At 43.0% G+C, this 105,450-nt stretch overlaps 2 protein-coding genes and 1 non-coding gene across 7 annotated transcripts; 2 read left to right on the forward strand and 1 right to left on the reverse strand.

The window, feature by feature from the left end:
- Positions 1-3,157: 3,157 nt before the first annotated feature.
- UBQLN1 (ubiquilin 1) lies at positions 3,158-79,519 on the forward strand. Of its 2 annotated transcripts, XM_066257002.1 has the most exons (11): positions 3,158-3,641; positions 42,184-42,335; positions 46,645-46,760; positions 53,579-53,841; positions 54,733-54,891; positions 55,060-55,294; positions 69,943-70,085; positions 73,382-73,465; positions 74,631-74,746; positions 75,015-75,183; positions 77,519-79,519. In XM_066257002.1, the coding sequence occupies exons 1-11, from the start codon at positions 3,462-3,464 to the stop codon at positions 77,669-77,671; spliced, it is 1,770 nt and encodes a 589-aa protein (XP_066113099.1). In that variant the 5' UTR covers positions 3,158-3,461; the 3' UTR covers positions 77,672-79,519. The 2 variants fall into 2 exon arrangements, with proteins under 2 accessions (XP_066113099.1, XP_066113100.1); XM_066257003.1 differs by lacking the exon at positions 73,382-73,465 and having other exon boundaries at positions 3,159-3,641.
- TRNAT-GGU (transfer RNA threonine (anticodon GGU)) lies at positions 76,194-76,269 on the forward strand. The gene has a single exon. It is a non-coding gene; the product is annotated as a tRNA-Thr (tRNA).
- A 13,059-nt stretch (positions 79,520-92,578) lies between the features above and the next one.
- Positions 92,579-101,595, reverse strand: IDNK (IDNK gluconokinase). 4 transcript variants are annotated; one of them, XM_066257006.1, is made up of 5 exons: positions 101,492-101,595; positions 99,119-99,149; positions 98,690-98,776; positions 94,913-94,956; positions 92,579-93,303 (listed from the first exon to the last, which is right to left on the reverse strand). In XM_066257006.1, the coding sequence occupies exons 1-5, from the start codon at positions 101,539-101,541 to the stop codon at positions 92,958-92,960; spliced, it is 558 nt and encodes a 185-aa protein (XP_066113103.1). In that variant the 5' UTR covers positions 101,542-101,595; the 3' UTR covers positions 92,579-92,957. The 4 variants fall into 4 exon arrangements, with proteins under 4 accessions (XP_066113103.1, XP_066113101.1, XP_066113105.1 ...); XM_066257004.1 differs by having other exon boundaries at positions 92,579-93,330; XM_066257008.1 differs by having other exon boundaries at positions 98,690-98,772; positions 101,492-101,582.
- Positions 101,596-105,450: the final 3,855 nt, after the last annotated feature.

Below are 105,450 nucleotides of genomic sequence, written 5' to 3' on the forward strand. Positions count from 1 at the left end.
ATATGTGCCTTGACCGCGGGCCTTCAGCAGACCGAGTAACCCCTTGCTTGCTGGAGCCAGGGACCTTGGGTTCAAGCTGGGTGGCATTTTTTTTTTTTGCTCAAACCAGATGAGCCAGCGCTCAAGCTGGCGACCTCGGGGTCTCGAACCTGGGTCCTCTGCATATCAGTCTGACGCTCTATCCACTGCACCACCACCTGGTCAGGCCCTTCTTTTCTCTTTAAAATCAATGAAATAAACTTAAAAAATTTACTGATTTTAAATTTGGGGGAGAGGGAGACAAAAATCACTGAGATATTTGTTCAAGTTATTACACTAAAAATGTTCAAGCCATATTACACTAAAATGATTTAATATTTTTTATTGATTGATTTGAGAGAGAAGAGAGAGAGAGAAAAAGAGAGAGGGAAATATCGATATTTTGCTCCAATTATTTGTGCATTCCTTTTCTTTCTTGTATGTGCCCTAACCTGAGAATGAACCCTCATCCTTGGCACATTGCACAGTGCTCCAACCCGTTACCCCGCTAAGGTGAAATAACGTGAACAATTACCTTTTTTTTTTTTTTTTTTTTTTTTTTTTTTTTTTTTTTCATTTTTCTGAAGCTGGAAACAGGGAGAGACAGTCAGACAGACTCCCGCATGCGCCCGACCGGGATCCACCCGGTACGCCCACCAGGGGCGACGCTCTGCCCACCAGGGGGCGATGCTCTGCCCATCCTGGGTGTCGCCATATTGCGACCAGAGCCACTCTAGCGCCTGGGGCAGAGGCCAAGGAGCCATCCCCAGCGCCCGGGCCATCTTTGCTCCAATGGAGCCTCGGCTGCAGGAGGGGAAGAGAGAGACAGAGAGGAAAGTGCGGCGGAGGGGTGGAGAAGCAAATGGGCGCTTCTCCTGTGTGCCCTGGCCGGGAATCGAACCCGGGTCCTCCGCACGCTAGGCCGACGCTCTACCGCTGAGCCAACCGGCCAGGGCGAACAATTATCTTTAATGCCACCTAAAGTCTGAAATAGAGCAGTACCTTATTTAAGACTAAAATGAACATCTCAGCTACATTAAAGTCACATCTTGGTGGGCATTCTGTCTCAAACACTTTGGGGGATAGTGTTCACAGAAAATTCTGGGGTGCTCACTTAGGGATGTCAGTGTGCACAGTCAACACAAGTAGCCTCATCATCTGAGCAAATGGGGCTGACCCAAGGGCACTGCGAATCGTGCAGGTTGGTCACACACATCTACTATGTTTTTTTTGGTTAAGGAGACCAACTTTTTTACAATGAAAAGGAGGACAAAAATAAATACGATATTGAAGAAAACAATATTGTAAATAAAAAAACATTTTATTCATTGCAACAATAATACACTATAATATGATAAATGCATAATAGACATTTGTAATATTTTATACTGTAGTTATGCTTACATGCCTATTAGTTTTTTTTTCTTTTACTTTTTTTTTATTTTTTCCGAAGCTGGAAACGGGGAGGCAGTCAGACAGACTCCCGCATGCGCTCGACGGGGATCCACCCGGCACGCCCACCAGGGGGCGATGCTCTGCCCATCCGGGGCATCTCTCTGTCGCGACCAGAGCCACTCCAGCGCCTGGGGCAGAGGCTAAGGAGCCATCCCCAGCGCCCGGGCCAATTTTGCTCCAATGGAGCTTCGGCTGCAGGAGGGGAAGAGAGAGACAGAGAGGAAGGAGAGGGGGAGGGGTGGAGAAGCAGATGGGCGCCTCTCCTGTGTGCCCTGGCAGGGAATCGAACCCAGGACTTCCGCACGCCAGGCCAATGCTCTACCACTGAGCCAACCGGCCAGGGCCTGCCTATTAATTTTTAATAATTGTAAGAAAAAAGTACTCATTTAGATACAAATACGTCACATCACACCCGATGGATCAACTCTGCATCAACTGAATACAGGCATTTACAGGTTAGTCTTCCAGTAACAAAAAGGAGGACATGTAGGACACTTTTTGAGGGAGGATGGAATTTACAAGAAGGACTGTCTTCTCTAAAGGAGGATGATTGGTCACCTTAGTTATGAGGATCTTGCCTGCACCAACTTACCTTCCAATTCCCGTGCTCTGGGCAGTAAGATCAAGCACTTTATTTTATTATTTATTTATTTATTGTATTTTTCGAAGTTGGAAACGGGGAAGCAGACAGACTCCCGCATGCGCCGGACCTGGATCCATCCGGCATGCCCACCAGGGGGGTGGTGCTCTGCCCATCCAGGGCGTTGCTCTGTTGCAACCAGAGCCATTCTAGTGCCTGAGGCAGAGGCCACAGAGCCATCCTTAGCGCCGGGGCCAACTTTGCTCCAATGGAGCCTTGGCTGCAGGAGGGGAAGAGAGAGACAGAGAGGAAGGAGAGGGGGAGGGGTGGAGAAGCAGATGGGCGCTTCTCCTGTGTGCCCTGGCCGGGAATCAAACTTGGGACTCCTGCACGCCAGGCCAACATTCTAGCACTGCGCCAACTGCCCAGGGCCAGATCAAGCACTTTAAATCTTACAAGTAAGCAAATCATTTTAAAATTTTTAAAATTGACTTTTAGAGAGAGGAAGAGACAGAAGGAAAGCCGTTCTACTTATTTATGCATTCCTTGGATTATTCTTGTATTTGCCCTGACTGGGGATCGAACACGCAATCTTAGAACATTGGGACAAAGCCGTAACGATATGAGATACCCAACCAGGGCAAGTAAGCAAAAATCAAGCATAACTTGAATAACAAAACAGCTCTCCATGATTCATTAGTTATTAGTTCCAGTGGCTATGCAGAAGACGCCGAGGCCCAACAAGCGCAGCGGCACCATGTGTGACGTAAGGGGCTGGGGAAACTACCTGTATCGCGAGAGCACTAGCGTAGCCGCGGCCGCAGTGCCCAGTGGTCGAGTCCTTTCTAGTAATTTCGCTAGCCGTGACATCATCCCCGTGCGCCATAAAAGAACCTTGCAGAACCCCTGAGTTTATTTTTTGGTTAAAGGAGTGGAAAGAAAGTGAACTGATGCCTTCCGCCCCACCCTGCTTTTAATCTTTCACTCTAGTTGGGCCTACACACTGACCCATGGCACGGGACCAGGGAAGCAAAGCAGCCGGGGCTCGAAGTGTGGTCTGTCGGGCATGACTCGGCGACGCCACCAGTCACGTTACCCGGCGTGCTTCGCGCGACGCCGCCGGAGGACTGTGGGGGAGGGGGTGGCAGGAGGAAGCGGCGGCAGCGCTTGCGGATGTCGCTGAGAGCGAGCGGCGTCCGAATATACGGCGGCTGCTGAGCGCCCGTCCCGGGCCTTCGCCGGAGCCCACACCCAGCTCTGCGGCCCCTCACCTGTCAGGGCGGCCCTGCGCCTGCTGCCAGTAAGGCGGCGCGTCCTGCATTCTCCGTTGTCCGGGCCAGCCGGCTCTTGGCGTCTGCTGGCTCCCCCTCGCTCGCCTGCTCCCTCCTGAGTCACCGCCGCCGCCGCCATGGCCGAGAATGGTGAAAGCGGTGGCCCTCCGAGCTCTCAGGATAGCGCCGCGGCGGCCGAAGGTGCCGGCGGCTCCGCGGCTGCTGCCTCCGCGGAGCCTAAGATCATGAAAGTCACTGTGAAGACCCCGAAGGAGAAAGAGGAGTTCGCCGTGCCCGAGAACAGCTCCGTTCAGCAGGTTAGGGCTGCCCTGGGCTCTGGCCGGGGCCGGGTCGGGGCCAGGGCGGGGGCGGCGGCGGCGGCAGGACCTTTGCTCGCGGCTGAAGGAAGTGGCTTTGCAAGGGCCTGGGAGAGGGTCGTCTCCGGAGTTGTTCCCGGTCATTCTCTCGGGGTTCATCCCAAATTAGATGACACTCAAGTTCGTAGGTTTGCTCTTTGGACACCGCAGAGGTTCGTGGCCGCGCTGCGCGGCCTGTTTGTGGGACGCGCCGACACCACTTCTTCCGCGCCGTGGTTTTGCTCGGCCTCCGCCGACCCCCAGCCTGCGCCCCGCGGCTCCCCGCCCCCAGCTGCCTCCCTGCTGCTCCGCACAAAGGAAAGGGCCCACCGTCTGGCTCTGGGCGGGGAGGCGGCTGGGCTGGGGCGAGGGTGGCTTTGGCCCAGTCTGCGGTTTTGTCTCGTGAAGAGAAAAGGGGGGTGCTCATTGTTTTACCTGCCTGAGGGTGAAGGTGGCTTTTGTGGTGAGGCGCACGTGTACAGCTCTGCGTTTTGATTGCTGAAATCTTGCCCAGTCTTTTTTTTTTTTTTTTTTTTTTGTGAAAATTAACACGTAAAATTTGCTTTCAGTCACATTTTAAGTAATAGTGTTAGGTTAAAGGAGGAAAGTGGATGACTTTTATTGATGACTTGCTGTTTTCTTTTTGATCTATTTATATTCTCTTAGAGGCCAGTCATTGGGGTAGGTTTTTGTCTGATTTCAGAGGGACGATAGCTGCGTTATTCTGATACTAGCAGTTACCACTCCAATAAAAGAACGAAACTGGAGTTAATGGAGAATACTACCAAATAATTTACAACTTAAAATCTCTTCAGGAATATAAAGTTTACAGTTAATTAGGAATCCCGAAGAATTCAACAAATTGTTTTAGCATATCATAGAACATTTTCGATAATTATTGCATTGATCTCTGGCGGCATCAAACATTGTGAACAGTTTATGAGGACACCATTCCTGAAATGTGCCTATGTTTCCCAAGGGACAGTAAATGAGTTGAAGTAGTGGTGTATCTAGTTCTAAAAGGTGGTGAGTTTTGTTAAGGTGTAGGTAGAATATGTAACATCAAGTGAGAGAAACTTTTACCACTTACCAAATCACCATATACATTTTTCTATTTATTGGCTTTATTGAGATAGGAAGGGAGAGAGAGGCAGGAATATAAATCTGTTCCTGTATGTGCCCTGACCAGGAATCCAGCTGTCAACTTCTGCACTTCCGGATGACGCTGGAACCAACCCAGCTGTTGGGCCAGGACCATATTTTTTGGTCTCTATTTTGGTATGAAAATGTCCTTAACATTTTTTTTATTTTTATTTTTTATTTATTTTAGAGAGAGGGGACAGAGAGAGAGAGAGAGAGAGAGAGAAGGGGGGAGGAGCAGAAAGCATCAACTCCCATATGTGCCTTGACCAGGCAAGCCAGGGGTTTCAAAGTGGCAACCAGCATTCTAGGGCGACGCTTTACCCACTGCGCCACCACAGGTCAGGCTTATGTCCTTAACATTTTAATATTTTCCAACATATAGGAAACTTGAAAGATTTGGAAAATGAACGCCCATTTGTCTTATCACCTACAACTAGCGTTTTGCTATATTTTCTGTAACACACAAATCATTTATCAGTCCATTTTATTTTTTGGATGCATTTCAAAATAAATTGCAAGTATCACTACATGTTTCCCTAAAAAAGCACTTCAGCAATGTGCATATTATTAACCTGAGCTCAATTAAAAAAGAATTTTTTAAGGTAAGTTTGACATGCAATGAAATGTACGATTGCTATTCTATGCGATTTTACAAAACTAAAGCTTTATCAATATATTGAACTTGATAATTGATTAGAAAGTTACCTCTTACCCTTTCCTAGGCAGTCACTCGCCCCTCCATCAATTACCATGGCTAGTTTTGCCTTTTCTAGAACTTCACATAAGTGGCTTTGGGTAGCATTTTTTTTGCTTAGCATAATGTTTTCAAGACTCATTTTTGTTGTGTAGTCTCTTTTTTTAAAAAAAAAATTATTTTTATTTATTTATTCATTTTAGAGATGAGAGAGAGAGAGAGAGAAGAGGGGGAGGAGCAGGAAGCATCAACTCCCATATGTGCCTTGACCAGGCAAGCCCAGGGTTGTGAACCAGCGACCTCAGCGTTCCAGGTCGATGCTTGATCCATTGCGCCACCACCAGTCAGGCCGTGTAGTCTCTTTCTTATTGTGTTGTTTTTCACTGTATGAACGTATCATCATTTACCTATTCTCATGTTGTGGTTAGTCACTTGGGCTGTTTTTAGTTAGTTGCTATGGACATTCTTGTACAAATCTTTTTTTTGACAAAATACTTTTTATTTCTCATGTTAAAATACTTAGAGGTGTAATGATTGGATCATATGGTAGCTGTGTGTTTAGTTTTATAAGAAACCATGTTTGGTCCTGGCTGATTGGCTCAGTGGTAGAGCGTCGGCCTGGCGTGCAGGAGTCCCGGGTTCAATTCCTGGCCAGGGCACACAGGAGGCGCCCATCTGCTTCTCCACCCTTCCCCATCTCCTTTCTCTCTCTCTCTTCCCCTCCTGCAGCCAAGGCTCTACTTGAGCAAAGTTTGCCCGGGCACTGGGGGTGGCTCTGTGGCCTCTGCCTCAGGCACTAGAATGGCTCTGGTTGCAACAGAGCAATGCCCCAGATGGGCAGAGCATCACCCCCTGGTGGATGTGCTGGGTGGATCCTGGTCAGGTGCATGTGGGAGTCTGTCTGACTGCCTCCCCATTTCCAACTTCAGAAAAATACAAAAAAAAAAAAAGCAACCATGTTTGTATTATTTTACAATACCACCCAAAAGTACATGAGAATTTCTGTTGCTCCATATTCCTGCTAACATTTGTTAGTGTCAGTCTTTTTTGTTAGCTATTCTAGTGGGTGTGTAGCCATAGTAACTTTTGAAGTCATCTTTCTAGGATTCTTACCTCAGGTCTCCACCTTCTGGCTGTTCTGAGCATTTTACTGTAAGAGATTAGAAAGACTGGATATTCTATAAATAGAAAATTTGATTTAGGCCAGTTTGTGATAAATCTGTGAGGATTTATTTTTACACTTTCTGTGATGGTACAATTAGAATTTTAAAATTCTGTAAAGTTTTTTTAAAAATTTTATTTATTTTTTACAGAGACAGAGAGTGAGTCAGAGAGAGGGATAGACAGGGACAGACAGACAGGAACAGAGAGAGATGAGAAGCATCAATCATCAGTTTTTCGTTGCGCGATGCAACACCTTAGTTGTTCGTTGATTACTTTCTTTTTATTTTTTATTTTTTCTGAAGCTGGAAACGGGGAGAGACAGTCTGACAGACTGCCGCATGCGCCCGACCGGGATCAACCCGGCACGCCCAACGCTCTGCTCACCAGGGGGCGATGCTCTGCCCCTCCGGGCGTCTGGGCGACCAGAGCCACTCCAGCGCCTGGGGCAGAGGCCAAGGAGCCATCCCCAGCGCCCGGGCCATCTTTGCTCCAATGGAACCTTGGCTGCGGGAGGGGAAGAGAGAGACAGAGAGGAAGGGGGGGGTGGAGAAGCAAATGGGCGCTTCTCCTATGTGCCCTGGCTGGGAATCGAACCCTGGTCCCCCGCACGCCAGGCCAATGCTCTACCGCTGAGCCAACCGGCCAGGGTCCGTTGATTGCTTGCTTTCTCATGTGCCTTGACTGCGGGCCTTCAGCAGACCGAGTAACCCCTTGCTGGAACCAGGGACCTTGGGTTCAAGCTGGTGAGCTTTTTGCTCAAACCACATGAGCTGACGCTCAAGCTGGCAATCTCGGGGTCTCGAACCTGGGTCCTCTGCATCCCAGTCGAACGCTCTATCCACTGTGCCACCGCCTGGTCAGGCTCTGTGAAAGTTTTAATTTTACTACTCTGTAATCAAAATAAAGTTGTAAGAGTTAAAATTAAGGCCTTTCTGAAGCAACGTTTTATGAAGGTAGTTGAATTTTTATTTTGATAAATGCCTTCTGTTGGAGCAGAAAACATGATAAAAATTGAAGCTCACCACTGTACCAAGAATCTGAAGACAAGTTGAATGATCTGTGGGCTCTGTTAAGGGAAGCACATATAGGAAAAATGTGCAAGAATAAGGAAAGCAATTTCAGATGATTTGTAAAATTCTACTTGGAGGCACAAGAAATTTGTCATTTTGTAATTAAAAGTTTTTTATTGGTTTGATAGCTTTAAATTATTTGCCGCAGATTAAAATTATTAAACTATATTTAATGACATTAAGATTCTCATAAAATGTTCAGTAAGAAATTCGGAGCTATTTGGTTTTGAGAAATCTTAGGTAATGTTGGAGGTGAAGAGGGTAAGTGAGAGTTGTACAAAAGGATAATATTGAAGACTTAGGCTTTCTTTCCAGCAAATCCCATTTTCTACAATTTAAAAATTTTTCAGAAAATGTTTGTATGTAATATAAACTCTCTTAATATGTGAATGTGTTCTAATTGATTAGGTAAAATTACATTAAACCTCTTGGATCAGTTGTAAAATAAGTCATAAAATGGTAATTAATTTCAATTTTTCCCCCTTGGGTTTCCTATTTATTTATTTATTTATTTATTCATTCATTCATTCATTTTTTTGGAGAGGAGAGAGAGACAGAGAGGGAGAGACAGGGGAGAGTAGCTGGAAGCATCAACTCCCATATGTGCCTTGACCAGGCAAGCCCAGGGTTTCGAACCGGCGACCTCAGCATTTCCAGGTCGACGCTTTATCCACTGCGCCACTACAGGTCAGGCTGGGTTTCCTTTTGAGTGTATGTAACCAACAGGCAGAAACATGATACCTGAGTACAGTGGGTATTTTATAAATGTTACTTGTTAAAGGTTGATATTAAAGCTAACACTTGTATAAAATTAAAGTGAACATTTTCAAGGAGCACTCAGAATCAATGGATTAATGTTTTAATTTCTCTTTGTGGGTAGTTAGAATATAAACTTTACTACGTATGTTCCAAGGTGATTCTTTGTTTATATATATATATATATATATATATATATATATATATATATATATATTTTTTTTTTTTTTTTTTTTTTTTTTTTTTTTACAGAGGCAGAGATAGACAGGGACAGACAGACAGGAAAGGAGAGAGATGAGAAGCATCAATCATCAGTTTCTTGTTGCGCGTTGCGACTTCTTAGTTGTTCATTGATTGCTTTCTCACATGTGCCTTGACCGCGGGCCTTCAGCAGACTGAGCAACCCCCTGCTGGAGCCAGCGACCTTGGGTCCAAGCTGGTGAGCTCTCTGCTCAAGCCAGATGAGCCCGCACTCAAGCTGGCGACCTCGGGGTCTCGAACCTGGGTCCTTCCGCATCCCAGTCCAATGCTCTATCCACTGCGCCACCACCTGGTCAGGCTCTTTGTTTATATTTTTTTATTTTGAGTATGTTTATTAAAGCTGAGGGCAGTGAAACAAAGGAAGTTAGGCTAGAAGAAGAAGCAACAGGAGATAGCCTAGGGCGGTAATCTACTTTGGCTCTCCAGAAATGTATAGGAAAAGGTCAGCTATGCTGAGGCTGTTTTTGCTCACTGAAAAGTCAGAGAAAAGGGTGTTGGAGACAGGTTCAAGGGGTAGAGGCCAGGAGGAGCTGCCGCTCTGCTGCCTGTTGCTCCCTTGGTTGCAGGTCTCCTGGAGACCTATTGGAGTTTAGGAGAGAAGAGTAAAGATGCAAACCTGAGAGGGAAGAAAGGAGTGGCCATGTTCCAGAGAGTGCTTGCTGCCAAAAGTGGTTTCGTCAATAGGGGTTTTCATAAGTAAATGGACCAAAAAAAAAAAAAAAAAAAAATAGATGTGTCATGGCACAAAGTCATGGTGTATGGGGTTGTGATTTTTTATTTATTATATATTACTGGAAACAGTTTAAGGATTTTCAAGTGTCAGCAAACAAGATGAAACCCAGAAGAATGGTGTGTGTGTATGTATATGTACTGTTTGATTAAAATTAGTGTAGAGGGCCTGATCAGGCGGTGGCGCAGTGGATAGAGTGTCAGACTGGGATGCAGAGGACCCAGGTTCGAGACCCTGAGGTTGCTGGCTTGAGCGCGGGCTCATCTGGTTTGAGCAAAAAGCCCACCACCTTGAACCCAGGGTCGCTGGCTCCAGCAAGGGGTTACTCAGTCTGCTGAAGGCCTGTGGTAGGGCACATATGAGAAGGCAATCAATGAACAACTAAGGTGTCACAATGAAAAATTAATGATTGATGCTTCTCATCTCTCTCTGTTCCTGTCTGTCTGTCCCTGTCTATCCCTCTCTCTGACTCACTCTCTGTCTCTGTAAAAAAAAAAAAATTAATTAATTAAAAAAATAAAATTAGTGTAGAGAATGGAAGGGCACACCCATATAATTTCTGAGTAGCTTGTTCTTCGATTTGTATCCCTCTAGACCAGGGGTAGTTAACCTTTTTACACCTACCGCCCACTTTTGTATCTCTTTTATTTTTTTTTATTTTTTTATTTTTTTTTAATCTTTTTTTTCCTTTTTTTCTTTATTCATTTTTAAAGAGGAGAGAGAGAGGGAGAGAGAGAGAGAGAAGGCGGGAGGAGCTGGAAGCATCAACTCCCATATGTGCCTTGACCAGGCAAGCCCAGGGTTTTGAACCAGCGACCTCAGCATTTCCAGGTCGATGCGTTATCCACTGCGCCACCACAGGTCAGGCTGTATCTCTTTTAGTAGTAAAATTTTCTAACCGCCCACTGGTTCCACAGTAATGGTGATTTATAAAGTAGGGAAGTAAATTTACTTTATAAAATTTATAAAGCAGAGTTACAGCAAGTTAAAGCATATAGTAATAATTACTTACCAAGTACTTTATGTCGGATTTTCATTAAGTTTAGCAGAATAAATCTTTTTTTTTTTTTTTTACGGAGACAGAGAGAGTCAGAGAGGGATAGACAGGGACAGACAGACAAGAACGGAGAGAGATGAGAAGCATCAATCATTAGTTTTTCGTTTCACATTGCAACACCTTAGTTGTTCATTGATTCCTTTCTTGTATGTGCCTTAACCGCAGGCCTTTAGCAGACTGAGTAACCTCTTGCTCCAGCTAGCAACCTTGGGTCCAAGCTGGTGAGCTTTTGCTCAAACCAAATGAGCCTGTGCTCAAGCTGGTGACCTCGGGGTCTCGAACCTGGGTCCTTGGCATCGCAGTCCGACACTCTATTTACTGCGCCACCACCTGGTCAGGCCAGAATACATCTTTATAAAACAACTTATAGTTAAATCTATCTTTTTATTTATACCTTGGTTGCTCCGCTTCCGCCCACCATGAAAGCTGGAACGCCCACTAGTGGGTGGTAGGGACCAGATTGACTACCACTGCTCTAGATTATAGTGTAAAAATTTGAAATACAGTTAACTGAAATAACTCAGGGAATGTGTGTTCTAGTCATAGAAAACATCATCATTTGAAACTTTTAGAAAAAATATTAACATACAATAATATAAATATTGTATTTAATAGAATTGAGCCTTTCCTGTTAGGAGAAATTGCAGTGCATTAGGGTTATATATATATATATATATATATATATATATTTTTTTTTTTTTTTAAGTATTTATCCATTTTAGAAAGGAGAGGAGAGTGAGAGACAGAAAGAGAGAAGTGGAGGAGGAGCAGGAAGCATCAACTCTCATATGTGCCTTGACCAGGCAAGCCCAGGGTTTCAAACCGGCGACCTCAGTGTCCCAGCTCAATGCTTTATCCGCTGCGCCATCACAGGTCAGGCGCATTAGGGTTATTTTCCTAGACATCATTTAACATTATAGTGTGTGGATCTGGGACTGCACCATCCACTTTAGTACCACCATCCCCATCTGACTTTTAAGTATTTAAAATATAGTTGAAATTATTTAAAACATGCTACCAAGTGTAAAATACACACCAGAGTTTGAAAAATTGTGACTTGCTTCTATAGCATTATTTTTAAGGTTTATTCATGTCATGGTATGTATCAGTACTTCCTTTTTATTGCTGGGTAATATCCTATTATATGGTCTGCCCTGTGGTGGTGGTGCAGTGGATAGAGTGTTGACCTGAAACTCTGAGGTTGCTGGTTCAAAACCTTGGGCTAGCCCACTTAACAATACATACGAGCCTGACCTGTGGTGGCGCAGTGGATAAAGCGTCAACCTGGAAACGCTGAGGTTGCTGGTTCAAAACCCTGGGCTTGCCTGGTCAAGGCACATATGGGAGTTGATGCTTCCTGCTCCTCCGCCCCCTCTATAATGAATAAATAAAATCTTTAATAAAAAAATAAACAATACATACGAGAAGCAGTCAGTGAATAAAGTGAAGCAACCATGAGTTGATGCTTCTCGCTCCCCCTACCGTTTCCTCTCTCTAAAATTAAGAAATAAATTTAAATATTCCATTGTATGGGTAAACATCACATTTTATTTCTCAGTTGATGGACATTTGGGTGGTTTCTAGTTTTTGCCTCTGAATATTTATACAAGTTTTTGTATGGACATATGTTTTCATATTTCATGGGTGTATACCTATGAGTGAAATTACTGGGTCATGTGGTAGCTCTATACTTAACTTTTTGAGGAACTGTCAAACCATTTTCCAAAGCAGGTCTACCATTTTGTTATCCCACCAGCAGTGCATGAGGGAGGATTCTAGTTACTCCCCATTGTCCACAACACTTGTTATTTTCTGTCTTTGATTATAGCTTTTCTAGTTTCTGTGAAGTGGTCTCTCATTTTGATTATGGGCTTTCTGTTTCTCAGGCAACAGTTCTCAATGTGCTTTGGGGTGCCTAAGACCCCTTTAGGAGGACCATGAGATCAAAACTGTTTTCATCAGAATTTTGAGCTGTTATTTGTGTTTTTAAATTTAATTTTAAAAAATAAACACACTTTCCCATACACTATAAGATGTTGGATATTGTTATCAGGTGTGAATCCAGTTTTCCATTATAAGACTAAAGTGATTTGAAAAAATTTAAAACAATGCTATTCTTTACATCAGGAAAATGGTCATTTTTCCATAAAATATTATTTATATGTTTGTTATTTTTAAAAAGAATATTTTAAAAGGTTTTAATTTCTAACGTAGCTTAAATCAATAGCTATAACCTACATAAAGAAAAACTCTTTAGGGTTTGATTTGTCAGAATGGTGTCCTGAGACCAATAATTGCTGAAGTGATTTAGTTTTTTCATTAATTTGAGAGAGAGAGAGGAGAAAGGTGGGGGAAAGAAAGAAAAAAGAGGGAGGGAAGCATCAATTTGTTCTACTTAGTTCCATTTAGTTACATACTCATTGCCCCTTTTTTTTTTTTTTTTAGTATTTTTCCGAAGCTGGAAATGGGGAGGTAGTCAGACAGACTCCTGCATGCGACCAACCAGGATCCACCTGGCATACCCACCAGGGGATGATGCTCTGCCCATCTGGGGCGCTGCTCTGCTGCACCAGAGCCATTCTAGCGCCTGAGGCAGAGGCCATAGAGCTATCCTCAGCGCTCAGGCCAACTTTGCTCCAGTGGAGCCTTGGCTGCGGGAGGGGAAGAGAGAGACAGAGGGGAAAGCGTGGAGAAGCAGATGGGCGCTTCTCCTGTGTGCCCTGGCCTGGAATCGAACCTGGGAGTCCTGCACGCCAGGCCGATGTTCTACCACTGAGCCAACCGTCCAGGGCCTGCTTTTTTTTTTTTTAATTTTAATGGGGTGACATTGATAAATCAGGGTACATATGTTCAGAGAAAACATCTCCAGGTTATTTTGACATTTGATTATGTTGCTTACCCATCACCCCGTTGCTTCTTGTATGTGCCCTGACCAGGTATTGAACCCACGACCTCGGCATGCTGGGACAACACTATCCACTGAACAACCCGGCCAGAGCCGCTGCAGTAGGGTATTTAATAAATTAAGTAGGTGCTCACAAGATTAAGGATTGACCCTGGCTGGTTTGCTCAGTGGTAGAGCATGGACCTGGCATGTGGATGTCCCATGTTCGATTTCTGGTCATGGCACACAGGAGAAGTGACCATCTGCTTCTCCGCTGCTCCCCTTACTCCTTCTTTCTCTCTCTCTCTCTCTTTAATCCTCTCTCCCCCACTTCCCTCTTCTCCTGCAGCTATGGCTCGATTGATTCGAGCACATTAGCCCAGGGTGCTGAGAGGATGGCTCTGTGTAGCCTCTGCCTCAGGCACTAAAAGTAGCTTGGTTGCTAGCTGCCCCAGATGGGCAGAGCATCTGGAGCTTGCTGGGTGGATCCTGGTCGGGGTGCATGTGGGAGTCTAATTCTGTTTCTCCCTTATTTACATACACACACACACATTGAGGATTGACTCCACTAAGTGGCTATTGCCTCTTGCCTAGAAACTATAGTGGCCTACTGGTCAGTCTTCACACTCTTCTGTCCCCCCCCCCATTTATTTTTAGAGCAGTGTCTGAAAAAAAATTAATCAGATCATGTTGCCCTCTAAATAAAACTGATGACTTCCCATTGATTTTAGACTACTTAAAGCCTCCATGAGGCCCTGTGTGGTATGGTTCCTGATTACCCTCCATTCTGATGCCTTCTTATTTCTGTGGTACTTGGCTCTTGCCATACTGACTTTCTTTATACTCAGGATTTTTTGTTGTTTTTTACAGAGATAGAGAGAGAGAGTCAGAGAGGGACAGACGGACAGGAACAGAGAGATGAGAAGCATCAATCATTAGTTTTTCCTTGCACATTGCGACACCTTAGTTGTTCATTGATTGCTTTCTCATATATGCCTTGACCATGGGCCTTCAGCAGACCGAGTAACCCCTTGCTCGAGCCAGCGACTGTGGGTGGGTCCAAGCTGGTAAGCTTTTGCTTAAACCAGATGAGCCTGCGCTCAAGCTGGCGTCCTCGGGGGTCTCGAACCAGGGTCCTCGGCATCCCAGTCCGACGCTCTATCCACTGTGCCACTGCCTATCAGGCCATACTGACTTTATTTTATTTTATTTTTTCCCTGAAGCTGGAAACGGGGAGAGACAGTCAGACAGACTCCCGCATGCGCCGGACCGGGATCCACCCGGCACGCCCATCAGGGGGCAATGCTCCGCCCCTCTGGGGCGTCGCTCTGTCACGACCAGAGCCACTCTAGCACCTGAGGAAGAGGCCATAGAGCCATCCCCAGCACCCGGGCCATCTTTGCTCCAATGGAGCCTCAGCTGCGGGAGGGGAAGAGAGAGACAGAGAGGAAGGAGAGGAGGAGGGGTGGAGAAGCAAATGGGCGCTTCTCCTGTGTGCCCTGGCCGGGAATCGAACCTGGGACTTCTGCACGCCAGGCCGACGCTCTACCACTGAGCCAACCGGCAAGGGCCTTTCTTTATTTTTTTTAAAATTTTATTTAGCCCTGGTCAGTTGGGTTAGTGGTAGAACATCGGCCCAGGCTTTGGATGTCCCAGGTTCGATTCCTGGTCAGGGCACACAGGAGAAGTGCCCATCTGCTTCTCCACCCTCCCCCCCCTCTTTTCTCTCTTCCCCTCCCGCAGCCAAGGCTCCATTGGAGCAAAGTTGGCCAGGTGCTGAGGATGGCTCCAGCTGCAATGGAGCAAAACTCCAGATGGAGCCCTGGCTGGTTGGCTCAGTGGTAGAGCGTTGGCCTGGCGTGCAGGAGTCCCGGGTTCGATTTCCGGCCAGGGCACAGAGGAGAAGCGCCCATCTCCTTCTCCACCCCTCCCCCTTTCCTTCCTCTCTGTCTCTCTCTTCCCCTCCAGCAGCCAAGGCTCCGTTGGAGCAGAGTTGGCCCGGGCGCTGGGGGTGGCTTTATGGCCTCTGCCTCAGGCGCTAGAATGGCTCTGGTCACAACAGAGCATCGCCCCATAGTGGGCATGCCGTGTGGATCCTGGTTGGGAGCATGTGGGATTCTGTCTCTCGGCCTCCCTGCTTCTCAATTCAGAAAAATACCAAAAAAAAAATTTTATTTATTCTTTTTAGAGAGAAGAGAGAGAGAGAGAGAGAAAGGGTAGGTGAAGGAGCAGGAAGCTTCAACTCGCATTATGTGCCTTGACCTGGTCAGATAAGCCTGGGGTTTTGAACCAGCAACCTCAGCGTTCCAAGCCAACACTTTATCCACTTTGCCATCAGAGGTCAGGCTCCATACTGACTTTTTAGTTCCTTGACCTATTATATATTTTTTTTTCTGCCCTAGGATTTGTGCTATTTTTTTTTTTTTTTTCAGAGACAGAGAAAGAGTTAGAGGGATAGACAGGGACAGACAGACAGGAACGGAGTGTTGAGAAGCATCAATCATTAGTTTTTCATTGCGTGTTGCAACACCTTAGTTGTTCATTGGTTGCTTTCTCATATGTGCCTTGACTGTGGGGCTACAGCAGACTGAATAACCCCTTATTCGAGCCAGTGACCTTGGGTCCAAGCTGGTGAGCTTTTTGCTCAAACCAGATGAGCCCGCACTCAAGCTGGTGACCTCGGGGTCTCGAACCTGGGTCCTCCGCATCCCAGTCCGACGCTCTGTCCACTGCGCTACCGCCTGGTCAGGCGTGCTATTTGTTCTGTTGCTTACGTTGCCTCCCACTCTTTGCCCATTCCATTTACACCTAAAATTCTCAGTGCAGAAGTCACTTTCTCAAAGAATTATTCTTATTGTCCATACTACATTGGGATTCCCTTGTTTTTGGTCATAAATTATCACAATTTAAATTCTGTATATATATGACTATTTGGTAATGTTTATTTTTCTGCTAGAGAGGGTCAGTGATTGTTCGCCATTGTTACCAGAGCCTAGCAGATGGAATGGACTCAGTAAACATTTATTAACAAATTAATTTATTTTTATTTTATTTTATTTTTTTAAAGATTTTATTTATTCAATTTTCTGAGAGGAGAGGAGAGAGAGAGAGAGAGAGAGAGAGAAAAGGGAAGAGCAGGAAGCATCAACTCCCATATGTGCCTTGACCAGGCAAGCCCAGGGTATCGAACAGGCGACCTCAGTGTTCCAGGGCGACACTTTATCCCATTGCGCCACCACAGGTCAGGCTTAACAAATTAATTTAAATCATTATGAACAATACAGTGGTACCTTGAGATACGAGTTTAATTTGGTCTGTAACTGAGCTCGTAAGTCAGTCAACTTGTATATTAAACAAATTTTCCCATTTAAAATAACTGAAATAGATTTAATCTGTTCCAGCCCTGTGAAACATCCCCAAACCATCCTAAATTATGAAAAAAAAGATGTTTTTAATTAAGAAACACACATGTATACTTTACCAGTGTATAACAAAATATATGAAATAAAAGAAAAACGTGTTATTTAGTATTGTATTCTTACCTTGAAGACAGACGAGTGCAGCTAACGGAGGTGAATGGCGGAGGAGGAGGGAGGGAGGAAGGGATGCAGGCACTGTAGACAGGTAAACTAAAACTGCACTTTGTTAACACTGAATGTAAACTAAAACTGTGTTTTCTTTTTTTTTTTGTTTGTTTGTTTGTTTTTGCAGAGACAGAGAGAGAGCCAGAGAGAGGGACAGATGGGGACAGACAGACAGGAATGCAGAAAGATGAGAAGCATCAATTATTAGTTTTTTGTTGTGACACCTTAGTTGTTTATTGATTGCTTTTTCATATGTGCCTTGACCGCGGGCCTTCAGCAGACCAAGTAACCCCTTGCTTAAGCCAGCGACTTTGGGTCCAAGCTGGTGAACTCTGCTCAAACCAGATGAGTCCGCGCTCAAGCTGGCAATCTCGGAATCTCGAACCTGGGTCCTCTGCGTCCCAGTCCAACGCTCTATCCACTGCGCCACCACCTGGTCAGGCAAAAACTGTGTTTTCTTTACTTGAAACAAAACTAAAACTGCACTTTCTTAAAATGAAACAACAAAAATTTAATTGTAAAAAAATGCACTTTAGGCCCTGGCCGGTTGGCTCAGTGGTGGTGCATTGGCCTGGCGTGTGGGAGTCCCGGGTTCGATTTCCGTCCAGGGCACACAGGAGAAGCGCCCATCTGCTTCTCTACCCCTCCCCCTCTCCTTCCTCTCTGTCTCTCTATTCCCCTCCCGCAGCCAAGGCTCCACTGAAGCAAAGTTTGCCCGGGCGCTTAGGATGGCTCTATGGCCTCTGCCTCAGGCTCTAGAATGGTTCTGGATGCAACAGAGCAACGCCCCAGATGGGCAAAGCATCGCCCCCTGGTGGACATGCCGGGTGGATCCTGGTCGAGCACATGCGGGAGTCTGTCTGACTGCCTCCCTGTTTCCAACTTCAGAAAAATACAAACAAACAAACAAACAAAATGTACTTTCTTAACTTTAAACTTAACCTAAGCTTAACATTTTGTATTTTCCATTTAATCATCACCTGTTTTTGCCTTTTTGGCTGCACTTTTGGCACTTTCACTTGCAGGTCCATTGAATGAAAATCTACCTAAAGAGGTTTGCTTTTGCCTGCCTTTTAAAATGTTACAGAAATGTGACAAACAAGTGTCATTAAGAAGTGCTGAAGCACGACCAGTTGGAACTTTTTCTGGGTGTTTTTTTTTTTTAATTTAATTTAATTTAATTTTTTTACAGAGAGAATGTCAGAGAGAGGGATAGATAGGGACAGACAGACAGGAACGGAGAGAGATGAGAAGCATCCATCATCAGTTTTTTGCTGCGACACCTTAGTTGTTCATTGATTGCTTTCTCATATGTGCCTTGACCGTGGGGTTACAACAGACCGAGTAACCCATTGCTCAAGCCAGCGAACCTGGGCTCAAGCTGGTGAGCTTTTTTTTTTTTGCTCAAACTAGGTGAGCCCGCGCCCAAGCTGGTGACCTCGGGGTCTTGAACCTGGGTCCTCTGCATCCCAGTTCGACACTCTATCCACTGCACCACCGCCTAGTCAGGCCTGGGTGTTTCTTTTCAATGAAACTTGAAAGCTTCTCCCACATTGCCAGCCTGTCTTTAATTTCACTTATAGAAGTCACTTTCTTCTACTCTACCTCCTCCTCACTACTAATCTTTTGCAGAAGCTCCATGTTGCATCATCTGTAGCTCCTTCAACTCCTCAGTTGAAGAGTTCCTCCTTATGTTCCTCAACGAGCTTGTTTATGTCACCCTCATCTACCTCCAGATTCATCAATTTTTTGAGGGACACAATGTCCTCCAACGCTTCTACCTTGGTCTCAGTCTCTGGTTTGAATCCTTCAAAGTCTCTTTCTGCAACAACATCAGGCCATAACTTTTTCCATGCCGAGTTCAAAGTTCTTCTTGTAACCTCTTGCCATGCCAAGTCAATAATGTGTAAACTTACCAAAATGTTGTAGTGATCATTCCAAACCTCACTAAGGGTCAGATTTGTATTCTCAGACACCTAAAAGCATAGGTGGAACAAGTGTTTTGTGTAAAGCTTTTTTTTTTTTTTTTTTTTTTTTTACAGGGACAGAGAGAGTGTCAGAGAGAGTGATAGATAGGGACAGACAGGAACAGAGAGATGAGAAGCATCAATCATTTGTTTCTCATTGCGCATTGCGACACCTTAGTTGTTCATTGATTGCTTTCTCATATGTGCCTTGACCGTGGGGCTACAGCAGACGGAGTAACCCGTTGCTCAAGCCAGTGACCCTGGGCTCAAGCTGGTGAGGTTTTTTTTTTAGCTCAAACCAGGTGAACCCGCGCCCAAGCTGGTGACCTCGGGGTCTCAAACCTGGGTCCTCTGCATCCCAGTCCGATGCTCTATCCACTGCACCACCTCTTCTGCTTCTTTTAAGGTTGATGGTTCTGTCTTCTTCAAGTCGCGGTAAATAATATGTGCCTTTTCGCATATTACAGTCTCTGTCAATGTATCTCCTGCCAGCTCTTTCTTTCACCCGCACTAGCAGAAGCTTCTTTATTTCTTCATGGATATTTGTCCTTAATTGGGACAGAATTGTAGTTCCTTTAGCTGGATTTGTGCTTTTGATGGCATCCTTTTTTTTTTTTTTTTTTTTTTCTTTTCATTTTCTTTTCTGAAGCTGGAAACAGGGAGAGACAGTCAGACAGACTCCCGCATGCGCCCGACCGGGATCCACCCGGCACGCCCACCAGGGGTGATGCTCTGCCCACCAGGGGGCGATGCTCTGCCCATCCTGGGCATCGCCATATTGCGACCAGAGCCACACTAGCGCCTGGGGCAGAGGCCACAGAGCCATCCCCAGCGCCCGGGCCATCTTTGCTCCAATGGAGCCTTGGCTGCGGGAGGGGAAGAGAGAGGCAGAGAGGAAGGCGCAGCGGAGGGTTGGAGAAGCAAATGGGCGCTTCTCCTATGTGCCCTGCCCGGGAATCGAACCCGGGTCCTCTGCACGCTAGGCCGACGCTCTACCGCTGAGCCAACCGGCCAGGGCGCATCCTTTTGTTTAAGGCTGGTACGAATTTTTTTTTTTTTTGTATTTTTCTGAGTTTGGAAACGAGGAGGCAGTCAGACTCCTGCATGTGCTCGACCAGGATCCACCCAGCACGCCCACCACGGGGCGATGCTCTGCCCATCTGGGGTGTCACTCTGTCGCAATCAGAGCCATTTTAGCACCTGAGGCAGAGGCCACAGAGCCATCCTCAGCGTCTGGGCAAACTTTGCTCCAATGGAGCCTTGGCTGCGGGAGGGAAAGAGAGAGACAGAGAGGAAGGAGAGGGGAGGTGTGGAGAAGCAAATGGACGCTTCTCCTGTGTGCCCTGGCTGGGAATTGAACCTGGGACTCCCGCACGCCAGGCTGATGCTCTACCACTGAGCAAACCGGTCAGGGCCCAAATTGTAGATGTATTGTGGTCATATAGCCTTGCCAGTTCAATCACTCGTATACCACGCTCATGTTTTTCTTTTTTTTTTTTTAAATTTTATTTTAACAGGGACAGAGAGAGAGAGTCAGAGAGAGGGATAGATAGGGACAGACAGACAGGAACGGAGAGAGTTGAGACGCATCAATGATTAGTTTTTCACTGCACATTGCAACACCTTAGTTGTTCATTGATTGCTTTCTCACATGTGCCTTGACCGCGTGCCCTCAGCAGGCCAAGTAACCCCTTGCTCGAGCCAGTGACCTTGGGTCCAAGCTGGTGAGCTATTTATTTATTTATTTATTTATTTATTTATTTATGGCTTAGGCCAGATGAGCCCGCGCTCAAACTGGCGACCTCCGGGTCTCGAACCTGGATCCTCCGCATCCCAGGCTTATGCTCTATCCATTGCCCCATGCCGGGTCAGGCTATTATTTTTTGCCTTACTTCTATCGACGACATTTTCTTCTTCTCACCCTTCTCCTAATTTACACTCATTTTTTTCGACCCCATTATAGCACACAAAAAAGTTAGTAAAATATGCAAGAACGAGTACCGTACACGAAATTTGACTTGATTCTGTGGGTAACACGTGAGAAAGAACGAGATGCTGGTGTTGTGCTGCCGATACTGTCCTTGTGCGCCAACGCACGAATTAGCAGCAGTTCCCCAAATCACTACTCGTATCTCAGAATTTTTCTTCGATATGGAACAAAAATATGGACCGAGTCGCAGCTCGTATCTTAAAAAATTGTATGTTGGTCTGTTCATATCTCAAGGTACCACTGTAAATAGGTATTAGTAATAACTGCCAGTTTCTGAAATTTAGCTAAGTGCAATATATACATAATCTCATGGCTTCCTGTCCTCTGTCCAGTTTAGTTGTGTGTGTGAACGAGAGAGACAGAGAGAGACAGAGAGGAAGGGTGAGAGATGAGAAGCATCAATTCTTTGTTGCAGCGCCTTGGTGGATCATTGATTGATTTCTCATTTGTGCCATGACCAGGGGGCTATGGCAGAGTGAGTGACCACTTGCTCAAGCCAGCGACCATGGGGTCATGTCTATGATCCCACACTCTAGCTGGTGAGCCCGCACTCAACTGGTTGAGCTTGCGCTCAAGCTTGCAACCTCGGGGTTTCAAACCTGGTTCCTCGGCATCCCAGGCTTATGCTCTATCCACTGTGCCATTGCCTGGTCAGGTGAGAAGCTGATTCTTTACATGTATATAGTCAGTATGTAGTGCTGGTAAATGTTCACTTTCTTCAGGAAAAACACCAGTTTGTAATGCTTGCTGATTTCTATGGTGTAGAGCAGGGGTCCCCAAACTTTTTACACAGGGGGCCAGCTCACTGTCCCTCAGACCATTGGAGGGCCGGACTATAAAAAAAACTATGAACAAATCCCTATGCACACTGCACATATCTTATTTTAAAGTAAAAAAAAAAAACAAAACGGGAACAAATACAATATTTAAAATAAAGAACAAGTAAATTTAAATCAACACACTGACCAGTATTTAAATGGGAACTATGCTCCTCTCACTGACCACCAATGAAAGAGGTGCCCCTTCCAGAAGTGCTGCAGGGGCCGGATAAATGGCCTCAGGGGGCCGCAGTTTGGGGACCCCTGGTGTAGAGTCTTACCATGGCAGATTTTATTTTATTTTATTTTTAAATTTTTTATTTTATTTTTATTTATTCATTTTAGAGAGGAGACAGAGAGGGAGTGAGAGAGACAGAGGAAGAGAGGAGAGAGAGACAGGGCAGAGGAGCTGGAAGCATCAACTCCCACATGTGCCTTGACCAGGCAAGCCCAGGGCCTTGAACCGGCGACCTCAACATTTCCAGGTCAATGCCCCATCCACTGTGCCACCACAAGTCAGGCTCATGGCAGATTTTAAGCTACCAGTATTAAACTGGCTCACAAAATTTCTGAAAATTGAGCAATATGAGCCAGTAGGAGCAATTGCTACAGTGGATAACTTATGGCAGGGGTCAGCAAACCATCTTGGCATAAATCTGCCAGGCCCATTCATTTATTATCTATGGCTACTTTCAGAACAGACCATATGTCCCCAAAGCTGAAAATATTTACTGTCTAGCCCTTTACGAAAGTTTGCTGGCCTCTGCTTTAAGGCAGTAGGGCTTACTTTTCTAGATCTTTTCACACTGTTCCTGAAAACCCTTCTTATTGGCCTGACCAGGCGGTGGTGCAGTGGATAGAGTGTCATACTGGGATGCGGAAGGACCCAGGTTCGAGACCCCGAGGTCTTCAGCTTGAGTGTGGGCTCATCTGGTTTGAGCAAGGCTCACCAGCTTGAGCCCAAGGTCGCTGGCTCTAGCAAGGGGTTTCTCGGTCTGCTCAAGGCCCGTGGTCAAGGCACGTATGAGAAAGCAATCAATGAACAACTAAGGAACCGCAACGAAGAATTGATGTTTCTCATCTCTCTCCCTTCCTGTCTGTCTGTCCCTATCTATCCCCCTCTCTGTCTCTGCCAAAAAATAAAAGTAAAAAACAAAAAAAACCCCTTCTTATTGGAAAATTTTTACCATGACTTAATAGTGCTTGCATAATTATAATGCAAAGTACATATGTAATTTCAATATGCTCATAGACACTTAAGTGAAAAATTTTTGTGGTAAAATACTCATACCATGAAATTTACCATCTTTACCATTTTTAAGTGTACAGTTTAGTGACATTAAATACTTTCAAATTTTTGTGCAACTATCCGCCATTCATCTCCAGAGCTCTTTTCATCTTTCAAAACTGAAACCCTGGACCTATTTAAGCATACCCCCAACCCTGCCAACCACTGGCAGCAACCATTCCTACTTTCTGCCTCTGAATTTGACTACTCTAGGTATCTCATAAAAGTGGAATCAAAAGTATTTATCCTTTGTGATAGGTTTATTTCACTTAGCATGTTAAGATTCATCTATGTTGTAAATGTGTCAGTTTTTTTTAAGGTTGAATAATATTCCATCGTGTGTGTGTGTGTGTGTGTGTGTGTATTCCCTGTTTTGTTTATATATTGGTGGTCATTTGGGTTGCTTCTACCATTTGGCTATGGTCATTTTAATATTGTTTTATTTAATTCAGTAATCATTTCAGTATTAATTGGTATAAAAAGTTGAGGTATTTAACTTTTTTTCATACTAAGTCTTCAAAATCTAAGGTGTATTTAACAAAACCCATCTCAATTTGGACTAACCATATTTTAAGTGCTCAATAGCCACATGTGCGGGCCCTAAACTAATGAATTAGCACAGTTAATGGACTCTTCATGTTTTGCTTCCTGCTTACCTTTCCCTCTTCGTTCCCTGCATTTCAGCCATTTGTGTGTCTTTCCCCGCAAGTATCACTTGCTAGCTCTTTACCTTTCTTGGCCCTTGCAAAGGCTGCTGATAGTAACATAATAGCTAGTGTTTTCTCCAGGCTTATCAGGACATAATGCATTTTTTTAATGTTTCACAACTTCATGATGAAAGTACTCTTATCCTCTTTTTTTGGGGTATTTTTCCGAAGCTGGAAACGGGGAGGCAGTCAGACAGACTCCTGCATGCGCCTGACTGGGATCCACCCGCCATGCCCACCAGGGGGCCATGCTCTGCCCATCTTGGGGCGTTGCTCTGCTGCAATCAGAGCCATTCTAGCGCCTGAGGCAGAGGCCGCAGAGCCATCCTCAGCGCCCGGGCAAACTTTGCTCCCGTGGAGCCTTGGCTGCTGGAGGGGAAGAGAGAGATAAGAGAGGAAGGAGAGGGGGAGGGGTAGAGAAGCAGATGGGCGCTTCTCCTGTGTGCCCTGGCCTGGAATCGAACCCGAGACTACTGCACGCCAGGCCGACCCTCTACCACTGAGCCAACCGGCCAGGGCCCTCTTCTTTTTTTTTTTTTTTTTTTTTCATTTTTTTTCTGAAGCTGGAAACAGGGAGAGACAGTCAGACAGACTCCCGCATGCGCCCGACCGGGATCCACCCGGCCCGCCCACCAGGGGCGGTGCTCTGCCCCCCAGGGGGCGATGCTCTGCCCATCCTGGGCGTCGCCATATTGCGACCAGAGCCACTCTAGCGCCTGAGGCAGAGGCCACAGAGCCATGCCCAGCGCCCGGGCCATCTCTGCTCCAATGGAGCCTTGGCTGCGGGAGGGGAAGAGAGAGACAGAGAGGAAAGCGCGGCGGAGGGGTGGAGAAGCAAATGGGCGCTTCTCCTGTGTGCCCTGGCCGGGAATCGAACCTGGGTCCTCCGCACGCTAGGCCGACGCTCTACCGCTGAGCCAACCGGCCAGGGCCAGGGCCCTCTTCTTAAAAATGAAGAAACGGATTCAGATTAATATGATCAAATTTATACACTTAGTGGAGCCTAGATTGAAATCCAGTGTCTAACTTTGGAGCCCACGTTTAACCAACTTCTCCAAAGCTGCCTTGACTTTTCTCTGGATGGTTTTTATTTATTAGTTCATTAGAAGGTGATTGTACTCATCATTCTAAATTAAATAACATTATTATCTCATACCATTTTGTGTTACGTGGACCTTGTCCTTACCGCCATAAAGTATAAGAATTTACAAGGACAGGGGCTGTAAATTAGGAATCTGTTAATTCCATGGTGCCAAGCATTATACTTGGTAAATACTGACTAATGCAAGTGTTTATTGAATTAATTAACAAATAGTGTTTTAAAGATGATTTACAATATTTTATACTTACTTGGTACTATTTTTACATTGTGATTTACTAAGAAAAATGTGTGTAGTCTTAGTGTAATTAAATGTGCAGTGACATTCTTACAGTTGTTTTTCTGTGCAAGCAACTTTCACAATAAAATCCCATTAAATTAGGGTTGGGAAATTTTTTTTAATACTAAAGTTGATATCTTCTATAAATCTGATGTTTGATGCAAAAATTATTGGGTTAGTATATAAAACATTTTATTCTTTATAGGTTTGAATAACATATCTGTGTGCCTCTATTTTGCAAAAACATTTTCATTGCTCTAAGATCTGAACTCTGGGTTTTCCAGTTAGTTTGATGTCCTCTAAATATGACAACATAGACTGCTTTGTTTACTGGCTAAACAGCTGCTATACAGATTTCTAGGCTTGGGTATAATGGTTTTTGCTAAATATTTTTTAGCCTTTAAAGCTTTCTCCAGTGGCTGCTAATAGTTTTTAAACATACAGAATGTAAAGAAAACATTAAACACATTATGCATGCTATTACTGTAACATTAAACAATTCAAATTATGTAGACAAGTATGAAATAAAGAGTGTCCAAAGAAATCCTATTAATATATTTTTGTGATTCTCTCAAGAAAAGTGTTTATCTATATGCCTTGTTTATTTCCTGCTTATTCCTATTAAGCAGATGAGATTATTATGCACAGCTTTCTTTTTTTTTTTTTTTTTTGTATTTTTCTGAAGTTGGAAACGGGGAGGCAGTCAGACAGACTTCCACATGCGCCCAACCGGGATCCACCTGGCATGCCCACTAGGGGGCAATGCTCTGCCCATTTGGAGCATCACTATGTTGCAACCAGAGCCATTCTAGTACCTGAGGCAGAGGCAATAGAGCCATCCCCAGTGCCTCGGCCAACTTTGCTCCAATGGAGCCTTGGCTGCAGGAGGGGAAGAGAGAGACAGAAAGGAAGGAGAGGGGGAGGGGTGGAGAAGCAGATGGGTGCTTCTCCTGTGTGCCCTGGCCTGGAATTGAACCCGGGACTACTGCACGCTAGGCCGATGCTCTACCACTGAGCCAACCGGCCAGGGCTATGCACAGCTTTCTTAAGTAAGAGGAGGGGAGACAGTGAGTCAGACTCTTGCATGAGCCCCAAACGGGATCCACCTGGTAACTGCTATCTAGGGCCGATGCTCGAATCAACTGTGTACCTGAGCTTTAGATCACCAATCTATCTTCAGTGCCCGGATCCAATGAAGAGAGACCACGGGGAGGAGGAGAGAAGCATATGGTCGCTTCTCATATGTGCCGACTTGGAATTGAACCAGGGACATCCATACGCTGGGCTGATGCTCTATCCACTGAGCCAGCCGGCCAGGCCTCATGTGCACCTTTCTTTCCTTTACTCTTTTTCCTTGTTTCTTTGTGATCTTTCCACATTGGCATATAACTAACTTGTTCCACTATTTATTATTTATTTGTGTGTATATATTAATATTTTGAGAAAGTGGGAAGATGTTTTTTGGCCTAATAGTTAAATATATTAAAATGTGGTCTGCATTTTGGAGACAGTGTGAACCTTGGAATTTGAGAGATCTGACTTGGGGCGAAGTGCTCTTACTCCAGTGAGCCTCACTGGCAACATTTTATTTATTTATTTATTTATTTTATTTATTTTTACAGAGACAGAGAGTCAGAGAGAGGGATAGATAGGGACAGACAGGAACCGAGAGAGATGAGAAGCATCAATCATTAGTTTTTCATTGCAACACTTTAGTTGTTCATTGATTGCTTTCTCATATGTGTCTTGACTGTGGGGCTACAGCAGACTGAGTAACCCCTTGTTTGAGCCAGCGACCTTGGGTCCAAGCTGGTGAGTTTTTATTTATTTATTTATTTTTTATTTTTTATTTTTTTTGTATTTTTTCTGAAGCTAGAAACGGGGAGAGACAGTCAGACAGACTCCCGCATGCGCCCGACCGGGATCCATCCGCCACGCCCACCAGGGGGCGACGCTCTGCCCACCAGGGGCGTCGCTCTGTTGTGACCAGAGCCACTCCAGCGCCTGGGGCAGAGGCCAAGGAGCCATCCCCAGTGCCCGGGCCATCTTTGCTCTAATGGAGCCTCGCTGCGGGAGGGGAAGAGAGAGACAGAGAGGAAGGAGGGAGGGAGGGGTGGAGAAGCACATGAGCGCTTCTCCTGTGTGCTCTGGCCGGGAATCGAACCCGGGACTTCCATATGCCAGGCCGACGCTCTACCACTGAGCCAACCGGCCAGGGCGGCAAGCTGGTGAGCTTTTGCGCAAACCACATGAGCCCACGCTCAAGCTGGCGACCTGGCGACCTTGGAGTCTCAAACCTGGGTCCTCCACATCCTACATCCCAGTCTGATGCTCTATCCACTGCACCACCGCCTGGTTAGGCAGGTCAGAGTCTTTTTTTTTTTTTTTAAAGACTTTATTTATTCATTATAGAGAGGGGAGAGAGAAAGAGGGAAGGGGGGAGGAGCAGGAAGCATCAACTCCCATATGTGCCTTGACAAGGCAAGCCCAGGGTTTCGAACCGGCAACCTCAGCATTTCCAGGTTGACACTTTTATCCACTGCGCCACCACAGGTCAGGCAAGCAGGTCAGACTCTTGATCCATCTTTATTCTTTCAAACTTTGTTTTCCTTTATAGCTTAGGTTTATCTTTTTAATTAGGATGAAGTTGGTTTTTTAAATTCAGTCTGGCAATTTGTGGTGATTTTAACATATAATATAGTCTGTTATGTAATGACTGGTACTTTTGGCTTTCATTTGTTGTTATACTATTTGATTAATATTTTTCCTGTCTATTCTGTGCTGTTTTTTCTCTTTCTGTTGGACTATTTTGTATTGTTTCAGTTGCCACCTTTAATTAGGTTGGTATGTTGTTTTTATTCTTTTAGTAGTTACCAATTACCATATGCATCTTAATTTATAAAATGTCAAAATAAGTACTTGTATTTCTTTCCAGTTAATTCAAGAACCTTAGAACAATTGAACATTTAACCCTCTTTGGACTTGACAGATTGACTGACGTGTCTTCCTTCCATTACAAGACATAATTTATGCTTTATAGACTCAATTTTTTTTTTTTTAAATTTTTTTTTTCTTTTTCATTTTTCTGAAGCTGGAAACAGGGAGAGACAGTCAGACAGACTCCCGCATGTGCCCGACTGGGATCCACCCGGCACGCCCACCAGGGGCGACGCTCTGCCCACCAGGGGGCGATGCTCTGCCCATCCTGGGCGTCGCCATGTTGCGACCAGAGCCACTCTAGCGCCTGGGGCAGAGGCCACAGAGCCATCCCCAGCGCCCGGGCCATCTTTGCTTCAATGGAGCCTTGGCTGCGGGAGGGGAAGAGAGAGACAGAGAGGAAAGCGCGGCGGAGGGGTGGAGAAGCAAATGGGCGCTTCTCCTGTGTGCCCTGGCCGGGAATCTAACCCGGGTCCTCCGCACGCTAGGCCGACGCTCTACCGCTGAGCCAACCGGCCAGGGCTATAGACTCAATTTTTACTTTAATTTATCCATCCTTTCTAATATATATATATATATATATATATATATTTTTTTTTTTTTTTTTACAGGGACAGAGAGAGTGAGTCAGAGAGAGGGATAGATAGGGACAGACAGGAACGGAGAGAGATGAGAAGCATCAATTATCAGTTTTTCGTTGCGACACCTTAGTTGTTCATTGATTGCTTTCTCATATGTGCCTTGACCATGGGCCTTCAGCAGACCGAGTAACCTCTTGCTTGAGCCAGCGACCTTGAGTCCAAGCTGGTGAGCTTTTGCTCAAACCAGATGAGCCCACGCTCAAGCTGACGACCTCGGGGTCTCGAACCTGGGTCCTTCCGCATCCCAGTCCAATGCTCTATTCACTGTGCCACCGCCTGGTCAGGCTCTAATATTCTTTAGCCTTGCATCTAGAATCATTTTCTTCTACTGATGAACACAGTAACATTTCCTGTAGTGTATATATGCTGAGTAATAAATTCTCTTTGTTTATGTGTGTTCTAAACTGTATTTCAATTACATTTTGAAGGACTTTTCATGATCTAAAATTCTAGGTTGTCAGCCCCCTTTAAATTTTTTTTTTTTTATTTTATTTTATATTTTTTTATTTTATTTATTTATTTTTTTGTATTTTTCTGAAGCTGGAAACGGGGAGAGACAGTCAGACAGACTCCCGCATGCGCCCAACCAGGATTCACCTGGCACGCCCACCAGGGGCTACGCTCTGCCCACCAGGGGGCATCGCTCTGCCTCGACCAGATACACTCTAGCGCATGGGGCAGAGGCCAAGGAGCCATCCAAAGCGCCCGGGCCATCTTTGCTCCAATGGAGCCTTGGCTGCGGGAGGGGAAGAGAGAGACAGAGAGGAAGGAGGGGGGGTGGAGAAGCAAATGGGCACTTCTCCTATGTGCCCTGGCCGGGAATCGAACCCGGGTCCCCCGCACGCCAGGCCGACGCTCTACCGCTGAGCCAACTGGCCAGGGCCTAAATTTTTTTGTTAATTTTTAAATTAACAAGTAATTTCAAATATACAGAAAGGAGAGATAATAGTAAGTTAAAACATCATCCAGCTTTAACAATTAATCTATAGCCAGCCTTGTCTGGGGTGTACTTTCTGTAATGTAATGTCCCTTACCTTTTATTCTTCTTATTTTCTTTTTTACAGAGACAGAGAGTCAGAGAGAGGGATGGACAAGGACAGACAGACAGGAATGGAGAGAGATGAGAAGCATCAATCATTAGTTTTTTGTTGCGACACCTTAGTTGTTCATTGATTGCTTTCTTGTGTGTGCTTTGATCGCGGGCCTTCAGCAGATCGAGTGACCCCTTGCTCGAGCCAGCGACCTTGGGTCCAAGCTGGTAAGCTTCTGCTCAAACCAGATGAGCCGGTGCTCAAGCTGGCAACCTCGGGGTTTCGAACCTGGGTGCTCTGCATCCCAGTCCAACCCTCTATTCAGTGTGCCACCGCCTGGACAGGCTCTTATTATTTTGATGCGTCTCTCCTACATCATTATTTTATCCCTTAATATTTCATCATGCGTTTTTAAAAGATAAGGACTTTTTTTTTTTTTTTTTTTTTTTTTTTTTGGTGACAGGCAGAGAGAGAGAGAGAGAGGGAGACATGAAGGGAGATAGATGAGGAGTATCAATTCTTCGTTGTGGCACCTTAGTTCATTGATTGCTTTCTCGTATGAGCCTTGACTGTGGAACTGCAGCAGAGTGAGTGACCCCTTGCTCGAGCCAGCTACCATGGGATCATGTCTATGATCCCACGCTCAAGCCAGTGACTCTGCTCAAGCTGGATGAGCCTGCACTCTAGCCAGCAATCTTAGCGTTTTGAACCTGGGTCCTCTGCATCCCAGGCCGATGCTCTACCCCCTGTGCCACTTCCTGGTCAGGCAAAGAGATAAGGACTCTTTAAAGAAACATAATCAAACCATGGCCGGTAGTTCAGTTGGTTAGAGTTGTTGTCCTAATATGCCAAGGTTGCAGGTATGGTACCTGATCAGGGTACATAACAAGAATCAACCAGCCTTGACCCAAGGTCGCTGGCTTGAGCAAGGGGTTACTCGGTCTGCTGAAGGCCCACAGTCAAGGCACATATGAGAAAGCAGTCAATGAATAATTAAGGTATCACAATGAAAAACTGATGATTGATTCTTCTCATCTCTCTCTGTCCCTATCCCTCCCCCCCCTCTGTAAAAAAAAAAAAAGGGAACCAGTGAGTGCATAAATAAATGGAAAAACAAATCGATCTTTTTTCCCTCCCTCTCTAAAAATCAATTAATTTAAAAAAAGTATACATTATCTTACTTTACCAGTCAATTTCTTTTTCTTTTTTTTGGGGGGGGGGGAGAGATACAGACAGGAAAGGAGAGATGAGGAGCATCAATTCGTAGTCATAGCAACTTAGTTGCTCATTGATTGCTTTCTCATATGTGCCTTGACTGGGGGCTCCAGCTGAGCCAGTGACCCTTTGCTCAAGCCTTTGGCCATGGGGTCATGTCTGTGATCACTTGCTCAAGTCCGCGACCCTGTGCTCAAGCTGGTGAGCCTGCACTCAAGCCATGACCTCGGAGTTTTGAACCTGTGTCCTCAGCATTCCAGGCCTACACTCTACTGTATCACCACCTAGTCAGGATCAATTTAATTTTGTCAGTTCAGAATTTCTCCAGTCTCAAAATGATTTTTTAGCATAGTGATAGCATCTATTTATTATGCTATATTTTTACTTTAAAAAAGCAGACTATTAAAGATTTGATTTATTGATTTTACAGAGAGAGAGGAAAGAGAGATGGGGTTGGGGTACGAGAAGTATCAACTCATAGTTGTTTGAGTTTTAGTTGTTCATTGACCACTTATTGTATGTGCCTTGACTGGGCAAGCCCAGGGTCTTGAACCAGTAACCTCAAGCGTTCCAGATTCATGTTCCATCCACTGCACCACTGCAGGCCAGGCTAGACTTTATTTTTTAAGAGCAGTTTTAGATTCACAGCAAATTGAGAAGAAAGTACTGAGTTTCTTTTTCCCTAGCTCTTCCCACTGACATCCCACCCCAGAGTGGTAAGTTTGTTACAGTTAATGGGCCTATGTTGATACTTTGTTATCACTCAAAATCCAGAGTTTAAATTAAAGTTTATGCTTGGTATTTTTGCATTTTATGGATTTGACAAATGTATAATGACCTGTGCTCTGCCTTGCCATCCCTTTTTCTCCCCTAACTCCTGGCAACCACTGATTATTTTACCATCTGCATAGTTTTGCCTTTCAAATTGGCTTCTTTGATTTAGTAATACAGTGTATGCATTTATGATTCCTCCATGGCTTTTCATGGTGTGATAGCTTATTTCTTTTTAGCACAAAGTAATATTCCACTGTTTGGATATACCACAGTTTATCCATTCATCTACTGAAGAACATCTTGATTGCTTCTAAGTTTTGGCAGTTAATGAGTAAAGCTGCTGTAATCATTCGTGTGAAGGTTTTGTGCGGACACACATTTTCAGTTTTTTTTTTTTTGGTTTTTTTTTTCATCTTTCTGAAGCTGGAAACAGGGAGAGACAGTCAGACAGACTCCCGCATGCGCCCGACCGGGATCCACCCGGCACGCCCACCATGGGGCGACGCTCTGCCCACCAGGGGGCGATGCTCTGCCCATCCTGGGCGTCGCCATGTTGCGACCAGAGCCACTCTAGCGCCTGAGGCAGAGGCCACAGAGCCATCCCCAGCGCCCGGGCCATCTTTGCTCCAATGGAGCCTCGGCTGCGGGAGGGGAAGAGAGAGACAGAGAGGAAAGCGCGGCGGAGGAGTGGAGAAGCAAATGGGCGCTTCTCCTGTGTGCCCTGGCCGGGAATCGAACCCGGGTCCTCTGCACGCTAGGCCGACGCTCTACCGCTGAGCCAACCGGCCAGGGCCATTTTCAGTTCTTTTAGGTAAATAACAAGGAGCACTACTGCTGACTCAAATGATAAGTGTATGTTTAGTTTTGTAAGAACCTGCCAGTGTATTCCAAATTGCCTGTACCATTTTATATTTCTATCAACAGTGAATGCGAGTTCCAGAATTTTTGTGATTTGGATGGGTCATTCTAATTGTATGTGGTTTGGAATGGCCATTCTAGTAATTGTATAATGCCTCGTTTTTTTTGTGTGTGTGTTTTTTTTTTTTTGCGGAATAGCAAAGGCTTTATTTAGTATAGCGCATCCCGCCTGACGAGGTTTCCTGGCCCCGAAGAAAGATGGAGGCCAGGGAAGTCGCTGCCTCGTTTTTTGGTTTTTTTTGTTGTTTTGTTTTTTTCCCCCAGGGACAGAGAGAGGGATAAACAGGGACAGACAGACAGGAACGGAGAGAGATGAGAAGCATCAATCATCAGTTTTTCGTTGCAAGACCTTAGTTGTTCATTGATTGCTTTTTCATATGTGCCTTGACCACAGGTCTTCAGCAGACCGAGTAACCCCTTGCTCAAGCCAGTGACCTTGGGTTCAAGCTGGTGAGCTTTTGCTCAAGCCAGATGAGCCCGCGCTCAAGCTGGTGACCTTGGGGTCTTGAACCTGGGTCCTCTGCATCCCAGTCCGACAGTCTATCCACTGCGCCACCGCCTGGTCAGGCTATAATGCCTTGTTTTACTTTGCAGTTCCCTAATGGTATATGATGTGGTGCATCTTTTTTTATAAGCTGTACTTTGGTGAGGTGTTAGTCTCTTGTCCTTGTTTTTGTCAGGTTGTTCAGTCTCTTATTGTTAAGTTTAAGTGTATTTTGGCTATTTTAGATACAGTTCTTTGTCAGATGTGTCCTTTGCAAGTATTTTCTCCCTGTTTGTCTTCTCATTCTCATATAAAGATTTATTTTTAAAGTAGGATGCATATAAGGTTCATACATTGAAAGGGACTAATAACTACCTTGTTTCTTCTTTTCCAGTAATCATGGTCTCCCCACACCCCACTCCCCTTCCCATTGCATTGGCTGGGACTTAGGTAGGATGTTGAATATAGGGCAGTGAGAGTGGACATCCTTGCTTTGTTTCTAATCTTAGAGGGAAAATATTCAGTTGTTTACCATCAAGTGTGGTGTTAACTAGATATTTTGAAGAGGAACTTTATCAAGTTTAAATAGTTCCTTTTATTACTGACTTATGAGTTTTGTTATGAATGAAGGTTGTCAAATGCTGTTTTTTACTATGGATGAGAATATGGTTTTTGTTATTTTAACTGTTAATATAGTGAATTACATTGATTGTCAATGTTGACTTAGCTTCATATTTCCAGGATAAACCCCGCTTTGTCATTAGAGTTATTCTTGTTTCCACATTGCTGGATTTGACTTGTCCAGTATTTTTTTGTGGAGAATTTCTGCATCTGTCTTCATGAGGGTTGTTGGTTTGTAGTTTTCTTGAATTTTCTTTCCTGGTTTTGGTATTGGTATTACTGGCCTCTTGAAATGAATTGAGAGGTGTCCCCTTTTCAGAGATTAAATGAGGCCTTTTTTTTTTCCTTATTAAATGAGTTCTGATAGCTTGAATTTTTCAGAAATTAGTCCACTTCACCAAAGTTGTCAAATATTTATGTGTAGAACTATCCTTTTAATACAGGGTGAGGCAAAAATTAGGTTTACAGTTGTGAATACAAGAACAGTATTCCATTATCTATTGTATTATTTTTCATATGAATGACTGAAAATCTACTTTTGCTGTATCCTTTATTTGTGAGGTCTGTAGTCATTCCCTTCTGTTGTTTCTAATACTTTTAATTGATGTCTTCTGGTTTTTTTATTGGTCAACCTAGGTTGTTTATCAATTTTACTGATATTTTAAAAGATATTTCTCTGGTTTTGTTTATTTCTGCTTCTGTTTTTATTAATTTATTGTTTGGGTTTTATTAGTTTTTGTGTGTGTGTGTGTGTGAAGACTGAAGGAGAGAGAGATGAGCAGCATTAATTCGTAGTTGCAGCACTTTAATTGTTCATTGATTGCTTTTCATAGTGCCTTGACAGGGGCAGGGGGTCTTAGCCATTCACTGGGGATCATGTCCATGATCCCATGCTCGAGCTAGCAACCGTGCTCAAGCCGGTGAGCCTACGCTCAAGGTAGGTAAATCTGCACTCAGGCCAGTGACCTTGGGGTTTCGAACCTAGGACCTCAGTGTCCCAGGTTGATGCACGACCACCGAGGCTCAGTTTTCCTTTTCTAGTTTTTAAAGGTTGAAGTACAGATTACTGATTTGTGGTCTTTTTAAATATATTAAGCCTCTAATGCTGTAAATATCCCTAGGCATTGAATATTGTAGCTTCATTTTTGTTTAGTCGAAAATATTTTTAAATTTCTCCTCAAGACTTCCTCTTAGATCCATGAATTATTTAGAAGTATTTTTTTAATTGGGGATTTTCCAGATTTTTTTTGTTACTGATTTCTATTGTAATATCATTATTGCCAGAGAGTATACTTAGATGATTTCAGGTATTTTAAGTTTATGAGATTTTATGACCTAGGTTATGGTCAATCTTAGCGTTTTATGTGTACTTGAAAGTTTTATTTTCGTCTACAGCAGTGGTAGTCAACCTGGTCCCTACTGCCCACTAGTGGGTGTTCCAGCTTTCATGGTGGGCGGTAGCGGAGCAACCAAAGTATAAATAAAAAGATAGGTTTAACTATAGTAAGTTGTTTTATAAAGATTTATTCTGCCAAAGTTAACGAAAATCCGACATAAAGTACTTGGTAAGTAATTATTATTATATGCTTTAACTTGCTGTAACTCTGCTTTATATACATTTTATAAAGTAAAATTACTTCCCTACTTTATAAATCACCATTACTGTGGAACCGGTGGGCGATTAGAAAATTTTACTACTAACAGAGATACAAAAGTGGGCGGTAGGTGTAAAATGGTTGACTACCTTTGGTCTACAGGATTCCCTCTGCTTTTTCCTCCTTAGTAATTTATTTGTTGAGACACTTTTATTGCTTTTGCATTTTGTCAATGTTAGTGTTGTATATTCTTCTGATGTTCCTTTATTGCCTATGTTAAAAAAATTGTTAGACCTAAAGTAGGCAGTGGTTCTCTAAGCTTAGTGTGTGTCAGAATCACATGGAATGCTTGTTAAACCATAGCTTGCTGGGTCCCATCCCTAGTGGTTTTGATTTGTTTGATCTTGGGTATGGCCTGAGAATTTTCATTTTGTTGTTGACAAGTTATCCTGGTAATGGTGAATATTACTCATCTGGGGACCACATTTTGAGAAGTACAGCTATAGGACAAAGTTTCTCAACCTTGTCATTATTAATATTTTGAGTTGGATAATTCTTTGTTGTTGGGGCTGTCCCGTGCATTGTAGGATGTTGAGCAGATGTCAGTGTTAACTTTTTTTGTGACAACCAGAAATGTTTTCAGACACTTTTCAGAAATGGTCCCCAGGGTGACTAGAGAGCCCCCTCAACCCCATTGGGAACTACCGCTCTAGGTAAGATGTCACTTACCTAGATATCTTTGTTGCTTATGTACCTTGACCTGGGGCTCTAGGTGAGCCAGTGACCCTTTGCTCAAGCCAGCGACTTTGGGCTTCAAGCCAGTGACGTTTGGGCTCAAGCCAGCAACCATGGCTTCATGTTGATGATCCCATGCTCAAGTCGACAACCCACGTTCAAACTGATGAGCCTGTGCTCAAGACGGAGACCTTGGGGTTTAAACCTCATTGTCCCAGGTCAGCGCTCTATCCACTGTGCCACTACTGGTCAGGCTAAATTGATTTTAGAGAGGAAGGGAGAGAGAGAAACATTGATTTGTTGTTATGCTTTTATTTATGCATTCATTGGTTAACATTTGTGTTCTGACTGGGGATTGAACCCGCAACCCTTGTGTATTGGGACAATGCTCTAACCAACTGAACTATCTGGAAAGGGAGGGGCTGTTTTTAGTCTTTTCTTCTGCTCTCAGTGTACTTGTGTTCTTTAGTCCAGAGACCCTCTGTTCCCTTTACAGAGATGAAAAAAATATCTTCTCGTCTTTTTGTTGGGTTTGTGGAGGTGGATAGTTGCTTGCTTAGTATGCAGTGAGGATATGTTTGCTTCTTAGACTTTCAAATAATCCTTATTTTATCATTTAGGCACTTATTCCCTAACCCCCTACTTTCAGCCCCTGGTGGTACTGAGTCTTACGGGAATTATGCAGATTCTGGGGATTGAATTAGTTTAACTTTCTTCATTGCCAATTCAAGGTTCATTTCACTTGGATTGACTAAATTCATTGACCATGGTCTGTTTCATACCTAGTTTCAAAATTCTGTTCCAACTGAGGCCAGAAATTCTTTGTTATATTGTCAGAGTTTTTGCCTCAAAAAATTTTTTTTTGCGAATCATATGTCTGTAAGAATCTTTTATCTAGAATATATAAAAATTTTATAACTCAATTTAAAAGACAATCCTATTAAAAAATGGGCAAAAGAGCCTGACCAGGTGGTAGCACAGTGGATAGAGTGTCGGACTGGGATGCCGAGGATCCAGGTTCGAGACCCCGAGGTTGCCAGCTTGAGCGTGGGCTCATCTGGTTTGAGCAAAAGCTCACCAGCTTGGACCCAAGGTCGCTGGCTCCAGCAAGGGTTACTCGGTCTGCTGAAGGCCCACAGTCAAGACACATAAGAGAAATCAATCAATGAACAACTAAGGTGTTGCAATGAAAAACTGATTGATGCTTCTCATCTCTCTCTGTCCCTGTCTATTCCTCTCTCTGACTCTCTCTGTCTCTGTAAAAAAAATAAATAAAATTGTTTTAAAAAAAATGGGCAAAAGATCTGAATAAATAGTTTCCAAAGAAAATAGAGAAATAAACACATAAAGAGATTCAACATCATTAACTATCAGGAGACTACAGATCAAAACCACTTCACACCCATTTGGATGTCTATAATTAAAAAGTCAGGTAATAACAAGTATTGATGAAGATGTGTAGAGATTGGAACTCTGATACACTGATGGTGGGAATGTGTAATGGTACATAGCAACTGAGAATAACACTCGAGTGGTTCTTGAAATGGTTAAAAACCAAGAGTTACTGCCCTGGCCGGTTGGCTCAGTGGTAGAGCGTTGGCTTGGCGTGCAGAAGTCCTGGGTTCGATTCCTGGCCAGGGCACACAGGAGAAGCACCCATCTGCTTCTCCACCCCTGCCCCTCTCCTTCCTCTCGGTCTCTCTCTTCCCCTCCCACAGCCGAGGCTCCATTGGAGCAAAGATGGCCTGGGCGCTGGGGATGGCTCCTTGGCCACTGCCCCAGGCACTAGAGTGGCTCTGGTCGCAACAGAGCGACGCCCCCTGGTGGGCAGAGCGTCGTCCCCTGGTGGGTGTGCCAGGTGGATCCCCATTGGGCGCATGCGGGAGTCTGTCTGACTGTCTCTCCCCATTTCCAGCTTCAGAAAAATACAAAAAAACAACAACAATAACAAAAAACAAGAGTTACCATATGACTTAGTAATTCACATCTATATGTATACCCAAAAGAAATGGAAAACATTTGTCCACACAAAAACTTGTACTTGAATTGTTTATAGCAGCATTATTCATAATAGCCTAATGGTGTAAACAACCCAAATGTCCATCAGCTGATGAATGCATAAACAAAATGTTGTATAACCATACAATACAATATCATTTAGCTTATAAAAAGGAATGAAGTATTGATACATATTACAGTATTGTACATCCTAAATGGGCCAATTGTATGGTATGGTATGTTATATCTCCCATAAAGCTAAAAAATCTTTTATCATTGTTTTACTGGGGATTTAGAAAGAAGTGAATAGATGTGTGTTTTCAATCTAGCATTTTACCTTCAACTCCTAAAATATGCTAAAATAGCTACATAATTGTATTTTAGACAATTAAATCACTTATTTTGGAATGGCATGGGATATCAAGGATTCTGGAAAGGATTTCTTAGTATAATTTAAAAATGCAAATCTAGATTACTCTCATTTTACTTAGGAATTAGAATATAGTTAATCTCCGAGTATGTTGGTCCTTGAAATCTACCTAAGTTTTACTCCTACCATTAGTTTATGACTCATGTCATTATGAGAGAACGGGGGCATATTGAACTTTTCTTTGTTTCTGTATCTGAGAAAGGATTTAAAACATCTGCCTTACAGAATTAACTGAGAATTAAGATAGCTGGCATAGTAGTAGCTACTATTTATTGACTACCACCTGTGCTGAATGCTTGCATTTTTCACACATTCTCATTCAATTTTTACAAAGCTGTGTATTCTGCTCATTACATTATTTCTAATAGCTACTAAAGGGAGAAATGAGATGTCTACTAATAGATGAATGGTTAAATTATGGATTGACCTATCCCTATATAGAATATTATTCAAATAGTGTTCTACAAGGATTTTTTTAGTTACTTGGAAATTGCTTATCTTAGATAAAAGGGCCGTATATCATAATTTCAGACAAAGGAAGAAAAGTCCATTTGGAAAAGTTTTAAAATATTTATTGTAATATAATTTTACATTATCTTTATGATTTTTTTTTAAGTGAGAGTAGGGGAAATAGTAAGACAGATGCTAGCATGTGCCCCGACCAGGATTCCACAACAACCCCTGTCTAGGGCAATGCTTGAATCAGTTGAGCTACTTTTAGACTGTGACCAACCAAGCTATTCTCAACACCCAAGGCCAATGCTCTTACAAATTGAGCTTCTGGCTATGGTAGGGGAAGAGGGACAGAAGGGGGAGAGAAGCAGATGGTCGCTTCTCTTGTGTGCCCTGACCAGAATTGAACCTGGGACGTCCATACGCCAGGGTGACGGCCTATCCACTGAGTCAACCAGCAACTCTCATGCACCTCTCATTTTCAACAATGATTGACACATGTCCTATCTTGTTTTGTTTATATTTCTCTCCTTTCCACCCCTATAAGAGTTTTTAAAATCTCAGATATTTTAATGTGTCTTTCCATTTACTGTGACAACCAAAAAGATCTCCTTATGTTTTCAAAAACCCTGTTAATGATAGTGCCATAATCTGTGGAGACACACTTCTGTAGGGCATTGGGTAGAATGATTTAAGATGTGATTCTTTTCTGAATTTGTACTGGTTCCTTGAAATGGTCTGTTAATGTAGATTCTTTGGCCCACTCTGGGATTTCCTGGTTTGAACAGTGGAGTAAAGCAAGCCAAAACATACAGGTGATTTTTGTTAAAGGTTTGCGAGAAACACTTATCCAGGGGTCTGGAACCTATGGCTCGCAAGACAGATGTGGCTCTTTTGACGACTGCATCTGGTTCGCAGACAAATCTTTAATAAAAAAAATAATGTTAAAAATATAAAACATTCTCATGTATTACAATCCATTCATTTCCTACCACTCATGTTCATGGTTGCTGGTGGCTGGAGCCAATCACAGCTGTCCTCTGGGACAACACCAAATTTTTTTTTTAAATTTTATTTATTTATTTTTTAGAGACAGTGAGTCCGAGAGAGGGATAGACAGGGACAGACAGACAGGAACGGAGAGAGATGTGAAGCATCAATCATTAGTTTTTCATTGCGCATTGCAACACCTTAGTTGTTCATTGGTTGCTTTCTCATATGTGCCTGACCGTGGGCCTTCAGCAGACCGAGTAACCCCCTGCTGGAGCCAGTGACTTTGGGTCCAAGCTGGTAGGCTTTTGCTCAAACCAGATGAGCCTGTGCTCAAGCTGGTGACCTCGGGGTCTCGAACCTGGGTTTTCCGCATCCCAGTCCGATGCTCTATCCACTGCGCCACTGTCTGGTCAGGCACCAAATTTTTATTGGATAATGCGTAACATACATGGGTCGTTGTATGGCTGTCATGGAATTACATTTTAAAATATGTGGTGTTCATGACTCTCTTAGCCAAAAAGGTTCCTGACCCCTGCACTTATCTTGCATAGAATAAGCTTTCTTTTCTTTTCTTTTTTTAAGAGTATGATGTTCTTTTCTCTTGTCTGGTTTTGCATGTTATTCTCTGAAGCTTTTCAGGTTTTCTTGGCTACTTCCTAATCTTTTTTCAGTTCTCACTGGAAAAGTTTCTCTAACTGCCCTTTTTGTTTCCTTTGTACTCTGGGTTTACTTGATTGATTCTTTCATTGGTCTTTTCCTTCAGGGAAAGGTTTTGTTTTATATTTTTGCATCTGCATAATACTGCTTGCTATTAAATGTTGAGTGAAAGAGGCAAGGAAGAAAGTATAATCTTTTTTTTTTTTTTTTAATTTTTTATTTTTATTTTTTTGTACTTTTCTGAAGCTGGAAACGGGAAGAGACAGTCAGACAGACTCCCGCATGCGCCCGACCGGGATCCACCCGGCACGCCCACCATGGGGCAACGCTCTGCCCACCAGGAGGCGATGCTCTGCCCCTCCAGGGCGTCGCTCTGTCGCGACCAGAGCCACTCTAGCACCTGGGGCATAGGCCAAGGAGCCATCCCCAGCGCCCGGGCCACCTTTGCTCCAATGGAACCTTGGCTGCGGGAGGGGAAGAGAGAGACAGAGAGGAAGGAGGGGGTTGGGGGTGGAGAAGCAAATGGGCGCTTCTCCTATGTGCCCTGGCCGGGAATCGAACCCGGGTCCCCCGCACGCCAGGCCGACGCTCTACCGCTGAGCCAACCGGCCAGGGCCGAAAGTATAATCTTAATATATTCAATTGTATGCTTTATATTAGCTCCTATATATGGTGTGTGTGTGTGTGTGTGTGTGTATATATATATATATATATATACACATACACTGCTCACAAAAATTAGAGGATACTGTATTTTGTAGCTTCATATTCATTTTGAAATATCCCCTAATTTTTGTGAGAAGTATATCTATACACTAAACATATATTCAACTGGAAAAGAGTATGACTGGAGATAGTAATCTTTGGAATAACTTACTGTAAACTTGGTAAGAACTATGTGTTTTGAACTCCATTTAGCACCACTGAAAAGCAAAGAATAAGAATATTGCAAAGAGCCTGACCAGGCAGTGGCATAGTGGTTAGAGCATTGGCCTGGGATACTGAGCACTCAGATTTGAAACCACAAGGTCGCTGGCTTGAGTGCGGGCTCACCAGCTTGAGGGCGGGGTTGCTGGCTTGAGCATGGAATCAGATATGAACCCAAGGTTGCAGGCTTGAACAAGGGGTCACTAGCTCATCTGCAGCCCCCCAGTCAAGGCACATATGAGAAAGCAATCGATGAACAACTAAAGTACTGCAACAAAGAGTTAATGCTTCTCATCTCTCTCCTTCTCTGTCTGTCCTTTTCTAAGAAAGAAAAAAGAATATTGCAAAGAAATGAATTGTTATGCGTTAGCAGAAGATTGAATATAGGATATGTATACCTATAATAAAACCTTGGCATTAGGATGAGTGAAGTGGTAGTACTTATTTTCCCATAAGAGTAAGATACACAGAAAAGAAGCATTTTTGTAGTATACTCTTTAGATTGTTGCAACATCTATAGATGGGGCCTCTTGAAGTAGTTTTAGAAACTGGATGAGATGATGCTATGCAAACACTTGTAATACATATTTTTATCTTCTTAGTTCAAGGAAGAAATCTCTAAACGGTTCAAGTCACATACTGACCAACTTGTGTTGATATTTGCTGGAAAAATTTTAAAAGATCAAGATACACTGAGTCAGCATGGAATTCACGATGGACTTACTGTTCACCTTGTCATCAAAACGCAAAACAGGTATGTTTTTAGAAGGCATATAGTTTTAAACCATGAGTAAATGCTTTAAAAAGAAAAGTCTTAGTTTTAAAAAGCTTTCTTTTCAGTAATATTTGAGTGGGTTAAAATTCATATGTTTTTATAAACTGAATAATGCTAATGCTTACATATTTGGTATTTTAAAAGATTCGAGTATGTTGAATCTTTATATCTAAATTATTTTAATTACAGAACAAGTAGATTAATACACTTTTAGGTATGCTTCTTGTTTAGAGAGGTGTTTGGGCAAAAATCAGGGGTGACTTATTTTCTTGGCAAACCACAAATCTTTGACCATATTTTATTAAATCTAAGGTACCATCAGTTTTTATGATTTAAGATTTTATTTTATGTAGTACTAAGAAAAAATACTGCCAATTAAGTTGATATGTTTTCTTTTTACTTAAAATTTTTATTTTATACTTAATGAAAGAGTTTCTTTAGACTTAACTTGGATATGGTATTTATCATACCATAGCGCCCATTTATATACATACAAAGAAAATATACATGAAATAAATTGGTTAAAGCCTTCCTAGCACTACTTCACATTGAGTCAGAATCACTTTTTTAAAAAAAATATTTTCTTTATTGATTTTTTTTAAAGTAGGTGTAGGGAAGATAGATAGATTTCTACATGTGACATGACTGGGATCCACCTGGCCACCCCTGTCTGGGGCCAGTGCTTGAGTACTGAGCTATTTTTAGTGCCTGAGGCTGCCCCTCTTGGACCAACTGAGCTATCTTCAGCGCCCAGGACTAATGCTGGAACCAGTTGAGCCACTGGCTGCGGGAGAGGAAGAGGGAGAGAAGGGGGAGAGAAGCAGATGGTTGCTTCTCCCATGTCCCCTGACTGGGAATCAAACCCAGGATGTCTATATGCCAGGCCAGTGGTCGGCAAACTCATTAGTCAACAGAGCCAAATGTCAACAGTACAACGGTTGAAATTTCTTTTGAGAGCCAAATTTTTTAAACTTAAACTATACAGGTACGTACATTCCTTATCGTAGTAGCAGCCGCATGTGTGGTTTTTTTTTTTTTTTTTTACAGAGACAGAGTCAGAGAGAGGGATAGACAGAGACAGACAGGAACGGAGAGATGAGAAGCATCAATCACTAGTTTTTCATTGTGCATTGCAACACCTTAGTTGTTCATTGATTGCTTTCTCATATGTGCCTTGACTGTGTGCCTTCAGCAGACCAAGTAACCCCTTGCTTGAGCCAGCGACCTTGGGCTCAAGCTGATGAGCCTTTGCTCAAACCAGATGAGCCCGCACTCAAGCTGGCGACCTCGGTGTCTCGAACCTGGGTCTTCTGCATCCCAGTCTGACATTCTATCCACTGCGCCACAACCTGGTCAGGCCGCATGTAGTTTTTTGTGGAAGAGCCACACTCAAGGGACCAAAGAGCCATGGTTTGCCGACAACTGTGCCAGACTGACGCTCTATCCTCTGAGCCACCGGCCGGGGCCTATTTATTGATTTTTAAAGAGACGGGAGAGAGAGAGGGAATGAGATTATAGTTGCTTCACTTTAGTTCACTGGGCAAGCCCTGGGTTTCAAACGGGCTACCACAGCGTTCCAGGTTGATGGCCTGATCCACTGTACCACCACAGTCAGGCTTGCGTCACCTTTTGACTGAGTTGTCAGGGTCCATATTTTTTCATATGGCATAAAGCTCTGTGCTCTCAATAGTTGTTACAGCATTTTTTATGAAACCAGTTTTTAAGAATTACTGGTTTTTAGAAATTGGAAGAAAGGAGAGAAAAACTTTGATTTGTTCCCCTTATTGGGTTGATTTTTATTTATTTTTTGCGAGAGAGATGAAGGGCAAATGGACAGACAGGAAGGGAGAGAGATGAGAAGCATCAACTCATAGTTGTAGCATTTTAGTTGTTCGTTGATTGCTTCTCATATGTATCTTGACTAGGGAGCTCCAGCTGAGCCAGTGACCCCTTGCTCAAACCAGCGACCTTGGGCTTCAAGCCAGCAACCATAGAATCATGTCTATGGTCCCATGCTCAAGTTGGTGACCCTGCTGTCAAGCTGGTGAGCCACGCTCACGCCAGCAACTTTGCGGTTTCAAACCTGAGACTTAAGGGTCCCATTTTGACACTCTGTCCACTGCAACAGTGTTGGTCCGGCCATTGGTTGATTTTTGTATGTGCCCTTACTGCAGATTGAACCCACAACCTTGGTGTATTGGGATGATGTTCTAACGAGTTGATCTGGGTGGTGCAGCATTTCTTAAAAGAGCACTACTGTATTTTCTCCAGGAGTTTATTTCAAGTCATTAATACCGTTTCTGCAAATTTTTATTCTGATTTCTCCAACAACAGATATTTATTTCATTGATATGAAATTCATTCCTTTTATTCTTGTTTCTTCACTTTTCTATCTACACAATAACATATTTTAATACTCATAACAATGATGTAACCTTTCTGAAAGACACTTTATGTGGTAAATACAACATGTACGGTGCAACTCAGTCACTCATTTGAACTTATATAGAACATGTATGCAGGCATGACAGTTGTCTGTCAGCAGTCTTAAGATCCTGATTTCAGAGATGTTAAAGTTCAAAAATATGGGCCCTGGCCGGTTGGCTCAGTGGTAGAGCATTGGCCTGGCGTGCGGAAGTCCTGGGTTCAATTCCTGGCCAGGGCACACAGGAGAGGCACCCATCTACTTCTGCACCCCTCCCCCTCTCCTTCCCCTCTCTCTCTCTCTTCCCCTGCTGCAGCCGAGGCTCCATTGGAGCAAGGGTTGGCCCGGGCGCTGGGGATGGCTCCTTGGCCTCTGCCCCAGGCGCTAGAGTGGCTCTGGTCGCAACAGAGCGACACCCCGGATGGGCAGAGCATCGCCCCCTGGTGGGCATGCCGGGTGGATCCCGGTCGGGCACATGCAGGAGTCTGTCTGCCTCCCCGTTTCCAGCTTCAGAAAAATACAAAAAAAAAAAATTCAAAAATATGGACCTTAGAATAAATCAAAGAAGCAGTGAGTACAATTCAAAACTCTAAGATTTTTTTTTTTTAATGTTTTATTTTATTGACTTTAGAGAGAGAACAGGAGAGAGACAGGAACATCTGTTTCTGTATGTGCCTTGACCAGGGATTGAACCAACAACCTCTGTACTTTGAGACGATGCTCTATCTAACTGAGCTATCCGGCCAATGAAAGATTCAGAACTCTTAAGTGGTATCAGATAGAAGGGGTTTCCAACAAAATTTCTTTTTCTTTTTTTAAACTTACACAATAAGTTTTTGCTTGTGTTGATTTTTCAACCTTCTTTTGGTGAAGTCTCTTATTTAAATTTTTTTCCCCCATTGATTTGAGAGAGACAAGAATCAGCTTGTTGTACTTAGTTTACTCATTGATTGCTTCTCTCATGTGCCCTGTCCCAGGGTCGAACCCATGCAGATTCTGGCGTGCCTGGTCAGTGCTTTATACACTGAGCCACCTGGTCAGGGCATTCTCTCTCTCTTTCTCTCTCTCTCTCTCTTTTTTTTTTTTTTTACTTTTAACAAGTTCAAGAGTCTAAGCAAAACTGTCCCCCCACTCCAAGAACTTAGAAGGAGATAGATAAAACGTTTTGCTTATATAGGTGAACTCTATTAGGTATTAGGATGATTCTCTTCTGTGAGGTGACCAGTTTCTCTCTTACATAATATAATCGAAAGTAATGAAATATTTATGTGTCTTATACTTGAGAAGGAGGGGCAATTAAGGTATAGTTTGGGTTTTGAAAGGTTTTACTATGTTTCTTTATATTTGTATTCCTAATATTTAGTTACTTCAGAATATTTAAATTTATGAGAATTAGCCTGACCAGGCGGTGGCACAGTGGATAAAGCGTGGGACTGGGATGCTGAGGACCCAGGTTTGAGACCCCGAGGTCGCCAGCTTGAGCGCATGCTCATCTGGATTGAGCAAAAAAAACAAACAAAAAACAACAACAACAAGAAAAACTCACCAGCTTTGACCCAAGGTTGCTGGCTCAAGCAAGGGGTTACTCGGTCTGCTGAAGGCCCGCGGTCAAAGCACATATGAGATAGCAATCAATGAACAACTAAGGTGTCGCAATGAAAAACTAATGACTGATGCTTCTCATCTCTCTGTTCCTGTCTTTCTGTCCCTATCTATCCCTCTCTCTGTTCCTGTAAAAAAAAAAAAAAAAAAAAAAGAATTAGTTGGTCTGAAAACTTATACTTTATTCTTGGTATCAGAATTTCAGAGGTTCTTTTAAAATTAGTTCCACTGTTCACAGCATGATTTAATTGTTTTCCTTAGGTCTCAGGATCATTCAGCCCAGCAAACAAATACCAGTGGAAGCAATGTTACGACCACTTCAGCTTCTAATAGTAACTCCACATCTGGTTCTGCCACTAGCAACCCTTTTGGTTTAGGTAAGTCTTTTTTTTTTAATAGGGATTGAAAAAAAAAAAAAACTACCTTTTTTCCAGGGTAGTTTTTATAAAATGAAAGAATTAAACATTAAGTCACTTTAACAACAACAAAAACTTCTGTAGCTTCTGTATTTGTTGTAGGTATTAAGGAAGTATTTGGGAATACAGATATATTTGGTCAGCTTACATTTATATTTAGTTTAATGATCAATAAGTGATTCATTTCTTTTTAATAATGAAAGGGGTAGTATATGTATACCTGATCTGACCACCATATAAATGAAGCTAAGGAAGATTAGCTAATTGTAAATCATAAGCTAAGACCCTGAATATAATTTTCTCACTTGTAAAACTGATCAGAATGCACTAGTGATCTTCGAACTGTTCTGAACATGCAGAAAAAAGAGCATGGGGGCAGGCTCAGAGGTTAAGGATCTCATGCATCATCCCAGACCACTTTTTTTTTTTTTTTTTTGGTGACAGACAGAGGGACAGACAGGGACAGACAGACCGGAAGGGAGAGAGATGAGAAGCATCAGTTTTTTATTGTGGCACCTTATTTGTTCATTGATTGCTTTCTCATATGTGCCCTGACTGGGGGGCTACAGCAGACCGAGTGACCCCTTGCTTAAAAGTCAGCAACCCTCGGTTTAAGCTGGTGAGCTGTGCTTAAGCCAGATGAGCCCTCGCTCCAGCTGGTGAGTTTGGGGTTTCAAACTTGGGTCCTCTGTATTCCAGTCCAGTGCTCCATCTATTGTGCCACCACTTGATCAGGCTCATCTCAAACAACTTATATCAGTTTTATATACTGAGGTCCTATGGAAGGTTTTGTTTGTGGCTAGGGGATATGCTGAAACTAACAAAAGTTGAAGTAGATAGATATATGGTCCAATGCTTCTTTCAGTTTTTAAGTTGTTTGACAAATATAGTACTTTGAAATAATATTCTTTTTTTTTTTTTTTTTTGATAGAGGGACCGAGAGGGACAGACAGACAGGAAGGGAGAGAGATGAGAAGCATCAATTCTTTATTGCAGCTTCTTAGTTGTTTAGTGATTGCTTTCTCATATGTGCCTTGACTGGGGGCTACAGTAGAGTGAGTGACCCCTTGCTCAAGCCAGCAACCCTTCACTCAAGCTGGATGAGCCCACGCTCAAGCCGGCAACCTCAGGGTTTTGAACCTGGGTCCTCTGCATCCCGGTTCGATGCTCTGTTCACTGCATCATCACCTGGTCAGGCCCTTGAAATAATATTAAAATATATGTGTGTATGTAGAGGAAGTAGGTTGGGGACTGGGTGAAAAATATAAAGGGATTGAGAAATACAGATTGGTAGTTACAGCATAGTCACAAGAATATAAAGTATAGCATAGGGAATGTAGTGTGGTGAGAGATGGGTAGTGGAAATATCGGGGATCACTTTGTGAATTATGATTGTCTAACCATTATGCTGTGCACCTAATACTAATACAAAAGTATATTGAATGTAAACTGTAATTGTTAAAATTTTAATGTACAATTTTTTTATATCAAGGATCATACCTTTTATCTCTTCCAGACAAACTTTTTTTAGTGATTTAATACTTTGCCAAATATGTTGAAAAGGTTTAGGGCAGTGGTTCTCAAAGTGTGCGCTAGGGCACACTGGTGTGCCCTAGAAGATTTCCAGATATGCCCTATGGTATTCCAGAGAAATATGTGCCTGTTGGGGATCAGAAAACCAACAGGGTATTTGGAGTTTAGATTTTTGGAGGACAGAGGTGTGGGGAATTGACTGAAAGTAAGCAGTCTGCCCCACCTCACTTGCCTGATTAGGTTGCAAAAGGCTGTTAAGCTGTGGTGCTGGATTTTTTACACTACCCCCCATGTTTCCTGGAAAGACTGGAGGCAAGTTTCTTCTATCCTTTGTTTGGTATCAAGTTAAGATGATATGTATGGTGGGGGTTTTCTGCACTCAACACAATTAAGAGTAAAAAGAGAGGAATTCTTCAATGTACTGATGAGGAAATGAGAGTTTGCCTTTCAGATATATGCCCAAACATTGAAGAAATCGCTAGGACACATCAGGCTTATGTTTCTCATAAACACAAGAATGAAAAAACTTAACACATTCACTCCGGGTCCTGCTGAATTTACTAAATCTTACTAAGAATGTCTCTCTCTCTATAAAAAATTAACTTTTTTGTTGTTTTTTTTTAACCCCTCTTTTTTATGAATTCTAAAAAGCATAACTCAAAAAATGTAACAAAAATGTTTTTTATGTCAGAATAAATTTAATTTTGTAGTTTTTATTTTGTTTAATTACCATAAAGCACGCTTGGGCTTTTTTTGTTTTTTTTTTGCATTTTTCTAAAGCTGAAAACATGGAGGCAGTCAGACTCCCGCATGCGCCGACCGGGATCCACCCGGCATGCCCACCAGGGGGCGATGCTCTGCCCATCTTGGGGCGTTGCTCTGCCGCAATCAGAGCCATTCTAGTGCCTGAGGCAGAGGCCACAGAGCCATCCTCAGCGCCCAGGCCAACTTTGCTCCAATGGAGCCTTGGCTGCGGGAGGGGAAGAGAGAGACAGAGAGGAAGGAGAGGGGGAGGGATGGAGAAGCAGATGGGCGCCTCTCCTGTGTGCCCTGGCCGGGAATCAAACCCGGGACTCCTGCACGCCAGGCTGACACTCTACCACTTAGCCAACCGGCCAGGGCTTATATTTTTTTCTTTAATATTTGACTTAATTATTATATTTCTCAGAAATTTGTATATAATACACCTACAATTATTTGTAGTATTTTAAATGTGCCCCGATTTCAAAAAGTTTGAGAACCACTGGTTTAGGGCATGACATGAATTCACATTTGCTTTGTAAAAAAATGTGTGCTGCTCTTTTTTTTTTTCCTTTTTTGTTTTTGTGGCAGAGACAGAGAGTCAGAGAGGGACAGACAGATAGGAAGGGAGAGAGATGAGAAACATCAATTTTTTGTTGCGGCTCCTTAGTTGTTCATTGATTGATTGCTCATATGTGCCTTGACCCGGGGGGCTACAGCAGATTGAGTGACCCCTTGCTCGATCCAGGGACCTTGGACTCAAGCTGGTGAGCTTTGCTCAAACCAGATGAGCCCGTGCTCAAGCTGGCGACTTCGGGGTCTCAAACCTGGGTTCTCCACATCCCAGTCTGACTCTCTATCCACTGTGCCACTGCCTGGTCAGCTGTGTGCTGCTTTTTCTAAAGCTATCTTAGGCTGCAGGTGTCTCTTGGTTTAGGCAGCTGAGTTTTAAATGGCAGAATTATAAACACAAACAACCTAGAAAGATTAGGATGAAATTATTTAGTGTTCAGACCCATGAAAGCAATTGTTGAGGTATAAATCTCTCCCCAAATCTTTCATGTTATAGGGAAATTACAGCCTAGAGAGGCTTTTAGTTAATTTGTCTGATGCGATACATCTCCCTAATCCCTTCATTTCTAGTTTCATTCTCGCCCCCTCTTATCAGTTACTTCATTTACTCAATATATTAAGCTCTTCTTTTTGCTGCCTGTTCTTATATTAAGACTGCCCCATGTGTAAAAGCCACAGAATCTTACTGCCACCCATTCTTTTGCTCTTCTCAGCTATCTTTGAAAAAGGCATTTTGTACTTTGTTTCCCTTTCACTAAGTTTGCTGTGCCCTATTTTTTGCCCCCATCACTTGACTGAAAAATTCCCCTTTAAAGGTCACTGTTGACTTCTCAGCTTGCCAAATTTAGTGGATACTTTAGATTTTAAATCAGTTTCTTTTAATGCTTATCAGTCTCCTTGAAATTTTCTTCCTTTGACTTATGATACTCTTTCCCCCTAGTTAGTTTTCTGACCATTTCTTCTTTTAATTTTTTTTCTTGAAAATAATTTTTTAAAAAATTACAGTTTATATTCAGCATTATTTTGTATTAGCTTCAGCTGTACAGCATAGTGGTTAGCCAGTCTTACGTTAGAGTGTTCCCTGGATACCACCATTTTCTTTTTGTCTCAGTGTATGTCTCATCTTCCTATTTCCTGTGGTTTTGCTCCTTAGAATTCTGCCTTGTGTTTCTTTTCTGATTTTACTTTATTTTCCCTAAGTGACACAATTCTAATTGTATATATATCCTGTCAAATCGGTACTTCAGCCCACATCATTTTCAAACTCTGTGTCTTACATTCAACTGTTACCTGATGTTCTCTTAAGTACTTTAGCTTGTATGTGACCCCTCAGAAAGCAAAGGAAAACAATACAAATGCAACACTCATCATGTTGCCCCTCAAACCACTACCTTTTCCTCTACCAAATCTCGAGCCATAAACTTCTCTTTCTGACCCCATGCTATGATTGCTACCTCCTTGATGCAGGTCTTCAACATTTTTAAATCTAATATTTGCTGTGGGTCTTTTCCACAGTGTTATTAGGATAACATCTTTTTATTTATTTTTTTAAATTTTTATTTATTTTTTACAGAGACAGAGAGTGAGTCAGAGAGAGGGATAGACAGGGACAGACAGGAATGGAGAGAGATGAGAAGCATCAATCATTAGTTTTTCATTGCGCGCTGCAACACCTTAGTTGTTCATTGATTGCCTTCTCAAACGTGCCTTGACTGCGGGCCTTCAGCAGACTGAGTAACCCCTTGCTGGAGCCAGTGATCTTGGGTTCAAGCTGGTGGGATTTTGCCCAAACCGGATGAGCCCACGCTCAAGCTGGCGAGCTTGGGGTCTCGAACCTGGGTCTTCTGCATCCCAGTCTGACGCTCTATCCACTGCGCCACTGCCTGGTCAGGCAGGATAAGAACATCTTAAGTGGCTGTTCTGCTTTACTTTATCTACCTCTTCATTTTCATTTCTTTATTTTATACATATTTTATTTGTGGATTTTAGAGAGTGTAGAGAGAGAGACAGAAAGGTGGGCAGGGGGAGCAGTGAGAAGCATCAATTCATCACCTCGTAGTTGCTTCTCATGTGCTTTGAACGGGCAAGGCTGGGGTTTCGAACCAGCACCGTCAGCATTCCAGATGACACTTTATCCACTGTGCCACCACAGGTCAGGCCATTTTAATTTCTTGCTACATCTCAATAGTTAAATTAGTCAGGATAGGCTACCCTGTGGTAATAAGATAATCCCAAACTCAGTAGCTTTTTACCAAAGCAAAGCTTAATTTCTTGCTCAGAGCTTTCTTTCATGCTTTTCACTGGTCAATGAAGCCCTCATCTCTAGTCTTCAGGGACTCAAGCTAACGGAATTCTGCCATCATATAGCTGCACTACTTGGAACATGGCAGAAACACATAGTGTCTCCAGGTGGACCTTAGATGTTCCGGCCAAAGTGACACCCATCATTTCTTGCAGTCCTTTGGCCATAATTAGTCACATGAGTTGGTCAAACCGCAAAAGAAATATAAGGCTAAATGTAGAGTGTTTAGTGAGCACTGCAATCTGCTATTCCATTTACACTGAATTTTTTGCTAATACATCAGTATTAATATTTATCTCTATACCTTTTGTGTATAATGTTTTTTGTGCCTAGTATTAAATCTTCTGCCAGTGTTTTTCACTTCTCCTTGCCAACTTATTCATTCTCCGTACTCATTGTCATCTTGTGGGAAAGCAACCATCCCACTTAGGCAGATATTACCATAATATCCTGTGTCTGTCTCTATTGAAATACTTACTCTGCATTTGTTATTCTTGTCTGTCTTTCTCAGTAGATTGAGTCCTGAAGGTAGTTCTTGTGTCTTTCGTGTCATCTTATTCCCTGGGATATATAGAAAGAGCTCAGTAAGTAAGGAATGAATGCATTTGGTTGGTAATGTAATTTTACAAAGTTAACATGTTATGATAAGTACTTACTGTCCTCTTCAATCTATTAGTTTTCTCTATGATTTCATTTCTTTGTATGTCCTTGTTTTTTCTCTCCTTGATTGGCAGCAGCTCTGCTCTATCCACAATTTATAGGTGAATTGCTAAACTTAAACTAGTCTTCACAAAGATTGTTAGAATATAATCCAGTGCATATTTTTCATTTCTTTCTTTAGCTAGTATATTCTAGGGTGTTTTTCTGACACCAACAAATTTTTCAAGTGCACACAAGTATCCAGTAGTTTAATTCTGATCCTACCTACCTGAAGGTAGTTCAGATTCTGCTGGTTAAAGGGCTTTGTCTCCAAGATGGCTCCTACCTTTGATAATAGTCCAAGTTCCAGACCACCTCTACTTTTTTGTAACCAGTGTGCTATAAACTAAAGATTCCCACAACCCATCCTCAGATTTGATTTGCTAGAATGGCTCACAGAACTCAGGAAGACCCTTCACTTATGTTTACCAATTTATTTTAAATGATACAACTCAGAATTATACAAATGGAAAAGAAGCAGAGGGCAGATTATGTATAGGGTCCATGCCCTCTTTGGGCATCTCACTCAAATAGTATCTAGATGTCTTCACCCAACCCAGAGGCTCTCTAAATCTCATTGCTCAAGAGTTTTTATAGAGCTCAAACTCTAGTCCTTTCTCCCGTTGAAATTGGTGGCAATAGGAATTTTTCAGCTTCATTTTAATAAGGAACCAATATTGTATATGTGGTCTGTTGTTTACCAAAATGTCAGTTATGTAGCATATGACTATATTTTTGTATTTGAAATACATATTTGATGGTTTTATTACTTTAAATGTGTTTATGAAAGTAGTAGGAAGCCTTTTTTTGATTTAATATTTTTTTTGTAATAGACTTGATTCAGTTAATATTTTTGCCTCTTCATGTTTTAGCAGTCTTGTTACTGATAAAATATCTGACTTATTTATGTGTTCTTTTTCCTTTATCTTAGGTGGCCTTGGAGGACTTGCAGGTCTGAGTAGCTTGGGTTTGAATACTACCAACTTCTCTGAACTACAAAGCCAGATGCAGCGGCAACTTATGTCCAATCCTGAAATGATGGTCCAAATCATGGAGAATCCCTTTGTCCAGAGCATGCTTTCAAATCCTGACCTGATGAGGCAGTTAATTATGGCCAATCCACAAATGCAGCAGTTGATACAGAGAAATCCAGAAATTAGTCATATGCTGAATAATCCAGATATTATGAGACAAGTATGTGGAATATTCTTTCAGTCCATTTAGCTAGAATATATTTATATGTATTTGATTGTCCAGTTTCCTATGCCTAAATAGTTGGTCCTTTTATATGGCCAAAGTAAAAAAGGAGATCCTAATCTTTGCTCAGAAAAACTCAATAAAGCACTAATTTGGACTATTTGAACTTTGAATTTTTCACTGTATTTTAAAGATCTTTGTAAACACTTATTCTGCAAATTTAAGAAATAAAGAGTGCATTTTGTGATGGTGTGGATGGACCTGGAGATTATTATGCTAAATGAAATAAACCAGGCAGAGAAAGACTGATCTCACTTATATGTGAAATCTAATGAACACAGTGAACTGAGGAATGGGATAGAGGCAGAGAGGCAGGGTCACAGGGAGCAGAGGGACAGCTGTCAGAGGGAAGGGGGATGAGGGGATGGGATCAGAGAAGGTGAAGGGATTAGTGAAAATATGTATACATAACATATAGATACAGATAATAGGACAGCAAATCCCAAAGGGAAGGGGGGAAGGAGCAAAAGGGGGGATATTGGGGGACAAGGGGGTGGAGGTTAGGAAATTATGTTTAGTGCGACACTTGAATCCATGTTAACACAATAAATTAAAATTAATAAAAAATTAAAAGAAAGAGTCTAGGCCAGGAGATGGGCATTCACTTGTAATAAAGTTCTTCTTTCTTTAATTATTTGAATAGTAGCTTGCTTTTTGAGGTAAAATCCAGTAGAAATTATTCAAAATAAATTTCTGACTTAAATATGAAGACTGATAATTCATAGATTTAGAAAACTTTATAAAATTAGCTGTACCAGTTAATAACTAAAGTAATTCATGTGTGCTTTAATTTTTTTTTTCCATTCCTCCCGTGAATCTTCTTCTTAGACATTGGAACTTGCCAGGAATCCAGCAATGATGCAGGAAATGATGAGAAACCAGGACCGAGCCTTGAGTAACCTGGAAAGCATTCCAGGGGGATACAATGCTTTACGGCGTATGTACACAGATATTCAGGAACCAATGCTGAGTGCTGCACAAGAGCAGGTGATAACACTGGCCCCGGGCTCAGGCCAAGAGATATCCCCTGTGTTAACACACGTGTTTGATTGAGCGCCACCTTTATATGGGGAATGCAGTTTTCATTAAAACGTTTCGTATCTGTTATTTGAAACAAAAGCTTATTCTTTATGTCTTTTTTGTCTTTTATTACAGTTTGGTGGCAATCCATTTGCTTCCTTAGTGAGCAATACATCCTCAGGTGAAGGTAATCAGCCTTCCCGTACAGAAAATAGAGATCCATTACCTAATCCATGGGCTCCACAGACTTCCCAGAATTCATCAGCTTCCAGTGGCACCACCAACACTGTAGGGGGAACAGGTGGTAGTACTGCCAGTGGCACTGCTGGGCAGACTTCTACTGCACAAAGTGGGGGGCCTGGAGTAGGAGGTATGTTCATAACAACTGATACTTCTTTGTTGTCCTCACTTTATTTCAGTAATAACTTTTTTGAATGCTGTTATTATTTGTGCCTTTTGTGTGTATGTTAAAAGTAGCTTTTGTGAACTACCTTTACATGTTATAAGTTTGTTTTTAAAGAAAGCTCTGAAAATGTAATGATTAGTTATATGCATTATATAGTAAGGAGGGTTACTGGGGATTTCCAGAGGCAGTTTTGTGTTTTAGCATTCTCATAAGATGGTTTTGAGAGAAGTAGGTAGTTGGTTGTCTCATTTCAGTATTAGGAAAAGTGAAGTGCACAGGGAATACAGTTACCTATGTACTCATAACTAGAGCACGTTTCCTGGCTTTAGTCTGGTTTTGTATTCTGTATCTGTAGACTCTCAAACTCTAGTTCTGAGATCAGCACTAAACTAGCATCAGAGCATCTGCCAGGTTTTTAAAAAATCATATCCCATATCCTAACCTCATTCCTCATGGATGAGAGTCTTCCAAACTGGGGTTGAAATCTGTATTTGTATACAGCTGCTGAAGAATATAATGTGTGAACAGGTTAGGAATTTACTTTTGTTTATTTAAGAAATTTTTATTGATTTGAGAGAGAGAAGCATCCATTTGTTGTTCCACTTATTCATGCATTCATTGGTTGATTCCTTTTTTTTTCCTGAAGTTGGAAACGGGGAGGCAGTCAGACAGACTCCCACATGTGCCTGACCGGGATCCACCCGGCATACCCACCAGGGGGGTGATGCTCTGCCCATCTGGGGTGTTGCTCTGTTGCAACCAGGGCCATTCTAGCGCCTGAGGCAGAGGCTATGGAGCCATCCTCAGCGCCCGGGCCAACTTTGCTCCAATGGAGCCTTGGCTGTGGGAGGGGAAGAGGGAGAGGGGGAGGGGTGGAGAAGCAGATGGGCGCCTCTCCTGTGTGCCCTGGCTGGGAATCGAACCCGGGACTCCTGCACGCCAGGCCGGCACTCTACCATGGAGCCAACTGGCCAGGGCAGTTGATTCTTGTTATATGCCCTGTTGGGGGATCAGAGCTGCAACATGGCCATTATCAGAATGACGCCCTAACCAACTGAGCTACTCAGCAAGGGCTTGATTAGTTTTTTTGTAGGGTAGACTCAATAAATGGATGTCCTTTTCTCAACTATTCAGATATTTACATGGGAAGATTAGGTCTAACATCAGTAGCCAGAGTGATGGTTTTAGTCCTAATACTTGGCATGTAAATGTGAAGAAATGAAAACATGGGACCACTTCCCTAAGGTGAGAGGGACTAGATATATTTTAAATGTGGAAATTTTTATTTTATTTATTTATTTTTTTGTGGGAGAGACAGAGAGAGAGGGACAGATAGGGACAGACAGACAGGAAGGGATAGGGATGAGAAACATCAACTTTTTGTTGCAGTTCCTTAGTTGTTCGTTGATTGATTTCTCATATGTGCCTTGACCGGGGCTACAGCAGACCAAGTGACCCCTTGCTCGAGCCACCGACCTTGGGCTCAAGCTGGTGAGCCTTGCTCAAACCAGATGAGCCCGCGCTCAAGCTGGCGAGGTCGGGGTCTCGAACCTGGGTCTTCCGCATCCCAGTCCGATGCTCTATCCACTGTGCTACCGCCTGGTCTGGCGGGACTGGATATATTTTTAAAAAATTGGTTTTTTTTCATTGATTTTAGTGAAGAGACAGGAAGGGGAGAAACAGGAACATCAAAAGGAGAGAAAGACAGGAACATCAGCCTGTTTCTGTATGTGCCCTGACTGAGGATTGAACTGGCAACCTCTGTGCTTTGGGATGGTTCTCTAAACAACTGAGTTGTCTGACTAGAGTAGGACTAGATATACAGTGTGTCCGTAAAGTCATGGTGCACTTTTGACCAGTCACAGGAAAGCAACAAAAGACGATAGAAATGTGAAATCTGCACCAAATAAAAGGAAAACCCTCCCAGTTTCTGTAGGATGATGTGGCAGCATGTGTGCATGTGCAGATGATGATGTAACACCGTGTATACAGCGGAGCAGCCCATGGCCATGGCAGTCGAGATGTGGACGGTACAGAGGAAAGTTCAGTGTGTTCTGTGGCTCTCTAAATTTGAATCCGTGACCAAAGTGTAAAATGAATATTGGCACGTTTATAACGAAGCGCCACCACATAGGAATAACATTACTCAGTGGGATAAGCAGTTGAAGGAAACCGGCAGTTTGGTGGAGAAACCCCGTTCTGGTAGGCCGTCAGTCAGTGACAAGTCTGTAGAGGCTATACAGGATAATTACCTAAGGAGCCCTAAAAATTCTGTGCATGAGCCCACATCAAACTACACTGAATAGGGATGAAACTGGGAGAGTTTTCCTTTTATTTGGTGCAGATTTCACATTTCTATCGTTGCTTTCCTGTGACCGGTCAAAAGTGCACCATGGGCCCTGGCTGGTTGGCTCAGCGGTAGAGCGTCGGCCCGGCGTGCAGGAGTCCCGGGTTCGATTCCCGGCCAGGGCACACAGGAGAGCGCCCATTTGCTTCTCCACCCCTCCCCCTCTCCTTCCTCTCTGTCTCTCTCTTCCCCTCCCGCAGCAAGGCTCCATTGGAGCAAAGATGGCCCGGGCGCTGGGGATGGCTCTGTGGCCTCTGCCTCAGGCGCTAGAATGGCTCTGGACGTAACAGAGCAACGCCCCAGATGGGCAAAGCATCGCCCCCTGGTGGGCATGCTGGATGGATCCCGGTCGGGTGCATACGGGAGTCTGTCTGACTGCCTCCCCGTTTCCAGCTTCAAAAAAATGAAAAAAAAAAAAAGTGCACCATGACTTTACGGACACACTGTACTTTAAAAAATGCCTGTGTCTTGGTAGAGGAAGTACAAAGAGATAGTAGATGAAGAATTTTTATTTTTTAAGTGAGAGGAGGGGAGATAGATTCCTACATATGCCCCAGCCTGGATCCACCTGGCAGACCATGTCCATTGCTCAAATCATCTGAGCTATCCTCAGTGCTGGAGGATGATGCTTCAGCCAGTTGAGCCACTGGCAGCAAGAGGAGAATAGAAAGAGAAGGATGAAAAGGAGGGGAAGAGAAGCAATTGGTTGCTTTTCTTTTTTTTTTTTTTGTATTTTTCTGAGCTTGGAAACGGGGAGGCAGTCAGACAGACTCCTGCATGCGCCCGACCGGGATCCACCCGGCATGCCCACCAGGAGGCGATGCTCTGCCCCTCTGGGGTGTCGCTCTGTTGCAACCAGAGCCATTCTAGCACCTGAGGCGGAGGCCATGGAGCCATCCTCAGCGCCCAGGCCAACTTTGCTCCAATGGAGCCTTGGCTGCGGGAGGGGAAGAGAGAGACAGAGAGGAAGGAGAGGGGGAGGGATGGAGAAGCAGATGGGCGCTTCTCCTTTGTGCCCTGGCCGGGAATCGAACCCGGGACTCCTGCACGCCAGGCCGACGCTGTACCACTGAGCCAACTGGCCAGGACAGTTGGTTGCTTTTCATGTGTGCCCTGACTGGGAATCAAACCGGGAAGTCAGCAGGCTGGGCCAATGCCCTATCCACTAAGCCAGCCAGCCAGGGCCAGATGAAGAATTTTTAAAGATTCATTACTAATAGAAGAAATTACAATAGAGAGAGTATTTGGTAGTCACAGTGGGTGGTACACTTTCGTAGAATACATGAGATTTTGGGGTATAATACAGGTTTTAGAAAAATTGAAGTACCGTATTTCTCCATGTATAAGATACCCTTTGAAAAATTTAGGGTCTGAAAACTGGGTGCGTCTTATACAGTGGTTGTAGATTTTTTTACTTGCATTTCCTGCTCTTTTGTGCTTGTTGAAGGCATTGATTCATCTTCAAGACACAGATGAAGACAAACTAATGGATGGGAGTTTGTATTTTTCCGAAGTTAAAAGCAGGGAGGCAATTTACAGACTCCCACATTCACCCAACTGGGATCCACCTGGCATGCCCACCAGGAGGCGATGCTCTGCCCATCTGGGGCGTTTCTCCATTGCGGCTAGGGCCATTCTAGCGCCTGAGGTGGAGGCCATGGAGGCATCCTCAGTTCCCGGGCCAACTTTGCTCCAGTGGAGCCTTCCTTGGCTGTGGGAGGGGAAGAGAGAGGTAGAGAGGAAGGAGAGGGGGATGGCCTGACTGGGATTGAACCCGGGACTTCCACACGCCAGACTGACGCTCTACCACTGAGCCAACTGGCCAGGGTTTGGACGGGAGTTTTGACAGTGATGAGGAGTTGTATGAATTTTATGATGAGTAAAACTTGAGTTTAATAACTTCATGTAATACGTTTTTTTCCCCCCCAAATTAAAGTACATCTTATACATGGGGAAATACAGTAATAACCATTTTTATTTGTTTATTTTTTTACAGAGACAGAGAGTGAGTCAGGGAGAGGGATAGACAGGGACGGACAGACAGGAACAGAGAGAGATGAGAAGCATCAATCATTAGTTTTTCATTGCACATTGAGACACCTTAGTTGTTCATTGATTGCTTTCTCATATGTGCCTTGACTGTGGGCCTTCAGCAGACCGAGTAACCCCTTGCTAGAGCCAGCAACCTTGGGTTCAAACTGGTGGGCTTTTTGCTCTAATCAGATGAGCCCGTGCTCAAGCTGGCGACCTTGGGGTTCGAACCTGGGTCCTCTGCATCCCAGTCTGATGCTCTATCCACTGCGTCACCGCCTGGTCAGGCATAATAACCATTTAAAAAAATTGACATAACATTAGTTTCAGGTGTGCAATGTAATGACTCTATGTATTATAAAATGATTGTCACAATACATCTAGTTAATACCTGAAGTAATACTGGTTTATTTATTTATTTTTTACAGAGACAGAGAGAGAGTCAGTGAGGGACAGACAGACAGGAACAGAGAGATGAGAAACAGCAATCATCAGTTTTTCGTTGCGCATTGCGACACCTTAGTTGTTCATTTATTGCTTTCTCATATGTGCCTTGACCATGGGGCTACAGCAGATCAAGTAACCTTTGCTCGAGCCAGCAACCTTAGGTCCAAGCTGATGAGCTCTGCTCAAAGCAGATGAGTCCATGCTCAAGCTGGCAATCCCGGGGTCTCGAACCTGGGACCTCCGCATCCCAGTCCAACGCTCTATGCACTGTGCCACCACCTGGTCGGGCCACAAGTGTTTTATTTATTTACTTATTTTGGTATTTTTCCGAAGCTAGAAACGAGGAGGCAGACAGACTTCTGCATGCGCCGGACTGGGATCCACCCGGTATGCCCACCAGGGGGCGTTGCTCTTTTGCAACCAGAGCCATTCTAGTGCCTGAGGCAGAGGCCATGGAGCCATCCTCAGTGCCCGGGCCAACTTTGCTCCAGTGGAGCCCTGGCTATGGGGAGGGGAAGAGAGAGACAGAGAGGAAGGAGAGGGGAAAGGGTGGAGAAGCAGATGGGCGCTTCTCCTGTGTGCCCTGACTGGGAATTGAACCCAGGACTCCTGCACGCTAGGCCAACGCTCTACCACTGAGCCAACCAGCCATGGCAGAAGTGTTTTAAATGATGGAATTAAAAATATAATTGAGCATAATATTTTTTGATACATATTTACAAATTATATGAATGGAATTCTTTTTTAGAGATGATATTTTGCTTACTTGTCATTCACGCAGTTCCGTTATCAAAATCAGTTGCAAATGTTCATCTACTAATACTGGTATATAATGTGATATTACTTCATTCTTCTGGTGTCTTAGAAGATTAGTTTCAGGATGCTCTGAATACCAAAATTTGTAGATGCTCATGTCCTTTCTATGAAATGGTATATTATTTGCATATTTACATATAGGGCATCTCTGCTCATCACTTCATTTGTGTTTATTCAGCATAGCACTTGGTGTGTGACAATTCAAGTTTTGAGATTAGGACTCTGGGATTTTTTTTCTAAATATTTTCAATTTGTGGTTGCTTGAATCTGCAGATAAAATACTCTCAGATATGGAGGGCTGACTGTATTCATTCTAAAAGCAAATGATTTTAATAACATTTATCAGTTGGAAAGCATTCGTAAGTTTCTGTTAGATTTTATTCTTTTAGCATGTCACTGCAGATTAATCCTTTCCAGTTGAAGGTTAGGTGGTAGTGCCTTAATTACAAGTAAATGAATTTTGAAATAGTGGAAGTCTTCACACTTGTGCTGAGGTCCAAAATAGGCTACTGGAAGGGTAATAAGACCTCAAAAATATATCTACTGCAAGTTTGTGGGGATAGAGACCTTGTTTTAACTTTTGACAGTACAAGAATGTATAAAGCATCTTGACATTGCTTAGGGTTCGGACAATTTTAGTTGTTGAAATGACTACCACAGTATGAGTTTTGCATGTAAGTTCTGTTTTGCTTTGTAATTTTGGGTTGAATTAATTGAGAAACATTATCAAATCTTTAGTAAAAGGTGAATTCCAAAGTCATGTGGTCTTTCATACTAGTGACTGGATGGTTCAGAAATATTTTAATCTTAGCCCTGAGCTAAAAAAACAATTGCACTAAAACTTTGCTAAGTCACCAGTCTGCTGTGTAAGTCAGGATATTTCTGACATAAAGTCATGACATTGACTATTGCTTAGTAGTTTACAAAAGTGAATGATGTCTATTGACTATTGCTTAGTAGTTTACAAAAGTGAATGATGTCTACCATTGATACTCGTATTGGCTGAATTACATGATAGTTCAAAGTATTTTTGAGGCCCTGGCTAGGTAGCTCAGTTGGTTAGAGCATAATCCTGATATCCCAAGGTTATGGGTTTGATCCCCAGTCAGGGTACCTACAAGAGTCAACCAATTATGGCATGAATAAGTGGATCAACAAATTGATGTTCTTTCTCTGCCTCCCTTTCTCTCTAAAAATCAGTAAAAAATTTTCATAGTACCTGCCAATGAATAAGACATGCATAAGCTGGTTTTTACAAAATAGGTATGGATGTAAAAGTACAGCCTTAGGGGCCTGACCTATGGTGGCGCAGTGGACAAGGCATTGACCTGGAACACTGAGGTTGCCGGTTTGAAACCCTGGGCTTGCCTGGTCAATGCACATATGGGAGTTGATGCTTCCTGCTCCTCCCCTTTTCTCTTCCTTCTCTCTCCTCTCTCCTCTCTAAACTGAATACATAAAATCTTAAAAAAAAAAAATACAGCCTTAGGGAAACAGTAATATTTTAATAATTGTGTATTATGTTAAAATATGTAAAGCCTAATCTCCAGTGTACACCTGAAACTAATATAATGTATGTTAACTGCAATTGAAAAATAAGTAATTTAACTTAAAAAAAAGACGTGAATAACCTTATATTTAAATGCATTATATTTTTATAAGCTTTGTATGTTTATCCAACTAATTCTTTCACTCCACATTTTTTTTTTTTTTGGTGAGAGGAGTGGAGGCAGAGAGACACCCACATGCGCTCCGACGGGGATCTACCTGGCAAGCTCACTAGGGGGTGATGGTCTGCCCATTTAGGGCATTGCTTTGTTGCTCAACAACCAAGCGGAGGCCATGGAACCATTCTCAGCATGCGGGGCCAACAAAGTCCAATTGAGCCATGGCTGCAGGATAGAGAGAGAGAGAGAGGGAGAGGGAGAGGCAAGAGAGGGAGGGATGGAGAAGCAGATGAGCGTTTGTCCTCTGTGCCGTGACCAGGAATCGAACCTGGGACATCTACATGCTGGGCGGATGCTCTACCACTGAGCCAACTGGCCAGGGCCATTTACATGTTCTCCCCGCCACCCCCCCCCCCCAAGTGAGAAGTGGGGAGATGGAGAGCCAGACTCCCGCATGCGCCTGACCGGGATCCACCAGGCAAGCACACCAGAGGGCGATGCTCTCCTCATTTGGGGCTTCACTCCATTGCAACTGGAGCTAGTCTAGCACCTGAGGTGGAAGCCATGGAGCTGTCCCCAGCACCCACGCCAACTTTGCTACAGTGGAGCCTTGGCTGCAGGAGGGAAAGAGAGAAAGGAGAGGGGGAGGGATTGGAGAAGCAGATGGACGCTTCTCCTGTGTGACCAAGCTGGGAATTGAATCTGGGACTTCCACATGTCATGCTAATGCTCTACCACTGAGCTAACCGGCCTGGGCCCTTTACATGTTCTTTTATTATTATCAGCAGTAGCACATTTTAGCAGATTCTATTTCAGGTTATACTAAACTAGTATTTTCTCAACTTTATGTTTGAAATATTTTACCTATAGTTATTTCATGCAGACTGTTTATAGAGGATAACTTTTCAGTCCCTTCAAACTTGGCATTGACTCTTCAAATAAACAGGTATTGAGCAGTATCAGTAACAACTGTCATCATGAACTAAGGGAATACCACTCAAATTAATTCGCATTGTTTTTTAAATTGAATATTTTTTTTAAAATTTTTTTTCCATTTTTTTATTCTTTTTTTTTTTTTTTTTTAGAAAGGAGAGAGAGAGAGACAGAGAGAGAGGAGAGAGAGACAGAGAGAGAGGGGGGGAGGAGCAGAAAGCATCAACTCCCATATGTGCCTTGACCAGGCAAGCCCAGGGTTTTGAACTGGCAACCTCAGTATTTCCAGGTCGATATTTTATCCACTGCGCCACCACAGGTCAGGCTTTAAATTGAATATTGATGTTGAGCCGAATGACCTTAACTCTTGAGATGCTATTCTCCCTGACAAGCTGATTTTAAACAAGTATATTTTCTTTGGACACATTTATTTGGCTACTGCAATAAAGGTTTAGTGAACTATGCTAATTAATCATGGTAGTACACTGCTTTCTTTGCTTGGCTAACATTGACTATTGGAAAGTTAACTTAGGGCGTAGCCTTATTTTTATATTTTATTTTTGTGAAGAACTTTGGCAGTGATGGGATATTGCATTTTAATTCTTACATTTTTCAATTGTAGCTTTCCTGTGAGTTGGTAATACATGATGAGTGCTTAGTGTAGCAATGTCAGTATACAAGCATGGGCAAAAGTTGGTTTACATAATACAGTAATTAATAAATAATATTCAATAATAACAAGAATAAACTTTTATGTACTCATGGCTGTAAACCTACTTTTGCCCACCCCTGTATTGTATTCTTTTAGTGTCACTGCATAATAAGTACAGTGTTTTGACATCACATTTGATAAAATAACCCATACTCCACTAGGCCTTAAAGGCATGACATTTGTAGTCCAGTTCTCCCCTTTCCTTTTTTTTTCTTTTTTTTTACAGAGACAGAGAGTCAAACAGAGGGATAGATAGGGACAGATAGACAGGAACGCAGAGAGATGAGATGAGAAGCATCAATCATCAGTTTTTTGTTGTGACACCTTAGTTGTTCATTGATTGCCTTATCATATGTATGTGCCTTGACCGTGGGCCTTCAGCAGACCAAGTAACTCCTTGCTCGAGTCAGCGACCTTGGGCTCAAGCTGATGAGCTTTTTGCTCAAACCAGATGAGCCCATGCTTAAGCTGGTAACCTCAGGGTCTCGAACCTGGGTCTTTTGCATCCCAGTCCAACGCTCTATCCACTGCGCCTGTACCACCGCCTGGTCAGGCTCTCCTTTTCTTTTTGTTCTGACATGACTGCTATGCACTGAAATTATAAAAAGAAAATAACAGCATGCTGCAGTGATTCCCATGGCATCAAGTATAACTGCGCCACTGATTGGGGGGGGAGGTACAATGAGCAATACTATGATGGTGTCAAACAGCCTCGGTCTTAAACCTCTGAATTCTGCTTTTGTAGTGCAAAAGTAGTCAAAGATAGTTAAAAAGTAAGCATGACTATATTTCAATAAAATGTTATTTACGGACACTTGAAGTTTGAATTTCATAAGTTTTTTTGCATTTCACAAAATATTTCTTTCTCCCTCCCCCCAGGGTTATCAATATATTTTAAATTTTTTATTTTTCAGTTACTGTTTACATTCAGTATAATTTTGTATTAGTTTCAGATGTACAGCATAATAGTTAGACAATCATAACACTTTGCAAAGTGTTCTTCATGCTGGTATTTCAGGTACCATACATCGTTATTATTCAATACAATATTATTGACTATGTTCCCTATGCTGGATGTTTTATCCCTGTGACTATTTTGTAACTGCCAATTTGTACTTCTTAATTTCTTTACCTTTTCCACCCAACCCCTCAAATCCCCTCTCCTCTGGCAACCATCAGTCTGTTTTATGTATCAATGAGTCTGTTTCTGTCTTACTTAATCATTTTATTTTTTACATTTAAAAAGCTGATTTTAGAGAGAGCAAGGGAGAGAGAAACATTGATTTGTTGTTTCATTTATTTATGATTGGTTGATTCCTGTATGTGCCCCAACCAGGCATTGAACCCGCAACCTTGATGTATTAGGATGACAGTAATCAACTGAGCTACCTGTCCAGGTCTTTGTTTTGTTTTTTGAGATTCCACATGTAAGTGAAATCATATGGTGTTTGTCTTTCTCTGTTTTTTTTTTAAAAACTTTTACTTTATTTTTATTTTATTTTTTCTTTTTACAGAGACAGAGAGAGAGTCAGAGAGAGGGATAGATAGGGACAGACAGGAATGGAGAGAGATGAGAAGCATCAATCATCAGTTTTTTGTTGTGACACCTTAGTTGTTCATTGATTGCTTTCTCATATGTGCCCTGACCACGAGCCTTCAGCAGATCGAGTAACCCCTTGCTCAAGCCAGCGACCTTGGGGCCAAGCCAGTGAGCTTTTTTTTTTGCTCAAGCCAGATGAGCCTGCGCTCAAGCCGGCGACCTCGGGGTCTCGAACCTGGGTTCTCACATCCCAGTCCGACGCTCCATCCACTGCACCACCGCCTGGTCAGGCTGTCTTTTTCTGTCTTACTTGTTTCATTAGCTTAATATACTCAAGGTCCCTTCATGTTGTCCCAAATGGAAGGATTTCATTTTTACTATTTTTTTAATTCATTTTAGAGAGGGGGAGGAGAGAGAGAGAGAGAAAGAAAAAGAAAGAGAGAGAAGGGGGTAGCAGGAAGCATCAACTCCTGTATGTGCCTTGATGAAGCAAGCCCAGGGTTTTGAACCAGCGACCTTAGCGTTCCAGGTCAATGCTTTATCCACTGTGCTACCACAGATCAGGCCAGGATTTCATTCGTTTTTGTGGAAGGTAATATTCCATTGTGTAAATATACTACCACTTTATCCATTCATTTATTGATGGGCCCTTAGATTTCTCCCATATCTTGGCTTTTGTAAATAGTGCTGCATTGAACATAGGGGTGCATCTATTCTTTCAAATTGGTGTTTTGGGTTTTTTCGGAGATATTCTAAGGTGGTATTGATGGTTCATAAGGCAGTTACATTTTTAATTTTATTTTTTCTTTTTACAGAGACAGAGAGTCAGAGAGAAGGATAGATAGGGACAGACAGATAGGAATGGAGAGAGATGAGAAGCATCAGTCATCAGTTTTTCGTTGTGACATCTTCATTGTTCATTGGTTGCTTTCTCATATGTGCCTTGACTGGACCTTCAGCAGACCAAGTAACCCCTTGCTTGAGCCAGAGACCTTGGGTCCAAGCTGGTGAGCTTTGCTCAAACCAGATGAGCCTGTGCTCAAGCAGGCGACCTCGGGGGTCTCGAACCTGGGTCTTCCGCATCCTAGTCTGATGCTCTATCCACTGCGCCACTGCCCGGTCAGGCACATTTTTAATTTTTTGAGGATCTTCCCTACTGTTTTCCACAATGGCTTCACCAATCTGCATTCCTACCAACAGTGCATAGAGGTTCCCTGTTCTCCATATCCTTTCCAACACTTGCAGTTTATTTTATTGATGATAGTCATCCTGACAGGTGTGGGATGATTTAACATTGTGGTTTTGATTTGCATTTCTTAGAATTTTCTTTTTTCTTTTTTTTTTGTATTATTCTGAAGCTGGAAATGGGGAGAGACAGTCAGACAGACTCCCGCATGCGCCCGACCGGGATCCACCCGGCACGCCCACCAGGGGCTATGCTCTGCCCACCAGGGGGTGATGCTCTGCCCCTCCGGGGCGTCGCTTTGCCGCGACCAGAGCCACTCTAGCGCCTGGGGCAGAGGCCAAGGAGCCATCCCCAGCGCCTGGGCCATCTTTGCTCCAATGGAGCTTTGGCTGCGGGAGGGGAAGAGAGAGACAGAGAGGAAGGGGGGGGGGTGGAGAAGCAAATGGGCGCTTCTCCTATGTCCCCTGGCCCAGAATCGAACCCGGGTCGCCCACATGCCAGGCTGACGCTCTACCACTGAGCCAACCGGCCAGGGCCTGCATTTCTCAGATTAGTGATGTTGAGCTTTTTTCATATGTCTGTTGGCCATCTGTATGTCCTCTTTGGAGAAGTGTTTATTCAGATCCTTTGCACATTTTGAAAATTAGATTTGTTGTGTTTGGTGTTGAGTTATATAAGTTCTTTATAAATTTTGGATATTAACTTATCAGATATATTAATGGTGATTATGTTCCATTCAGTGGATTGTCTTTTCATTTTGTCGATGTTTTCCTTTGCTGTGCAAAAGCCTTTTAGTTTGATATAGTCTCTTGTTTCCCTTACTTGAGTCGGTATATCAGAAAAAATATTGTTACAAGAAATATCTGAGGTTTTACCGTCTATGTTTTCTTGTAGGAGTTTGGGGTTTGGGTCTTACATTTAAGTCTTTAATATGTTTTGGTTTATCCTTGTGTATAGTGTAAGAAGGTGGTCTAGTTTTACTTATTTTTTGCATGTTTCTAATTTTTTTAAACACCATTTATTGATTAGAAATGTCTTTATCCCATTGTATGTTCTTACCTCCTTTGTCAAATATTAATTGACCATGTAGATGTGGACTTATTTTTGGGCTCTATTCTGTTCCATTGTTCTGTATGTCTGTTTTCATGGTAGTACCATGTCATTTTGATTGCTATAACTTTGTAGTGTGGTTTGGTGTCAGGTATTGAGATACCTCCAAATTTGTTATTTCTCAAGATTGCTGTGGCTATTTGAGAACTTTTGTGGTTTCATATAAATTTTTTGGATTATTTTCTGTGAAATACACCATTGATATTTTGATAGGAACTATGTTGAAAAATAATTTATTTTCTTTAGTCATTTAAAAAAATGTAAAAATTATATATAGCTTATAGACTCTATAGGAACTGGTTGTGGGCCCTATTTGCCCTGCAGGCTATGTTTTTCAACCTGTTTTTTAATATTCTTGGATTCTAGGACATGAGAAAGCTAAATTGAAACAACATGAAAAAAATTAGAAAAACAAACATTATTTAAAAACCCAGCCCTGGCTGTAGCTCAGTTGGTTAGAACAGTGGTTTTCAACTACTGATCTGCCAGGAATTTTGTGTATGTCCTTAAAAGAGTTAACCACCCTGATATTGTATGAAGATTATAGACCCTGGACTGGTGGTTGAAAAACACTGAGGGTAGAGCATCTTCCTAATACACCAATGTTGCAGGTTTGATCCTTGGATCAACTTTTATTTCTCTTTTAGAAATAAAATTTAGTTTTGAAAGTGATTAAGAACAGTGTTGTTAGTGAATGTATAAGGAATCAATCAGTGAATGTATAAATAAGTGGAACAAAAGATCAGTCTTTGTGTCTCTTTCTTCCTTTCTCTTTCTCTATAAAAACTAAAACAAAACAACCCAGCAGAAGTATAGGAGCACTGAGATCTTGTTTCCCCATGTTTGTGGTCAGTTTGGCTCAAATAAACTCTTGCTAGGAAGATAACTGGGAAGACTCCAATGTTTTACGCCCAATAAGACGACATTGGATGGAATAAGAACATAAAGAAAATGAAAAAGCTAATGAGTTAATAAGTATACATGAGTTTAAGAATATATTTGAATTTGACTATATCTAGTCAGCAAGTGAAAATCTGGATATATATTGAACAAATTACTTAATTTTAAGAGAAGATGGAATTTACATAAATTTAGCTGTAGTGCTCAGTAAAAAGAAAACAAAAACAAGAAAAACTAGAGCTTATTGATAACAAGCAGTTTGCATATTAACTAATTTAATTGGTACAACCACCCTATGAAGCAGATACTATTTATCTCACTTTATAGATAGGAAAACTGAAGTATGAAGAGCCAAATAATTTGCCCAAAATTCCATAGATTAGATCTGAATCCAGGTAGTCTGGCTCCAGACACTACACTTGGTTACTGTGTTCTCTGATCTCTGAAGTGTTAAATGTGTTTGCTATTTTGATCAGTGAGTGCCAATGAAAATGGAGTGGTATTGTTTTGTTGGTGAAAAGGCTTCCTTCTTCATAATGTGAACATACTGAATGCTCAGTATGATTCTAATTAAGAGATCCTGGAGGAAAAGTTGGCTCAGACTTTATGGGATTTTTTAAATAGTAATTTTGACAATATCCAAGTTTTGCTTAAATTACTATAGAACTTAACCTTCCTATTAGATGTAATTCTACTGTGAATGCAGCCAGAGCCCTCCTTTACTGGTATATGTTGGGCATGTAGTTTTGGAGATCTTGGTTTTAAAATTCTTTATTAGTTCAATTGATAAGTAATATGTATACTTATCAGCAGTTGCTAAAATTATTCAGCAGTGTAAAATTATTCATACTGTTTTGAAAACTTTTTCACTTTTGTTTACATTATCTTTTTCTTGATACAATTATGTTTTAAAAAACTTTCAGCTAGTATGTTCAACACACCAGGAATGCAGAGCTTGTTGCAACAAATAACTGAAAACCCACAACTTATGCAAAACATGTTGTCCGCCCCCTACATGCGAAGCATGATGCAGTCACTAAGCCAGAACCCTGACCTTGCTGCGCAGGTGAGTTTGTAATTATATTGAAAAGGACTGTGCACTGTGAGCTGAAATAGCCTAATCAAATAATTGTGATTTTTGGCATAATTTGTGTTGTGTGCTATGTGCTACTTTCACAATAGAAAAGTAGGTAAACTGCAGCTCCACTTTTTTGGACAGTTTCTTTGCAGCTTCATCGCTGCCTTTCACTGGCTAGAAGTACCAGTTTACTATATGTACATATAATATGTTCATTTAGGAGATGAATACAAAAGTTTTTGATTGCTTTCTCTTTTAGAAATAAAATTTAGTTTTGGAAGTGATTAAGAACAGTGTTAATACACTTGAAAGATTTTTATTAGATCACACAGATTCTGAGAAATAGCGATGTTCAAATATCTGTAATAAAATAGCCTGAAATTGTTTATTAAAGGCAGAGTGAGACTTATAGAACTGGTGTTCTCATTTATTCCATGTATGGACCCCCCCCCACCCAAGTTTTGTACACTGGTCCTTTATTCATTCATTTTCTAACTAAAGAGACCATAATGAAAAAAATTAGTGAATCTCTGCCTTAGTTAAATATTTATGATCACTTTGGGAGCTTTCCATCCTGAGAGATTTTGATAAAATGCATTGGATCTTGTTTTGTTTTGTTTTTTAACCCCCTAAGTCCCCTAAGTAATTCTGATGTATCTCTAGGTTAAGAACATTGGTTTTGGGCCCTGGCCGGTTGGCTCAGCGGTAGAGCGTCGGCCTGGCGTGCGGGGGACCTGGGTTCGATTCCCAGCCAGGGCACATAGGAGAAGCACCCATTTGCTTCACCCACCCCCTCCTTCCTCTCTGTCTCTCTCTTCCCCTCCCACAGCCAAGGCTCCATTGGAGCAAGGATGGCCCGGGCGCTGGGGATGGCTCCTTGGCCTCTGCCCCAGGCGCTAGAGTGGCTCTGGTCGTGACAGAGCGACGCCCTGGAGGGGCAGAGCATTGCCCCCTGGTGGGCAGAGCATCACCCCTGGTGGGCGTGCCGGGTGGATCCCGGTCGGGCGCATGCGGGAGTCTGACTGTCTCTCCCTGTTTCCAGCTTCAGAAAAATACAAAAAATAAAAATAAAAAAAAAGTAAAAGAACATTGGTTTTGGCTCTGGCCAGTTGGCTCAGCAGTAGAGCATTGGCCCAGCATGTGGAAGTTCTGGGTTTGATTCCTGGTCAGGGCGCACTGGAAAAGCAACTGTCTGTCCTCCCTCCCCCCTTGCAACATGATTTGAATGATTCAGCAGGCTGGCTTCAGGCACTGAGGATGGTTCCATGGTCTTACCTCAGGTGCTAAAATAGCTCTGTTGCTGAGAAACAGAGCATCAGCCCTATAGGGACTAGCCAGGTGGATCCTGGTTGTTGGGGTGCATGTGGGAGTCTCTTTGCCTCCCTGCCTCTCATTAAAAAAAAAAAAAAAAAAAAAAAGGACATTGGTCTTGGAAAACCTTGGAAAATGTGAAATGAGCCTTGATCATTTGTAGTTTGTATTTGCTGTTTTTTAAAAATGGCTTTTGTAGTGTTAGGAATTTTGAAATAGTTTTCTTTATAGTTTATTTTCATTTCTAAAACTTTGAAAGCTTTTAAAGACAATCACTTTCTTAGCATTATGTCAAATAAATTTATTTTTATTTCCTAAAGCCTGCAGCCTTAAATGATTCAAGTATATTGCAGTTATCTTTGAGCTATAATCCTTAACAATAACTTCTGCCTTCTTAAAATTTGTAGAATTGAAAATAGAGAACATATTTTTATGTAAATTTTATATGCTCTTAGTTTTGTATATTGTAGGTACATTTTATTAAAGATTGTTTTACTCATGAAAATGATCAGAATGCATATATCAGTATTAAATGCCATGCTTTACTGTGATTATTGTACTTTTGTTTAAAAAATGTGGAATTATATCTGTAGAGTGATTGATCTTATTTGTATGTTTTTAAATGTATATTTGACTAATAATAATGAATGTACATCTTGCTTTAAAAATTTTACTTTAACAAGCACATTCCCAGCCATTTTTACTAACAATTCTACATTTATAAAGTGGCTTGAGCACTTTCCTGTAATGTATTTTACTTTAAAGCAAAATGTTGACAAAGAAGGTTAGAAATGAATGTCTTTTATTATAGTAGAAACATTTACACTGTACTCTGGTTATTAGTAGATTAAAGTTTGTAGTTCTCTATTCTGATTTTGATGTTTAGGTATTTTAAAAAAACCCGAGTATAAAAATTGTATTAATTTATAAACAGGTAAGTTAGGAGAAATATTCTAATCAAATGAGATATGATTTTCTGAGAAAGAATGAAAAATTTTAAGGTGAGATGCTTTTTCAAATAACATGAATTCTGGAAGATAAATGTGATAATTTCATTAATGTGTTTATAGTACAAATATGGTTTGCTACTTGAGGGCAAGGATCATTTTCCCCAACTTTGACTCTTCACTCTGGGGGAAAACTGATAGAAAATTTATCTTATTTAAAGCTATGAGAATTTACCAGTATCTGGTTTTGTTGATTGTGTATTGTAATTTTATTTTCACATATCTAACATCATGTTAATATTGACCCTGGCTTTTAATTGTAATACTGTTAGAAGGTTAGGGGGCATGGCACTTTTCTTATCGCTGGTGACAGTGTGGTTAAATCCAGAGGCTGATCTTGGTGTTCTCAAATGTATTTACATCTTTCAGGTCTTAAAACATTTTATTACTTTTCCCAGAGAGCTGTTGGTTGCTGGTCCTGGGCAGATTTTCACCTAGCAACTCCCATTTCTCTGGCAAGGTTGTTGCTGTTCTGTGGTGTTATTTTTCTGGACCTAATAATAGCTGCTTTTCTGGTAGGCAGGTAGATTCAGTGGTTCCAGATCTGGGTCTTCACTTGTGTGTTGAGGTGTCTAAGCAAGCCGAGTATAGTGTATGTATTGTTTATTTTGTCAGTGTAGCAGAAAATGTAGCCTCATGAATGCCAGTTACTCCCATTTTTCTTTCAAGAGCAGATAGGTAGTCCCCTTTGCTCAAAGAAAAGCCTAAGAAAATGATTGCTTTTATTTTTTTAGGATATTGCATGTCATTATCATAATCACCATTCTCATTGAGAGAAGATGCTTTTTGTTTTTTTCTGGAGCTCACTCTCAGGACATTATCTTCCCTTCCTTTTTTATTCATGTTCTACCTTCCTCCCTTTTAAGTGCCAGGTTAGGTACTTGGGGGAAGGTAGACTATTAAAACAAGATACAGTACTTGTTTCTGATATTTCCAGTTAAAATTGTTTGAACACTTGCCCCATAGATGATGCTGAATAACCCCCTATTTGCTGGAAATCCTCAGCTTCAAGAACAAATGAGACAACAGCTCCCAACTTTCCTCCAACAAGTGAGTAAGAAAAGATGCTAGCTACCTTCGGTAATGATTTGCTTGAAAAAATATGATGATAATAAACATTTTTCATTGCTCTCTGGCTGATAGCAAAACATAGAATAGTCTGATAATGCTATCAATTTGCAGAGAATTTAGCTTGATCTTAACTGAGCCCCTTTTCACTGCTGACCTTTTGCTTATATTTCTTAAATTCCAAGAGAAGGACCATTTTGCGTTTGCTTTTGAGGATAGAATTTTGAACGCTTTGTTAATAAGATAAACCATTTCCTTTCACATTACTAACTTTGAAGTGCTTTACTGTGTCATGTTGTGCATTACGTACGGTTTAACTAATCTCCAGTAACAAGAAGGAGCTACCCTATCCTGTTTCACAGGTTTGGTTTCTAATGTTTTCATTTCTCCAAATGAGTACAATGCCTGTTTTTCAAGGGGCAGTGTTGTCATATCAGGAAGATTTTATTATTAAAAAGTACTTGAAATTGCTGTTGTATTTCATTATTTTTAAAAGACAAAATAAGTCAGTCTTAGTGTTTTGAAGTCAGTCTTGGTAGTTCTAGAGCTTTTAAATATTACATAAATGAGTCTTAGGCCTGTAAACTGTTATCCAAGATTTGTTAGTGCTCTTGATCTATTATAATGACGTAAGCTATTGGTCAGTCAGTTGGTGTGTATTTGGAATTCGTGAAGCTGAACTCAGGACATATGTATTAACTTCAAATTTGGAAGTACTGTTTTAGAGTGTAGTTTACTGGTAAAATTGTTACATCAGCAACAGATAACAGTTGGTCAGGAGGAATATGTGGCTTTCACCATATTACCATGTTACTTACATTAACTGCATTTGGAGTTGTCTCATAGAAATAATACTTTCATCTTCTGTTGGAGAAAGAGAACAGGTGTGGCTTTCAGAGGAAATCTTAATTGTCTTTTATAATGAAAATTGGCTTTCATGATGGATTTGAGAGAGATCAAGTAACAATTTGCACACTAGGTTTGCTGTCAAAGAGGAGGTGTTTGTTTGTGTTTATTTTGGGAAAGAAATTATGGATTATTAGTGTCTAGCAGTAAGGGTTTATCTCCAGAAACAACAAAGGAAACTTAACTTTTACCTTCACTGATTGTAACCCCCCCATAACCACTGGCTTGCTTTCTTCCTTAGATGCAGAATCCTGATACATTATCCGCGATGTCAAACCCTAGAGCAATGCAGGCCTTGTTGCAGATTCAGCAGGGTTTACAGACATTAGCAACGGAAGCCCCCGGCCTCATTCCAGGGTAGGCTCATTTGGGGAAGATGATGAAAGTACACAACAGTTACTTCTTCTCTTGGAGACTTTTAGACTTTTCATTTTGCCTTTTTTTGTTGAGATTGATTTTAAGACAGAGCTTTCAAAGTTAAAAAAACACTGTCTATAAATGACAATTTACAGAGTATAATTTAGTTAATATTATGTTAAAATGGGATTAATAATTATCAGCTAGCCTGGTCTGGCCTCTTGTTTTGCAGGAATTTGGGTATGTTACCAATTTGTGCTCTCCCTAGGTTTAATCCTGGCTTAGGGGCATTGGGAAGCACTGGAGGCTCTTCAGGAACCAATGGCTCTAGCTCTGCCCCTAGTGAAAACCCAAGTCCCACTGCAGGAACCACAGAACCTGGACACCAGCAGTTTATCCAACAAATGCTGCAGGCTCTTGTTGGAGTGAATCCTCAGGTAATAATTATTTTCTCACATTTTGCACATTTTAATGTTAGAAATCCCCTCCCCTTCTCAAAAGACAAAGGAAAGAAAGTGGCAGTCCTTTTGGGGTTAGACTATAATCAGAAGTATAATCTTAACAATATTGATTCTAAAGCAGGCATTGCCAAAATTGTTAACTTTGCTAGTATATTAGACACTAAAGAACACTTTTCAGTTATAGAAATGCTAAAACTTTGCCTTAGTTTTTAGGAGATGCCTTTAAAATGCATTCTTTTTTGGAATCTCTATTTGAAAATTATTTGAAATATGTTAATTTTATAAAAGTTTGTCAGGAATATGAAACTCAGTTATCCCAAATACTTCCTGAACAACTCTAGTCTTTGTATTTTGACTTAAAAAAATATTCTGGCCCTAGCTAGATGGATCAGTTGGTTGAGCATCATCCAGAAGCACAGAGGTTGCTGGTTCAGTCCTGAGTCAGGGCACATGTGACAAGAGCAGATCGATGTTCCTTTTTCTTTGCCTCTCTCTCTCTTTTTTTCTCTCACTCTCCCTCCCTCTTCCCCTCTTTCTCTTCTTCTCCTTCCCTCTCTCTTTCTCCCTCTCTCTCTTTCCTGCCTTCCTCTCTTGGTAAAATCAGTTAAAAAGAAATCCTAACTACCTCACTCGGCCCACCACTACCTCCCTCCTGTGGTTAACTTGTGTTACATATACACACCTCACAAATATGTCTAAAAAATATGGGCTCAAAATAATGTTATTGCATGGAAACATTTATTGGCTTTACCAAGAGTCTGCCATTATACAAAGATGATTGCAGTTAAAACCCGTTATATAGAAGGTTGCCTCCAAACTTTGGCATGGCAAAACTATAGCATGCTTTCTGATTTTTAAGCCTTACTAAATATAATAAATGGGACAAGGGTTTATCTTAATTGTTGTATTTTTATTCCCGATACCTAGCATAGCTTCTGGCTTAGTACAGTAAATATTTATGGTCTTAATAAGAAAATAGATTCTAGGCCCTGGCCGGTTGGCTCAGTGGTAGAGCGTCGGCCTGGTGTGCGGAAGTCCCGGGTTCGATTCCCGGCCAGGGCACACAGGAGAAGTGCTCATCTGCTTCTCCACCCCTCCCCCTCTCTTTCCTCTCTATCTCTCTCTTCCTCTCCTGCCCATTGGAGGAAAGATGGCCCGGGTGTTGGGGATGGCTTCATGACCTCTGCCTCAGGCGCTAGAGTGGCTCTGGTCGCAACAGAGCGACACCCCAGATGGGCAGAGCATCGCCCCCTGGTGGCCGTGCCGGGTGGATCCCGGTCGGGCACATGCAGGAGTCTGTCTGCCTCCCTCCCCGTTTCCAGCTTCAGAAAAATACAAAAAGAAAAAGAAAAAGAAAAAAAAGAAAATAGATTCTAGGTTGGACAGAGTTGTTAAATAAGTTGAATAAGTTGACCTCCTTGTTCTTAGGTTGGCCTGGGTTGATTGATCATTTATGTATTTTTGTCTTACCTCATTTCTGAAGAAATATGACACAGCTGAGTCGTCAGAGATATAATCTGTGGACCCGAAACTGGAACTCTTTTTTTGAAGATTTTGAGTGGCCAATGCAGAAATTGAATTCACATTCTAAGCCTCATTAGAACATCAGAATTTGCCCTGGCCGGTTGGCTCAGCGGTAGAGCGTCGGCCTAGTGTGCGGAGGACCCGGGTTCGATTCCCGGCCAGGGCACACAGGAGAAGCGCCCATTTGCTTCTCCACCCCTCCGCCGCGCTTTCCTCCCTGTCTCTCTCTTCCCCTCCCGCAGCCAAGGCTCCATTGGAGCAAAGATGGCCCGGGCGCTGGGGATGGCTCTGTGGCCTCTGCCTCAGGCGCTAGAGTGGCTCTGGTCGCAACATGGCGACCCCCAGGATGGGCAGAGCATCGCCCCTGGTGGGCGTGCCGGGTGGATCCCGGTCGGGCGCATGCGGGAGTCTGTCTGTCTCTCCCTGTTTCCAGCTTCAGAAAAATGAAAAAAAAAAAAAAAAAAAAAAAATAAGAACATCAGAATTTTATATATAGGAACAATGGCTTTTATAATTACCCAGTTGATCAATAGCTGCAAAATAAATCATCTAAACCATTTGCATATACAGATTTCCTGCTTGTTCATGAAATGTAAAATCATGATTGAGGCTTATTAAGCTATTTTTTAAAGTATGTGAGCTATTTGACATGATTGTTTATATATAAATTAGACTACTTAAAATAACAAAGTGCTAATGGACTTTTAAATATGCTTAGACTGTTTCAAGAGAGAGGCCAGTGCTTTTGTAGCTCAAAGTTTTGGCTATTTATTTTTTTCTTTAACAGCTACAGAATCCAGAAGTCAGATTTCAGCAACAACTGGAACAACTCAGTGCAATGGGATTTTTGAACCGCGAAGCAAACTTGCAAGCGCTGATAGCAACAGGAGGTGATATCAACGCAGCTATTGAAAGGTTACTGGGCTCCCAGCCATCATAGCAGCATTTCTGTATCTTGAAAAATGTAATTTATTTTTGATAACGGCTCTTAAATCTTTAAAATACTTGCTTTATTTCATTTTGACTTTTGGAATTCTGTGCTGTTATAATCAAACCCAATATGATGCATTTTAAGGTGGAGTGCAGTAAGATGTGTGGGTTTCTCTGTTTTTGTTTTGTTTTATTTTCTTTTGGTGGAACAATGGGAATCAATGCTTTTTCATTTAAGGCTACTGCATGCATCAAAACACTTCTGCATTAATTGTATTTTTTTTAAATCACCTTTTATAGTTAGGTGAACAATTTATTTTTTGTCCTGCATCTGTTCAGTTTTTTGCTTTTTAAACATTAGCCTATGGTAGTAATTTATGTAGAATAAATGCATTAAAAGAAGGAAATCATTTGCGCTCTATAATTTGTGGTACAATATTGCTTATTGGCTTTGGCATGTATTTTTGCTAACAAAATGCTGTAAGATTTATACTACTGACAGTTTTACTTTATTTGTATACAGTCAATTATGCACATTTGGGACTGCATTTCTAGAAACACTGCAGTTGATTATCTGAGCAAAACACTTATAACCAAAAAAGTAAAGATACGGAAATACTTTAAAGTTAAGTATTTCTAATTGTGTAGAATCTTACAGCATCTTTGATAAACATCTCTCAACAAAAGTGCCAGTTAGTCAGGTTTATTGAATATACAGCAAAAAAAAAAAAAAAAAAAAAATCTGGTTCTGGTTATAACTTTATGGACATTTAATTGTACGGACAACATAATGTAACATTGTCTCAACATTCACTGATTGATTGTAAATTACCTTACTCTTTGTGCAGACTGAAGGAGCACTGTAGTATAACCCAAAAGTGCATTTGCCTAGGATTTTTTCAGCTTCTCCCAGAGGTAGTTTAACAGGCATTACAGTTTGTAATAGAAATGTTGCTTTCACTGAAAGTGTCTTGATGTTTGTTATCTTTAATTGCCATATAAAAATAGAACTATCTTTTGGGTTTATCAGATTTCTCATGCACAGGTCATATATGAATTTGAAATGATTTGTGAACTACTTGTTTCTGAAGTGTTTTGGTAGTTTTATTAAGAAATAGTTAAATATTGTGCTTTTCAGAGCCTCAGAGAAGGGGAACTTGGGGGGAGGGGGTCGGGATCTGTCCTGGATTGGGCCAGCCTAAATAATACTGGCAATCAAGATTCTGTTAGGATTTCTGTGCATATAGTGTAGTAAACAAGTTATCATTCAGGGGTGAAAAACAAAGAGCCGTTTTAACAATGTTGAGTACACTTGGCTGTTCTACAGCTTTTTTCTTTCCTGCCCAGAGAAGTTCTGTTTGCCTCTCAAATTGTTGGTGTGGTACATTCCTTTAGGACCAATTAAAACATAACTTTGGGGTCAGTAATATATTTGGCTGACTCTGGTTCAGTATTCTCTTAGGTCATTGTAGTATCTCATGTACAGGAAAGTAAAATGTTAAAGTTACCTAAAATGAGTTCAGACCAATAAAATCACGGGAAATACAGCTTGAATTCCATTACTTCTGTAAGTTACTTGCTATTTAAAAGGGTAAAAAGAGGTCAGGGTGCCTACTAGCCTGTGCACTATTCTGACACTTTCCCCAGGAGGAAAACATGTTGAGAAGGTCAAGGTGGAGGCATGGCTACAGGAAATTGTTAAGGATGATATTCATGTGTCTTTGCTCTCTCTGCCTTATGCCTCAGTCTGGTTTAAAATTTTTTGTACTGGTGAATGGTGGTGTACAGTGTGGGATAGTGTCATACCCAATTTGACAGTTTATTAATCACAAAATTAACAATAAATCTCTAGCTTTTACACTTGGTTTGTCTTGCTTCTTTTGTAGAAAGAAAAAGATGTCTTTACTTTCTTTAACCATGTCTTTTAAAGACTTGATTTACCTCAGAGTTTATCATGCTTTAGATGATTCTTTATTAGTTTTAAAGTTTCCCCCCATTAAAACATGTGCATGGCTATAGAAAGTATTATTTGTTAAAAAGATAGCCAAGTGGAAATTAGGTGACCTGGGCTCTGCTTGCTTTTTTTTTAGTACCTGACTAGTTATTTGACGCTGAGTAAAGGCATCATAATTTCTTTATTATAAAAGTGGTGGTGAGGCCTATGTGGCACACTGGGTTGAGTGATTCCTTTAGTATCTTTCAGCTGCTGTGGTGGTATGGGTTTTTTTGTTTGTTTGTTTCTAATATGTTTATCTTAGACCTGACTATCTTTTGAGAAGTTCAAAATACTTAAAATTCTCAAAAGCATTAAAAAGGCACTTAAGTCTGTCTTGTGGTGGCATAGTGGATAGAGTGCTGACCTGGACTACTGAGTTTGCTAGTTCGAAATCCTGAGCTTGCCTGGTCAAGGCACATATGACAACAATGAGCAGCTAGAGTGAAGCAACTACTTCTCATTACCCACCTCTCCCCTGTAAAACCAATAAATAAAATCTTCAAAAAAATACACAATACTATAGGCTTAAATTGTTCTTATATTGGATTATTACAAATTGAACAAAAAAATGGAGTGGTGAAAATAATATTAATATTTTAGGATTTTATTTCCTAAGTTGAATTTTGTGATATTTTTCAGCCTACTTCTGTGTATTCAGAATTGGGAGTTTGATTTGGCTTACATATAGTAATAAAAGGGGTCTTTTCTTTGGGGAGACATTACTATGTTAACTTAATAGGCAGTTATAGCAAAATAGGACAGATAAAAATGTCACTAACGGCCCTGGCCGGTTGGCTCAGCGGTAGAGCGTCGGCCTGGCGTGCAGGGGACCCGGGTTCGATTCCCGGCCAGGGCACATAGGAGAAGTGCCCATTTGCTTCTCTACCCCCCCTCCCTCCTTCCTCTCTGTCTCTCTCTTCCCCTCCCGCAGCCAAGGCTCCGTTGGAGCAAAGATGGCCCGGGCTCTGGGGATGGCTCCTTGGCCTCTGCCCCAGGCGCTAGAGTGGCTCTGGTCACAACAGAGCGACACCCCGGAGGGGCAGAGCATCGCCCCCTGGTGGGCAGAGCGTCGCCCCTGGTGCTGGGTGGATCCCGGTCGGGCGCATGCGGGAGTCTTTCTGACTGTCTTTCCCCGTTTCCAGCTTCAGGAAAAAAAAAAAATGTCATTAACATTAGTATAAAAGTGAAGCTAGGCCACGTGTCTGTTTGCTTGACCTAAACAAAAAAAAAGTATGTGATTAAGGCAGGGAAGTACTGCATACTGTACTTTCTGTCTTAGAGGTTAATATAGAAATGTTAAAGTCAACAAGAAGTCTTGTGTTAAAAGAAGCCTGTTTAAAGTTGTTTAATTCAGCCTTTTTTCTATCTTGTCCCATCCTTTCACTTGACTATTCTTTAAGGTAATGCTATTTCCAATGAACACACTTGGGATAAACTAGAATTACCAAATCTCTAGTTCCTTGGTATTGCACATGTCATTTTCTCTGGAATTTCATCTGTCTTCTTCAGCTTACATCAACGTACTTTCCTTCTGGGCTCAGTTCTGAAGTCTCCCTAAACTTTGCTAATCAGTGATTGATTTACTCTGAAAGAACTAATTAGCATTTACTGTCAACTGCTGCATTTAGTTCCTCTCATTCTCCTTACAGTTTTGGTGGTCTTGGTTTTCTGATGAAATTTCTTGTTAGTAGTTACTTAAATAACATTGTTTTTCTCAACTTTTTATATTTTTCCTGTAATCGACTATAAGCAGTCATTGCCTCAGAAAGTCAACATTTATTGAACATCTGTTAAACATCTGGTTCTTTTTCTGGTTGCTGAAACTGCAGCAGTAAATAAAGTTCTGTTATATGGGGTTTACATAGTAAAATGTAGGCAGACAGATAATAAAACACATATATACCTTGGTAGGTAGTGACAGGTGCTTTGGTGAAAAATTAAGAGTAAGGACGCTGGTTCAGGAAGAAGGTGGTCTTATTTTATATAAACTAGTCACAAAAGGTGACATTTAAACAGACTTGAAGAATATGTCTGGGGGTGTGTGAATAATTTTCCAGGGAAGATACGTACAGCTAATGAAAATGCTCTGTTATATGAGTATCTTGAGTGTGTTAGAATATAGAGAGTTCGGTATGACTGCAAGGTGAGCTAAGGAGAAAGTGGTTTTCAACTGCCAATCTAGACTCTATAATCTTTATATAATGTCAGGGTGGTTAATTCTTTTGTGGACTAGCACTGGTCTGCAGACTGATGGTTGAAAATCACTGGTTTAGATAATTGGAGAGATGGGGGTAGGGGAATAGTTTAGTTGTTTGATGTGGAGGACCTAATTCCGTTTCTGTGTTCCATCCTCAAGAGTTCAGATTTACTAGTTCTGAGGTTGAAGGGGAACTTGCAGTTCTAATAAGGTTTCACAGGAGACCTACTGGGATAGGGCAGCCAGGGTGGAAGCAGAGAGACAGTTTGGTGAGAGATTGTATGGGCTTAGACTAGGTTAGTAACAGTGGGGAGTGGGGGTGGTAAAAAGTCAGATTTGAGGTATGTTTTGAAGGCAAAGCCTGCATGATAGACTGATGGATAAAAAAGTGGTCAAGTTAAGAGCTAGAGAGGTATCAATTGTTATGCAAGGGAAACAAGGTAGGGAGGCTTATATGGGGAGGAGTGTAACTTGGGTTTAGTTTTGACATTTTTTTTTTGGTTTTCCCCACCATACCTCTTCTTTCTTTTATTTATTTAATTCTTATTTTTTTAAGTTTTTTTTTATTTATTAATTTTTAGAGAGAGGAGAGAGAGAGAAGGGGGAGAGAGAAGCGAGAGTAGGTGTTTCTCCCATGTGCCTTGACCAGGCAAGCCCAGGGCCTTGAACCGGCAACCTTACTGTTAAAGGTCGCTGCGCCACCACAGGTCAGGCTAGTTTTGACATATTAAGTGGGAGGTACTTGATATGCATATAAGTGCAGAGAAAGAGAGGGCAGTTGAGGAAGAGGTTCAGGCTATAGAGAAGTTTTACAACTGCCAGTATATTTAGCTGGTATTTAAAGGCAAAGAACACCTGACCAGGCGGTGGCGCAGTGGATAGAGCATCGGACTGGGATGCAGAGGACCCGGGCTCAAGACCCCAAGGTTGCCAGCCTGAGTGTGGGCTCATCTGGTTTGAGGAAAAGCACACCAGCTTGAACCCAAGGTCGCTGGCTCCAGCAAGGGGTTACTCAGTCTGCTGAAGGCCCGTGGTCAAGGCACATATGAGAAAGCAATCAATGAAAAACTAAGGTGTTGCAACGCGCAATGAAAAACTAATGATTGATGCTTCTCATCTCTCTCCGTTCCTGTCTGTCTGTCCCTGTCTATCCCTCTCTCTGACTCTCTCTCTGTCTCTGTAAAAAATAAATAAATAAATAAAAATTAAAGGCAAAGAACAAGATCAGTGGATCTCAACAGAAGCAGTCCCCCCTGCTCCCCGCCGGCCCCAGGTGGCTTTTAGCAATATCTGGAGACACATCTTTGTGACATCATGCTATTGGCATCTGGTAAGTAAAGGCCAAGAATGTTGCTTAACATTCTGTGATTGCACAGGACAGTCTCCCACAACAAAGAGCGCTCTGGGCCAGAATGTTAAAGCTAAATGCTTTTCCTTTAAGATCAGGAACAAGGCAAGGACGCTCACTATCACCACTTCTGTTCCACATAGTGTTACTACTCCTAGCCAGAGCAATGGGAAAAGAAAAAATAAAATACATCTATAAAAAGGGAAAAAACATAATTCTATCTGTAGGTGACATTATACTATATATAGAAAACCCTACAGACTGCACCAAAAAAACTGTTAGAATAAGTGAATTCAGTAAAGTTGCAGGATATAAAATTGATACACAGAAATCTGTAGCATTTCTGTATACTTGTAACAATCAAAAGGAGAAATTAAGAAAACCATCCTATCAACATTTGCATCAAAAAGTGTAAAATACCTAGGAGTAAATTTAACCTAGGTAAAAGACTTGTTACTCTGAAAACTGTAAGACATTGAAGAAAGAAATTGAAAAGGATACAAATAAATGAGAAGATATACCATGCTCATGGATTAGAAGTATTAATATTGTTAAAATGTCTTTACTATGTAAAGCAATATATAAAGAGTTAGTACAATCCCTATTAAAATAACTAGTTTAATTCTCAGAACTAGAATAAGAATTCTAAATTTTATGGAACCACAAAAATCCCCAGATAGCCAAAGAAACCTTAAGAACAAAATAGAATGTATCACACTCCTGATAGCAAACTACACTACGAAGCTACAATAATAAAAAATGTGTGGTATCAGCATTAAAACAGATAGATTAATGGAACATAACAGAGAGCCCAGAAATAAATCCTTGCTTATAAGGTCAATTTCTGATACAGGAGGTAATGGGATAGACAGTCTATTCAGTAAGTGGTACTGGGAAAACGGGATGATAAATGCAGATAATGAAATTGGACCACTTTCTTACTATATCAAAAAACACACAGGACCTGGCCAGTTGGCTTAGCAGTAGAGCATCGGCCCAGCGTGTGTAAGTCCCAGGTTCGATTCCCGGCCAGGGCACACAGGAGAAGCGCCCATCTGCTTCTCCACCCTTCCCCCTCTCCTTCCCCTCTATCTCTCTTTTCCCCTCCTGCAGCCAAGGCTCCATTGGAGCACAGTTGGCCCGGGCACTGAGGATGACTCCATGGCCTCTGCCTCAGGTGCTAGAATGGCTTCTGCCAAAACAGAGCAGTGCCCCGGATGGGCAGAGCATTTCCCCCCTGGTGGGCAGAGCATTTCCCCCCTGGTGGGCATGCCGGGTGAATCCCTGTCAGATGCATGCAGGAGTCTGACTGCCTCCCATGCTTCTAACTTGGGAAAAATAAAACAAACAAACAAATAACCACAAACCACAAAATGGATTAAAGATTTAAAGGTAAGATCTGAAACCATAAAATTTCTTAACTCTTTGACATGGGCTTTTTTTTTTGTTTGTTTGTATTTTTCTGAAGCTGGAAATGGGGAGAGACAGTCAGACAGGCTCCTGCATGCGCCCGACTGGGATCCACCCGGCACGCCCACCAGGGGTGATGCTCTGCCCACCAGGGGGCGATGCTCTGCCCCTCCGGGGCGTCGCTCTGCTGCGACCAGAGCCACTCTAGCGCCTGGGGCAGAGGCCAAGGAGCCATCCCCAGCGCCTGGGCCATCTTTGCTCCAATGGAGCCTTGGTTGCGGGAGGGGAAGAGAGAGAGAGGAAGGAGGGGGTGGGGGTGGAGAAGCAAATGGGCGCTTCTCCTATGTTCCCTGGCCGGGAATCGAACCCGGGTCCCCCGCACGCCAGGCCGACGCTCTACCGCTGAGCCAATCGGCCAGGGCCTTTGACATGGGCTTTTTAGCAATATCTTTTTGGATACGATTTGTTGGGCAAATGCAATGAAAGAAAGTAAGTGGGAGTACATCACATAAAAACCTGCCAAAACAGAACCTACTGAGTAGGAGAAGATATTTGCAAAGGACACACCCAATAAGAAATTAATATCCAAAACACATAAGGAACTCACACAACTTACCGTAACACCAAAAAACCCCAATAATCCAATAAAAAATGGCAGAGGACCTGAGTAGACATGTCTCCAAAGAAGACATACTGATTGCCCACGACATGAAAAAAGGCTCAACATCACTAATCACCAGGGAAATGCAAATTAAAACCAAAATGAGATACTACTGCACACTGGTAATAGTGGGTATCATCAAAAACAACAACAGCCTGACCAGGCGGTGGCGCAGTGGATAGAGTGTCAGACTGGGATGCAGAAGACCCAAGTTCGAGACCCCGAGGTCACCAGCTTGAGTGCGGGCTCATCTGGTGGTTTGAGCAAAGCCCACCAGCTTGAACCCAAGGTCGCTGGCTCCAGCAGGGGGTTACTCGGTCTGCTGAAGGCCCGCGGTCAAGGCACATATGAGAAAGCAATCAATGAACAACTAAAGTGTTGCAACGCGCAATGAAAAACTAATGATTGATGCTTCTCATCTCTCTCCGTTCCTGTCTGTCTGTCCCTGTCTATCCCTCTCTCTGACTCACTCTGTCTCTGTAAAAAATAAATAAAAATTAAAAAACAACACCAAGTGCTGGTGAGAATGCGGAGAAAAGAAAACCCCTGTACACTGTTGGTCAGAATGCAAATTGATGCAGCCACCATGGAAAACTGGACATTCCTAATATTAAAAACAGAGCTGCTGTACAATCAAATAGTCTCACTTCTGGGTTTTTATTTGAAGAAAACAAAACATCAATTTGAAAATATGTATGTGTAGAGGCCCCGAATAGGAACATAGAACAGGGACAGAGTTCAGTGCCCTGAGGCAAAAGCCACAGTGGCTTTACAGATAAAAGTACTGAATACAGTACTATGCTGAATGCAGCACATAGGGATAAAATTAGCAGTTCTGATTAATCAGTGGGTAGGTACATTTGAGCTGCTCCATTGGCCCTTTATCTGCTCTAAAGAAGTTTCCCTTCCTTACTTCCTCATTCTTGTCCCTGCTTCTATTTGTGTATATCAATAAATACCCATAAGGACTAGGGGTCAGGGCCGTGTCATGAAACCTGTATGGGGATTGTGAGGTGGTCTTCCCTAGGTTCCTTGGTGCACTCTGTGTGGTCTCCAAGTAGTCAATGTCTCTGTGACAAATGGTGCCCCATATGAGGAATGAGAACCAAATATATATAGCTTTAGTTTAGTCCAGCATTATTACTTTTAAGAGCAAACAAGGGCGTGGGACACACGGGGACAGATAGGGAGAGAGAGGAGATGCATCAGCTCATAGTTGCGGCACTTTTGTTCATTAATTGCTTTCTCATAATGTGCCTTGACTGGGGGACTCCAGCTGAGCCAGTGACCTTGGGCTCAAGCTAGCAACCTTGGACTTCAAGCCAGCAACCATGGGGTCATGTCTATGATCTCATGCTCAAGCCAGCAACCCTGCACTCAAGCTGGTGAGCCTGTGCTCAAGCTGGTGACCTCAGGGTTTTGAACCTGGGTCCTTAGTGTCTCAGGCCGACACTCTCACCACCTGGTCAGGCTATTGCAGCATTATTTACAATAGCTAGGAAATGGAAGCCACCTAAGTGTCCACAGATGAATGGTTAAGGATGTTAATGTACATGTAAAATGGAATATTGCTGAGCAATATAAAAATAAAATGTTGCCTTTATCAACAACATGGATGAATCTCAAGGGTATTATGCTAAATGAAATCAGAAAGACAAATAATGATTTCACTTACATGTGCAATCTAAAAACAAATGAATAAGCAACGCATACAAAGATCTAGAGAACAGATTTATGGTTGCCAAAGGAGAGAGGAAATGGGGGAGGGTCATTGAAAAAAATATTTTAAGTGAGAAGAGGGGAAATAGTTAGACTTCTGCATGTGCCTGGACTGGGATCCATCCGACCCCTCCCGTCTAGGGCGGATGCTCAAATCAGCTGAGCCATCTTCAGCACTCGGGGCTGATCTTCAATTCAGCTGAGCCACTGGCTGCGAGAAGTGAAGAGGGAAGGGTGAAAGGAGGGGAAGAGAAGCAGATGTTCTCATGTGTGCCCTGACAGGGGGCCCAACCCGGATCTGTAGGCCAGGCCAACACTAGACCCACTGAGCCAACCGGCCAGAGCCTGAAATGAAAGAATTCAATAAAAGGTACATAGAATTTTTAAAAAGTGGTACAAAACAAACAACAAAAATACAGTTTTCATAGGGCCAAGGTTGAAAATTACAGACTAGATGTATTTTAGAAGGAGAATATTGATAAACACACTTTGGGAAGATCAAGCCCTAGTTTACTCCAACTTGCAGTTCAGGGAGATGAGAGGAAGCTAACAGAGATCAACAGGCAGGTGGCAAGGTGAAAACCAAGGAGGGTCTTTAAAACAAGTGATGAGACCTTTCACAAGGATAAAGATGATAAATGAACTGTATTAAATAGTTACTTCAGATGCTTTTCATGGATTGTTTATTAACTTATGGATTTAATAAAAGGAAGGACCGTCATTGATGATTCATTATGAATTACTGTTATTTTCCATATGAACAACTGTAAACCCACGTTTGCATCCCCTCCCCCCACTCCCTAGGACGTAGCATGCTTGTATTCTAATGGGAATGATCCTGTTTGAGAGTAGAGAGAGACTTGATTTAAGAGGAGAGTGTGAAGTAATTGTTTTCTATCAAAAACAGAGAAAGCAGTTATCACTACCTTTTGATCCCAAGAATAGGTTTAATACATAAATAAGCACCACTGTTACACGAACTAAATAAAATGTGAGGGAGAAGGTTTCTCTTTCCAGTCACCATTTGTCTCGGAGCTGCTTTTCCGTGTCAGCAGAGGTGGCACCTTCCCAGCCCACCCAAACTACATTTTGTGGTCAATTCTTTGGCAGCCCCCTCCCAACATTTTTGCTTCAGTGAGATAATCTAGAATGAGCTTGCGTGTTCTTCCAGAGTTGAGACGCTGTGATGAAGCACATCCTCACACGGTAATTGCATTTTGTACCTATTAACATTTGTATTTCAGACTCCTTAATTATTAGGTGCCCTGTCCCAGCCTGTGTTAACCACTTTATGCTAAGAACAGGTAAGTGCATAGAGGAGCTCCCAGTGGTGTTTCCTTCAGAAGACCAGAGCTCAATGTGGGGCCTAGTTCTTGAATGGAGTATAAAAAGTAGCAGTTGTGTATTCAACCTAGATTAAAAAACAAAAACAAGAAGACCTATTCAGGCATGTTCTCCGCTTCTTATACTTTCCAGAAAGTGAAGGGACTTTCCTGTGTTGTGGTTATCTAATGCTTTATAACAAACTATCCCACAGCTTGGGGTCTTAGAACAAAAGCCTTCATTTATTTTATTCACAAATGAGGGACTTTGGCGCTGCTCAGGTGAATACCACTGGAGCAACTTGCTGGGTCTGGAGAGTTTACATTGAAACGGGCTTCTTCACTTGGCTGTGTAATTGCTACATGCCTTCATTTGGTAGTGCAGTGGGGGTCCCAGTCCCTCTCCACATGGACCTTTTCCACAGGACTACTTATGCTTTCTTACAACATGATAGGTAGGTTTCAAGAGCAAGTAGTTTGAAAAAAATCAAAGCTGTCAGTTGTTTAAGGTCTGGGCCCAACACTGGCCTAGTGTCATTTCTCCTGTATTCTCATGGTCAAGCAGTTTTATCTTGCCCAGAGTGAGGGTCATATGCCCCGCCGCTTGGTGGGTAGAATGTCAAAGAATTTGTGAATTTACAATTAATTTAATCTACTACACACTATGATCCCAGGTTGGGAAAATTTTGCAGGAGCACATTTTTCTTCTCCACTGTTCACTTTTTTCTGAGGGAGCACTGACTTAACTGCTTGTTGAACATTGTAGAAGGAACTAGGTATGCTTGTCTGAGCTCCTTTTATTTGAGAAAGTCTCTCCAAAAGGTAGCATGCATTCTAGCCTGCTGCTGTGCAAGCATGTGGTAATAAGGTTAGTGAGGTAGGCTTGGCTCTTGTGGTTCTCTTTTTGCTAAAAAATTGTGCTAATATAGATATGACAACTTACTATTGTAACTTTTTTATTTTTTAAATCTTTAATTTTTAAAATTTATTTATTGGTTTTTTAGTGAGTGAGGCGGAGGGTGGGGGTGGAGAAAGAGACAGGAATATCAATCTGTTCCTGTATGTGCCCTGACCTGGATCTAATTGGCAACCTCTATGCTTCGGATGACGCTTTAAGCCAACCAAGCTATCTGGCAGGGCACTATTAAAACCATTTTATGGTACATTCACAGTGTTGTACAACCACCATAATCCCCCAGAACTTTTAGTAGCCCTCAGGCACTCATTCTCCATTCCCTGCTTACCCCAGCCCCTGGCAGCCACTAGTCTGCTTTCTGACTATGGATTTATATAGTCTGGGTATTTCATATAAATGAGATTATATAATATGTGGCCCTTTGCATTGGCTTCCTTCACTAAGTCTAGGTTCAATCTATATTGTAGTGTGTCTCAGTACTTTTTTTTTTTCAGAGACAGAGTCAGAGAGAGGGATAGACAGGGACAGACAGACAGGAACAGAGAGATGAGAAGCATCAATCATTAGTTTTTCATTTCGCGTTGCAACACCTTAGTTGTTCATTGATTGCTTTCTCATATGTGCCTTGACCGTGGGCCTTCAGGAGACCAAGTAACCCCTTGCTTGAGCCAGCGACCTTGGGTCCAAGCTGGTGAGCTTTTGCTCAAGCCAGATGAGCCCGCGCTCAAGCTGGCGACCTCGGGGTCTTGAACCTGGGTCCTCTGCATCCCAGTCTGACTCTCTACCCATTGGGCCACCGCCTGGTCTGGCTTTCTTTCCTTTTATGTCTGACTAATATTCCATTGTATAGATACACTGCATTTATTCATTAATTGGTTGACAGACACATCATTTGGATATTGTGAATAATGCTGCTAAAACATCTAACCTGACCTAGTTAAGGATTGGGGAAGGGTGGAAGGAGATCCTGGCAGGGACTAAGAAAGAAGTCTTAAGACTCAAATACTTAGCCTGATCAGGCGGTGGCGCAGTGGATAGAGCATTGGACTGGTACGCAGAGGACTCAGGTTCGAAACCTTGAGGTTGCCAGCTTGAGCATGGGCTCAGTTGGCTTGAGTGCAGGTTCATCAGCTTGAGTGCAGGGTTTCTGGCTTGAGCCCAAAGGTTGCTGGCTTGAGCTCAAGGTCACTGGCTTGACCAAGGGGTCACTGGCTCTGCTGGAGCCCCCTGGTCAAGGCACATGTGAGAAAGCAATCAGTGAACTCAGGTGCCACAACGAAGAACTGATGCTTCTCATCTCCTTGTCTGTCCCTATCTGTGCCTCTGTCTCTGTCACATACACACCAAAAAAAGATTCAAATACTTAGAATGGGTTCATAGCTCCCCACCATCAAAATAACAGGAGTGGGAGCTTTTGTCTTATGGCCACACTCCCTCAGACTCCAGGGGTTGACAAGTGTAACAAGAGCTGATGTTTGCTGAATAGTGTGTCAGGTTTTGGTCTCCGCACCTTGCATGTATTATCTCAGTTCTCACAATCCTATGGGGGATGGTTGGTGTCCTCATTTTATAGGAGAGAAAATTGTTTAATACAGACTTCCTTTAGTGGAGGGGTGCAAGATAGCCCTGCCAGAGAGGGTGCTAAGTGGTATTTGCAGGGTTGAGGACATCTTTCATTGGCAGCTGTTTTGAGCCATATTCAGAAAGTTCTCGCCTGCTCCTTTTTCCCAGTTCAGAGAGGCTGCGCAGGGGTGTGGTCAGGGAAGGGTGGGGGAGCAGCATTCCACTGCTCTTGATCCAGGGACATGACCCTTCCCTCCTGGAGAGGTTCTCAGGACTGGGAGGGCAGTTTGTGCTTGCTGTGTCCTTGTGTTCCACTAGAGGGCAGTACTTGCTCACCCCTTGGCCTCCCTGCTGCCATGCTTGGGGACATTAGAGCAGTAGTAGTACCCAAGCCTACCAGACTCATGGCCTAACTCTAAAGGACAAAGGAAAGAAACTTGTAATAAATGAATAGGCTTCAACATGTAATGGCTACACTAGAAAGACATGATGTAGTAGTTGTGTCCATCGGCAGATCACTGAATGGAGAATTACAAATGCAGGCAGATGTGTTGTATTCATGACAAATGCAATATGATTTTTCTGAAATGAAAAACAACTCTTTGTCAAGTTAAAAATAAAATGAAATACAACTGTCCCTTTTTTGTATTCTTGAAGATTTGAATATTAAAACCAAAAATATTGTTATTTCTGTATAAAACAGATTCTGTGCTCTTACAGTTATAAAGAGGTTGTTTCATTTGGTGCTACATGAATGCCCAGTGGAATATGTGAAAACCAGTGCTTTCTAGTGAAGAGCTGTCTTCACTGAGAACTCCGCCTGTGTCAGATGACACGAGCTCCCTTGTCTTTCCACTGCCAAGTTAAGCCCCCTGGGAGCCCGGGCTTTGTGTTACAGGTCCTCAGACCCATCACAGTACCTGTATGGACTCCCTGAGGACAGTGGACTGATTGAGCCCTTCCTCTGTGACTGTGGGGGACGACTCTCATCCAGCTGGGGTATGCTGACTGGACCCTAAATATGAGCGTTGACGTAAAGTGAAGCCAGGCAGCAGGCGCCCCAAGACTGCCAGCAAAGAAAACTCCGGCCTGCACATTTTCTTAAGCAAGGTCCATCCACCCAGAAGGGCCCTTCCAGTACCTGGCCTCCTCTGCAGGCATTCTACTTGTAGTTCCTGGGACAAAACCGCATACCCTTGTGAAAGGACATGGGTAATTGGTTCCAAAAGTCACTTTTTGGCAGAGCGAACCAGTAGCCCTGTAGAGTGGCTGAGTGCTGTGGCCCTGGCTAGGACAGAGGGATAAGGAAGCGTCTTCCTATCTTCCTGGAGCCCCATCGTGGAAGGGCTCAGGCCCAGCCCAGGCTGGCCCGATGGCAGCTTCCCTGGCTGGTGCCCTAGCTGGTGCAAGGAAGCTGCCTGCCAGCAGCGCACCAGCACCTCTGGCTTCCTGCTCTGCCACTGGCACGTGGCTGCCCACTGGGAGGTTTCGTGTCATGTCTTGGCAAGAGCAGCTCTGGCGTTCCTTCCTCACCCAGTGTCTGTCACTGATGGCTTTTAGAGGGCTGGTAGGCCGACACCAGCTTGGTCTCAGAGGCCTCTGTAAAATGGAGGTGGGCAGAGTGGGTCAGCGAGCCCCATGCTTCATTCACTCGACTTCCATTTTTGTAGTTTTGTATATCTGTGAACTACATGTGCTTTTCATTTGCTTGTCTGTGTGTATCAGGTGTGAAATGACTTGCTGGTGAGTGGTGGATTTTGGACATGTTTCTGCTCCCAAGACCAATTTCCAAAGGATGCCAAGAGGTTTCATTTATTTGTCAGAATACAGTATGATCAAGAATGTTGTAAATAAGGTAGTAATTTCAGGACTGATTATATAATATCCTCTGACCGACTGACTGGGTCACATGAATTTAAATTTCAATTTGAAGCTTTACTTTCAAACCCCCCCCCCCCATGTGTCAGAGCATGATGACACGAGTATCACAAATTCCTAATATTATACCTGAACAAGCATATATCTCTAGACATCGTGGTTTAAAACCTTGGAATTTAGAGTACAGTACCAATAAAGATGCTGGAACATGGGAACATGGTCTGGGATGGGGTAGAAGTGTATGCCTAATTCTCTTCTGGACCATTGATAGGAAGCAACTTGCATTTCATTTTACAGTCTTCATAACTGCAGCAATTATCTCTGAAAGATCCTTGTCCACACTGATTTGGATGAAATTTTCTGGAGCTGATGGGGGCTCTAAAGTATCGAACTGGGATTGCAGTAACTCAGGGGGCATGAAATGTCCTTTTCTTTTGCGTAAGCGTCCAGAGATGACCTCAAATGACCCAGCCAGATAGACCACAAGGAGCTTCACCTCGGCCAGTGCTCCTTCCTCCCCGGGCTCGTCACGCTTCTGAGGCGCACCAGCTTCCCCTCGTATTAAGATGTCTCTGTACACTTTCTTCAGAGCCGAGCAGGCTAGAACCACATGCTGTCCAGAGGCTACATCTCTGTTAACAAAGGGGGGTGAGGAAGCGCTAAAGAAAGAAGACATTTAGCCTGACTGACTTGTGGTGGCGCAGTGGATAAAACATCAACCTGGAATGTTGAGGTCGCTGGTTTGAAACCCTGGGCTTGCCCAGTCAAGGCACATATGGGAGTTGATGCTTCCTGCTCCTCCCCCTCCTCTCTCTCCCCCCTTCTCTAAAATGAATAAATAAAATCTTAAAAAAAAAAAAGAATGAAGACATTTAAAACACTTGGTGTCAATTCTAGGTCGAGCCCAGCACTATTACTTCCTTGCCAGTGCCAGGTGTTAGAAAATGGTGGTCCAGGTTCAGGCAGCCCTGGCTTTGAGGTGTGGATCTGCCACTAGTGAACTGAACATCTTGGGCAAGGTGTGTACCTCCCTGACCATAAGCTCACCATGTTAAACGGGGCTGCTCAGGACCTGCCCAGGGGTACACAGCGAGCGCTCGGGAAGTGCTGGCTCCTGTGGATGTAGGACGCTCAGGACCTGCCCAGGGGTACACAGTGAGCGCTCTGGAAGTGCTGGCTCCTGTGGATGTAGGACGCTCAGGACCTGCCCAGGGGTACACAGCGAGCGCTCGGGAAGTGCTGGCTCCTGTGGATGTAGGACGCTCAGGACCTGCCCAGGGGTACACAGCGAGCGCTCGGGAAGTGCTGGCTCCTGTGGATGTAGGACGCTCAGGACCTGCCTAGGGGTACACAGCGAGCGCTCGGGAAGTGCTGGCTCCTGTGGATGTAGGACGCGGTGCAGCTGCGGCATGTTACCGTTTTTCTCGAGCACTTATGTATTGATACTGTTCAAAATACTACTTACACTTCATCTTGCTAATTCTTCACAGTAATCTGTGACTAGGAACTATTTAACCCTCTTCCCCCCTTTTTTCTTTCTTCAAATGAAACAGGCTCATAGAAGCCCTGGGGGCTAAGATTCCCAGCTAGTAATTGTGGAGCTGCCTACCTAGCTTTGTCTCCAGAACCCAACTCAACGCTATGTCTGTGATGACTGAAATCATTGTTGGTTATCTGGTTATCTGATGGGAACACATTCTGTTTCTTGGATCCTTTATTATCAGTCAATTGTGATTTCAGGAGTGTTTTTTTTTTTTCTTTTTCTGTATCTTTTTCTTTTTCTTTTGTGAGAGGAGGGAAGGCAGAGAGGTAAGACTCTCGCATGCACCCCCCACCAGAATCCACCTGGCAAGCCCACAAGGGGGTGATGCTCTGTCCATCAGGGGCTGTTGCTCTGTTGCTCTGCAACCAAGCTATTTTAGTGCCTGAGGCAGAGGCCACCGGAGCCATCCTCAGCATCTGAGGTCAACTTGCTCTAGTCCCGGGGGGTGGGGAGAGGGGGAGAGAGAGAGAGAGAGAGAGAAAGAAAGAAAAAAGAGAGAGAAAGAACTAAGGAAGGAAGGAAGGAGGGAAGGGGGGAGGGAGAAGCAGATGGTCACTTCTGTGTGTCCTGACCAGGAATCAAACTGGGACATCCACATGCCGGGCTGATGGTCTACCACAGAGCCAACCAGCCAGGGCCTTCTTGTACTTTCTGATGGGTCTTTATTCACTGGCTCAGGCCAAGAGTGATGCTCTTACCTTAGTAAAATGTCATGCAAGTTGCAAAGCCATGGAATTCTGTCCTAAAATGAAAACAAATGCAAAGTGACTTTCCAAGTATTGTTTGTCTATACAGACATAGTTAATCTTGTTCCTCAATGTTAAAGTCCAGAGAGATCTTAGTGGCTTTGAGAAGTAGGCCATACATGAGGCTGAGGGTCACATCACTGGGCAGTTAAGCACAGAAACATTTTCTTGGGTCAGGCTTCAGGGTACCCATAAATTTGGGTTGTTATCAGTTTTGTCATACATTTTTAAATATTTTATATTTCCATTTCTAATTTATAAGTGACTTATGAATGCTAATTTTTATTTCTTAATTTTATTTATTTTTACAGTTTCCGACCATTTTAGTGACTTGTGAGAACCTGCTGCTGGACCTGATGTTCAGGGTCGTCTCATTTCTGATAGTTCCTACATGCAAGGGTGGGAGGGAGGAATGGTATGTCTCCCACCACCGGCCAAGTGCTTGGAAGTAGTGGGCACAATGAATGCTATACCGAGCGTTAAGTCAGAACATCGTGAGGACAAAGAAGGATTCTTGGACCTATGGTTTCAGTGATCTGATGAAAACATCTAGAGAAATAAAGTGTCCTTTGGAAGGGGATGATGGTTAAAGGGTGAAAGGGAGATGGAGCTCAGAGGAACATGTGGAGGTAGAGTGTATCTAGTACTCCAGGGGAGGCAGAGAGGGGGAGGGCGGAGAGGGAAGGCAGAGCGGGAGGAAAGGGGAAGGGGAAAGGAACTCATTTTCCCTGGTGGAAAAGTGAATTTAGGACCATAGAGGGAAAAATGCTTGTAAAAAGAATATATACCTAAAATGGGGGGGGGGCTCCAAAATTCAATCAGTAGGTATTTTTGGAAGATGAAACCAAGGGTGGTATATTCTGTGAATTTTTCAGCACTGTCCAAAATTTCTATACCAGATAAGTATTAACATTTATAACCAGGAAAAAATTTCTCATTAATTTATGGGGGTGACTCTCACTAACAAAGTCGTACAGGTTTCAGGTGTACAATTTCACAGAAAAAAAATCTCTTTTAAACAGACTGAAGTTGAAGTCTGCTGCAGTGTGACTGTGGCTGCCAGGACCCTGTGGGGACTCGCTGACTGGGAGCTCAGAAGTTCATTACTGTTCCCATCGTCGTCATGCTAATAACTTCTCTTTCTAGAACTGTGTTGTTCAACAGAACTTTCTACTGTGTTCTCCATCTGCACCATCTGGATTGGTAGCCACCAGCCACATGTAGCTACTGACCACCTGAAATGTAGCCCTGTGACCCAGGAACTGGAGTTACATTTTATTTAAATAGCCTTAAGGAGCCCTTGGCATGTTCAAGTTAGGTTCTTGCTCTTCCCCTTCGCCCTCACATTTGCTGGGCTCTTGTCAAGAAGGTAAACCATCTGCTGTTCTCGCCTTTCCGTCCTGCATCTCTCCCAAGACCGGCTAACTCGCACAGTTTCTCCTGAATATATTGAGGAATTTGTTGTTTTCCTCCAGTAACTGATAAATCCTGTGTTCTACTCAATTCACTCCTCTTCAGAACCCTACTGCCCTTACCCTACTGCCCACTGAACAAGCCTCACTTTGGAACAGAGGAAGGACATTTATTTATTTATTTTATTTTTTTTTTTCATTTTTCTGAAGCTGGAAACAGGGAGACAGTCAGACAGACTCCCGCATGCGCCCGACCGGGATCCACTCGGCATGCCCACCAGGGGGCGACGCTCTGCCCACCAGAGGGCGATGCTCTGCCCATCCTGGGCGTCGCCATGTTGCGACCAGAGCCACTCTAGCGCCTGGGGCAGAGGCCACAGAGCCATCCCCAGCGCCCGGGCCATCTTTGCTCCAATGGAGCCTTAGCTGCGGGAGGGGAAGAGAGAGGCAGAGAGGAAAGCGCGGCGGAGGGGTGGAGAAGCAAATGGGCGCTTCTCCTGTGTGCCCTGGCCGGGAATCGAACCGGGGTCCTCCGCACGCTAGGCCGACGCTCTACCGCTGAGCCAACCAGCCAGGGCCAGAGGAAGGACATTTAAATGCCACTTTAAAATCTGTCCATTTGGGTTGCTTTACGCCGTTCTTTGACTTTGCCATTATTTGCAGGTCACCAAGGGGAAACGTAACACTGGCACAGGCACATCCTCCACACTTGAAACGGCTCACATTACATATACATGTCTGTGTGGACACGGGATTAGCAACAATACTAAATAAAAGTGGTACTTATTCAATATTTGGGCACTTGTCTTTGTATATATTTTTTCTATTATTTAATCTTCCCAAGAACCCAATGAAGTGATACCAACCCTACTTCAGGGGAGGAAAATGAGGCGCGGAGAGACTGCCCCGTTTGCCATAGGTCACACAGGCTTAGCGGGAGAGCTGTTTCCTATTATCTGTTATGTCTATTATCTCTAGCATAATATCAGTATTATGTTTAAATTCTTACTCTGTCTCTTTTATGGTTCACTCCTCCAGTTAAATTTTGATGGTTCAAGGCTTGAATCATCTCAAACTTAAGCTGCACTTTCTGAAACAGGGAAGTGCGCCCTAGAGTGCTCTGGGATTAGACCCATTAATGGTTTAGCAACTCAGGTCCTTCAAGGCAGGACAAAGGGAAGAGAGTGAGATGTTGGGGACACAATTGGGCATGAGCCAGGTTCACAGAGAGTGAAAACAAGTACTGGTCTTTGGCCAGTTCCATTCTGTCCTGCCCTTTGGACACACTTGCCATGTGGGCCTGGCTGGGCCCCTCCTCTGTGGACCTGGACTTGACCCTGCCATCACTGTCTCCTGGGCTGTGGTTAAGCCAGTGAATCCAGTTGTAAATCTGGCTTGAGGGAGCCCTCTAGGAAAAGGCCTTGTGATGGTGCATATGGGGATGAAATGCTATTCATTCATTCCTTCTCATTCATTTACTCACAAATGTGCCACAAATATTCTCAGACCTATACTATGTATCAGGCTCTGGGGATATACAGTGGTTACAGAAATGGCCACAGTCCCTGCCCTTTTGTAGGTAGTCTAGTTGCAGAGATAAATATCAAACTCTTACACCACCAAATGTCAAACTGCAACTGGGACATGGTTTATTCTAGGAGCTTTTACTTTAGGTCAGGGAGGGCTTCCTTAAAGAAGTGGCAAGGGAGCTGAGATGTGAAGAACAAGCAGGTTAACTTGGTGGCGAGGAAAGGAAGCACATTTTAGGCAGTGGGACCATCAGGTGCAAAGGCCCTGGGAAGAAGCACAGCAGGAGCAGCCGAAAGTGGGAGAGAGGGAGGGGTTGCAAGGTCATTCTGGCCTAACTGCCCACATTCAGGACTTCAGGTTGTTTGGTCTTGACCCTGAAATTGGTGGGGTTGTTTGGTCTTGACCCTGAAATTGGTGGGAAACTTCCAACGGGCCAGGCTTGAATTTGCGAAGATTGCTGGTTTGGGGTGGATGCCAGAGTCTGAGGATAGTGGCATGCTGATAGGACCTGGGAAGGGAAGCCTGAACTTCTAATGTACTTTCTGCACATTAGAATTCTTCAACACTGTTCTGGCAGACCCTGCCCAATTTGGGGCAGAGAGTGGGTACATCATTCCTGAGGTTAAGTTCAGGGTCAAAGTTAAGGTTAGCTGAGACCCCCCTGTGCCTGGCTTGTGGAGCACTCTGAGTTACGTCATGACTCAGGAACTGAATATACCAAGTGCTGCAAAGATTTCAACCTGCGTCACCTAGCTGGAATATTGGTGTTGGAAACGGTGAACATCACCTGGTCATTCAGCGGAATCCCTTTTCCCATCTTCATTCTATTTTCCTCTGGGTGATAGTCATCTGCATCATAGAATTTCCACCCTAGCTTTAGGAACAAAGGGAAAGGGTGTATGTGGCAGGCAGTGTGGCCCACCCAGCCACCCTCTGTACCAGTAGCCCAAGGACAACCCTCCAGGTTCAGGGGGAGGGGCGAGGATGCCACTTCAAGATCCCCTGTTCAGGGGGCTGCTGCAGCTCAATATTTCATTCATCCCTGTTTGTAATCACCAAAGAGAAAGACAGAGTTGCTCCAATGGTTTTAACAGCACTATGGAGGTGCTGTGGGCAGTTTAACAAACCACTGCTGGCCAGAAGAAAGGGTGGGGAAAGGAAGAGAAGCCAGGAGATACTATGGGACTTGTAATAGGGAGGCATTAGGACAGGTTACCTCTGATGCCAGCAGGGCACCCACGGTTGATCTGTGGAAAGGACACAAATGTTCAAATGACTGCTTTCCCAACCTATGTGGTACCTCTTCCCTCCAAGGTGGCTGCCCCGCCGGTATGAAAACAATAACGACGATATTGAAGCAGTGAGAGGGATGCTCTTGACCCTGGAGCCTAGAGCCTGACTTTAGTTTTCTCCAGGAATTTAAATGAAATGACTAGCCAGTTACCACTAATTTTCCCCTCCAAAGCAATATATAAGCTTTCATTAAACTCTGGAAGTCTTTTTGACCCTGTTCTATGTTTTCACTTTTTTGAGAAAAAAAATAACATGATCAATTAGATCTTGAAATCATCCTCGACTCTTCTCTCCCTCTCATACCCTACATCCAGTCTATCAACACAGCTTTTTGGTTGTGCCTTCAAAACACCTCCAGCATATGACTACTTTTCTTCATCTGCCTTGTTTCTCTGACCTCATCTCCCATCATTCAGCCATAATGGCTTCCCTGCTGGTCCACTAAGAGACCAAGCCGCATTGCCATTCTCTCTGCCTATAATGCCCTTTCTCCAGCTATCCATGGGGCTGAAGGGTTGAGTTCATTAAATACTGAGTGCATGACCATCATAACCATATAAATTATCTGGTTCAGAACCCCCCTCATCTGATCCAAGGCAGAGAAGGGTCCTGTTCCAAGCTCCATAACCAAGCAGCAGCAGAGCAAGACCTAGGGCCCCCATCCCATCACGCCAGTCTCACATTCTCCAGCGTCTTCATCTCATACAATCTCAGCCTCCAAGATTCCTCAAATTATTTTAATTTCTCAAGGTGTGAGGTTAAAAATGCCACAATAATTTTGGAAAGCTAAAACCACCTTCCTGGGGCAAGAAAGAGTCTATAATATACACCTGACCATACGGGCAATTGCTAATTCAGAAATACGGCAGGCCTTTGAAGGTTATATTTTAGTGAAGTTCTGTCTTTTGCTGCCTCTGATGGAATGCTGCAGTGGCTGTGTTTCTTGATATACTGCACAGATTTTGATCCAGTGGTAGTCAACCTCATCCCTACCGCCCTCTAGTGGGCGTTCCAGCTTTCATGGTGGGCGGTAGCGGAGCAACCAAAGTATAAATAAAAAGATAGATTTAACTATAGTAAGTTGTTTTATAAAGATTTATTCTGGCCTGACCAGGTGGTGGCGCAGTGGATAGAGCATCGGACTGGGATGCCGAGGACCCAGGTTTGAGACCCTGAGGTCACCAGCTTGAGTGCGGGCTCATCTGGTTTGAGTAAAAGATCACCAGCTTAGCCCCAAGGTTGCTGGCTCGAGCAAGGGGTTACTCGGTCTGCTGAAGGCCAGCGGTCAAGGCACATATGAGAAAGCAATCAATGAACAACTAAGGTGTCGCAATGTGCAATGAAAAACTAGTGATTGATGCTTCTCATCTCTCTGTTCCTGTCTGTCTGTCCTATATATCCCTCTCTCTGACTCTGTCTCTGTAAAAAAAAAAAAAAAAAAGATTGATTCTGCCAAACTTAGCGAAAATCCGACATAAAGTACTTGGTAAGTAATTATATTTTTTTAACTTGCTCTAACTCTGCTTTATAAACTTATAAAGTTACTTCCTTACTTTATAAATCACCATTACTGTGGAACTGGTGGGCGGTTAGAAAATTTTACTACTAACAGAGATACAAAAGTGGGTGGTAGGTATAAAAAGGTTGACTATCCCTGGGAACCTCTACTCCGAAGCCAAAGGCTAGCGCCCCAAGCCCCCAAGCTGGACCACCAGGGCGGGCAGGGGCTTTGTGGTAACCAGTGTTCCTCCTTCCTTACAAGCTGTCAGGAACCCCCCTGCATGTTAACATGGACTCCTTCAGCTTTAGCTGACAAACGCTGATCACACACGCGGAAACAAGGTTAAATTCGCGGTCCAAAATCTAATCAGAAAGCCGGGAACTAGAAGGAGGGAGCTGCCGCTCTGCCCAGCCTGCCCAAGGTTTGGAGGAGGCTGGGACCAGGTTTGCCCCCTCGCTTCCGCTTTTGCACCCTCCTTGCTCTGCCAAGTCGGGGCCCACGGGCACTGATGGCCGCGCCAGGCGCTCCAGGTACCCCAGCAGACCCCTCTTTACAAAGAGCTTTCGCCAGAGCTTCTCTGTAGATACTAGGAGACCCCGGATCTCGGACGTGGTGCCGCGCCAGGTGCCCCCGGATGAGAAGGTCGGAAGGTGGGGAGAGGGAGCAAGTGCCGGGGCCTCAGTTTACTGCGGAGCTGAGGGGCATCCCCCCGGGCCTTCCCGTGGCCGCGGGCACGCAACGAAAACGGGCTTGGCCGCCAACGCCACCCCGCGCCCGCTGCCGTCCCAGACCTACTTTCCCGAGCCGCTTACGCCCATGACCAGCAGCGCTCCTGGCGCCGCCATGGCCCCAGTCCCGCTCCTTCCCGCGGTCTTCCGGGCCGCCCGCCCCGCCTTCCCTGGCGCGGAGGGCGGAGCCGCACGCGGGCAGGGCACACCGCCCCCTGTCCCCGGCCCAGCCACGCCCACTAAACCGCGGGCCTTGTCGGCGGGAAGCGGGGCCAGGGGTGTGGGGCCAGGGGTGTGGGGCGGGGAGCTGGCCCGGGGCCATCCACCTGCGTCCTCTTCCCTCGGCCATTCTCGGCCTGCCGCAGTGGAGCCTCGCCCTCGCCGGCCAGACTCTCTCGCTCCTCCAACGCCGAATGGAAATAGTTTTCATTTATTTAAAACATTACTGTAAAAGGAGTAAGCAGATAATAAATTCACACTTTCCCACACCTCTGGCAATACGCATCATGTTCCCAAATGACCTCCCATCCCGTGTAGGTAGATAGGTATGAATATTTATGAAAGTGGGATTATGCATTTCATGTTTTGTAACCGGGCAATTTGTCACAATAATGTGAGGCGGACATCTTTCGGTGTCCAATATAGATTAGACCATAATAGTACATGTCATGGTGTAGGGTTCTGCTATTTACCTGCCTCTGTTCTCTGGTAAATTACTTAAGAAGCGCCTCTTTGAAGGGCCTATTTGCTTTAAAATAATGTATTAATTACACGTCATTTAAAATATTGGGAGTTCAAGCACTTCCCGCAACATTCTGCCTAATCTCCTTCCAAGTTCATGTTACTTGGTGTCCTTGAAACAATAAAGTTGACATAAAGAATTTACTTAATGAGCCTGACCAGGCGGTGGCGCAGTGGATAGACTGTCAGACTGGGATGTGGAGGGCCCAGGTTCGAGACCCGGAGGTCGCCAGCTTGAGCGCAGACTCATCTGATTTGAGCAAGGCTCACTAGCTTGGACCCAAGGTTGCTGGCTTGAGCAAGCGGTTACTCGGTCTGCTGACGGCCCACAGTCAAGGCACATATGAGAAAGCAGTCAATGAACAACTAAGGTGTTGCAACGAAAAACTAATGGTTAATGCTCTCTTCTCTCTCCATTCCTGTCTGTCTGTCTCTATCTATCCTCTGAGATAGACTCTCTCTCTGTCTCTTTAAAAAAGAAAGAAAAAAGAATTTACTTAATGAATATTTTAATTACCCTGACTTTGTCTTTTTTACTTAGCCAGAGTGAGGGCGAATTCAGTGTTCCTGGATAGGGTTGTTGCAGATGAAGAAATTGAGACCTAGAGAGAGGAAGTGACTGGTCTAAATTCTTACAGTTCAGTTACTGCCAATGACCATTCCTTAGCATCTACCAGCACAGACTCGAAAGATGAGTCTTCCCCTTCATGTGCTAGCAGTCTGTAGGGGGTAGCTGTATTAGCAAACACTGTAACTTGTGCTCTGCTTTACCAGCTCCAACAAAAAAATCTAGTTCTCATGTCTTTCAATGTTCAAATCAGAATGATTAGAAGAAAGGCTGGTTCTGCTCCCCAGATTTCCCCTCTCAAGATATATCCAAGGGCCTCCAATTTGCTGTACTAGTCAAGGTGGTGGGAGTAAACAGCACACTCAAGTTGGGTCATTTGCAAAGGGTTAACAGAGGTGTATTTACAGAGATGCAGGTGGGGTTTGTTAAAGCAACAAGAGTCAGAGTGTCAGTCTCAGTAACTGAGGGGAAGTGTAAAGGGGTGATGCGAGGGAGCCTTTATGGTGTGTGTGTGTGTGTGTGTGTGTGTGAGAGAGAGAGAGAGAGAGAGAGAGGGAGAGAGAGAAATGTATGGATAAAGATGTCTTAGGGAGAGAGAAAGACACCCCTTGCTGACTCAACAAGGAGGGAATGGGAACAATAGATGACCTCTCTTCCTCTTTTCTTTCCCTCTGGTCTGCTAGAAGCCAAACCCAGTTGGAAGGCAGAGACCTGGGCAGTCTGTTGAGTTGGTTCATGCATGCCAATCTCCTAGGTGCAGCAGGGAAGATCCAGGTGGACAGTATATCTGATGGGATACAGGAAGGACATTCAGCACTTCTGTTCTCAATTGTCAGTGACAGCGATTTTCAACCGGTGTGCCACAAAAGAATTTTTAAAACATGTAATACCTGACTATTTAGTCAGGGTCACTGACCTCTTTTCCCTTAGATTGTCAAATAAAAAAATGATCACAGCCAACACAACAATAACATGCGACTGAATCATAATTATATCTTTTTTTTGTCAGATTGGCAAAATATCTATTTTTTGGTGTGCCACAGAATTTTAGTAATTAGTTTAGTGTACCATCAGATGAAAAGGGTTAAAAATCACTGGTCAGTGAGATAATTCTCCTATGCTTCTAGGACAGCAGAACTCACGCGCCTCTAGAAGTGAATTTTACTTTTACTTTTTTTTTTTACTTTCAGAGAGCGCCACCTGCTCTCTTGTCTTGGGGCTTCTCAGCTGTGACTCATGGGCAACCTGAGGCTGAACACTAGTCTGGTATTAGGTCTTATCTGTCTATTGCAGGTACTGCTGCACCACCTGAGGCATATGGTGCCCTGGAAACCAGGACACCCGCAGTGAGGTGCTGCTTTGTGCACGTGTGACTACAGTGCATGGCTCTGGGCCAGGGAGGACAGCATGAAGGCTAGCGGCTCTGCTGTCAATTAAGCCCCTGCTCAGTCAACAATGACGAATGGTGTCTAAGGTGAAGCACTTAGGAGGAACCAGAGAGCCCTTAGTTTCTAGCACCCACCTGCTTTTCTATTTGTAACCATCTGAAACTTTCTCACCGTTTTTGGAGCTTCCGATAAATTCTTCTCCACCAATAGCCTCCTTCACTCTCCACAGATGATTTATTTCAATTTTTCATTGGCAGGGACAAAAGAAACCCCAGATTCTTCCCACCATTCTTTTAAGATAGTGCTGCTGAAAGTTTTGGGTCTCAGGACTCTTTTTCATTCTTAAAAATTATGAATGATATCTACTGGTATTTACTGTATTCAAAATTATAACCGAGAAACTTAAAAATATTAATTTGTTTAGAAATAAAAATAATAAACCTATTACATACTAACATAAATAACACATTTTAGGGAAAAAAATCTATATTTTCTAAAAATGCTATTAATTTGAAGAGTGGCATTATTTTACATTTTTGCAAACCTCTCTCATGTCTGGCTTAATAGAAGATTGGAGGATTCGTATACTTGCTTCTACGTTCAATCAGTGTGTTTTGTTTGAAATATATGAAGGAAATGTGACCTCACATGACATGTGCTGGCAATAGGGCATGAGGGTGGGGTGACTATAAAAGTATTTTTAGAGCATCGTCCATATTCTTCTTTGATATTATATTAAACTTGATAAGTGGTAGTTTCTTAAAGTCTAGTTCCAATGTGGAATCTGAATCCATACCAGTGAACTCTTTGTGCTCTTACATTAAAATTCCTTTGTCTCTCTCACACTTTGAATTTTACCTATGATTTTGTACCATCATGCAATGATCATTTAGAAATTATTGGTTCAGTAATGCATATCATCCAACTATTGACACATTTCGTTATACAATATGTTTTTAAAATTGCCTTTGTAATATCACCATTCGTCTCATCAGGTCGTTAAGCCTTGGGAAGCTGTGGAGTACCCAAGGGAGCATAGAGTTCTGTGGACCTCACTTTGAACACCACTGTTTTGAGCTGTTTGTTAATTGCTTAGTGAAGCCGTTAGGTGCTGTTTTCACTGTCTTTTCTAACCAAAAATCTGGGGATGGTAACCCCCCCCAACTTACTTTGTTAAAGTTCTGTCTTCACTTTACTTTTGTCTTCATGTCTGTATCTTAGCATCTGGTACTGTGCCTGGCAGAGAGGCACAGTACCTGCTCAAAAAACAAAACATCTACTAAATGAATGGGAGGGAAAAAAGGAGGAATAAAGATAGGAAGTTGGGGA

The sequence above is a fragment of the Saccopteryx bilineata genome, chromosome 2, assembly GCF_036850765.1.
Source record: "Saccopteryx bilineata isolate mSacBil1 chromosome 2, mSacBil1_pri_phased_curated, whole genome shotgun sequence".
Taxonomy (NCBI): Eukaryota; Metazoa; Chordata; class Mammalia; order Chiroptera; family Emballonuridae; genus Saccopteryx; species Saccopteryx bilineata.

Coding starts and splice junctions, on each gene's coding strand:
- UBQLN1 (XM_066257002.1), top strand. CDS start 3,462: ATGGCCGAGAATGGTGAAAGCGGTGGCCCTCCGAGCTCTCAGGATAGC. Junction 53,842..54,732: donor ATCCAGATATTATGAGACAA/GTATGTGGAATA, acceptor TCTTCTTCTTAG/ACATTGGAACTTGCCAGGAA. Junction 70,086..73,381: donor ACCCTGACCTTGCTGCGCAG/GTGAGTTTGTAA, acceptor CTTGCCCCATAG/ATGATGCTGAATAACCCCCT.
- IDNK (XM_066257004.1), bottom strand. CDS start 101,541: ATGGCGGCGCCAGGAGCGCTGCTGGTCATGGGCGTAAGCGGCTCGGGA. Junction 94,957..98,689: donor GGATTCCGCTGAATGACCAG/GTGATGTTCACC, acceptor TTTTCATTTTAG/GACAGAATTCCATGGCTTTG. Junction 93,331..94,912: donor TTGCATGACATTTTACTAAG/GTAAGAGCATCA, acceptor TTCTTTCTTTAG/CGCTTCCTCACCCCCCTTTG.